The following is a 144,179-nucleotide window of genomic DNA, read 5'->3' on the forward strand; positions in this document are numbered from 1 at the left end:
CATTGAAGATTGGTGGTCTGATGGATCCCATGCCTTCGTGATTATTCATCTTGAAAGATCTACCTTCAAGCGATCAAGCTTCTTCTGAAGGACCTACTCTGATACCAATTGTTGGAAATAATACTAAGAGGGGGGTGAATCAGTATTATCAGATCAATAATTTTATTTCCAAAACTGATTTATATATGCTACTTCTGTGAAGTGAACTAGCATGTACACGCAACTGTGATTAGAGAAACCAGCGTATACCCAGAGAACTTGTGATTTAGACAATTTATCATGTGTTGATCTTTAACCAGTGCATCAGTAACTTATTAAACAGTGCAGTAAAACAGAATAAAGCATCACACATGAACACCAAGATTTAAGGTGGAAACGCAATGTGGGTGAAAACCACCTACTGATGTCGTCTCTGTCTTCTTTTAATAATAAGAAAATATGTTTACAATCTTGTACTGGTGCAGACTCATACCAGTACGTAAGCACCCACCTACAGAAGGCTACAACCTTCTCTCATTTTCCAGCTTCTATTGGAAGGGAGCTGCAACCCCCTAGCTCTTGTACTAGCCAATGTGTTTACTAGTACATAGGCGCCGGCCTACAGAAGGCTATGACCTTCTCTCTTCCTCCAGGGACCACGTTTCATAAATTTTCAGACTGGATGATCCTGGTACAAAACAATACACATGAAGGCCTTGTTTCATCAAATTTTCATACTAGACCGATCAGAAACTTTGAAACTCAAATTGAATCAACCAACAATCAGTTAATCAGAACAATCAAATCACTATCACCAGAACACTGTGCTGAACCCAGGAATCAGCTGCAACCTCAAAAATCATGCATCAGAATGTACACGCTACTTTACTGAACCAAACCTACGTGTATACGCTACTTCCTGTAATCAAACTTGTGTGTACCTTCAAAACTACTGAAAACATTATACTTTTGAATCAAGTTTGTACTAACCAGCAATATACTAACCATCTATTGTCTATTTATAGAGCTTTACATAGGTAGCAGCAAAGATCACCCTTCTCACTTATACAATCAGTCAATCAGATATCAAACTCCTTATTCATTCAGTTTTACATTCAGATCTAAGAAGACTTCATTGATAGACAGCAGTAAAACAGCAACACTAATCTGATAGATCAGTCATCCTTGAACATCAAGCTTTTCTTTTGCATACGCTACTTGGAAGAGTCAAACCAGCGTGTATATGCACCTTCACCAAAGTGAACCAGCGTACAAATCTGCAAATACTTACTTCATAACTTCGTTGCACTTCCAGACTTCAAACAAACCCAGATCACGATATTTAAAGAATAAAACAGGTGTACATAATCAGATCTAGCCCAACCAATATCAGATCATTCAATAATAAGTCATTTCAGGTCTCATGATCCTGATCCAATATTGAATTCAAGGTGCACAAAGTATTTCAAATCAAATCACAAACATAGCCCCTACAACATAAAATATACTTCAGATAGAAGTATTCCTTAGAAACCCATACACTTGCACACGCTGGCCTTATGATCTTCTCCTCCTTATATAGTTTTAAGCCCTTTGTCAATACCTTGGACCAAATACCTCAGACCAAAACCTTGGTTTTCCAACATGTATGCGCTTTTCCTCCTGTGGGAGTGTGTGTATACATATACGCTCTTTTTGTTCTATGGACCAGTGTGTATACGTTGTTTTGACTAAGTGGACCTGTGTATACTTCTTAAATTTCTTTTCATCAGCCTTTTCCTTTACCTTCTTTATTCTGATCAGTAGACCTTAGTTCCATCTTCCTATTCTTCTGTACCACTGCCCTGTTACCTCTGAATATACCTGTTGTACTGTGAGTTGCCTTTTACCAAAACTGAATTGACCTGTGAGTGAGTTGCCATCAAGGACAACACTTGTATCATAATGCCAAAAATCTCCCCCTTTGGACTTGATGGAAACCATGATGGTTTTGATTACTGCAAGCTATAGAAACTGTTAGAGATAACATGCAACACCAAAATACTCTCCCCCTTTGACATTGTTGGGTCCCTATAATACTAGTGATTACCCCATTACTATTGTAGTTATACCCCTTATTAATAATGTTGTGCCCCTATTGCCCCCATATTTTTATTATTGTGCCCCATAAAATCCCTCTATTGTTATTTTTGTGGCTTTATATTATTATTGTTAGGTCGGCTGGATTATATTGTGACTCCTTAGACTCCTATATATAGAAAGGAGGTTTTGTCATTTGAATCATCCAAGAATTGTTCATTTATGTAATGTAAAGGAGGTTTCCCCCTCGAAGAGGCTGAATTCTAAGGCGTTGATCTATCTTTTCTATCTTTTCTTGAGCTGGTTTCATAACATTTGGTATCAGAGCTTGGATTCTAGGGTTTCGCTGCTCCAAATAGGTCATCGTGGAATTTTTGCTATAACTTTTTTTCTGTGACGTTTCAAAATTCGCAAAAAAAACCCATTTGAGAAGAAATTGTGGTAAACCTTGGGTCCAAATTTCAGAGCTTTTCGCGCAATATTTGCAGAGATATGATCTGAGGAAGTTGGTCTTTTTGCAGACTCCTGAATTACATTCAAAACAGGTGACCTGGGGAAAATCGTCATAACTTTCTCTCTGGGGATCGGATTGAAATTTCGTAAGAAGTTATAGAAAGAGGACAGACTTTAGTTTCTTGTATGCATGTTTCAGATCCAAAGGTCGAAACAGTGACTCGTGGCACGTCGTACAAGTTCGCTCTACTGAACTAGTCTATAAGCAAGTCACTGTGGGAGATTTCACATAACTCTTCCTTGGAGAATCCAATTTGGGTCAGACTTGTGGCATTGGAAAGAGGACACAGAGGGCTCCTACTCTCAAATTCAGAAATAGATGATTGGAAAGTACAGAGATACATCAGAGGCAATATCAAGCTCCTACAAAGTGAAAAAAGGTGTGTAGATTTTCTTAAATTTTTGCTTAAGCTTGGTTTGAAAATTTATTTTGAAGGAATTCAAAGGGCATAGTAGAGCATTATTATCAGTAACTGATGCCCTGAGGAAAGAAAATGCAAACACCTAGTAAGGAACCTGAAAGCTCTAGCATGACTCATGAAGAAAAGGAAGAAATGCAACATGATATATCAAAATTACAAGACCAAGTGCAACAACTGTCCCTTGCACAAAAACGAACAGAATCTAATATGGATGGTTTAAAGAAAGGTGTAGAAGCTAAGATGGACTGTTTAAAGAAAGGCGTAGAAGCTAAGATGATTGACATGTAAGCTAAGATGGATGATTTGAAGATAGATTTGAAGACAAACATGGACGAATTGAAAATAAATATGAATAAGTTGCTACAAGAAATGGTCCCTAAGGGTGAAAGGGTACTAAAGGAAACTCATGATGAGAACAAAAGAAATGTTAATCATGATTCCATAGATGCTAATGTTGGATCGAAGACTCACCATATTCCAAAAATCGATATGAGGAAGTTTGATGGCAAGGATCCTGCCACATGGATATTACAGATGGAGCAAGTCTTCGATCTCAATAATGTGCAAAACACACAAAAGGTACATATGGCAACTTTATATTTGGAACCAAATCAGTTTGTATGGTATCAATGGCTTTGCTCTCGTAAACCATTTATCACTTGGGCAATTTTTATGGAAGAATTGATAGCACATTATGAGGATACAAAAAGCAACACTTTTTTTAGCCAATTGATAAGTCTCAAACAAAAGGGTTCAATAATGGAGCACATTGAGGAATTCCAAAAATTGAACATAAGAGTAAAAGATATTCCAGAGGAGCATAGGATTGATGTGTTCATAGGGTCTTTAAAGGGTAATATCCAACATGATGTTCACCTTTGGGAACCTGATTCATTAGAGAAGGCATTCAGGTTAGCAAGAAAAATGGAAAGCAAAATTATGGCAACCAGGAAGCATACCACTCACAACTATAAAGACGGAAGTGTTGTTGCCCCTAGTCTTCCACAACCTATAAGGTTGACACCACAACAATCGGAAGAAAAAAGAGCAAAAGGGCTTTGTTACAGTTGTGATAGCAAATACACTAAAGGTCATAAGTGTGTTGAGAAGAAATTATTCTACATAGATTGTGAAGAGGAAGAAGAAAATGAGCAAGAAAGGTCAAAAGAAGAGGATATACTCTAGGAACAAAGCCTAGATGAAGAACAAATAAATCCGACCATATCTTGTAATGCATTGGCGGGAATTACCACTCCTCAAACCATCAAGATAGAAGGACAAATCAAGAAGAAAAAGGTAATAGTGTTGATTGATTCAGGAAGCACCCACAATTTTATTCATTGTAAGGTAGCAAAAGAATTGAATTGCTTCCTATATCCAACACCAGAGTGTCAAGTGATGATTGCAAATGGAGGAACAATAAATTGCTCTGGAAAGTGCCATAATATCAAGCTATCCATGGGAGAATATGTATTGACTAGCCCAATGCTTTCCATTCTAATGGGAGGTGCTGATGTTGTACTAGGAGTCCAATGGCTACAATCCCTGGGTACAATAGCTTTTAATTTTCAAGAACTTTTCATCAAATTTTCTACAGAAGGAAAGGAAGTTGAATTAAGGGGTATTGCAGGGAAACCAGGAAAGATAATCAGCTCTAATAGTATGACAAAGCTTCTAAAAAAGGAGCAAAGAGGTGTAATTTCACAATTATGCTCGCTAGATGTGTCCACATCGGAATCATCTATTTCTCCAGATCTCCAAAAAGTCCTGGACAATCATTCCAAGGTATTTGAGACTCCCAAAGGTCTCCCACCTATGCGTGATCATGATCATGCTATTCATCTAATTCCAGGAAGTGTTCCTCCAAACATCAGGCCGTACAGATATCCCTATGTCCAAAAGAGTGAAATTGAACGTATGGTTGCAGAAATGCTAGAGGCTGGTATAATTCAACCGAGTCAAAGTTCTTTCTCTGCTCCAATAGTATTGGTGCACAAGAAGGATGGATCATGGCGCATGTGTCCGGATTATAAGGAGCTCAACAAGCTCAGTATTAAAGATAAGTTCCCCATTCCTGTCATTGATGAATTATTGGATGAATTGCATGGATCAATTTACTTCACCAAGTTCAATCTTCGTTCAGGATATCATCAAATCAGAATGAAGACTGAAGACATTTCGAAAACAGCATTTAGAACTCATGAGGGTCATTATGAATTTTTGGTCATGCCTTTTGGCCTTACCAATGCACCTTCAACATTTCAAGGTTTGATGAATTCAATTTTCAAACCATTCCTTAGAAAATTTGTGTTAGTATTTTTTGATGATATGCTAATCTACAGCAAGTCTTGGAAGGATCATGTTGAACATGTTGACAAGGTGCTACAACTATTGAAGGAGAAACAATTATATGCAAAAATATCCAAATGTTTCTTTGGAGTCCAGGAGGTGGAATATTTGGGTCATATTGTATCTCATGAAGGAGTTAAGGTAGACCCTAGCAAAATTAAAGCCATTAAGGAATGGAAAATCCCCACATCCATAAAGCATCTGCGAGGATTTCTCGGGTTGACAGGGTATTATCGCAAGTTTGTTAAGAATTATGGGAGAATAGCAGCACCTCTAACAACATTATTGAAGAAGGATGCATTTTCATGGACTCCGAAAGCAACAAAGGACTTTGAACATCTTAAAGAGGCAATGTGCCAAGCACCGGTATTAGCTACACTGGACTTCACAAAAACCTTTATTGTGGAATGTGATGCTTCAGGAAATGGAATTGGTGTTGTTCTAATGCAAGATGAAAGACCCATTGCTTTTGAAAGTCGTCCAATCAAGGGAAAGTTTTTAAGCAAAGTTATTTCTGAGAAGGAAATGTTGGCAATACTCCATGCACTTAAGAAATGGTGACCCTACCTAATGGGTAGACACTTCAAGGTAAAAACGGATCATGATAGCCTTAAATACTTTTTACAACAAAGATTATCCTCTTAAGAGCAACAAAAGTGGGTCACAAAGATGTTGGGTTATGACTTTGAAATCATCTACAAAAAAGGGAAGCAAAATGTGGTGGCAGATGCACTCTCAAGAAAGGATGAGGATGTGGAAGCATTTTTGTGCGCCATTTCTATTATCCAACCAGATTGGATAAACGAAGCAAGGGAGGAATGGAAGAATGACGAAGAAGTGTGGGCACTTATTCGAAAGTTACAACAAGATTCTAGTACGTCTGGTACATTTAGCTGGCAAAATGATTCGTTATGGTACAAAGATCGCTTATACCTCTGTAAGAATTCCCAGCTAAAACAAAATATTCTTATGGAATTGCACACTTCTCCCTTAGGAGGGCACTCAGGATTTTTAAAAACTTACCACAGGGTTAAGAAGGAATTTTTTTGGGATGGCCTTAAATCAGATATTCAAAATTTTGTGGCTGAATGTTTGGTTTGCCAACAAAATAAAGTTGAAACAATTAAGACACCGGGTCTATTACAACCTTTATCCATTCCAAGCCAACGTTGGGAGGAGGTTTCAATGGATTTTATCACAGGTTTACCCAAGTCTGAGGGAAAGAGTGTCATCATGGTGGTAGTTGACAGACTTACCAAGTATGCACACTTTTGTGCATTATCACATCCATTTAAAGCCAGTACAGTTTCTACTGCATTTATGGAAACAATTCAAAATCTACATGGAAACCCAAAGATTATTGTAAGTGACAGAGATCCCATTTTCACTGGAAATTTTTGGACAGAATTATTTTCTTGTCTTGGTACTCAGTTAGCTCATAGCTCATCTTATCATCCTCAATCTGATGGGCAAACTGAGATAGTAAACAAATGTTTCGAAGGATATCTTCGTTGCTTTGTATCTGATAAACAGACACAATGGGTCAAATGGTTGCCTCTGGCTGAATGGTGGTATAACACTTCCTTCCATACAGCAACAAAAATGACCCCATTTATGGCACTTTATGGGTATCAACCACCATCCATCACATCATATTTAAGAGAAAATTCTAAGGTTCAGGTAGTGGAACATCACATCGAACATCAACAACAAGTCCTCCAACTCTTAAAGGATAACCTCGTGTTGGCACAGAATAGAATGAAACAACATGCAGATCAACATCGTAGTGAAAGAAGTTTTGATGTAGGTGATTGGGTATTCCTACGGCTACAACCATATAAGCAAATGTCCCTCAAGCAAGCTAAGAAGGATAATAAATTATCACCAAAGTATTATGGTCCGTACAAGGTGTTGCAAAAGATTGGTACTATGGCATACGAATTGGAGCTTCCTGCAGCTTCTCAATTGCACCCAGTTTTCCATGTTTCATGTTTAAAGAAGGTTATAGGCGATAAGCTTCCAGTTCAAACAATATTGCCAGAACTTGACGAGGAAGGAAAAATTATATTGGAACCGGAAGCAGTCACAGAAACACGAACTAGACAGCTACGAAATCGTTCAATTTCAGAGTATCTTATCAAGTGGAAGAACTTATCCGCTGAAGATTCCACATGGGAGGATGAGAATTTTATGCAGAAGTATCCAGAACTACTCAAGCGTTGAGGACAACACTTTTTTGAAGGAGAGGGGCATGCTGGGTCCCTATAATACTAGTGATTACCCCATTACTATTGTAGTTATACCCCTTATTAATATTGTTGTGCCCCTATTGCCCCCATATTGTTATTATTGTGCCCCATAGAATCCCTCTATTGTTATTTTTGTGGCTTTATATTATTATTGTTAGGTCGGCTGGATTATATTGTGACTCCTTAGACTCCTATATATAGAAAGGAGGTTTTGTCATTTGAATCATCCAAGAATTGTTCATTTATGTAATGTAAAGGAGGTTGCCCCCTCGAAGAGGCTGAATTCTAAGGCGTTGATCTATCTTTTATATATTTTCTTGAGATAGTTTCATAACAGACATAAAGGGCAAAGGGTGGGATAAACAACTTTCCTCCTTTGATATACATTATCATGTTCATGCTCCCCCTAAGTACATGCCGAGTCTACCGAGATATGATTCAAAAGAATAACATGACTCTATAACTCAACTGAGTATGACTTCCTTATGACCAATGACTCATTCATACATCAATCACCCAACCAAGTGTGGATACACCACATTTGACTCATCCACCCAACCAAGTGGGGATATACCAATTGTTTATACATGACAAAAATACAATAAATATTACATCATCCATCCTATGCAAAGTAGGGATACAAATTACATAATTTTTCCAATAGGACTCATTCAAATATATGAGAAGTCATATCACACCCTAGACCTTTACATGAGTTAAACAACAAATGGTATAAATATCTAAAGCCATAGATGGACTCAGCATCCATAATGCCAACAATGCAGAATGTGTGTGAAGGCTAATGCTTCCCCTAAACCTATGCTACCTGTGCATTGTCAACAAGTCATTCATCGAGGCATTTTTGTCAGTCGGATAAAAATTAAAAAAGCATATCATCAGACTATAATCACCAACATCATACATAGGACCCATATCAGAGTCTGACCCACAGTTTTTCTATCAAAAAAACATATACGCTCCTTCAGCCACAGAAACCTGTGTGTATATGCGACTATACTTCATGAAACCCGCATATAATAACCTTCCTTTGAAAAACTGGATTTAACTACAAGATGATGCAGCAACTACGCCCAACTTTTGTCTGAGATATTTAAATGTTTCTCTCGACAGTGGTTTAGTGAATCTATCAGCAACATGTTCTTTGGAGGGAACATACTCCAATTTTTCCTTTTTCTCAAGCACTTGTTCTCGTAGAAAATGGTACTTGATGGGTATGTCCTTGGTCTTGGAGTGCATGACTAGATTTTTTGAAATACTGATGGCACTTGTATTATCACGTAGAATGGAGATGGGTGGAATACATGTGATCTAAATGTCTTGCAAAGTTTGCATCATCCAAAGTAGTTGTGTGCAGCAAGATGCAGTAGCCACATATTCTGCTTCAGCTGTAGATAAAGCAATCAAACTTTGTTTCTTGTTGAACCAAGACACTAACCGAGAACCCATATAGAATGCACCTCCACTAGTGCTCTTTCGATCATCAAAACTTCCTACCCAATCTGCATCTGTATATGCATGAAGAGTGAGGTCTGTATCTTTAGGATACCATAGTCCAAAGTCCTGAGTTCCTTGAAGATATTTGAAACTTATTTTGACTGCCTATAGATGTGATTCCTTTGAATTTTCTTGGAACCTTCCAACAATTTCTACTACATGCATGATGTCAGGTCTGGTACTTGTTAGATAAGGCAGACTTCCAATCATAGATCTGTAAGTTGGTTGGTTTATTGCTGGTGATTCATCATTAGAGTTGAGACTGCATTCTGTTACCATTGGATTACATACTGGTTTAGAATCTTCCATTCCGTACTTCTTCAAGATCTGCTTGAGATATTTGGTATACCATCTTTTGTTTTCTTAACTTGTAGGAAATAAGTAAGTTCACCAAGTAAGGACATTTCAAATTCTTGCTGCATTATTGAAGCAAAATTCCGACTCATGGATTTTTCATTGCTACCAAAAATGATATCATCAACATAAACAACAATAATTAGAAATTTATCATTTTCAATCTTTGTGTATAAACTACTTCCTACAGAACCTTTTGTAAAGCCTTGTTGTTGTATATATTTGTCAAGGCGGTAATACCAAGCCCTTGGAGCCTGTTTCAGACCGTAGAGAGCCTTTTTGAGCTTGCATACGAATTTTGCATCATTTCCAAGAATGAATCCTTCTAGTTGTTCAATATAAACTTCTTCTTCTAAATCTCCATTAAGGAAGGTTGATTTTACATCCATTTGGTATACTTTGGATTTCCGAAAAATAGAAAGAGCAAGAAACATCCTTATGGCTTCAGGTTTGGAAATAGGTACAAACGTTTCTTCAAAATCTATACCTTCTTGTTGAGCATACCCTTTACAAACAAGTATGGCCTTGTTTCTAATAACTTCTCCATTTTCATTAAGCTTGTTCTTAAATATCCATTTTGTTCCTATAATATTTTTATCATGAGGTCTAGGAACTAATTCCCAAGTATCATTCTTTTCAATTTGCTCAAGTTCTTCATCCATGGCCTTGACCCAACATTCATCTTTGTAGGCTTCATTTACATTTTGAGGTTCGGTGGAGGATAGTAATGCTAGATAGCTTGAGGTCCCTGTAAGAGTTATTCTTCTCAATATACCAGCCCCTTTTTCTCCTAGAATTTGAGATTCTGGATGATTCTTCTAAACATACCTAGATGGAGCCTTTTCCCTATCTGTTGTATCTTCTTCTGGTGCTTCATTGGTTTCTTCTTCAATATCATTTTGATTTGATGCGGGAAAGCAATCCCCATCTTCCTCATTGTCATATTTCTACGTTAATTTCATCTATTCCAAATTTTTGCATGCTTCATTAACTACAACACCAATGCTTTCAACAATTTTCCGATGTCTTTTTATTATAACATTTGTATCCTTTAATTCTGGAAGAATTGCCAAGAAGAATACCTTCATCTGCTCTAGGTTCAAACTTACCAAGTTTTTCATCAGTCCTTTTGATAAAACATTTGCTTCCAAAAACTCTAAAGTGTTTTACAGTAGGAGGCTTACCATACCAAAGTTCATGTGGAGTTTGATTGCTATTTACCCGAACATTCGCTTTGTTGAGAATAGTCACGGCAGCAAATGCAGCTTCACCCCAGAAGGTTGCAGGAGTTCCAGATTCATCTAGCATAGCTCGAGCCATTTGTTGAACTATTCTATTCATCCTTTCTACCACACCATTTTGCTGAGGAGTTCTTGCGGTGGAGAATTGCCTTTTTATTCCATGTTGTTCACAAAAGTCAAAGAATTCATCTGATATGAATTCTCCCCCTCAATCAGATTTGAGACATTTGATTTTTCGATCTGATTCATTTTCAACTAAAAGGCTTTAAACTTTTCAAAAGCTTCATCTTTATGCTTTAGAAGACCTATCCAACACATCCTAGAAAAATCATCAATAAACAAAATAAATTATTCTTCTCCACGAGGTGACTTTTTCCTTGTTGGTCCACATAAATCAGTATGGATGAGTTCAAGAGGCTTACTTGCTGACCCTTCCTTTTCAATGAAGTGAACTCTGGTTTTCTTACCGATTTTCGTATGGTATTTTCTGGGATGCTGATATCTGGAAGATCACGAACTACCTTGAGCCTACATGCTTTTCTTATTTGAGAAAAGATTAGATGTCCCAATCTTCTATGGCACAGCCAGTTTTCATCTGTTTTGCTTAGATAGCATTGTTGTTGTCCTCCTTTGATTATGTATAATTTGTTTGGAGTTCTTGAACCTTTGATCACGGTCTTTCCTGTATCAAGTTCACGAACGACACATCTATTTGATTGAAACACCACTTCATTTCCTTGATCACACATTTGACTGACACTCAACAGGTTATGCTTTAAACCATCTACATACATGACATTTCCAACTTTAACCTTTTCTTTCAAGAAAACTGAACCTTTACCTTTAATGATTGTTGGGCATGGAAACCCCCAATAGCATGTTTTGGGGCTCAAAGCCCAAGTTTTGGTCAAATATGTGGTAAGACTCTGCGAATTGCGGATGCAGAGCGCAAAATGTATATTGAGTCATAGGGTTTTTCGCCCTAAGTATTGTAATGTAGTGTAATGTCATGTCAGCCTACCCATGGTCCGCGGACCATGGGATTGTATAAATAGAGCAAGGCTCTAAGTTGTGAGGATTGCTAATTAGAGATAACAAGAGATGAATACGACTAGTTCGAGCATAGAGTAAGAGTCTAAGTGCTTTGGGTTGTATTAGTAGGAAGAGGCTCTGCAGCTGAGTGTGTAGAGGCCTAGTAGAGTCCATAGCTGAGTGCACAGACCCCTGCAACTGAGTGCGTTGGGTGGTGTCGGGTCTTAACCTTGAACGAAGAATAATAAGGAGAAGTTGATTCCAATTTATGTGTGTCTTCTTTTGTATTACGTTCTATGCATTTATATTGTTTTGCTTATCACACACACTTATATGAATGTTGAATATACAGTAAAATATCACTAGAACTACACAGATAAGTTGAGTAATCAGAGAACAATAGGTTAATAGTAAGGAACATGGATAATAATACATATCGCGCCCTGAGTAGGGTTGCGTGAAGGCATCATCAGAGGTTGCGAGGGACTAATAGATGCATGTAACGACATGCGCGCAGGGTCAAACTGCGAACCACCGGAGCTCATCAGAAATCCCCAAGGTGCGGAAACCTGGTTCTATCACCCTCCCATACTACTTCGGGTGAGACCTCAGTCCATGCTCTACGGACTGTTTCCGAAAGGGCCAGTAGTACCAAGATTTGTTTGGCTAAATCACCTCTAAACCTGGGTCAGGCCCATACAAGCCAACAATGATAACTGGGGTGGAATTTCCAAATGAGACATTATTTTCCTTTTATAAAGCATTATAAGAATGAAGTTTCTCTTTATCACTTGTCATGTGTTTGGAGCATCCACTGTCAATGTACCACTAATTTTCTTATCCTTTTGCATACAAAGCTATACCACATCTTTCTGATTAAGATTCCTTCCTTCTCCATATCTTGGGATTTAATGGAATTTGTTCCTTTTGAAGTGTTGGCCGAAATTTTCTCTGGCATTTAGATTCTTCATGACCAAATTTGTTACAAATCGAGCATTCTATTTCATTTTCAAGAGGAGAAAAGTTATTATAGGAACTTTTCTTGATTGTTGTTGCACTTCTTTGATTTCGTGCTTCTCTAGTCATGATGGTTTTGTAGGCAACACATTGATCAGCCTTGTGTCCAAAGTTATGACATGAAAAACATTGCCCATTAAAGAAGTTTCTGCGATCATAGAATCTTTTGTCATTGTTTACCTGTTGGTTGCGGCTTCTACTAATATTCATCCTTGGATTAAATTGAGTATGATTTACCTGATGAGTACTTTTAGGCCTTTGCTGACAATTGACATATTGTTCACTGGTCTTTGCTGGATCAAGATAGATTTTGGTGGAGGTTGACGGCTTTTGTGATTGAGATGATTCTTTAGTATATCCAAGACCTATCTTTACCAGAGGAGAACGTTGAACTTTGATAATTTCTTATAAAGTCTCTGATCCTTTAGCAAATCTAAGATTGAGATAATTTGTCTTCCCAAGATCTTTTCTTGGACCTACAATTTCACATTCTAGATTTTCATTGTGTTTTTCTCTTTTAGCAAGCTGGGGTGTCAAAGTATCTATGATCATATTCTTTTCTTCTAAACAAATTTTGAGTTTAGTGATTTCTTCAAGAAAATCTTCCTCTTCTAATGCATCCAAAAAATCATCCTTGTCATAGGCCATGAGAAGTCTATAATCTTGTTCATTTTCATCTTCATCACTATTAGATAAACCATCACTATCTTCATGCGTATAGTAACTCCTTCTATTCACAAATTGTTTTCTATTACCTTTTGCATATTCCGTCCCATTTCCATATTTATCTTTATGAGGACATTTGGCAGCATAGTGACTAACTCTACCACAAGAAAAGTATTTAAAAGGTAGCTTACCTATGAATCTTCTGGAACCCCATTGAAGCTTCTTGACAAAATTTACCTCATCTTCTTCTTCTTCTTAAATGTGTCCTAATTCACGATGCTCTTCCTTTTCTTTTCCCTTTGTTGATGCTTTAAATTCAACTTCTCTCATATTTGATGGACCTCCTTTTCTCATTTCAAAGGCAGTTAGGATTCCATGAAGTTGAGTCACAATGATAGTCTGAAGATCCTGTTTTTCTTCTATGGCAGACACTTTTGACTCAAATTTAGAAGACAAGGATCTCAAAATTTTCTCAACTAAAGTAACTTCCTTTATCTCTTCACCCAGATTCTTCATACAATTAACAATCTCATCTATGTGTAAAAAGTAACTAGCAATACTCTCATCACTATGCATATTAAGAGTTTCATACTGAATTATGAGAGTTTGAAGCTTAGCACGTTTTACCTGAGAGTCTCCTTCGTAGCTCTGAATGATTTTGTCCCATATCTCTTTGGCTGTCTTGAGCTGCATGACTTTGACAAATTCTGATTCTGACAGACTTCCCAATAATGTGTTGACTGCTTTGGCATTGGTTTCGTATAACTTCTTACCTGCAGAGTCTGTAGGAATTGCTGCTAGGAATTGATATCCTCCTTCCACAATTTCCCAAACATCTGCTCCAAGCGATTGTAGATAGGCTCTGGTTCTTATTTTCCAATATACTAAGTTGCTCCCATTGAAGATTGGTGGTCTGATGGATCCCATGCCTTCGTGATTATTCATCTTGAAAGATCTACCTTCAAGTGATCAAGCTTCTTCTGAAGGACCTGCTCTGATACCAATTGTTGGAAATAATACTGAGGGGGGGGGGGGTGAATCAGTATTATCAAATTAGTAAGTTTATTTCCAAAAATGATTTATGTACGCTACTTTTGTGAAGTGAACTAGCATGTACATGCAACTGTGATTAGAGAAACCAGTGTATACCCAGAGAACTTGTGATTTAGAAAATTTATCATGTGTTGATCTTTAACCAGTGCATCAGTAAATTATTAAATAGTGTAGTATAACAGAATAAAGCATCACAGATAAGAAACACACATGAACACCAAGATTTAAGGTGGAAACCCAATGTGGGTGAAAACCACCTACTGATGTCGTCTCTGTCTTCTTTTAATAATAAGAAAATATGTTTACAATCTTGTACTGGTGCAGACTCATACCAGTACGTAGGCACCCACCTACAGAAGGCTACAACCTTCTCTCATTTCCAGCTTCTACTGGAAGGGAGTTGCAACCTCCTAGCTCTTGTACTAGCCAATGTGTTTACTAGTACGTAGGTGCTAGCCTACAGAAGGCTACGACCTTCTCCTTCCTCTAGGGACCACGTTTCATAATTTTCAGACTGGATACTCCTGGTACACAACAATACACATGAAGGCCTCGTTTCATCAAATTTTCATACTAGACCCATCATAAACTTTGAAACTCAAACTGCATCAACCAAAAATCAGTTAATCTGAACAATTAGATCACTGTCACCAGAACACTGTGTTGAACCCAGGAATCAGCTGCAACCTCAAAAATCATGCATCAGAATGTACACGCTACTTTACTGAACCCAACCTACGTGTATACGCTACTTCCTGTAATCAAACTTGCGTATACCTTCAAAACTACTGAAAACATTAAACTTTTGAATCAATTCTGTACCAACCAGAAATATACTGACCATCTATTATCTATTTACAGAGCTTTACACAGGCAACATCAAAGATCACCCTTCTTACTTATACAATCAGTCAATCAGATATCAAACTCCTTATTCATTCAGTTTTACATTCATATCTAAGAAGACTTCATTGACAGATAGTAGTAAAATAGCAGCACTGATCTGATAGATCAGTCATCCTTGAACATCAAGCTTTTCTTTTGCATACGCTACTTGGAAGAGCCGAACCAACATGTATACGCACCTTCACCAAAGTGAACCAATGTATAGATCTACAAATACTTACTTCATAACTTCGCTGCACTTCCGGACTTCAGATAAACCCAGATCATGATATTTAAAGAATAAAACTAGTGTACATAATCAGATCTAACCCAACCAATATCATATCATTCAATAATAAGTTATTTCAAGTCTCATGATCCTGATCCAATATTGAATTCAAGGTACACAAAGTATTTCAGATCAAATCGCAAACATAGCCTCTGCAACATAAAATATATTTCAGATAGAAGTATTCCTTAGAAACCCATACACTTGCACACGATGGCCTTATGATCTTCTCCTCCTTATATAGCTTTAGGCCCTTTGTCGATACCTTGGACCAAAACCACTTAGGACCAATACCTTGGACCAAATACCTAGGGTCAATACCTCAGACCAAATTACCTGAACCAAATACCTTGGACCCAAAATACCTTGGACCAAATACCTCGGACAAAAACCTTCGTTTTCCAACATGTATGCGCTTTTACTCCTATGGGAGAGTGTGTATACATATACGCTCTTTTTTTTCTGTGGACCAATGTGTATACGTTGTTTTGACTAAGTGGACCTGTGTATACTTCTTAAACTTCCTTTCATCAACCTTTTCCTTTACCTTCTTTCTTATGATCAGTAGACCTTAGTTCCATCCTCCTGTTCTTTTGTATCACTGCCTTGTTACCTCTGAATATATCTGTTGTATTGTGAGTTGCCTTTTACCAAAACTGAATTGACTTGTGAGTAAGTTTCCATCAAGGACAAAACTTGTATCATAATGCCAACACTTTGTATGGAATCTTGGGAATAAATTCCATGAGAATAATGGGTGCATGGCTTCATCCATACCCTAGAGACATTCCTTAGAATTAGTATCTAGAAACAAAGCTTCAACATAGTACTGCTAGCTGGATAGAAATGGTTGATGGATTTATAATGACATTCAGATTTGAAGATGAATGTCCACATATAGATGCAACTCTAAATATAGTTAAGAAGAATATTTTTTAGAATGAAGTTCTAGTTATCTGGCAACTTGATTGGGCTGTGCAGATATGTAATGTAATGGAATGCTATAATCTCACTGTGGAAGAGGATGAAGATCCTCACAATATTGACATCAAAGAATTAGAAGGTCATCGCGAAGTAAATGGACCTGAGATAGAGATGCCTGATATAACGAAGCCATTGAAGACGAAGAAGGTGAATATAGGGTCAAAGGTTGAACCAAAGTATGCAACAATAGGAGATTACTGGGATGAAGACACAATCAACAAGATAACAGATCTCTTGCATGAATATCAGGAGTTTCTCCCCACTAAGTTTCCAGATATGAAGGGCATAGTAGGTGATTTGGGATTTATGAGGATCCCTCTTAAGCCTGATGTGAAGCCTGTCAAGCAGACACCTTATAGACTGAATCCAAAATACAAGGAGAAGTTGAAATAAGAATTAGACAAAATGTTAGTAGCTGGGATAATCAAACCTGTCGAAAAGTTTGAATGGGTAAGTCCCATGGTGGTCCAAGAAAAGAAGGCAAAAGGAGAAATCAGAATTTGTGTTGACTTAAGGAAATTGAATGATGCATGTATGCATGACCCATTCCCTACACCATTTATAGATGAAGTATTGGACAATGTCGGAGGACAGGAAGCATATTCTTTCATAGATGAATTTTCAGGATACCATCAGATTAGAATTGCACCAGAAGATAGACATAAAACGACTTTTGCTACAGAGTACGGCTCTTACCAATACACAGTGATGCCTTTTGGATTAAAGGATTTGTTTGCTATATTTTCCAGAGTTGTAGTTGTGGCCTTTAAAGAATATATACACAATTTTTTAGAAGTTTACTTCGACGATTGGACAGTCTTTGGGCTATTAAAGAAGCATGTGGCAAGCTTAAGGTTGATGTTAGATACATGTAGGCAATACCAGATATCATTGAACTTGAAGAAGTGTATCTTTTATGCACCATTTGGTATATTGTTGGGACATGTAGTCTGTAAACAAGGATTAATGGTGGATCTCGTGAAGATCACAGTTATTGTGAACCTACCAGCACCGAAAACAGTAATACAACTACGCACGACACTGGGACACACTGGCTATAATATAAAGTTTATAAAGGGGTATGCACAGGTAACTGTGCCAATGGAGAAATTGCTGAAGAAATACGTGACTTTCAATGGATCGAAGAGTGCCAGAAGAGCCTAGATGTACTAAAAGAGAAAATGGTAACCCCGCCTATTCTAGTTTTCTTAGACTGGAAGAAGGAATTCCATGTACATGTGGATGCATCTTTCATAGCATTGGGTGTAGTGCTAGCGCAGCTAAGAGCATGAGAAATTGATCATCCCATAGCATTTGCAAGCATAAAACTGCCCAAAGCAGAAAATAATTATAACACAACTGGAAGGGAGAGATTAGCTATGGTATATGCATTACAGAAGTTCAAGCACTACTTGTTGGGAGCGCATTTCAAAATGTTCATTGATCACTCCGAGCTGAAATATTTGGTGAATAAGCATGTTTTGGGAGGAAATATTTGTCAATGGTTGTTTTTATTCCAGGAGTATGACTTTGAGGTTATAGTGAAGCTAGGGAAATTGAATGTCAGGGCTGGTCACCTATCAAGAATAGAGACAGGAGAAGAACCCACAAATATTGAAGAAAACATGACCGATGCACAATTATTCACTATCAACTCTGCAGATGATGACTTTGTGGATATTATTTAGTTTCTAACCATAGGGATGGCGCCCGCAGAGTACACTATGAAGAAAAAGAAGGAGTTGGTGGTTAGAGCAGTTGATTTCTCGTTGATTGCTGGACACTTGTACAAAATGGGGTCGAATGAAATACTGTGCAGATACGTCCCTGAACACGAAAGACAAAGTATTCTAACAGAAGCTCATGGAGGAGTTGCATGAGGACATTATGTGGGAAAAGCAACTACGCAAAAAATCTTGAGAGTCGGGTTATGGTGGCCCACAGTACATAAGGACGCAAAAGAATTATGTCAAGCATGTGATGTATGTCAAAGAATAGGGAAGCCATCTAGAAGAGATGAGATGCCACTAGTGCCATAGGTAACCTTGCAGGCCTTTGACAAATGGGCTATTGACTTCGTTGGACCTATCAGTCTGCCAGGAAAGAAGACTGGTGCAAGGTATATCATCACTACCATTGATTATTTGACAAGATGTTCTGAGGCACAACCATTGAAGGATTGCAGCACATAAATTGTTGCAAAGTTCATCTTTGAATATATACTATCTAGATTTGGCTATCCGAAAATGCTGATGAGTGACCAAGGGACACATTTCTTGAACAAGACTATTGAAGCAATAACTGAGGAATTTTAGGTTTACCACCAAAAAATCACTCCTTATCATCCTTAGGAAAATGGAATAGTGGAAGCTTTCAATAAGATTCTGGAGAATGCATTGACCAAGGTATGCAATGTGAACAGAGATGACTGGGATTTAAGGATTCCAACAATGTTATGGGCATACAGAACAACATGCAAGAAATTGATGAGGGCAGACACCGTTTAGGTTGGTATATGGACAAGAGGAAGTTATGCTTATGGAATACATTGTTCCAAGTTTGATAATTGTTGTTGTCACAGATATGGCAGACCCTGACATTATGAAGGAAAGGATGTCGCAAATACTAGCTCTAGAAGAAGACAGGTTCATAACAGGGTTCCATCAACAAGTGTAGAAAGCAAGGGAAAAATCTTGGCATGACAAGCATATCAAGAAGAATACACTCCAAGAAGGAGATCTTGTATTATTATATGACAACAAATTTGTGAAGTTCCCAGAAAAATTTAAAACACACTGGATAGGACCATATATCATCAAGCACATCTTTGATGGTGGTGCAGTTCAACTCGTGAAGTTGAATGGTTAGCTGATTTTGGGATGAGTGAATGGTAGCAGATTGAAAATATACAAGGTGACTCTGTCCCTAGAACTTTGCACTAAAAAATGAAGGGAGAAAGGTCTTAGTGCCACTTGCAGTTGAAAGTGGGCATGAGACTAAATACTACTCTACAGAAAGGGACTTCGCCGAAGGGAGATTACTACATGATACTCCGAAGTATGACGAAGTCTGAAGGAACTACAAAAAAGAAAAGGTGACTGCACCATGAGGAAAGGTTCATCATGTAGAAATTCTACAAATCTCGCTCTGATACCATGTAGAAAATCTGCTGTAGGTTAACCTGATAATGCAACATAAATCAAAGCAGAATATTATAACCTACTTCTACTATCAATTTGCAGAAGCTTAAAGATTGAGCTTAACAATATAACCAGAAGAAGAAGAATCAATGCACAATACACATGAAAATACTTTTGGGAAAGCCTTAGCTAAAAACCCCACTATCTGTATTATCATACAAGGTGGAAATACATAGGAATTAGAAAAAGACTTAGCTCTCAGTACAATCCTCACAGATGCTCACAGGCAATCCTGGATTCTCACAAGCCGTCCTCTCTGTCGTCCAAGCTCCTATTTCCTTGTGCAGTTCCTCTGGGATGATTCTCCTTCAACCAAGTGGAAAACCTCTTCTACCCAATGGATGATCACCTGATCTCACACACTGTCAGAACTGTGCAATCCTTAAGGAATGATTCCTTCTGCATGCATGAGTTTTCTTTATAAGAAAACACATGCAACTAATAGTACATTTTCCTTGACTTTAATCTCAACTGGTTCTTTCTCAAAATAGACATGCATGAGTTTCTAATGAGGGAATCTTCAGTTAACTGGAGTACACTAGTTGAGTGCATGCATGCATCAACTGACTATTAACTCTCTATTAGTTCCTCAAACAGTTTGGAACTAATTTAACTGGACTTAACTCAGTAAACTGAGTTAACTAATTACAACTCAAATATAACTCAATCTTATCTCCTTAATTTAAGGGATAACTCTTGCATGACTTCAGAAAGACTTCTAACTTGAATTTCTCCAACTAATTAAGTCAAAATAACTTAATTAATTATTTCCAAGTAGTTGTTAAGACTAAATTCAATTTTAATTCACAATTTAATTCAAGGACAAATTAAATTGGAATATTCTTTTTGCCACATTTCAACACGCTGAAGTTGGCCAGAAATATTACCGTTGGAAGGAAAAATCTATCACTAAAAGGAAATTTCCATTAAAAGGCATGGGAGAAAGGCATTTATGAAGCACAGTTAGTTGTATCTAGCCCCATACCTGCATTAAATGACCAAATCTTAGCCAATCATGGGGCTGGGAATTCAAATTTGTTATAAAAATCGTATCTCATGCCACATTTTACACTTTGTTGCTTAGAGAATTCAGAATTTTCATCTAAGTGAGAAAGAGCTATTGTATGTCTGAGAAGAGCTTTGAAGAACTTGCTAGAATATTTGCAGAGAGAGGATTAGTAGGTATAATGGAAGCACAGACTGGAAAAACCACAGCAGTAAATGTACCCATGTCCCCAAGGCGTGTAAGGTCGTCAAGAAAGAAGGTACCCACAGAAGCACAACCACAAAAGAAACAGGAGAAGAGACCAACTGAGGTCTCTGGGGCAGAACTAAGAACATCCCTGAGGAAGAAAACATAAAAGGAAGTTTGCACGAAGAACAAAGAAGATAAGGGGAAGAAGCCTGTGCAGAAAGGAAAGAAGTTGATGCAGCAGAAGGTGCCTCAACAGATCAATGATAGTGAAGAGGAGGCTGAATTTCACCGGATGGAGACAAGGGACGAAGAGATTCCTATTGTGCTCCCACCTTACATGCCACCATGAAAACCAAGTGCCAAGCTAGTTAAGGATCCAAAGGATGGAAAGTTTGGCACATTCACTCCATTGTTGCTAGAGGAAGTGTCATTTGATGGTGAAGTGTTGGGGAAGATCCCATAGTTGAAGATGGAAGACTAGGACTTTAATGATCGGAGAAAATACCCACAATTTGAACCAAGTAGATATCTAAAGCAGGTTCAGTACCCAGAAAGTGGAGTCACGAGGCTAGAGCCACACCAGTGGGCTGCAGGATTGCAGAGAGCGGGCCTCTTGAACATGTTGAATGTGCCACACTTTGGTAGAAGCACATCTAGTACATCCTATGTGCGAAAGCTCCTTGCAATGGTACATGATGGATGCCTTTGGCTAGGGACGAGGATCCCAATCAGCAAGATGTTAATTAGAAGAATCACAGTGTTCCATCATTAAGGAAAAGACCCCATAGAATAATTTGTGGGAAAAAATAAGGACAAGGAGATGGCACAAATGATGAAGGACAAATTCATACTAGTGAAGAAGTCGTGGGGATATGATATCAATTCCATCAATGACCAAGGAGTGTGTTTGACCATGCACATCTTGGTAGGTAAGATAATGAGGAAGTGTAGGGCCAATGAGGTACTTGCAGATGCAGTATCTTTGGTTGCGCAATGCAGTGTAGGGGTCCAATTTAACTGGGATTCCTATTTGTGCAAGGAATTTTTGATAGATTGCAAGGAAGCACAGGAAGAGGGGAAGATGTTCCACTACACTTGGATGATAATCCTCATCACGCTAGTTGCGTGGAAAGAACCAGAAGACTCACAGTTTCCATCTGTCGAGGTGGATATTTGTGAAGTAACGAGGTATGCCTCCCTCTGGTTTACTAAGGAGCTGACACACGCAACAGAGAATAGGATTTTCTTTGTGGTGATGTCAATGGATCTACACATGGTGGTGAATCAGCATCCAAGGTTGTCACCTAGTTTATATAAGCAGTATTGTCACATTATGGACTTCAAAGCAAACTTCCACAGAGCCTATGTGAAGGCAATGAAGGACCCAACTAGGACATGGCACCCATTTCCATACTTAGTAACCAAAGATGATTTTCTTACAGTAGTACAACATTGGCCGGAAGAATGGATGACTCCACCCAGTGGAGCAGTTGGAATAGAGAAGGGTACCTCATAGGATGCAGGTACAAGTGGAAAGGATGCAGAGATAGAAACAAAGGAAATAGAGCAAGAGCATGAGGAACCCCTCAGTGATGCAGGAGTATCAGAGGAGTCACCTTTTATTGTCAAAAGGAGAGTACCAACAATTGTGGCGGGCAAGAGGAAAAAGCAGAAAGCAGATAAGTCCAAGGGTGCAGTACCGCTTGTCCTCACTGATGGGGACATCAATGAGATCAAAGAGAAGGTCCAGGAGATCACAGTGGAGACCTAGGACAGAATTGACAATTGCTATAAAGCGATCTTGGTTGAGGTACAACAGGGCATCGCAGAGTTGAAGGTGTTGCCACAAACAACAAAACAACCAGAACAAATAACTCAGCCACTGTAGGTAGAGCGAAGAATAGAGACACAATTTGGCATTAGAATTTTGCAAGTGCCAGCTAGGGCACTACAATTCTACACATTGGAGGACAAATAATGAGCCAAAGCATGGAAGATCATCAACATGAATATTGTCACGCTGCCCATTTAGGTGCTGCACGAATTCCATCAAAGTTTAACAACTGAGCTACAGGAGCGGGAACAACAAACCTCAGTGTTGATGATGTAGGTGGAAAAGGAGAAAGTTGCATTGAAGAAGGAGTTGGAGTAGCTACCTAAGCAAAGAGATGATGTATTCCAGCGATGATAGCAGTTGGAAAAATCCATCGAAGATACTTGCAGCACAATCCTGGACGTGAAGGTCCGTGAGGAGGAACCACCAGTAGAGAAGGTTGCGAAGCTCGCCCTCGTGATCAAGGAATCAAAGAATACATTAGCAAAGATGAAATTTGAGTATGAAGTGTAGATATTAGAGTTGAAAATAAGGCTGCAGCCATCCATGCCACTAGAATTGCGGGAGTAGAGGTAGAAAGACTTAAACGCAACATTAAAATGCCTCTCTGACACAGTGGCGGACTGCGGGAAATTATTGGATGACACAATACAGATTTGGACCTCACTATAGGAGGATCCAAACATCCATAAAATCGAGGAAGAATTACAAGTGAAGCAGAAGCGACGCTATGAGATCCTGGTAGTTGTGAAGACCCTACCAGTCTTGTAGAGGCTCGCCAATATTACCGAAGGAAATAATATCCAAAGGCAGATAGATGATCTTCGAAGGAAGAAAAAAAAATTGCAGGAGAGAACCCGGTCGTGGCAAGATGACGCCCTGCAACTTTCTCAGGCAGTCGACGAAAGGCTCAAAGAATTGAAGAAAAGGGAGACATAAATACTACAAAAGGTTGTTGGCCCAACCATAGAGGCATTGTTGGAAGAGGTGCGCCAAGAGGAGAAACAAATGGTAGAGACAATCCAACAGTATAATGCAGTCTACAATGGAATTGCAGCGAAAATCAAGGGAACCGCAATTGAGTGACTCGGGACGAGTCACAGGTGAGTGTTGGGGGCCTGTTGGGCACAACCCAACTTGGTCCAAGTTTTGGTCAAAGACTCCACATTTTGAGGAGTGGAGCATGTGGAGCTGGCAAAGTTATATTCATTGTGCAGTGTTTAGGGGCTTTGGGGTGGGTCAAAGTCCCTTATTTTGTAATGGGTATCGGGTATTAGTCCATTGTTTTGTCGAATCCATGGTATGTGGACCATGATCTTATAGTAAGGAAACCTATATATAAGGAAGTGTAATGCTTATTTTATAGCTAAAGATAGATAGAATCATAAATTTATCATATATTATGTCTTGGGTCTGTAATTTTGGGAAGAATCTACAACTCAGTGCGTGGATGCCTTAGAAGAGTCTGCAGCTATGTGCACAGACCACTTGCAGTTGGGTGCATAGGTCAGAGAAGTGTATGTATTGAAGATCCTTATTAATAAAGAAGAAGTTTTGGTGAAGTATTGTGCATCTTTATGTGTTCATTATCTGTTGTTATAAATATTGGCGTGCATGCTTTTTATTGAATTACGCAGAAGAATACATGTTATACAGTTCTCTGTTATGTTTATGTGTTGTGTACCAATCTATGAATTTAATCATTGGCGCGAAGTTATTCATGTATGCAGAGTTGTAGATAGATATAAGACATAAGTGAACACACGGTCGCCACATCGTGGATATCCCTTTGGTTGCAGAAACTTGGTTTTGCAACCTCCCATAACTGCTTCCGGTGAGACTGAGGTCTACTTGTAGGTCGTTTCCAAAAGGGCTAGTAGTTGAGGGTTTTCTTAGTGTGCAGTACACTCTGAACTTGGGTCAAGCCCCCTTAAACCAACAAGATAGTAATCCACACATATCACCAACCACTACAATAAATGTAGGCCCAAAGTAAGCTACAACAAACCAAGCATTACAAGTGGATGGGGTTTCCATAGTAGTTTCATTTAGAGATAAAGTGAAAGAAGGGAAGAACAAACAAGTTGGTCGACATGCTTTCAAGGCCACCCACATCAAAGATCACAGCTTTGGGAACTCTGATGCACATGGAGCCATTCACCCATGATGCATACAAAGAGGCATATTCAGAGGATGAAGACTTCAAGGAGGTGTTTCAACAATTGCAGAGATAAAGTCATGTGCATGATGACAACACCATTAAATACCATCTCCAAGATGGGTTAGTCTACATGTTAGATAAGTTGTGTGTTCCTAAAGGTGAGTGATTGAATTTTATTAGAGAGGATCACACCTTGAAGGTTGTAGGGAACTTTGGTGTAGGGAAGACAGTGGCCAACTTGTAGAGATATGTGTATTGGCCCAAGATGCAGGAACAAGTAGCTAGGTTCATAAGAGGATGTATGCTTTGTTTTACCAACAATCCTAGTAACAAGAATCGGGGTCTATATCATCCCTTACATGTACCCACTCATCCTTGGGAAAGAATTTCCATGGAATTTGTGGGAGGTTTACCATCATCCAAGAAGGAACATGAGTACTTGTTCATGGTAGTTAACAAATTCAATAAGATGTGTCTTGGGATACACTGTAAAAGTACCATTAGTGGGTAAGAAGCAAATAAATTGTTCTTTGGATAAGTGTAGTGTAGAAATTATGACTGTCCATTAACCTGATAATGCAATATAACTAAAGAAAAATACTTTAATCTACTTATATAATCAATTTGTGTAAGCTTAAAAGATTTGAGCAAGATCCAGTTGAACACATATAACCAGAAGAAGAATCAATGCACATGAAACACAGAAGAATACTCAAGGGAAAGCCTCAGCTAAAAACCCTACTATCTGTGTTATCATACAAGTTGGAAATATCTTAGAATTACACAAAGCCTTATCTCTCACAGCTAGCCAGTGCTCAGTACAATCCTCACAGATTCATTGCTTATGGATACACGTTTTCACCTTCTTTCATGTTCTTTGTTGTCACCTACTGCAAATTATGTTTTCAGCTGTCAAAATAGTGCAAAAGAGAAGCATGGTTTACAATCATATTCCAAGACTAAAAAGGACTCAAATTCTAAATCAAACCATATCCATTTGAAAGTGCTCTGAACAAGCATTCCAACAATATGTCGAAGTCCAAAAATGGACTCCTAGATCAAAATTTATGGTCTTCTGAAGTTCAAGGATGAAAGCCTCAAGGAAAGAAGGAATGTCAAAAGCTTGATATCGAAGATCGCAAATAGGAGGTCCAGAAACATGGCATATCGTTGCATAAAATAACAAAGCCTCGATATATCGGAGGTCCAGCAGCATAGAATATCAACGATCGCAATCGGAGGTCCCAATAATCAGGCATATTGGCCGTCGTTGATCATAAATTAGAACTGCAAGCACATTTGTGTATCACATGTCAGAGGTGAGATATCAGAGGTCGCAGTATCGAAGATCGGTGATCGAAGGATCGTAACTCTTGAACACATGAACCTTGAAAAAGTGCTGATAGTGTAAAAACATCAGGGGACCCAAAAATAAATTTATAAAAGATTTTCTTTCAAAATCAATGGCGAATGGGCCCTTTTATCTCTCCTCTAGCAAGGCGTGTGGCAACTTCTAGTTGGTCTTGTTAAGCTACACGCGGCGGCACAAGATTGGCTCCGATAAGGACACATGGTAGATGGCATCATCTTGATGTTGTGGTACGAAAGGACACGTGGCAGTCCATTTTGGCATTTTGAGGGGGCCTATGGGGGCATATCCGGGTGACACATGTCACCACTAAGGAAGTGCCACATGGCAGTGATGACGTCACATCGATAATCACATATCGAAGGTTGATGGATATCGACACATTACAAAAGTGCACACTTGAAAAATGTCGATAAAGGGGCTCTGATACAGGGTTGGTCAAAGAACCAAAGGCATGGGGCTACAACAAAGCACAAAGGGTTATTGATGATCGAATAAACGAGCATGTCACAACTCCCAAAGTAAAACCTTTATTGGAACCACTAAATTGAAGGGCTCCAATATTTGGCTAAGTACGCAGTTAAAGAAAAATTTAAAGGAGCTTGGGCACTAAGCTATTTACAAAGGAAAAAGGCCCCTGAATAGGAACAAAAGGCCCTAGTGCCTTAAGGCCAAGTCTTCGGTCACGACTCTCTGTCCTATGGAGGAAAATGCAGAAAGGGGCTAAACGTAAGGGAGCCAAGGAACATCAGAATTCATTGTATTGATGTTTTTAAGAATAAATTTTCCATTAAGCCAAAGCTCCCGTATAACATTATGGAAGTGTTACTGGGCATTTCAGGATCCGATAGTGAAATGCAGAGAGTTATGTGATGGATGAGTCAGAAACTGTGATACCACTACGACCACCACAACTGACGACTCTCGGCTCTATAAAGTAGGAATTCAAGTGGTTAAAGAAGAAAGTGACAATCGAATCGTCCGAGCAGCAAGAGAGGCATGCCATGGCAAAGACGTGGCCTGATATGGGGTAATCTCAAGAATGGCGTGGGGATACTTTCCTTATCCATCATTCAGTTTTCCTTTTTGTCTATTATTCTATAATTTGTTTGTATTTTCAAGAAAGGAATCAAGTCCTTTGTAATCATTTTGAGCAATAAACCATCACGCGCTGAGACAGCTAGTCAATCAGAGAACTGGCCCTTAGTTGAGATATTTTTTAACTGTTGATTCAAAGCTCCCCCTCTCCCTATAAATAGAGGGAAGAAAGACTTAAAACAGGTTCTAGAATTTTGCACTTGAGAGGTCCAAATTTTGTGATTCCACTTTGGTTCTATTTTCCTGTTCACGAGGGACTTGAGTGATATATTGTTGAATGTAAATGGACTGGTGAATTGGACTCATTTTGAAGGATTAATGAAACTCTTTGGTGATTCCAATCAAAGAATGTGAAATCTTTTTTCTCCTCTATATTTCACTTCATGTATGTTTTTTATCTCTAAGATAGTGTAATGAAGTTGTCGGTATCATTATCATTCATGGTCGTATATTTGTTGCTAAGTAGTAATAGTACCCATGTTAGCTATGAATTTACTTATGTACCTATAATGTGCACAACTTTACTAATGTTAGTTGGTGAGAAATGTTCATGATATTTGGAGTTTTCCAACCCTTAATTAGTGCTCCACTCTTTCTACCATTTCACCTCCTCATTCTTACATACTTCTGCAAGAGCTCTTTGCTTAAGATTCTGTTATATCCAACGCTTTGCATCAAATGCCTCCTTTCTTTCCTCCTCTTCATTTTAATGCAACGCCAATATTAAGCTTCCTATTGTTGTGTGTCGACCACCAGAACCAGACATTTCTCTTTGAGATTAGCCTAATTTATCCCCTGAGTATTTAGATCCATGTATTTGCTTGAGTTTACCTTGATGAAGGACTATTGAACCAAGCCCCTTGAATTATTTACTTTCTAACTAAGTGACAATTGGAGTGCAACAGAAAGCCCTACTCATAAAATTCCAAAACACTCCTCTCTTAAGATTTCCTAGGCACTGGTCTTATTTCAACCCAAAGGCTATCTCTAGGAGGCTTCTATATTTCTTGAAGCACTTGTGCAACATGTGATAGAAAAACTACAACATTCTCAACAAATCGTTTCAGATTTTTTTGAGCAACGTGAAAAGACTTTATATTGTCATAAGCCACATCAAATTTTGCTTATACAACTCAGTCAAGCTTTGGATTTGGTAGACCAACAACACACTCCACAAATTTATCCAGGTTGACACCACCAAAGTTGATGGTATAGCCAATAATATCAACATCCCCTCTTTTAGGACATCCTCAATAATTAGCCCACCCACACTAAACATAGAAGAAAAATCAATACCGAGATTATGAATTTGTGTAGAGTGGAGGTTTGTTTGTCTATATGTCTTCATTCTAGTAGCTACAAGCAGTTCATTTCTCGCACTTAAAGAAGAATAATAGATGTTAAGCCTATTGAATCTACAGATCAAAGATAAATGTTTAGACTGTGAATATGGTCGGCATGAAATGTGACATACTACCAAGCTTCCCTTCAAACTCATTGTAGATATGCACACCTATACAAAACCTCATGTAAATTCTTCAAACCCTAAGGGACTCGAAGGATAAATACATCGTAATAACAGGAACCACGCCTTGTTTTTCTTTGACAGAGTGGATGATCAGTTGACATATTTATTATTTTGAGGGCTCTCTACAATGCAGTACGTGGAGAACATAATAGAATGAAAGAAATTATTTGTGATGATGGCTAGATAGAGAAATGGATGCCATAAATGGAGACCTGCATATTTTAGAAGACAAAGAAACACTCTTATATCAATTCCTCCCTTTGCTCAGATAGGTATTACGCAAACATAGATAATTGAAATGGGGGTAGATAATTTTGGCACTTCAAAGAAATAATGAAAAACAAGGCTAAGTGCATACAGAATCTGAGGGGGATAGGTATGGCAAGTGAAAATTTTATAGAGTTGGGACAGTGCCCAAGTTTGGCCACAACCACATAGAGGAAGGCTAAACTTGGAACTTGGCTCTGATAGGTTCAAGATGGAAGAAGCATTTTAAGCCAAACTGGCTCTGATAACAGTGTTGGAATGAGAAAACCAAAGTGAAAGATAAGCATGAATTTCTTTATTATTCACAATAATGATCATATGAATACGTTTTCCATGACTGTTTGATTCATCTTCCAAGGTCTCTTGGACTTCTGTGACTTTTGGATTTCTTGGACACCAACCCTTATGGATTACCTATCCAACAGTTTGATATAAGGCTCCCCTTTGAGTAGCTAGCCTTCTTCACATTAGAAAGACCCTTATCAACGGGAGGGGAGGAGTTCCATTATGAACCACTCCTTGTGTTGTGCCATGTATGATTCATTCAACCTAGTCAAATCTCAAAATCTATCACACTCCCAAGTAATTGCATCCACTATCCATTTGATATGTTATCTCAACATTACTCCATTACTTTGTTTGGACTTATAAAACATCGATGATGAATCTTTGCTTCAACTCATTCACCCATTATCCATTTGATATGTTTATCTCAACATTACTCCACTACTCTTTTTGGACTTCTAAAACCTCAGTGATGAAGCTTTGTTTCAACTCATTGAATGTTCTCACCACAACCTATGGTGTACTTTGTACATACTTCATGTACCATTGCAAGGCCACCCCTTTCAAAGTGCACTAGAATTATATTAGCTTAGATTCAAGTGTAGATCCCTTCACATTTTGTATTTCCTTGCAAAGGAACCAATGACTCTCAACATCTCTATCACATTTCTTGACAATTCAAGGAAACACAACATATAATTCCTTTGTATTAAGGCCATATTGTTACCTAGTGTATGTTGATTTTTGGTGGCTGCAGTTGGTATTCAAGCTGGCTAAAATAAAAGGAGGAAAATTTAAAATTTAAATTTAAATTAAATTGGTTAGGTAAGCTCTAAGAGTTCAAGTTGGCCCAACAAGGAGGCATGCTCCTTATATATATATATATATATATATATATATAGATATATATATATATATATATATATATATATATGTATGTATGTATATATGTATGTATGTATATATGTATGTATGTATATATTCGACCTCCATCATTTGCACAATTTGGAATCTTGTCTTGTGAAGAATAGTAAGATCAAGTGAGTTGCAGACCATCAAAGAAGACAAGTCAGAAGAAGATTTTTGTTTTTTTACTGATTTTAAAAAGCCATGGACCTAAAAGAGGGCTAAAATATCAGTGTGTCAAAAATAAGGATGAGTTTTAGGAGGGCCACAGGCTAGGAGGCCTCAGAAGATTGAAGAAAATATTTGAGGTGTCTCAGACCTTGGATGAGGCCAACAAAGGTGGTTTAGGGTTTGTTTTTCATTGAAGAAAGGTTCGTATAGCCCCAAGAGTTTCCAGGTTGTCCAATAAATCTCATATTGTACTTTGTTGAACTAAAGAATTTCTCCTATTAAAAATTGCTAGGTTTTCTCCTGAATTTGGGTTTCCAAGGTGAAATTTTTGTGTCTCTTTGTATGCTTGGTTCTCTCATTATGATCTTACTCTCATTATTGCATAATTGTTGAGATTTTCTATGTATAATTCCTTAATGATGAATGTGACATAAGTGATTTTGTATAATAATCATTGGAAAGTAATTATCTGATTATAAGATTAGATTTTCTTGAAAAATCAACATGGTTTCACAACGTAGGTGAAAGAGAAGCCATTGAATTCAATAGGTTATTCAATACCTTGACCTCTTATGCCTTATATTGGTATCATGTTTATCTATATATTGATTCTTTCCAAATAATATATTTTAAGAGAGTGTAAAACAGTTCTCTCAGAACTTGAAAATTTGTAAGGAGAATCTTGGAAGTTGTTGGTTACACATATATTGAGGATAAGCTAATGGGGCAAGCTCCCTTGGAAAAAATTATTGAAGAAATTGGAATGCCATATTCTCTCTTTGATGGAGACATCTTACTTTCATAGATCATTCTTTATTCGATATTTGTAAATGTGGCTTAGCCTACAATTTTTTGTCTTTGTTGACATGGTATTTGGAGGGAATTGTTTCTTTATAGTGCTAGTAAATAAAGAGGTAGAGTAAAATCATTACAAAGGATATATCGGATCATTGATCTTGATACATTTGCATCGATTGATATTGGTTCTCTGAACAAGATGGAACATTTGATAACATGATGCAATAGGGTTGAAAAGAACTCCGAAAGGCATAATAGCAGGGCCAAGTTTAATCTTAGAAGAGGGAGATGTGGAGAAAGGATCTCTCATAGAAATAAAGAAAATTCATATCACTTGTGCTAAAGTATGAAACCTTATTGGAAGATTTAGTAGACTTAGGGTTTGTAAACCCTAGGAAAAATATTGAAGGTTATGATTTAGAAATCCCTGGAGTTTGTGGATAAAACCCTAGATTTAGACCTAGAGTATTGAAAATCGATGAATCTATTGAATGAAGAAACCCTAGCTAATACAATTTATGTAAAGAAGGAAAGGAAAGCAACATGCATTAGTAGTTGATGATGAAGACAAGGATGACAATTTCTAGCTTGATGAGATTGAAGATGGATTCCAGTGATTTTTGCAAGAAGGCAAGGATCAAGAGGGAGTTGACAGTTCCCTACAATCCTCATATCAAAAGATAAGTATTTCATGTCTTTCCTCCTTGAAATATTATTACTTTATTAATGGTTAGCCTCTTATATTTTCATATTATTGCTTGGTTATAAACATTGCTTCCATGTCCTCCTAACGAGATTTGCAGGTACACCGTGAAGGTTGCTAAGGCTTTGGCAACAGATGGAAGCATCGGGAAGAAAAAAGCAAATATTGTTGCAAGAATATTCTCCCTCTATATCTATATATATCTATCTATATATATATATATATATATATATATATATATATATATATATAGATACACACACACACACACACACTAACAAAAAACAATGCATTTATATTGGGATCGTTACATGGGAGGTGGTTTAGAGATGTGAGCCCCTATGACTACGCACTCGACCTCGGCCACACTAGCCCCAAAATAACTATTGTTTTAGCATGTCTCCTCCCCTGGCATGGGGCAAAGCCTCCGTGAGGTTTCATCCTAGGTCACCTTGCTAATGAAATGCATTCTCCGAACACCTACATTATCCATGTAATAACCTACATTCTGATGATGAACACTCAGAATGATGGAAACTAATGATGGACTAAGAATCAAATTTCAACCCTGCCCAAGGGCTTGGGGGGCGCGATTCGGGTGGGCGGAGCTGCATGCAGCTCCGCCTGCCCGGGCTACGCCCCCCTGAGCCCCTGGGCAGGGCTAAAATCTAATTCTCAGAATTGGATTTCAGCTCAGCCCTCCAATTTTTTTTCAACTCCGCCCACCCGAGTCACACCCCCTGAGCCCCTAGGTGGGGCTGAAATCTGATTCTCATAATCAGATTTTAGCATCTAGAGTGATTTATTTTCAAGAAGGAGAAATTTTAAGAGCTCTCGGTTTAGAGGGATAAAATAGGCCAACAAGTTTGAAGTATGTCATGATGAATGAAATTGTGACCAAGACTTGAGGGGAAGTAAGTGGTGACCTCAAAAGTGCATCTACAAGATCAATCATATGATAGATGGTAGCATAGAGAAATACAAAGAGAGATTTGTGGCAAGAGGGTTCTCCTAGAAAGAGGGAGAGGACCATGAAGTGACATTTTCTCTAGTTTCTAGGTACACTTCTATTATAATTATTATTTCTATTACTTCTGTTATCGATTGGAGATTACATTAGATGGATATAAAGACCATTCTCCTTAATGGAATAATTGTACATAGAGCTACCTCAGGGCTTTGAGGTACATGAGAGGAAATATCATGATTTAAAACTGAATAAATATTTGTACAAACCTCGGGCATGGTATTGCCATATTGATGGATATATGTTGAGTTTTGGTTGATCTTGTTATTCTATGGATTTTTTTTCTGACGGAAGCAGAAGCACTCATGTGACAAAGGGAGTAGTAGTGGCATGAGGATTTGCTTCCATGATAGAATGAGAAGTCAAGCCCTGTTTTAGTGTCATAGGGAGTTGACCTCTCAATTCGAGATGAAGGATCTATATCTGATGCATTACTTCCTTGGTCAAGGGAAGTATACTATTGAGATCCTTTAGATAATGGACTGTCAAATTGTCAAATTGATTCCTAGAGACGAGATGTCTCTAAGAGCAGTATGCCTTCTATGATTGGACCATGCCACACAATATATATTATTTAGTGACTAGGAAGAAATAGTGGAAGAGGGAGCAACCAAGATTTCCATAATAAAATCTGTTTCAATGTCTGAGGGAGCACCTAGTCAGGGTGACCCAAGAGAAGTTGTGGTGATGGATATAGTGAAGGAAATTGATTAGTTTATGGTTGAACCGAGACATGCTTGCATTGAGGTACCAACATGGTACAGTTGGATATGAATTGAGATATGTATCAAATGATGAATTACAATTTCAAGGATATACAAATTCGATTTGGCCAGAGAGTACAAAATATTGGAGGAGCAAATCAAGATGTTGCTTCAATTTGAGTTCTGTTATGATATCATGAATAAGCAGGAAGCAAGCATTTACAGAGGCTAAGTATATTCCAAGTAGTTTGGTGATTTATGATGCAGTGTGGCTTCGAAAGTTGGTCGTAGTATTGTTTGATCAAGTACCCAGACATGCTACAGAATGGGGCAATATGGCTCCAATACATTTCTATTGACGAACACGTTGTTGACATTCTCTCAAAGCCTTTGTCCTAGGATGAAGTTTTTTTACTTTGGGGACAAGATTAGAGTGGTTGAGAATGATTCCCTAAGTTAGAGGGAATGTTAATGTTGTAGCATCAATGGGAAATATTCTCCCTAGGTCAAGGGTATTGACTAGGTCAAGGCTATTGACCAAGATCCATGTAATGTGGCTAGGGAGATTGGCCAGAGAGCATCAGGGCTTGGAGTGCTCCGTTGGTCAAATTGTACGCCCATATTGCAAAGAGGTGCTTGGATAGTGGATAGAGTGAGTGACCTTAGCATCAGCAAGTGTTTTACCATTTAATTTGCATGCAGGAATGGTAATTGGCCTAGGGTTTCACCATTTTTTTATTATTTAAAGGTTTTAACCATGCTCCAAGTGACGACTTGTTGAGTTGGTGACCCAGGACTATTCTTGTTGACCCAGATCAAAAGGTTTTAACCATATCACCAAAGGTTTGGCTAGTGGGTGACTAGATCCATATGCAAAGGGGATTTTACTAGTAGATAACTAGATCCTTTGCATGATGTTGATGCAGGATGCTTTCCACATGGTTCTAGGTTAGAACATGAAGTAGATGGACACATTAACATAAAAATATCATTCAATCTTTTCTTTGGATGGAGAAATTTTTCAACAAAGAAGAAATCTAAGAAAGTCAAAGTTGAATACCTCCCTAGCCCAAAGCAAGTGTTGATTTTTGGTGGTTGCAGTCGATATTCAAGTCGGCCAAAATAAAAATATGGAAATTTAAATTAAATTGGTCAAGTCAGATCCAAGAGTTCAAGTCACCTAGCAAGGAGATGTGTCCCTTGGGCACCACAAGTACACTATATATAGGCATTCGACCTACATCGTTTTCATAATTTGGAATCTCACCTTGTGAAGAATAATAAGCTCAAGTGAGCCACATATCATCAAATAAGATGAGACATAATAGTTTTGTTCAGTTATGAGTTTAGAAGTCTTCAACCCTAAAACAACGTCGAAATATCAGTCTAACATAGAGAAGGCCGAGTTGCAATACCTTAGGTTGAGTTGCAAGGCCTCAGACCAAGTTGTAAGACCTCAGGCCAAGTTGATGGTGGCCATAAGCTAGAAGAAGGGAGGTCGAGAGGCCTCTGAAGATCGAATAATAGATATAAGGTGTATCATACTCTTGATGATGCCAGCAAAGGTGGTTTAAGGTCTAGTGTTCATGGAAGAAGGGTGGGTCTAGCCCTAGGAGTTTCCAAGTTGTCCTATAAATCTCATATTGTACTTTTATTTAACTAAATAATTTCTCCTAGAAAAGATTGTTGGGTTTTCTTCTCATTTTCAGTTTCCTAGGTGAAAAGTTTGTGTCTCTGTGTGTCTTGGGCTATCTCTTTATGATCCTACTATCATTATTGCATTACTATTGGTATTTTCTATGTATAATTTCTTAATGATAAATGTGACATAAGTGATTTTTTTAAGAAATCATTGGAAAGTAATTATTAGATTAGAAGATAAGATTTTCTTGAAAAATCAACATGGTTTTAGAGCCTAGGTGAAAGAGAAGCCATTGAAATATCCTACTAGGGATTTCTCTCTCACAACTGGAATTAACTCTTCTCATTTCAGATAGCAACCCTAATAAAGTTCTGTTTGAGATGGAAAAACCCTAGTCCAAGTTTTGTAGCCCTAATTTAGGGGAAAAAACAGAGAGGACGGAATTCAATTTGTTGAAAGACTTAAATAGGATAAATTTTGGACTTGTAATAGTATTAGGAAGGAGGCCAATTTCAGACCTGTTAAGGCCGCAATATATTCTTTATTGGGCCATTGTCTGTTCCTAAGGCAAAACAATTTCTGAGGCAAAATTAAGCCTATTCTGAGGCAGATCTTGAGGCAGTTCGTTTGGCCTATTTAAGGAGTCGTATTGAGGTAACTTGAGGCCCAGATTAAGAGTGTTTTTTATTGTTGAATAAGGCTTATGTTAAGGGTTATTTTATCATCCACTAAGAGCGGGTCAAAGGAAACCCCAAAGGATGAAAGAAGTATAAGGAGTTGATAATATAAGAAGAAGTTGATTATAAAGGGAGGTCTAATTCGAATAGGTTATTCAATAGATTGACTTCTTATTTCTCAAATTGGGATCATGTTTATCTATATATTGACTCTTTTCAAAGAAATTATTTGAAGAGGGTGTAAAACAATTCTCTTAGAACTTGAAAATATGCAAGGAGAATGTTGGAAGTTGTTGTTGTTGAAAAGTGTAACTAGGTGTTGGGAGCGGGATCCTCCAAGGGCAGTTTTGGGGCTAAAAGCTCATGCTTGAGTTAAATTTTGTAATAAAATCGTAAAGTATCCGCATTTTGTGGTCACAGAGTGCGAAGGTGTTATGTGTGATAAAGGGTAGTCTGCCCTTACTTTTGTAAAGTAAAGTTGGCTGTAAGAGATCTAGCCATGGTCCGCGGACCATGGGATTGTATAAAAAGAGCTAAGATCTAAGTAGTTTTAGAGACATAGATTGATGAATAATGTAAGAGAATCGTAGCTCTGAAGTAAGAAGTCTAAGTCTTGGGTCGTAGCATAGGTAGAGGCTCTGAAACTGAGTACACAGAGGCCTATGGTAGAACTTCACAACTGAGTGCGCAGACCCCTGCAGCTGTGTGCGCAGGGTGAACAGAGTCTGTAAACACTTGGAAGATATTAATAAAGAGAGATATTCCGCAATTTCTTTGTCTTTGTTCTATTGATGCCTCTGGATATTTTATGTATGAATTTCCTTTATTGTGCTTATATGGTGTGTGAATGATCGCAATTACATTGAATAATTGAACACAATTATGAATATCTGTTTACGCAGTATTAACTATAATTATTTGATAAGATAAGCAAGTCACTTAGATTAATTGGGGAATTTGTACAACACGTTGCTATGGAAGTGTGAAAGTACCTGAGTAGCAAGCTAGGTTGTGCGAAGGTCGATCATACCCTTTCGTGGAGGTACTGAAGGCAGGAATAGAGGGCTTGTCTCGTAGGCCCTAGGGTGAAGCAACCTGCATGAAGGCAAGGATAAAAGGAATCAAACGACACCACAACCATCTCAGGGTGTGGAAACTTGGTTCTAGCTTCCCCCATAATTCTTTGGGTGAGACTTCGATCCGCGCTCCGCAGGCTGATGCCGAAAGGGCCAGTAGTGTAGGGATTTGTTTAGCTATTTAACATTGAACCTGGGTTAGGCCCCTTCAAGCCAACAAATGGTTCTATTGCCAAGACAGGAATCTGCATAAGAGATGTGTGATGTCGTATCACTGGAATCCCTATAAGAAGGAGATCAGAGACTAGTTGGATAGGAAGATCCACAAATTCACGGTGCAGGAGAACAGAAACCTGTGACTGATAAAGGAACAGTGGTTGGACAGATACCTGTATATAGAGATCCACAAGATAATTTTCTGCTCCTTCCCTATTGAGCTATACGAGTGGATCGCAAAGCTAGCAGATAGTCAAGGAAGGTGGAGACTTGACGGTCCTATTGTGTGGACCCCAGAGCTAATACAAAAATTGGAAGCATCGGAGGATAAGATTGCTCACGTTGTCGATCATTAGCTTGATCGCGTCATAGGAGGATTTGTGACTAAATTCGCAGCCAACACCTCAGTCAGCTACAGCGAGGCGGAGCGACACTTTTTCAAAGGACCAGGAGGTAAGTACACAAAATATTTGAATACCTGGATTAAAATGCTATTGTGTGAAAAACAGGTTATGCATCTACCTTGATGTTTGGGACTACGCGAAGCGGAAAAACTTACAGGAACAAAGGAAAAAAGGGTCTGAAGTATAGCCCATTGATTTCACCTTTGCGAGGTGACGAGGAAGAAATAGCGAAGGTTTCTCCATGAAGTGCTATTCAGTTAATAAGACAAGGATTCCCACAAATACCACCTCCACCCACACCACCTTTGACCTCACCACCATCGCCTCCAACTTCACCTGTACCACCTCCACCTCCACCACAGTTCAGTATGGCAAATACAGTGAAGCTTCCTTTGTTCAAAGGCTTGGGAAATGAGGACCCGAACCAATTTTGGTTCGTTGTAAGGGTTGTATGGGAAGCTCAAGGTGTTACAGATGATCATATAAAGAAGGCGACACTGGTTAGTGCTCTGCAAGATTGTGCGCTAACTTGGTATATTAAGTACTCTAATGATAACCCGAATGCTGGAGTGGCAGACATCTAGACAACATTGAATAAAGAATTCAGTAGGCCTAAATCTGAGGCGCAGTCGATTGTGTGATTCAAATAAATTGCAATGCAACCAAGCGAGACACCTTAGAAACTAGATCATATGTTGAAATGTACCATCCGTGAAGCTAGCATGAACCTATCAGACGGACAACATCGTGAGTGGTTTATTGCTTCGCTCCTGCCACACTTAAGGGTTGTGCTGTCACAGTAGAAGATAACCACTTAGGCGAAGGCCTTGGAGATTGCCATGAGACTACATGAAACTCCGATGCAAGATCCAAATCTAGGAGTTCAACAGATCCATGCATAGTTGAAGAATTTGTGCCTTGAGATGCAAAGTCTAAAGCAGGACAGGATGGTTCGACCAGAGGTGCACAAGGAGGTATGGTGCTTGAAATGCAAGAGTCAGGGGCATGACAAGGACCATTGCCCAGTCTTTGCGAACTATATTGTAGGAGGGGGACCGATGCCTTTAAGGCCAGAAGCTCAAGCAGGACCTAGCACGGGGCCTGCATTATGGTGCACTATCTGTCAGGTAGTCAGAAAACATGCCACAAATAACTGTCATTTGTTGTAGAAGTTTGTACAGACACCACAACAACTGTTCTGCAACTTTTGCAAGTCGGTAGGGCATGATGAGCATACTCGCAAGAGCTATGAATTGATGATGGATAGAACTCCCACCAATAGGGTTCAGACCGAAACGCAGCTCCCTAACCATAGCGTAGGGATGGCGTGGACAGGATTTAAGGGGCGCGGATGAGGCCGAGGTAGAGGAGGGCCTGGTAGAGGTCGAGGACAGTTGATTTGCTACAATTGTGGAGGACCAGGACACTATGCCTGCGATTGCACTAATATAACGTGTCTGTTGTGCAAGTATTGCATACTGTTTGATCATGAAATGGAAGATTGTCCTACACTGATAGCTAGGATACATGACAAAGGGGCGCTACCACCTCCACCAACTCAGAACTTGCAAATAATGAGGTTCGAGCTGCACGAAGAGGATCCAAATGTAAATATAGTGCTCAGAAGTGGAATCGCGACAGGAGATGACAAGGGGAAATAGCCAGAAGACAGTACATGGGTTCACAAAGCTCCAGCGAAGGAGGCTGAGTTCGATTTGGAGCGCGCATGTGAAACCTTCATGGAAGCTAAGAAGAGCTTCGCTGAGGCCTCCACCTCAGGAAGCAAGGATAAGCCCAACCAAGAGATGGACCCCTCTATGCTCACAACTTTCCTAGAGACCTGTATGAAGTTACTGCGCAATAGTAAGGTTGTGAAAGGGTTACAAGAGCTCATCAATAGATGCGTTGGAACCACGCCGGGTGAGCCGTGCGTAGTACGAAAGATTGGCAAGAATAAAACAAGGACAAGACGGGAGATGAGACTGACCATGCAGATAGGAGAGTATGAGATGGATCGGGTTATTTTGGACTTGGGGTCAAATGCGAACGTCCTACCGAAGCTGACTTCGAAACGAATGGGGAGACCCACGCTGCAATGGTCTCCGATTCAGCTAAGGATGGCCAATCAACAGAAGATCATCCCCATGGGGCAGCTGCAGGGGGTGACCATGGATATTGAGGGAGTAAGCACGTGTTGGGTTGTGTTATATTATTTCCATGACTACCCCAGGTAGTTAACTAGGGGGTTAGAGGGGGGCGGAGCCCCCCCTTCATTACGTCGACTATGTAGCGGGGGGGTCACAGGGGGTTTGAGGGGTGCAAGTAACCCCCCTCTATGGGGTCCGGGGCAGTGCCCCAGAAAATTTTGCTTTTTGGACCCTATATTAGGTTGGGTGGACCTACCTATGGTTTTGTGCATGATTTTCGCACATGGTTTTGGATGCGATGGTTTTCGGTCCATGGTATTGGATGCTTCGGCATGTATAAATATGTATTGTAACATTGAAAGGAATATAATGAAAAATCAAGCTGGTAGTCCCGTTTTTGGATCCAGGGGAAAATATCTGTGTATATGTGTTTTATGTGTTATGCTTTCACATTGTTTACTTTCTGTGTTTTAGAATTCGTATGCAGGTAATTTCTGTACGGGGTTAAAACCTACATTTGGTATCAGAGTAGTTTTGGCTTCAAGGGGACGACTTTGTTGCTGAGGGGTTTCGCTCGGGCCTATGGTAGACCCTGTTCAGTGGGAGATCTGCGAGATCGATTCTGGTGGTGAAAGAAGATGGCGAGCAGTGGAAAGATAGAGATCGAGAAATTTAATGGTTAGATTTTTGAGTTTTGGAAACTCAAGATGGAGGATTTGTTGGTGGATAAAGATCAATGGATCGCGGTAGATCCAGGTACTAAACCAATGAGAGTGTCCGATGAAGAATGGAAGAAGTTGGATCGGAAGGCAAAGAGAACAATACGATTGTGTGTCTCAGATTCAATATTATTGAATGTATCAGGGGAAGCTACAGTGAAGGCTTTGTGGGACAAGTTAGGGACTTTGTACCAATCTAAGTCTCTGGTGAATAAACTGTTCCTACAGAAAAAGTTGTATAACCTGAGGATAAAAGATGGAGACTCCGTGATAGAGCATATGCACGCATTTAATACTGTGGTAAATCAGTTATTATCTGTTGATATTAAAATTTTAGATGAAGATAAGTGCATCAGTTTGTTGTGTTCTCTACTAGATTCGTGGGATAGTCTGGTTATTGCAATAGGTAGCAATGCAACTACCTTGTAGTTTGATGAAATAGTCTCATCCTTGCTGACAGAGGAAATGAGACGAAAAAATATGGAGAGCCAAAATGGTGATGCCTTGCCTGTAGGGGGACGGTCCCAGAACAGAAACAAAAATAAATCATTGAGTGGGAGGTCTAAATCTAGAGGGAGATCTAAATCTCCAGGAAAACCTATAAAGGTGGTGTGCTAGAAATGCAGAAAGGAAGGGCACTACAAAAGGGACTGTAAATCTAAAGCTCCTAATAAAGGAAAGGGATCTGATGATGCTCCTTCTGCAGAGGTGAAAACCACCTCAGATGAAGGTGGGGATGTGTACTTGGCTTCTTCAAGTACACATGTAGATCATGAGGCATGGTTGATTGACTCGGGTGCATCCTTTCACTTCACTCCCCATAGAGAGTGGTTCTGCAAGTATGAGAAATATGATGGTGGTGATGTCTTCTTGGGGGGTGACAGGAAAGGTAGAATCATTGGTCACGGAAAAGTAAAGTTGAAGTTGCAAGGTGGAAGGGTTAGAACACTTCCGGGTGTTCTGTATATTCCTGCATTAGCCAGAAATCTGATTTCTGTAAGTAAGCTAAATGATGCAGGTGTAAAAGCAGTGTTCGAGAAGGATACCTACAAGATGGTTCGGGGGGCACTAGTATTGATGCGGGTAGTTCGAATTGGAACTCTGTACAAGCTGAAAGGTAGCACTGTTGTTGAGGAGTGCAATAATTCTATGGTTCCTGAAAGTGGAGCAGAAAATCTAGTGGTCTCTGGAGAGAAGACCATGTTGTGGCATCAAAGGCTTGGACATATTGGAGAGAAGGGCCTTTGAATACTTCATGGTAAAGGTATGGTAGAAGGTATGAGTAATAGCTCTCTAGATTTTGATTTCTGTGAAAATTGTGTATATGGGAAGCAGAATCAAGTCAGTTTCCCCTCTAGTGGTAAAAGGGTGAAACATATATTAGAACTTGTGCACAATGATGTGCTTGGACCTGTGAAGGTTCCATCACTGGGCAAGTCTGTGTACTATGTATCATTTATAGATGACTTCTCAAGGAATACATGGATATATTTCCTTAAGAAGAAATCTGAAGTCTTTGACAGGTTTAAAGAATTTAAGGCTCTAGTGGAAAACCAGATAGAGAAGAAGATAAAGGTGTTGAGGATAGATAACGGTGGAGAGTTTTGCAACAAGGAGTTTGAAGAATTCTGTAAGAAGTGTGGTATAGCACGATAGAAGACTACACCATACACACCTGAGCAAAATGGAGTTGCAAAAAGAATGAACAAGACGTTGATGGAAAGGGCAAGAAGCATGCTCAGTGGTGTTGGGTTAGGACAGGAATTCTGGGCAGAGGCGATGGAGACAGCATGTTACCTGGTCAACAGATCACCTTCATCAGCATTGGAGGATAAGACTCCGCAAGAGGTATGGACTGGTAAGAAACCCTCTCTTTCACATATGAAGGTACTTGGATGTGATGCATATGTACATGTTCCAAAGGAGAAAAGAACCAAGTTGGATAGTAAATCTGAAAAGTGCATCTTTATTGGGTATAAGGATGGTTTAAAGGGTTATAAGCTTTGGAACCCAGTAACAAGGAAGGTTGTGTACAACCGAGATGTGGTGTTCAGAGAGGTGAAAGATGTTATTAAACATGAATTCCAACCAAAAGAACCTGAGAAGATAGAGTTTGAGCTTAAGGAGGAAGAATCAGACTATACATCAAAGGAGGAATTAGAAGATGAAGAGCCACAAACTATGGGTGTGAGAAGATCAGTTCGAGAAAGAAGGCAGCTGGAAAGGTATAGTCCATATGCTTTCTGTTCAAATTTTTCTTTATCTGTTACTGATGATGATCCCAGAACTATGAATGAAGCAATAGATTCAGAGGATGGAAAACTCTAGAAAGAGGCCATGGTTGATGAAATGGAATCTTTGCACAAAAATGAGGCTTGGGATTTGGTGGAGTTGTCGGCTGGAAGGAAACCCATAGGTAGAAAATGGGTGTTCAAGAAGAAGACAAATGCAGAAGGAAAGGTGGAGAAATACAAATCTCGGTTGGTAGCAAAAAGTTATTCCTAGGTGCCAAGAATTGATTTTGGTGATATTTTTTCTCCTGTTGCCAAGGTAGCTTCTATTAGATTACTTTTATCTACTGTTGCTGCTTTTGATTTTGAGGTAGAATAGATGGATGTGAAGACAACATTTCTTCACAGGGATCTGGAAGAGGAGATCTACATGAAGCAACTTGAAGGTTTTGCGGTGAAGGGTAAGAAAGAAATGGTATGCAAGTTAAATGAGTCTCTGTATGGGTTAAAACAGTCACCAGGGATGTGGTATCAGAAATTTGATACATTTATACAGGGACTTGGCTTCACCAGAAGCAAAGCAGATCACTATGTGTATTTTAAATTAATTGGTGACCATGTTATTTATCTGGTCTTGTATGTGGATGATATGTTGCTGGTTGGAAATGACAAAGAAATTATCTAGGATTTGAAGACCCAATTGTCCTCCAAATTCAACATGAAAGATCTTGGTGCTGCAAACTATATTTTGGGCATGGAAATTAAAAGAGACCCGGAAAAGAAGAAGCTATGGTTAAACCAAAGGAAGTATGTTGAGACAATACTGTAGAGGTTTAATATGCAGGATAGTAAACCAGTGAAGGTTCCTATTCCTGTAGGTGTGAGGTTATCTACTGAATAGTGTCCCAAGACACAAGAAGAGGAAGAGGACATGTCCCATGTTCCATATGCAAGTGCAGTCGGTAGTCTGATGTATGCAATGGTCTATACTAGACTAGACATTGCACATGCAGTGGTAGTATTGAGCAGGTTTATGTCAAAACCAGGGAAGGAGCACTGGACAGCAGTGAAGCGGGTTTTCAGGTATTTGTGTGGCACTAGTGATTATGGTTTGCACTACCAAGGAAGACCAGGATTGGACAAAGTGTTGGATATTCGTGGCTTCGCTGATGCAGACTAGGCTGGAGATCTAGATCAGAGAATATCTACAAGTGGATATGTGTTTAACCTATTTGGAGGTGCAGTCAGTTGGATGAGTAAGAAACAATCTGTAGTGGCACTATCAACTACAAAGGTAGATTACATGGCAGCCACTCATGTAAGCAAGGAAGTAGTTTGGTTGCATAGATTGTGTTCAAGTATGGGGTTAGTATAGGGAGCTATAAGGATAGACTGTGACAGCCAAAGTGCAATTTTCTTGGCAAAGAACCCTGCATATCATTCAAAGACAAAGCACATTAATGTTCAGTATCACTTTGTGAGGGATATGATAGAAGAGAAAAAGGTGTTGCTAGTAAAGGTGGACACTTTGAAGAATACTGCAAATGCATTGACAAAATCTGTGAGCTCTGAGAAGTTCTCTTGGTGTAGAGAAACAATGGGCATTGCAAGGCGGGATATATGACTAAGCTCTCTTGTGGCCCCCTATGGAAAGAAAACAACAAGTGGGAGAATGGTGGGTTGTGTTATATTCTTTCCATGACTAGCCCACGCAGTTAACCGGGGGGTTAGAGGGGGGTCGGAACCCCCCCCTTCATTGCGTCAATTGTGTAGCGAGGGGGTCACAGGGGGTTTGATGGGTGAAGGTAACCCCTCTCTATGGGGTCCGAGGTAGTGCCCCGGAAAATTTTTCTTTTTGGACCCTATATTAGGTTGGGCGGACCTACCTATGGTTTATTGCATGATTTTTACACATGGTTTTGGACGCGACAGTTTTTCGGTCCATGGTTTTTGACGCGATGGTTTTCGGTCCATGGTATTGGATGCTTCAGCGTGTATAAATATGTATTGTAACATTGAAAGGAATACAATGAAAAATCAAGCTGGTAGTCCCAGTTTTGAGATCCAGGGGAAAATCTCTGTGTATATGTTTTTTACGTGTTATGCTCTCGCATTGTGTATTTTCTGTGTTTTAGAATTTGTATTCAGGTAATTTCTGTATGGGGTTAAAACCTACAGCGCGTTGGGTGATTTCGAAGTAATAGAGATAGTGGATGATAGCAATCCCTATCCTGCACTCTTAGGAATTGACTGGGCCACTGATATGAATGGGGTAATCAATCTGAAGAAGTGAAAGATGATCTTTGAGAAGAAATCACTACGCATAATAGTACCTCTAGATCCTGCTGAGGGATCGCGCTATACGAAACCAGTCCATGATTATGAGAGTGATGACGATTTGCATTGTATCTATAAGATAATGGCGCAAGATCAAGATTGGGAAAATCCCACTACGGATGGACGAATTACATGGGATTGCGAGAGTTCCTGCACTTCAGACTCCGATGAAGAGTCAGAGCACTGGCAGAACTAGTTACATGAAGTGACTACGCTGAACTGCAACATGATGACCTTATCGTTGTGTTGTGTGTCTTCAGAGATAAGAAATCTGCCTACTTATGATGCTCTGAATGATTTAGATATCTTTTTGGATGCACTTGAACGGGAGGTATCAGAAAAGCAGCGCTTCCAGGCGTTGGACTGGGCCCTGCATGCTACGCCTGCAAGATGGTGGGTTACACATAAGGGAAGCTTTGATGATTGGCGCGAATGCAGGAGAATGATGAGAACTTGCTTTGGGAAGCTGAAGATGTGAATGACAAACAAGTATGATGGGTAGGATGATCCATGCGCGCATTTGGCGAAATGGTCCCAGGCTTACGGAGAAAATCCCCAACTTGAATGGGTGCACTTGTTCTGTCACACCCTGGATATTGTCCCGATGAACTGGTATGTAGAAACCGAGCTCCGCCATGGGACAGGCGAATGGGATATCCTGCGTGAGGGATTCATGATGACATTCAGTTTCGAGGACGGGTTTGATAGTATTAATGAAGCGCTACAAGAGGTGAAAGCAATAATCTTTAGGATACCACAGGATCCTTTAAACTTGATTCAACCTAAATGGGCTACTTAGCTGAGTCACGCACTAAAAAGTTATAATGTAACTACAGAAGAAGAGGATGAGGATCTACGGAAGATTAACATTCTAGAAATAGAAGGTCACTGCGAGGTTCAAGGACCGCAGATTGAGAACCCTAACATAACCGCATTGTTGAAGACGAAACAAGTAAACATTGGTACGGAAGCAAAACCGAAATTTTCAAAGATTGGAGACTACTGGGATGACACGACGGTGGATAAGGTCGTTGAATTTCTCCACGAATACTATGATTTATTCCCTACCAAGTTTACAGATCTGAAAGGGATAATCAGGGACATAGGAATGATGAAGATCACATTAAAGTCTGACGCGAAGCCAGTTAAGCAAAGGCCTTACCATCTCAATCAGAAATATAAGGAGAAGGTCCACTTAGAGCTAGACAATATTCTCGTGGCAGGCATCATTGAGCCTGTGGAAGAATTTGACTGGGTAAGTCCAATGGTGGTACAGGAAAAGAAGCAGAAGGATGAAATAAGGATATGCATGGATCTCAGAAAGCTAAATGACACTTGTGTACATGATCCTTTCCTGACTCCATTCACTGATGAAGTGTTGGACAATGTAGGTGGCTAGGAAGCATATTCCTTCATTGATGGATTCTCTGGGTACCACCAGATCAAAATCGCGCCAGAGGACAAGAGCAAGACAACCTTCGCAACTAAGTGGGGTTGTTTTCAGTACATTGTAATTCCGTTTGGATTGAAGAATGCGCCTGCGATCTTCTCACGCGTAGTTGTTGCTACATTCAAAGAATTTATTCATAAGTTCCTGGAGGTATATTTTGATGACTGGACTGTGTTTGGGCTGGTTAAACGCCATGTAGCAAGCTTGTGCCTGATGCTGGATACCTGTCGAAGATACCAGATCATGCTCAATCTCAAGAAGTGTTTGTTTTGTGTTCCTTTTGGGAACTTGTTGGGGCATGTGGTTTGCAGACAGGGACTAATGGTAGACCCCGCAAAGATCGCGATGATACTGAACTTGGAAGCACTGAGAAGTGTGAAACAGCTGCGTGCTACCCTGGGACATACGAGATATTACAGAAAGTTTATCAAAGGCTATGCCTAGATCACCGCGCCTATGGAGAAATTGTTGAAGAAGGATGTCACATTCTATTGGAACAATGACTACAAGAAGATCTTGGATATATTGAAAGAAAATATGGTCACCGGGCCGATTCTAGTCTTCCTGGATTGGAAGAAATAGTTACATGTACATGTCGACGCATCATATATAGCGCTAGGAGCAGTACTAACGCAGGCTGGTGGAGAAGGCTTGGACCATCCTATCGCGTTTGCAATTCGAAGCTTATCCAAAGTAGAGAAGAACTATTCCACCACCAAGCGCGAAGGGCTAGCTATGGTGTATGTGCTCCAGAAGTATAGGCACTACTTGCTGGGGGGCCATTTTAAGATGTATACAGATCACTCCGCGCTAAAGTACCTGGTCAATAAGCCTGTGTTGGGGGGGAGAATCTACAGGTGGCTCTTATTATTCCAAGAGTATGATTTTGAAGTTATTGTGAAGCTTGGATGACCGAATGCAGGACCAGACCATCTGTCGCGCATCAAAACGGCGTAAGAGCCCTCTAATTTGGAGGGGTGATTTCCTGACGTGCAACTATTTGCAGTACGCATCACAGATGGTCATTTTGAGGATATAGTACATTTCCTAATGACAAGTACTACACCAAAAGGATACACTGTCCAGCAGAAAAAGGAATTAGTGGTATGCGCGACAGAATTCTCTGTCATTACTGGGCATTTGTAAAAGATGGGGACTGATGAGATATTGCGACGGTATGTACCTGAGTTCGAAAGAAGAAGCATCCTCATGGACACTCATGGGGGCACCGCGAGAGGAAATTATGTGGGGAGAGCGACTGCGCAGAAGATTATACGTGTAGGGTTTTGGTGGCCAACCCTCCATCAGGACTCAAAAGCATATTGCAAGGCGTGTGATGTGTGTCAAAGGACTGGCAAGCCATCACAGAGGGATGAGATGCCTTTGAATCCACAAATGATGTTGCAACCCTTCAAGAAGTGGGCAATAGATTTTGTAGGACCCATTCAGCCACAAGGAAAGACAGGAGCAAGGTACATTATCATCGTGACGGAGTATTTGACTCATTGGGCAGAGGCACAGTCGATGAAGGACTGTACGGGCGTGAATGTCACGAAGTTACTATTTGAGCATGCACTGATGGGATTTTGTTGTTCAAAGATCTTGATGAGTGATCGTGGTACGCACTTCCTGAATGAGACGACCAACGCGCTGATGAAGGAATTTCAGGTATACCACCAGAAGAGCACGCCTTATTACCCGCAAGCTAATGGGGCGGTGGAAGCGTTCAACAAAGTGCTCGAAAACACGCTGACCAAGGTTTGCAATGCTTAGCGAAGTGATTGGGACCTACACATACCTATAGTATTATGGGCTTATCGAATGACCTGCAAGAAGTTGACTGTACAAACCCCCTTTAGGCTCGTCTATGGGGTTGAAGTGGTAATGCCTATGGAATACATCGTGCCTAGTCTGTGCATAACAACACTCACAGGTATGACAGATCGCGGAGCTTTGGAGGAGAGGCTCACATAGCTGGATGAGCTCGAAGAAGAGATATTTTTTGTTGGATTTCACCAACAGGTCCAAAAGCAGTGCGAAAAGGCATGGCATGATCAAAACATTAAGTTGTGCTCATTTAAGGTAAATGACCTGGTTTTGTTATATGATAGTAAGTTTGATAAATTTCTAGGGAAGTTCAGGATACACTGGTTAGGACCTTATGTTATTAAGGAGATTACTGACGGAAAGGTGAATGGAAGTCGCTTGAAGCCATACACTGACGGTCCGGCCATGTGACTAGATGAAGGTAGCACAATCTTAGTGCTCCAGGATGCTAAAAGGAGGCGCGGGACTATAAACTACACTGCTCGGGTTGGAGAGTTGCGTGATTGGAAGATAGTGCGAAGCAAGGGAGTGTCACTAGGTCCACGACATCATGGAGGGAGCTGCGCTACCCAGGGAGAAATCGTGCAGGTCGGCTAGAAAGTGACCATTACGGTCATTGTTCATGAAAAGACGGCAGAAGTGAGGCCAAATTGAGCAGGTGGCTGGCATTTAAGATGAAATTTATGGCTTAGATCCTTGAAAATCTGCTGCTAATCTGACATTAATGAACTGATTTTGGGGGGAACGGTCAGATTTGAATTCAAAGTGCCCTATAAATTACAAGTGGATGTCCAGCAAGAAACACTTAGCATTTTGAGAATTAAGTTGTTGAGCTCTCAGATACCTATGGACCCAGAGTTCTTCGAGGCTCTCAAACAGACTCCTGCATTTTTGAACTTTCCCGAGATGTCGTGAGCATTGATAGAGAGTGTTATATCAGCACCCCTAGGAATTATCAATATAAAGTAAGTCGTAGAAGAGCCGGCACAAGAAATGGAAAAACAAGCAGAAGTAGTTGCTCTAGAAGTAGCTAAAGTATTGGTAGAGATCCCTAAATCCCCGAGGACGCTGAGATCGAAGCCAACCCCAACCAAGGAAACCATGAAGGACAAGAAGGGCAAGCAACCTGCCATACCGGTGTGCACCTCGCCAAGGCGAAACCCACCAAAGCCCACTGCACAAGAGAAAGGCAAGGCTATAAACCTAGAAGCCGAGGAGGAAGATATCGAAGACATCCCAATGGATGATGAGGATGTGGGAATGGAAGTAGAGGAGGTTGAAGCCCAGGGTGCAGACCCTATTACACGTTTGACGGAGTATGTCCCTCCCCACAAGCCTAAATCCAAGGTCCAAAGGACATCGATGAGAGTAAGACTCCCTTACAAACCCCTTTGCTACCAGATGAAATTGATTTCGACAGTCCGCATTTGGCACGGGTGCCGATACTGAAGCTTGAAGACTAGGACTTGGCAGACCACAAGAAGTTCCCACACTTGGTGACCAAGTAGTTGGTGTGCCACATCATAGAAATAATTACAGGAATGACTGCGTTGGAGCCGCGGAGGTGGCTCAAAGGAATAGAGAAGGCATGGTTGCTCAACCTATTCTAGGTGCCACGCTATAACCGCACCCCGGTGATAGTTTTGGTCATCAAGCAGCTGTTGTGCTTGGTGCATGATGGGTGGCTGTGGCTGTATGAGACGATACCCATCACAGATATTTTGATTCACCACATTACGCGCCTGCCGTATACAGGTGAGAATCCAGGGATGATCTTCAGTGGCAAGGGCGGCGAGCAGGCTCTTGTAGAGTCAATGAAGGAAAAATTCAAGCTGGTGAAGAAGCCATGCGGGTATGCTATCTCCAACATCTGCGACCCTACTGCGAAGGTAGCAACGCAGATCCTTGTAGGGAAGGTGATGCGGAAGTGCCACGTCAATAAGTTGCCAACGCCTGTCGTTGCACTCATACAACAATCTTCATAATTAATTACACTAGGTTCGGTCTTCATAATTAATATTGTGCTAATATCATTACGTATTTTATGTAAAAAGATAAAATAAGAAAAGAAGAAAACAATTTTTTATTATTATTTCATTAGTTAAGAATTTTCTTCATGATTCTAGGATTTATTAAGTTAAAGAGTCAAAGTCCTATTTGGACTTGTTGTAAAGAAATAAGAAACATATTTTTCAAAATATAATTTTGGGTCAATTCACCTCAAGAAGCCAAGTCGACCCTCCTGGATGACAAGTATGCCCACTCAAAATATGTGTCTTTTCACATATGAGAACAATTATATATTGGAATACGTCCTCCATCAAATGGCAAGAAATTTTGATGTTATTTCTGTGATAATTTTAAGGTAGAAAGGTATGAAGTTAAAAGGTTAACTTATTGTGAAGGAATTCAAGTTCCTGAGGGTATACATCAGCAAGGTAATGTGAATCTTTTTATGGAGATGATATGAAAATTATGTGAATTTTTCTATGGGAGATGATGCAAGTTTGTTATGGTAGATAATCTGAGACAAGTGTGAATTCTTTGTGACAATATGATTTGAGATTCCTGTGGCATATGAAGTTAAGATTGTTGCTATCTCCCGTGACTAATATTTATGGATTTGGAGGGCTTGACTTGGCTTATTAGAGGTTAGATTTGGATCTTGGATTTCTCACTTTGATCTAATTCTTTAAAAAGAGGAAATTTTTTGGGTTTTCCGCTTTGTGGGTTTTTTGCCCTGGCTTGGAGAGCCTACATCTTTGTGTTGTTTTGTCTTTTGTGATCTTAATGTTATGTATTTTTGGTAATTTCTTGATGAAATAAGTAAACATAAATTCAATAAGCTAGCCAACGAATTCACAAGTAATTATCAAGCAAGAGAAATCTCCAATACTTTGATTTCTCAACATGGTATCATAGCTAAGGTGGTGGAAATGAAGTTTTTTGGCATATCTCTAAACAAGTTCATTGATATTATGTATTGGTTTCTATGGGTGAAGATGTGAGTGCCTATAACTACAATGATGAGACAATGATGCGAGTTTCTAGGGCTTATACTTGGAGTGGGGTATTATTTATGTGAAGTTATGGAGCAAATTATGCCTAAGACAATGATACGAGATCTTGCTCCTAGAATGTGATGCAAAATACTATGAGTAACTTTATCTTTGACTATGAAAATAATTCTTCTTTGATTTTAATACAAATAAATTGAAGCTAAGCCATGATCAAAGTCTGAGTTCTATTCAGAGAGTAAATTTGTGTGATGGAAGATTCTATGATGGCCCAAGATTTTTGAGTTAATTCTGTGGTAGTGATCCAAGTTTATGGAATGATATGAATTCCCTCCTCTACCCTATAATGTGAGATCATACAAATTTTTCATTTTTAAAAATAATCCGAGCTACATATCCTATCTAATAAAGCTCTAAAATCAGGTCCATCCAAGTTGAAAAATATGCAAGTTATCTCCACAAGGCATGATAGTGAAGAATAAAGCAATGATATGGATTATATCAAGTAATGCAAATACTTCAATTGATATGTGATATACCTCTTCTATATGATATGTCCCATTGATGCGAGTTTCTTTGGGGCTATATTCCAACCTCATGCCAAAAAATGATGTGAGAAGCCTCTCCTACTTGGATAGTGATGTGAACTAATGATGCAAATAGTAATACAAATAATGATGTGGGTTATCTCTTAAGGAAGAAAGAGATTTGAGTTAGTTACTTTAGTAATGAGTCTATGATCCAATTGCCCTGTATAATGATTCAAGATAATGGAAATCTAACTTAGGTCATCCACCTGAGTTCTACAATGTGATGCGAAGTAATCTAAGTTATGGCAGAGATGTGAGTACCCTTCCAATGCATGACAATTCTCTTTCTAAATGACCAAAAAATATGACAGTGATTCCCTCCATGGCATAATGATGCAAGTTCCCTTCCTAAACATGATAGTGACTTTGATATGATAGTATATGGTAGTTATCTTGTTATAAGATAGTAACAAATTATTCAAGAATTTTGTAACTCAACATATGACCAAGGTTCCCTACTAATAGGCCATGACCTAATAGGATAAATCAATCCTAAGCTAAGAGTTAATCTGAAGTAGATGTTTGGCACATAAGACATTAGACCAAGGCTTAATGAAAAACGTTGATTCAGACCTCTACATAATAAGGTCAAGGTATCTACAACTCTAGATGTGAAGGCATCTAAGAGTAAAGCATTATATAAGAATATTGTCATCTATAAGACCACTTTGTTGAAAGGACCAAAGCTACAAGAAGCTAGAAATATGAGGTCCATATGAATCCACTACATTAATGAGGCTGACCTATCTAAGAAGACTAATCAAAGCCATCATCTTCAAGGAGTTACTTTGGTTGAAGTATCGAAGCACCTTTGACAAGTGAAGAATTTTATCTCTACTAGAGTAAATAAGGTAAAGATTGAAAAAGGTATGTATACTCTCTATTATTTTGCAACTAATAGTGCATATAATAATCTCTTGAAAGATTGCAATAAAAAATACCGGTATAGAGAGGGGTGATATCTCTAGGGTTTTGCATCTTTTAATACGAAGAATTTGAGATAATTTGAATGACATGATTCCTAGGGTTTGCATTAAGACTTTGCAAAATGAAAAATGAGGAACCTAGGGTTTACAAACCCTATCAAGGACTTAAATCTATAAAACCTTAGAAATAGAAACCTTAGCTAATTGTTTATGTTGTAAAAAGAAAAATCTAGCTTGAGTTTGATAGGAATGATATCATGATGATATAGAGACAAGGTTGGTGAAGAGGTCTACGATTAAGAGGGAGCTAACTTTCTTCAAAAAGATAAGTTCCCTTGATTTCTACTATTGCTATTCTATCTACATACTTCTCCCTTTCATGGTCTTCTAATAAAGTTTGCAAGTCTCGGCAAGATCTATCTAAATCCTGACTAACATATGAAAAGACTTGAGAGAACATGGCAAAGCATAGAGATGAAGAAGTAGGGAGAAGTTTGAAGCTTGCATCAAAGAAATCAATTAGAAGACGAGAAATTCACTTACCACAGATGGAAAGAGGGAGTTGTAAAGATCTTGATGAATACAATATTAATTAAATCTTGGTAGAAAACTCAGAAAAGCTTATGACCAAAAGAGATGACATTTGATCTAGGGAAATTTCTTTAAGTAAAGAAGTTGAAGAGTTTTGATGTATTTATTCCAACAACTGATTGGTTTGTTCCAGGAACACATCGACTGATGATCGAAAGTACAAAAACAAGAAGCATAACTATGTTGCAATGTGAAGATAGACCATGCAAAGGAATGTTAACTTCAAAGGGAGCAAGTAGCAAAATTTGACATGATGAATCCCACACTTTGAATATAGGCTATTGAGATTTTGTAACTCTAATATTAATTTGTCTGAGATATTATTTGGCTCCCTAGAAGGACATATTGCAAAAGTATGTGTAGAGGCTAGAAATATAGTAGTTGAGATAATATGATGTACCTACAATTATTTGGTTTAATTTGATTTGAGAGCACATGGTTTGAGTGGGAAACACTAAAGATAGCTTGGAAGAGCACAAAGACAAAAAAAAAATTATGTAAGGAAGAAGGCATGTACTAGCAGCTATGAGGAAATTTGGCTCCTTGAATATGATAGATGGATCATTTGATGACAAAGTTGCATGATGATTTTCAAGATCCGAGAAGGTCCAAGTTCAATATGATGTGAATCTATTAGGAGCCAAGAATCCTTGCAAATATCTAGAATCCCTACAAGCTACTACTAATATCTCCCTAAAATAAGAAGTAGTTGATGAATGAGACAAGCTAAAGCCTGTGATTAAGTCACCCTGGTTGAGAGAGAGTAAGGATCTCCTCCTTTTTTTAGAGGTGTTGGGTGTGGAGCCTGATTATCTTCTTTATTCAGAGGTATCGCCACATTGGCCCCTAGTTCGTAATGTGGTGGCAATGCCGCCCGTAAAATGTGCGCTGTAAAATTTCCTTGTAAAATGTTGTAATTTCGTAGTCAATCTGGGTCGTTCATTAGGTGGAGATATGACAATAGAAGTTATGTTTAATTTAGGGTTTTCTTCCCTAGAAGGCAACCCCTCGCTATATATGAGGGAATTGTATTGCGTCTATGCAGATCTGTATTCTGAGCGAGGAAGAGAGAGGAGATTGTGTGAGAGCGAAGAGGGAATTACAACGGATCTTTTGTAGGTTGTATCTCTTCATTTTGTTGGATAATATAAAAGGAAGGACTCGTTGTTTCTCCATGGACATAGCCCAAATTGGGTGAACCACGTATATCTGTGGCTATCTTGTTTTATGGATTTTCTGTGTTTATATTTCTGCAATATATTTTTTGTGTTCTATTGCTCTGTAATATATGATTTTATAACAAGAGGGAGTGATGGAAGACACCACATTCTCCACGTGTCATGCACTAGACCAAGACTAACAGTCGTAAGTCTAGTGAAGTAAATGGTAGGGATAATGGAGGATTGGATAAGAATATGGGACAAATAATCCTGGAGGATTGGGAATCAAAGATAGTAGTAGCCCCGAGAACATATACTCTTTGAGGATAGGGCAAGGTATCCAAGACAAGAGTAGTCGAAGAGGAACAGTATTCTCTGAGGATTGGGAATCCAAGATAAGATAGTACTTTAAGGACATACATGGTGAAAATTTGAGTGGGTTTTGTGCCCTGAGAGGCGGTGGGGGTGGTGTCCAAATGTATACCTCATAGAATTATGCTCTAATATAGTGGAGAGTTAGAGCTTGTTAGTAAAGACCTTAATATATTGCAGATTGAAAATGTTGGTTATGATGATGATGCTTGACAATGGCTTATCAATTCAAACTCTTATTATGAAAATATTTCAATTTGAGGGTATCCTTGTATCTTGTTGTGTAATAATGAATGCCTCCCTAGTTAAGAAAGAGTGTTGAAAAGTGTAACTAGGTTCAGTCTTCATAATTATCATGGTACTTGTATCATTATCTATTTTATGTAAAAAGAGAAAAGAAGAAAAGTAGGAAAATAGTTTTTATTATTATTATTATTTCATTAGTTAAGCCTGTTCTTCATGATTCTGGGATTTATTGTGTCAAAGAGTCAAATTCCTATTTGGAATTGTTGTAAAGAAAGAAGAAAAATAATTTTCAAAATATAATTTTGGGTCAATTCACCTCAAGTAGCTAAGTCATCCCTCCTGAATGACAAGTTGGTCCACTCAAAAGATGTGTCTTTTCACATATGAGAACAACTATATATTGGCATACATCCTCCATCATATGGCAAGCAATTTTGGTGTTCTTTCTATGATAAGTTTTGAGGTAGAAAGGTACGAAGTTCAGAGGCTACCTTCTTGTGAAGGAATGCAAGTTCATGAGGGTATACATCATCAAGGTAATGTGAATATTTCTATGGAGATGATAAGAAAATGATGCAAATTCTTCTATGGGAGATGATGCAAGGTTTTTATGGTAGATAATCTGAAACAAGTGTGAATTCTTTGTGACAATATGATTTGAGATTCTGGTGGCATATGAAGTTAAGATTGATGTTATCTCATTTGACTAAGATTGATGGATTTGGAGGGATTGACTGTGCTTCTTGGAGGTTGGATTTGGGTCTTGGATTTCTCAGTTTGAACTGATTCTATAAGAAGAGGATTTTTTTTGGGTTTTACCCTTTATGGGGTTTTAGCCCTGGCTTGGAAAGTCTACATATTTTATCTGAGTCTACATCTTCTATGATCTTCATGTTATGTATTTTTGGTAACTTCTTTATGAAATAAGTAAACATAAATTTAATAATCTAACGAACAAATTCACAAGTAATTATCAAGCAAGATAAATCTTCATACTTTTATTTCTCAATAGTTGGTTACACATATATTGAGGATTGGATGATGGAGCGAGTTCTCTTAGAAACTTTTATGGAATACATTGGAATGCCATATTCTCTGTTTGATGGACACATCTTAGTTTCATAGAGAATTATTTATTAGATATTTGTAAATGTGGCTCAACCTATAATATTTTGTCTTTGTTGACATGGTAATTGGACGGAATTACTTCTTTACAATGCTAGTAAATAAAGAGGTAGAGTACAAGCCTTGTAAAGGATATATTGGATCATTGATCTTGATACATTTGCTTGGATTGATATTGGTAGTTTGACCAAGATGGAACATTTGATAACATGACGGAATATGGTTGAACAAAACTCTAGAAAGTAGAATAGCAAGGGTAAGTTTAATCTTAGATGAGGAAGTTGTGGAGAAAGGCTCTCTTATATAAAGCAAGAAAAGTCATATCACTTGTGCTAAAGTATGAGCCCTTATTTGAAGAAATATTAGACTTAGGGTTTGTAAACCCTAGGAAAAATATTGAAGGTTATGATTTAGAAAGCCCTAGGTTTTATGGATAAAACCCTATATCTAGACTTAGAGTATTGAAAATAGATGAATCTATTGAATGGAGAAACCCTAGCTCATACAATTTATGCAAGGAAGGAAAGGAAAACAACATGCATTAGTAGTTGATGATGAGGATGAGGATGAGAATTTATAGCTTGATGATATTGCAGATGGATTCTAGTGAATTTTGTAAGAAGGAAAGGATCAAGAGGGAGTTGACAATTCCCTACAATCCTTAGATCAAAAGATAAGTATTTCATATCTTTCCTCCTTGATTATTATTACTTTATTATTGGTTAGCCTCTTGTCTTTATATATTTTTTCTTGGTTATAATTGTTTCTTCCATGGCCTCCTAATGAGGTTTGCAAGTACATCACAAAGGCTACCAAGTATTTGGAAATAGATGGAAGCATTGGGAAGAATGAAGCAAATTTTTTGGCAAGAGGATTCTCCCACGATCAAGCATAAACCCAACTAGAGTGATTTTTGTTCAAGAGGGAGAAATTGTACGAGATCCTAGTTCAGAGGGAGCAGACAAGACAACAAGTTTTAAGGATGTCATGATGAAGGAAATTGTGACTAAGACTTGATGGGAAGTTAGTGGTGACTTCAAAAGTTGATCTACAAGATTAAACATATTATCGATAGTAGCATAGAGAAATACAAATCAAGATTCATGGAAAGAGGGTTCTCTTAGAAAGAGGGAGAGGACCACAAAGTGACATTTTATCTAGTTTCCAGGTACACTTCTATTAGAATGAATAGTTCTATTACTTTTTTTATATATTGGAGATTACAATTAGATAGACGTAAAGACCATTCTCCTCAAAGGAAGAAGTGTACATAGATATACTTCAAGGATTTGAGGTACATGAAAGGAAATCACGTGCTTGCACACTAAAGAAAGTTATGTACAGACCTTGGGCATGGTATTCTCAGATTGATGGATATCAATTGAGTCTTGGTTGACCTTTGTTATTATATGAATTGTTTTTTACGGAAGCAAAAGGACTCACGTGAAAAACGGTGCAACATTGGCAGGAGGATTTGATTCCATGATAGAGGGAGCAGTCAAGCCCTACTTCAATGTTAGAGGAATTTGACCTTTGAGTTCGAGATGAAGGATATAGATTTGATGCATTACTTCCTTGGTCAAGGGAAGTATAATGACCAGGGAAGTATAATATTGAGATCCTTTAGATAATGGACTGCAAGATAGTCAAACTAGATTCCTAGAGATGAGAGGTCTTTAAGATAAGTATGCCTTCTATGAGTGGACCATGTCAGATAATAGATATGCTTCAGTTACTAGGAATCAACAGTGGCATAGGGAGCATCCAATATTGCCACAACAGAATCTGTTTTAGTGTCAGAGGGAGCACCTAGTTAGGGTGATAGAAGATAAGTTTTGGTGATGGATCCAATGATCAAAGCCGATAAATTTATGGTTGAGTTAAGGCATGCATGTGTTGAGGTACCTACATGGTACAATTGGATATGAATTGAGATATGTATCAAATGATGAAGTACAATTGTAGGGAAATATAGATTCATATTAAGCAGAGAGTGTTAAAGATAGGAAGAGAACATCAGGATGTTGATTCCGTTTGAATTCTACTATGGTATCCTAAATAAGCAGGAAGCAAACATCTACATAGGTTGAGTATATTGCAGTTAGTTTGATGACCTATGAATCGACGTGGCTTTGGAAGCTACTCACATGATTGTTTGATTAGGTACAAGACATGGTACAAAAGGGAGCAGTATTGCTCCAATACATTTCTATTGATGAGTAAGTTGTTGACATTCTCACAAAGCCTCTATCCCAGGATGAAGTTTATTTAGTTCAGGGAGAAGCTTCGAGTGGTTCAAAATGCTTCCCTTAGTTAGAGGGAGTGTTGATGTTATAACATCAATGTGAAGATATTCTCCCTAGGTCAAGGTTATTGACCAAGAGCCATGTAATGTGGCTAGAGATCATTAGGGCCTAGAGTGCTCCCCGGGTCATAAGGTTATGACCATATTTCCAAGAGGTACTTGGCTAGTGGGTAGAGTGATTTCCTTTAGCATCATGCAAGTGTTTTACCATTAAAATGACATGCAAGAATGGTAATTGGCCCATGGTTTCACCATTTTTCTTGTTCAAAGGTATTGAGCTTGCTCTAAGTGATAAATTATTGAGTTAGTGACCCAGGACTAGTATTATTGACCTCGACCAGAAGGTTTTGACTATATCGCCAAAGGTTTTTGCTAGTGGGTGACCAAATCCATTTGCAAAGGGGATTTGACTAGTAGATAACTAGATTCTTTGCAGGGTGTTGATGTAGGATGCTTTCCACATGGTTCTAGGTTAGAACATGAAGTGGATGGATACATTAACATAACAAGATCATTCAATTTTTTCTTTAAATGGAGAAATTTCTCAGCAAAGAAGACATATGTGAAAGTCAAGGTTGAATACCTCCCTAACGAGGAGGGAGTGTTGATTTTTTGTGGTTGTGGTCGGTATTCAAGTTGGCCAAAATAAAAGGAGGGAAATTTAAAATTTAAATTTAAATTAAATTAGTCAAGTTGACTCCAAGAGTTCAAGTCATCCAAGCAAGGTGATGTGCCCCTTAGGCACCACAAGAAAACTATGTATATAGACATTTTACCTCCATCAATTACACAATTTGGAATCTCACCTTGTGAAGATTAATAAGCTCAAGTGAGTCACATATCATTGAAGAATACGAGTTAGAAGAAGAGATATGTTCTATTATAATTTTAGAAGGTCACAACCCTAGAAGAGGGTTGAAATCTTGGCCTGCCATAGAGAATTCCAAGTTGCAGGACCTCAAGCCAAGTTGCAGGGCCTCAGGCCAAGTTGCAGGAGGGTCATAGGCTTGTAGCAGGGATGCCGAGAGGCATCATAACCTTGAAGAATATATATGAGGTGTCTCAGAACTTGGGTGAGGCTAGAAAAGGTGGTTTAGGGTCTATTTCTCATCAAAGAAGGGATGGTCTAGCCCTAGGAGTTTCTAGGTTGTCTTATGAATCTCATATTGTACTTTTGTTGAATTGAATAGAAAATATTGTTGAATTTTCTCCCAATTTTGGGTTTCACAGGTGAAAAAATTGTGTCTCTCTGTGTGCTTGGATTTCTCTTTATGATCCTACTGTCATTATTGCATTATTGTTGAAATTTCCTATGTATAATTTCTTAATGATGAATGTGACATAAGTGAATTTGTTTAATAAATCATTGAAAAGTAATTATTAGAATAGACAATCAGATTTTCTTAAATAATCAACAGTGTATTTACAAAAAGAAAGCCTTATTTTCCTTACAACCTTTAAGTTTTTGAATTTCACTTGTAGAATTACAAACTAAGACTACTTACTCAAGCACGTGTGATATGAAAACTCCCACCAACATTGGGATAACTTCCACTATTGTTAAGTGAAGTTCATTAGATTTGTTGACTACTAGGTGATGTACCCAAACTCTAATTAATATGATTTACTAGGGTTAATTTATTAATATTAGGAAGTGCAAGGGGTGGGTTGGTTGCATTACCTTTTGGGTAGACTATCCAAACCATTATAATCTCACCCTCACCAAATGATCCAAACACATTCATTAACACCTCATCTAGTTGTAGCTCCATGGTAGTGACCCCATCCATTGGTCCATCAAAGTTATACTCATACACAACCTCACTTTACAATACATCTAACCAATAAATCTGCACCAATGCATCTACTCAAAAAATAGTCACAATATGTCCATAAAATCCCATCAAGTTATCATGATCATGTTATACCCCAATTGGAATTTCTTCCAACACAATCCTCTACCACACAACCATTGACTATATTGTTTACCCTTATGCCTTAAATTATCCAATTCATTCATATTTGACTGATCATTACCCTTGTCATCATTCATTTCTATTCTTAATGTTTACATCATTTTGTAATCACTAACATTTGGTTTGACCTTCATTCATTAGTTATTACAATGCTACATACTGTTCACTCAACTCATTCTTGTGCTTCTGTATCTTCCATGGCATATTCTCCTTTAGTTCTTCATTCCCACCAACACCATACTATTGCACCCCTCAATGTAGAGTTTTATTACCATAATTTATGAATTAGAAGGCAACATCTCATTTTCCACCAATGGAAAATTCACCATGTTGAACTCTCACCCATAAATCTTCCTCAATGCCATAGTGTTCCCTAGTCTTTGAGTAGGATTGGTACAATTCTACCACAAGTTCTACAATGCACCCTTCCAAAGACTCTTAACCCATAAATCCATGGCTATGTTTATAGGGTGATCAAAATGATCTAGATATAATAGGCTTGGGCATCCTAGTTAACAGTTTTCTTCTCTCTACAAGTATTGGGGGCCTCAATAAGTCTTTATAACCATTCATCTAAAACTCACTAGAAATTCCACCTAGAAAATTTCATATAATTTATTAAAAAACAAGTCGTCATTAGCCATAACTCCACTCCATTCCAACAATGGGGTTCTTGCTTTATGAACATAATAATTTAATTATCAAACTAATGGACTACACTTGTACCTTTGTAGGTAATTGCTTCAATATATTACGAACCCACTACACTTAGCATGTATTTGTCCTAACAACATAAACATAACAATTTATTGGCAAAAATTGCAAACTAGTGTCCATAAGGGTGTTTAAGAAATGAATTGCAATAGTCCAACACTTGCATATCAATATTTGAAACAAGGAAAATCTCACCCAAGGTGTGTTTCCTATATGTTTTTGATCTAGGGTACATAAGAAGAGATAAAATCAACCTTAACATTTTTTAATATCATAAATTACATCCATGCATTCATGTTACTATTAGTTGGAACAGTCACCACTATGGGGAGAGTTCATTTACCATAGAGTGTCATTGAATATGCATGAAATACACAACATTGATATAAATAATACATTAGAAAATAGATTAAAATTGGTACATGCTTCAAATATATTCAATCACCAAATACATAATCATGATCATATGTCAATGTACCTATTACAACTAACCAATAATGTTCTCCATACATTTCCAAACATCATAATACAACCAAAAACTCGCAAAGCAAAGAACCCCCTCTCTTACCGTCCAATGCCTTTCCAAAACTCCACTTATGGATTTAAAAAATAGGGCTCAAACAAAAAGAATAAGTAAAAACCCTTAACCCAACTAAATAGGATTGTTGGCATCATACCCATCACTTAGCCTAAACACTTGGATGTAATCATCATATCCACATTCTTTCTTAAAACCTAGGGATGATGTTTCTTTGCATGACTATCCTCATGCATTGTAAAATGTGTGATGCACAATGGGGGAATCACTAGGGGATGGAAGCACCCTCAAATTTTTTTGGGCAACTTTTTGCATCCGTTTTTGTTGGTTTCGACACATGGTTTTTGCTTAAAGCAGCTTTGTGGCACATGGTGGTTTTTCCCATGGTTTTGTAGTTTCAGTTAAGGAACTATGGTTGTATTCTAAGCCAGGGTAAATGGATTGGTAGTTCATGGATACTATGAGATATATATTGTATCGTAATATTGTATAGAAGAATATATATTTTGAAAAATCTTGTTGATTTTCCTGATTTTGGGTTTCCAAGATAAAAATATCTATGTTTATGTCTGTGAATTCCATTGCATATTTTCCATTTTATAATGAATTTGTTTACAAAAATTAACTATATAAGGTTAAAACCTACAATTATGACACCTTTGAGCCATTCTTGAATTTAAGGAAGTGTTTAAATTTGAATTCGGTCTTTTATGAACTCACACAACATTGTGTTACTATCAATTACTTCACCCAAATTGCCATAAAAAAGTGGTGAATTTATATTACATGCACAAGTTTCTTTATATAGATGGATCAAGGAATGTAATATTTTTGTATACTCCACCATAACAAAAACATTGGCAGAAGGTCAAATTTGGGAGATTTCAATCTGTTTTGATGCATATTCCTCACCTTGATTTGAGAAAAGATAAATTGGCGTTGATGCAGAATGGGTCACCAACTTATGTCTACTCATCAATATTTTTAGAAAGAAGGTAAGAGAAGAAAGAAACAATGTGCAATAAAGTTGGTGATATATTGATCTGTAAACTGTCATGGATATTCCACTGGATAGTTTGTCACAACATATCTGATAAATTATACTTAAAAATACAAAATCTACACTATGAGGGTTTATTTCTCTCTAGATTTCTGGATATGGAAATTATTATTTATCGTGTATGCATGAAAATTATAATTATGAAGCAAATAGATAAAAATAAAATTAAAAATCACAAACCATGATTAACACAAGATATAATATGGGAAACCCTTTCAGGAGAGAACCTCGCTAGAAGGTGAGGTTGCTCTGTTTTATTTTTTTTAATAGAAAATGGTTGCGAGTACAAAGAAGTAAGGCATGTGGCCCGTAGGATACTACAGTGCACAAATCCTCACAGTGTTCTCTCTCCATATCCCTCTCGTATACTCTGCTCCTCTATGGAACAAAATGATCTAAAAAGAATGGAACGCCTTTTCCTCTTAGTGGCCCAATTATAACACAATATGATAGCCTACTAGTGGTTAGGTTTGACTCCTTCAACTCTTAACTAGAGTTACAATATGGACTCTTTTAGAGTATTCTTCATCATGATCATGTGGCTAGCCCCTTTTCCATGAATAATGGGGCTAGCATGGCATCCTCTCAAACTATGGTGGCAAAAACAAGACAGTCAAATTCTAAGTGGTGTTACTTTTGCATGCAGACTTTGATTGAGGTGATCCTTGCACCATTGGAAATGAATTTATGTGTATAATAGAAAAAAGGTGTTATGTTAAATCCACAAAGTTTCCCCCCCAAAAAATTTTGTTTAATTCCTCAAACTACTCTTGAAAGGTTTTAGGCCCCAATTTGCCATACTAGGTCCTACTAGTAAAAATGGTCTTGTGAGTTGATTCCTCCACTTTTTGCACTCTAAAAGCATTGATATGGATGAAAAAAATATAGTGATCCAATCCAAATCTGACCTCCTCATTTTGGGAGGATTTTGGTCCCTAAAATCTTCTACTAAGTGAGGTGAGGAAATTTTTTCTCCACTTTCTCTTGGCATTACCATTTATTCTTGCCTAGAAGTTGTCCTTTCAACCCAATTTCAAAAGGTCATGCTACCCCTAACTTGTGTTTTTGGACTTGTTGTGCAAATATATATATATATTCAACTTTGTCTCATTATATAGTGCCAAATCCTCTATAGAAGGTAAGACATTTTCCTCTTCCTAATCTAGCATGAAAGGCTCATAGAGTTTCATATTATTTACATTCAGAACTAAGTAAATGCATGTGTTTGGAGGTAAATTGAGTCCATAGGTGTTATCTCCCATCTTTTCCAATATATCAAAGGGAAGATATTGCAGAGCCTTGATTTTATTACTAGGACCCTGTTGCCTCTCCTTGTTCAATTATAGACATAATCTATCTCCCACCTTGAACAAATTATCTATTATATGTTGATCATGCATGACCTTAAATTTTTCCTACAACTTCCACAATGTCTCTTGTACCTATATATGGATTTTCCAAATTTTCTCAACAAATTTATCTACCCCTAAGGCATCCTCTGTAAGATCCTCTCTCACTCCTCCTTGTTTCCCATATGCTATCCAGAGGTGAAGGTGGAAGATATCCAAAGCAAGTTTCAAATAGGGACTTACCAGTAGAAGTGTGGATTACTATGTTATAAGTGTGTTGGATATATACCAAATTTTCATCATAGGTCTTTGGATGCTTCTAATTGTAACCCCTAAAAAGTTGCACCAAACTCATGTGGATACTTCTATCTACCCATTTGTCTATGGATGGAATGTTGTAGATCTCTTTAACTTCATGTCAATTTTCTCCCACAATGTAGTCTAGAATGCACAAATAAATCCCATGCCCTTATCTAAAAGGATGCTCTTTGGTATCCCAAAGTGCACCTACATGTTGAAATGTGGCAACAAGAATATTCGAATTTTAATTTGTCCTTGAATTAAAATTGTGAATTAAAATTCGTATTTAGTCTCACCAGCTACTTGAAAAATAATTAATTAATTCATCTTGAGTTAATTAGTTGGAGAAATTCAAGTTAGAAGTATTTCTGAAGTCATGCAACAATTATCCCTTAAATTAATGAGATTATCCCTTAATTAAGAAGATAAGTTTGAGTTATATTTGAGTTGTAATTAGTTAGCTCAGTTTACTGAGTTAAGTCCAGATAAATTAGTTCCAAACTGTTGAGGACTAATTGTGAGTTCAGTCAGTTAATGCATGCACACATCCAACTAGTGTACTCCAGATAACTGAAGATTCTCTCATCTGTAACTCATGCATGTCTATTATGAGAAAGACCCAGTTGAGATTAAAGACAAGGACAGTGTACTATCAGTTGCTTGTGTTTTCCTATAAACAAAACTCATGCATGCAGAAGGAATTCATTCCTTGAGGATTGCGCAGTTTTATAGGGTGTGAGATCAGTGTGAGTGATCAGTGTTCCACTTGGTAATAGGAGGATCACCCAGGAGAAACAGCGCAAGGAAATAGGAGCTTGGAGGGCAGAGTGGAAGACTAATGAGAAGTCTATTTTTCCTGTGAGCATCTGTGAGGATTGTACTGAGAGCTAGCTAGTTGTGAGAGCTAAGGCTTTGTGTAATTCTGAGATATTTCCAACTTGTATGATAATACAGATAGTAGGGTTTTTAACTGAGGCTTTCCCCTGAGTATTCTTCTGTGTTTCATGTGCATTGATTCTTCTTCTAGTTATATGTGTTCAGCTGGATCTTGCTCAAATATTTCAAGCTTCCACAAACTGATTGTAGAAGTAGATTAAAGTATTTTGCTTTAGTTATATTGCATTATCGGGTTAATCTATAGTCAGAATTTCTACATGGTATCAAAGCAAAGGTTATTGGAGTTGTGAATTGTATACTGAGAAGAAAATTTGAAGTTTAAAGTTCAGGGTTGCAGGTGCAAAATCGAATTTCTTATCATACTTCAAGGTTGGCCAATGGCGTTCAATGGCTTGAGACTCGAGTATGCCTTGGATGGTAGCTTGAATTACATAGCATGGAAAGATCACATGGAGGTTGTATTAGAAGACAACAGCTTGAAGGAATTCATTGATCAAGAAATCCAAAAGCTAGCTTCAACTAATACACAAGAGTTGGCTGAGTGGAAGAAGTGTGTGGCAAAGGCGAGACGGATCATCCTTGAGGGAGTTTGAGACCATATTGTCTCGAGTCTCGATGGGAAAGATACTCCATTTTCAATGTGGAAGACATTGAAGGACCTCTACCAGAACAGTAGCAACCAGAGGAAATTGGCGCTCAAGGATAAGCTTCGAAGAATCAAGATGGAGAAGGGCGATACTATTTCCACATATCTAAACAAGCTCACCACCTGTAGATATGAGCTTATCAGTGTGGGAATAACTATTGTCGATGATGATATGGTGAGCCTCGCTCTCCTTGGCCTTCCAAAGAGCTGGAATAGCTACCAGGACTCTGTGAATGGAAGGGAGAAACTACCGGATTGGGAACGACTATGGTCAGATCTCATGCAGGAGGAGATCAAGAGGAGCACACGAGATGGTTATTCATCCAAGAATGATGATGAAGAAAATCTAGCCTTAGTAAGTAAGGCAAGGAAAGGGAAGGGGAAGGCTTCCCGTTCCAAATCGAATTCTTTTCATGAGGGAAGAAGGATGACAAGTATAAAGTGAGATGCTTTAATTGTCATGAGATGGGACATCATGCAACTAATTTCCCATCGAAGAGGTCCAAGAATGGATCCTCGAAAGGATCGGAAGGTGAGGCATTAGCCTCTCAGTTCGAAATGGACTTTACCCTCATCACATGCATCGTGTCATCGATGATGGGTTGTGTCTGGTATATTGAGAGTGGAGCCTCATTCCACATGACCAGTGATAAAAATTTATTCAGTGCCTTGGAGGAGAAAGACCTCAAGATGCGCATAAAGATGGGTGACGATGGAAGGTATAGTGTTTCAAGAGTGGGCATGGTTGCTTTTCAGAGGAAGCATGGAGCTCCTCTCACCTTGACAGATGTGATGTATGTGCCTGGGCTGAAGAAGAACTTAGTATCAGTCGCGATGTTGGAGGACAAAGGCTACGATGTTGTCTTTAGTAAAGGAAAGGCGTTCCTAAGACACATAGCCACGAGTCAGACCAAGAGGATAGGGATTCGGGTGAAGAATCTCTATAAACTAGAGGTAGATGATTGTGCAACATTGAGTACGAAAGCAGAATTGGTGCAAAGCCAAGACATTGGCGAGTCGTGGCACAGGGGGTTGGGTCATTTGCATCATGGGGCCTTGAAGATAATGCAATAGATATCTACAGGACTTCCCAAAGGTAAACTTGAGCAAGTTGACACATGCAAAGGTTGTACCTTGGGAAAGTACACCAAGTCTTCCTTTCATGATCGAGACAGTCGAGCAGAGGCTATCCTAGAGCGAGTTCATACTGATTTGTGTGGACCATTCTCAATGGCATCCACAGTGAAGCAAAGATATTATGTGATTTTCATTGATGATTTTTCTCGTAAATGTTGGATTTATTTCATGCAGATGAAGGACCAAACCTTCACAAAGTTTTGTGAGTTCAAATCTTTGGTCAAGAAAGAGTCAGGGAAGAAGATCAAGGCCTTGAGAAGCAACAACGTTGGAGAATATGTCTCTCAAGAGTTTAAGGACTTATGTGCGATGGAAGGAATTAAACGAGAGTTGACGACACCTCATAACCCATAGCAAAATCGGGTGGCCGAGAGGAAGAAAATAACTATTGTAGGGGCAACACGGGCGATGCTAAATGACCAAGGCCTACCACTTCACTTGTGGGCTGAGGCATGAAACAAAATGATCTATTTGCAGAATAGAAGCCTACATCGCATACTTGGGATGAAGACACCACAGGAAGTTTTCTCTAGTAAGAGACCAAATGTGGGTCACTTCAGGATCTTTGGCTCATCGGTATATTTCCATGTGACAAAGGATGCACGGAAGAAGCTTGAGCCAACAACAGAGTTGGGAATACTTGTGGGGTACACTGATACACCCCATAACTATCGGATGTATCTGCCTACCAGTCGAAGGACAATGGTTCGCAGAGATCTCAAATTTGATGAGTAGAAGGCCATGTGAGTTTCCCTTGAGAGGGAGCTCCAACTACAGGTTGTGGAGGAACTATTGGTTCCTAAGGAGGAGGAGCCTTAGACTGATGTGGAGCAGCCACATGCAGAGGTTCCAGGAGTGGAGGCATCCACTCAAGCAGAGTCTTCCAGAGATGGACGGAAGTGCACAAGATAAGCTGATAGATTGTTGACAGATGTGAGAGAAAATGTGGTAGAACCATATTCTCAGCACAAACAGAGGAGGTCACCTAAGAGGTACACTGGATATGTTATGAAACCAGCTCAAGAAAACATAGAAAAGAAAGATCAACGCCTTAGAATTCAGCCTCTTCGAGGGGCAACCTCCTTTACATTACATAAATGAACAATTCTTGGATGATACAAATGACAAAACCTCCTTTCTATATATAGGAGTCTAAGGAGTCACAATATAATCCAGCCGACCTAACAATAATAATATAAAGCCACAAAAATAACAATAGAGGGATTCTATGGGGCACAGAAATAACAATATGGGGGTAATAGGGGCACAACAATATAAATAAGGGGTATAACTACAATAGTAATGGGGTAATCACTAGTATTATAGGGACCCAACATGCCCCTCTCCTTCAAAAAAGTGTTGTCCTCAATGCTTGAGCAGTTCTGGATACTTCTGCATAAAATTCTCATCCTCCCATGTGGAATCTTCAGCGGATAAGTTCTTCCACTTGATAAGATACTCTGAAATTGATCGATTTCGTAGCTGTCGAGTTCTTGTTTCTGTGACTGCTTCTGGTTCCAATATAATTTTTCCTTCCTCGTCAAGTTCTGGCAATATTGTTTGAACTGGGAGCTTGTCGCCTATAACCTTCTTTAAACATGAAACATGGAAAACTGGGTGCAATCGAGAAGCTGCAGGAAGCTCCAATTTGTATGCCATAGTACCAATCTTTTCCAACACCTTGTACGGACCATAATACTTTGGTGATAATTTATTATCCTTCTTAGCTTGCTTTAGGGACATTTGCTTATATGGTTGTAGCCGTAGGAATACCCAATCACCTACATCAAAACTTCTTTCACTGCGATGTTGATCTGCCTGTTGTTTCATTCTATTTTGTGCCAACACGAGGTTATCCTTTAAGAGTTGGAGGACTTGTTGTTGATGTTCGATGTGATGTTCCACTGCCTGAACCTTAGAATTTTCTCTTAAATATGATGTGATGGATGGTGGTTGATACCCATAAAGTGCCATAAATGGGGTCATTTTTGTTGCTGTATGGAAGGAAGTGTTATACCACCATTCAGCCAGAGGCAACCATTTGACCCATTGTGTCTGTTTATCAGATACAAAGCAACGAAGATATCCTTCCAAACATTTGTTTACTATCTCAGTTTGCCCATCAGATTGAGGATGATAAGATGAGCTATGAGCTAACTGAGTACCAAGACAAGAAAATAATTCTGTCCAAAAATTTCCAGTGAAAATGGGATCTCTGTCACTTACAATAATCTTTGGGTTTCCATGTAGCTTTTGAACTGTTTCCATAAATGCAGTAGAAACTGTACTGGCTTTAAATGGATGTGATAATGCACAAAAGTGTGCATACTTGGTAAGTCTGTCAACTACCACCATGATGACACTCTTTCCCTCAGACTTGGGTAAACCTGTGATAAAATCCATTGAAACCTCCTCCCAACGTTGGCTTGGAATGGATAAAGGTTGTAATAGACCCGGTGTCTTAATTGTTTCAACTTTATTTTGTTGGCAAACCAAACATTCCGCCACAAACTTTTGAATATCTGATTTAAGGCCATCCCAAAAAAATTCCTTCTTAACCCTGTGGTAAGTTTTTAAAAATCCTGAGTGCCCTCCTAAGGGAGAAGTGTGCAATTCCATAAGAATCTTTTGTTTTAGCTGGGAATTCTTACAGAGGTATAAGCGATCTTTGTACCATAACGAATCATTTTGCCAGCTAAATGTATCAGAAGTACTGGAATCTTGTTGTAGCTTTCGAATAAGTGCCCACACTTCTTCGTCATTCTTCCATTCCTCCTTTGCTTCATTTATCCAATCTGGTTGGATAATAGAAATGGCACACAACAATGCTTCCACATCCTCATCCTTTCTTGAGAGTGCATCTGCCACCACATTTTGCTTCCCTTTTTTGTAGATGATTTCAAAGTCATAACCCAACATCTTTGTGACCCACTTTTGTTGCTCTTCAGAGGATAATCTTTGTTCTAAAAAGTATTTAAGGCTATCATGATCCGTTTTTACCTTGAAGTGTCTTCCCATTAGGTAGGGTCGCCATTTCTTAAGTGCATGGAGTATTGCCAACATTTCCTTCTCATAAATAGCTTTGCTTAAAAACTTTCCCTTGATTGGACGACTTTCAAAAGCAATGGGTCTTTCATCTTGCATTAGAACAGCACCAATTCCATTTCCTGAAGCATCACATTCCACAATAAAGGTTTTTGTGAAGTCCGGTGTAGCTAAGACCGGTGCTTGGCACATTGCCTCTTTAAGATGTTCAAAGGCCTTTGTTGCTTCCGGAGTCCATGAAAATGAATCTTTCTTCAATAATGTTGTTAGAGGTGCTGCTATTCTCCCATAATTCTTAACAAACTTGCGATAATACCCTGTCAACCCAAGAAATCCTCGCAGATGCTTTATGGATGTGGGGATTTTCCATTCCTTAATGGCTTTAATTTTGCTAGGGTCTACCTTAACTCCTTCATGAGATACAATATGACCCAAATATTCCACCTCCTGGACTCCAAAGAAACATTTGGATCTTTTTGCATATAATTGTTTCTCCTCCAATAGTTGTAGCACCTTGTCAACATGTTCAACATGATCCTTCCAAGACTTGTTGTAGATTAGTATATCATCAAAAAATACTAACACAAATTTTCTAAGGAATGGTTTGAAAATTGAATTCATCAAACCTTGAAATGTTGAAGGTGCATTGGTAAGGCCAAAAGGCATGACCAAAAATTCATAATGACCCTCATGAGTTCTAAATGTTGTTTTCGGAATGTCTTCAATCTTCATTCTGATTTGATGATATCCCGAACGAAGATCCAACTTGGTGAAGTAAATTGATCCATGCAATTCATCCAGTAATTCATCAATGACAGGAATGGGGAACTTATCTTTAATAGTGAGCTTGTTGAGCTCCCTATAATCTGGACACATGCGCCATGATCCATCCTTCTTGTGCACCAATACTACTGGAGCTGAGAAAGAACTTTGACTCGGTTGAATTATACCAGCCTCTAGCATTTCTGCAACCATACGTTCAATTTCACTTTTTTGGACATATGGATATCTGTACGGCCTGATGTTTGGAGGAACACTTCCTGGAATCAGATGAATAGCATGATCATGATCACGCATAGGTGGGAGACCTTTGGGAGTCTCAAATACCTTGGAATGATTGTCCAATACTTTTTGGAGATCTGGAGAAATAGATGATTCCAATGTGGAAACATCTAGCGAACATAATTGTGCAATTACACCTCTTTGCTCCTTTTTTAGAAGCTTTGTCATGCCATTAGAGCTGATTATCTTTCCTGGTTTCCCTGCAATACCCCTTAATTCAACTTCCTTTCCTTCCACAGAAAATTTCATGAAAAGTTCTTGAAAATTAAAAGCTATTGTACCCAAGGATTGTAGCCATTGGACTCCTAGTACAACATCAGCACCTCCCATTGGAATGGAAAGCATTGGGCTAGTCAATACATATTCTCCCATGGATAGCTTGATATTATGGCACTTTCCAGAACAATTTATTGTTCCTCCATTTGCAATCATCACTTGACACTCTGGTGCTGGATATAGGAAGCAATTCAATTCTTTTGCTACCCTACAATGAATAAAATTGTGGGTGCTTCCTGAATCAATCAACACTATTACCTTTTTCTTCTTGATTTGTCCTTCTATCTTGATGGTTTGAGGAGTGGTAATTCCCGCCAATGCATTACAAGATATGGTCGGATTTATTTGTTCTTCATCTAGGCTTTGTTCCTGGAATATATCCTCTTCTTTTGACCTTTCTTGCTCCTTTTCTTCTTCCTCTTCACAATCTATGTAGAATAATTTCTTCTCAGCACACTTATGACCTTTAGTGTATTTGCTATCACAATTGTAACAAAGCCCTTTTGCTCTTTTTTCTTCCAATTGTTGTGGTGTCAACCTTGTAGGTTGTGGAAGACTATGGGCAACAACACTTCCGTCTTTATAGTTGTGAATGGTATGCTTCCTAGTTGCCATAATTTTGCTTTCCATTTTTCTTGCTAACCTGAATGCCTTCTCTAATGAATCAGGTTCCCAAAGGCGCACATCATGTTGGATATTATCCTTTAAAGACCCTATGAACACATCAATCCTATGCTCCTCTGGAATATCTTTTACCCTTATGTTCAATTTTTGGAACTCCTCAATGTGCTCCATTATTGAACCCTTTTGTTTGAGACTTATCAATTGGCTAAAAAAAGTGTTGCTTTTTGTATCCTCATAATGTGCTATCAATTCTTCCGTAAAAATTGCCCAAGTGATAAATTGTTTACGAGAACAAAGCCATTGATACCATACAAACTGATTTGGTTCCAAATATAAAGTTGCCATACGTACCTTTTGTGTGTTTTGCACATTATTGAGATCGAAGAATTGCTCCATCTGTAATATCCATGTGGCGGGATCCTTGCCATCAAACTTCCTCATATCGATTTTTGGAACATGGTGAGTCTTTGATCCAACATTAGAGTCTATGGAATCATGATTAACATTTCTTTTTTTCTCATCATGAGTTTCCTTTAGTACTCTTTCACCCTTAGTGACCATTTCTTGTAGCAACTTATTCATATTTATCTTCAATTCTTCCATCTTATCATCCATGCCATCAATTTTAGCATCCATGCCATTCACCTTAGCTTCCATGCCATCCATCTTAGCTTCTACGCCTTTCTTTAAACAGTCCATATTAGCTTCTACACCTTTCTTTAAACCATCCATCTTAGCTTCTACATCTTTCTTTAAACCATCCATCTTAGATTCTGTTCTTTTTTGTGCAAGGGACAGTTGTTGCACTTGGTCTTGTAATTTTGATATATCATGTTGCATTTCTTCCTCTTCTTCATGAGTCATGCTAGAGCTTTCAGGTTCCTTACTAGGTGTTTGCATTTTCTTTCCTCGGGGCATCAGTTACCGATAATAATGCTCTACTATGCCCTTTGAATTCCTTCAAAACAAATTTTCAAACCAAGCTTAAGCAAAAATTTAAAAAAATCTACACACCTTTTTTCACTTTGTAGGAGCTTGATATTGCCTCTGATGTATCTCTGTACTTTCCAATCATCTAGTTCTGAAATTGTGACCTGTAGTAGCTCTCTATGTCCTCTTTCCAATGCCACCAGTCTGATCCAAATTGGATTCTCCAAGAAAGAGTTATGCACAATCTCCCAAGATGACCTGATTATAGACCTTTCCAGAAGAGTGAACTTGTATGAAGTGCCACGTGTACAATTTTCGACCTTTGGTTCTAAAAAAGATATACAAGAAACTACAGTCCGTCCTCTTTCTATACCTTCTTATGAAATTTCAATCCGATCCCCAAAGAGAAAGTTATGACGATTTTCCCTAGGTCACCTGTTTTGAATGTAATTCAGGAGTCTGCAAAAAGACCAACTTCCTCAGAGCATATCTCCGCAAATATCGCGCAAAAAGATCTAAAATTCGGACCCAAGGTTCAGCGCGATTTCTTCTCAAATGGATTTTTTTTGCGACTTCTGAAACGTCACATAAAAAAAAGTTATAGCGAAAATGCCACGATGACCTGTTTGGAGCAGCGAAACCCTAGAATCCAAAGCTCTGATACCAAATGTTATGAAACCAGCTCAAGAAAAGATAGAAAAGAAAGATCAACGCCTTAGAATTCAGCCTCTTCGAGGGGCAACCTCCTTTACATTACATAAATGAACAATTCTTGGATTATACAAATGACAAAACCTCCTTTCTATATATAGGAGTCTAAGGAGTCACAATATAATCCAGCCGACCTAACAATAATAATATAAAGCCACAAAAATAACAATAGAGGGATTCTATGGGGCACAGAAATAACAATATGGGGGTAATAGGGGCACAACAATATAAATAAGGGGTATAACTACAATAGTAATGGGGTAATCACTAGTATTATAGGGACCCAACAGGATACATGGCCCTTGTTGGGGAATGTGTTGAGACTGAGCCATCTTCCTTTGAGGAAGCAGTGCAACAGCCAATTTGGGTTGATTCTATGGTGGAGAAGTATGACTCCATAGTTCGTAACAGTGTTTGGGACGTGGTTTCGAGACCGAAGAACAAGTTAGTTGTGAGTTCCTGTTGGCTTTACAAGGTAAATCAAGCTGTTGATGGTAGTGTGGAGAAGCATAAGGCAAGATTTGTTTCCCGTGGTTTTTCACAAGTTGAGGGGATTGACTATGATGAGACTTTTTCTCCTGTCGCAAGGTACTCATCTATCAGATCGATGTTGACACTATCAGAACATATGGGTTGGAAGATCCATCAGATGGATGTGAAGATTGTATTCCTCAATGGCAAGATTGAGGAAGAGGTGTACATAGAGTAGCCGGAAGGTTTTGAGACCATCGATCGTGAGTCGCATGTGTGCTGACTCAAGAGAGCTTTGTACAGGCTGAAGCAAGCACCTCATGCTTGGTACACTAGGATAGAAAACTAATTCACTGGGTTGGGCTTCACAAAGAGTGAAGTGGATGTGAACCTATACCACATCATGGTGAAAGGTAAGTCGTTGATCATTGTACTTTATGTTGATGATCTCACATTGATAGGTGATGATCAATTGATCATTTCTTGCAAGGAGGACCTTGCAAGAGAATTTGAGATGAAAGACATGGGTCTCATGCATTACTTCCTTGGCATGGAAGTGTGGTAGAAGGATGGGGAATTGTTTGTGTCTCAGGGAAAGTATGCCAACGAGATACTCAGGATATTCCACATGGAGAAGTGCAAGCCCATGCAGACTCCTCTAGCAGGTAACTAGAGGAAGGAGGATGCTACTTCAGGAGAAGTAGTAGAGGCTACTGTGTATAGGTAGCTTGTGGGTTCATTGATGTACTTAGTGAACACACGACCAACTTTGTGCTATGCGGTGAACCAGCTGAGTCAAGCGATGGTTCAACCTACCAAGATGTTTTTGAAGGAAGTAAAGCATGTATTGAGATACCTCAAAAGCACATCTCAGTATGGATTATGGTACAGATAGACAGAGGGAGTGAAGCTACAGGGCTTCACTGATGCAGATTGGTCAGGGAGTCCACCAGATCGGAAGAGCGCATCAGGAGGGATTTTCAACCTTGGGTCAACTGCAGTTTCTTGGTACAACAGGAAATAGAGGTCAGTTTCACTCAGCCCGGTAGAGGCTGAATACATGGCTACAAGTCAAGTAGCATGTGAAGCCATCTGGATGCGGAAGATCCTAGTTGGTTTGTTTGATCAGAGGATGGATCCAACTGTGATCTATTGTGATAATCAGAGTTGTATCAAACTCTCTGAGAATCCAGTATTTCATGATAGGTCTAAGCACATCGATATCTGATACCATCATCTCAAAGACTGTGTAGCGAGGAGGATCATGTTGTTGCAGTATATTTCGACCGAGGAACAAGATGCTGACATTTTGACTATGGCATTATCAAAGTGTAAATTCGAGTTCCATAGAGACAGGATTGGGGTGGCAGATAATCCCTTTCTTTTTGAGAGGGAGTGTTGCAATGTGGCAACAAGAATATTCCAATTTTAATTTGTCCTTGAATTAAAATTCGAATTTAGTCTCACCAGCTGCTTGAAAAATAATTAATTAATTCATCTTGAGATAATTAGTTAGAGAAATTCAAGTTAGAAGTCTTTCTGAAGTCATGCAACGGTTATCCCTTAAATTAAGGAGATTATCCCTTAATTAAGGAGATAAGATTGAGTTATATTTGAGTTGTTATTAGTTAGCTCAGTTTACTGAGTTAAGTCCAGTTAAATTAGTTCCAAACTGTTGAGGAACTAATTGTGAGTTCAATCAGTTAATGCATGCATGCATCCAACTAGTGTGCTCCAGATAACTGAAGATTCTCTCATAAGTAACTCATGCATGTTTATTCTGAGAAAGACCTAGTTGAGATTAAAGATAGGGACAATGTACTATCAGTTGCATGTGTTTTCCTATAAACAAAACTCATGCATGCAGAAGGAATTCATTCCTTGAGGATTGCACAGTTTTATAGGGTGTGAGATTAGTGTGAGTGATCAATGTTCCACTTGGTAACAGGAGGATCACCTAGGAGAAACAATGCAAGGAAATAGAAGCTTGGAGGATAGTCCTACCTTCAACAACTTACAATCTTCAGGATTATTATACTTGCAAATCCTCCAAGACCAATTGGTTCCATTTGCAAGGAAGTGCTTTATTGTGCAAAGAAAGTAGGCGTAATACACATACTAAAAGTTGGTGGTTCTCAGGAAATTTTAGACATGGCTTAGGGAGAAACATCATGTCAAAAGCCTAAGAAAATCCTCAATCCTAGAAACCAATATGTAACAATTGCAAAGTTGATTTACATAATAGTGAAGCAGTGATATCCATCAGAGGTTCTTGTAATTGCTAATAAAGTTTGTTGGCTTTGGTCATTCTTCCTTCAATTTTAGAAGCATTGTATTTCTTGGGAATTCAACTTAAAAACAATGGTAACTTGAAAATGGTGTTGTTTTGTAACTTTTCTAATGAAATTACATTGTAAATGGGTGCATTTTCGGTAAAAATTGACACCCGTATTGATTTTCCCACATGGAGGATCATGGTTTTTATTAGAAATTAATTAACGAAGCAATGAAATACACAAAATATTGTGGAAACACAAATTAAAAAATGCATATAACAAGAGAGACATAGATATACGTGGTTCACCCAATCTGGACTACGTCCACGGAGAAACAACCAATCCTTCCTTTTATATTATCCAGCAAAATGAAGAGATTACAATATATTCGTTGTAATTTCCTCTTTTCTCTCACAAAGTCTCCTCTCTCTTTCTCGTTCAGAATAATAATACACATCCAAAATAAAATTCCCTCATATAAACTGATGGTTTGCCTTCTAAGGTAAAAAACCATAAACTAAACATAACTTCTACCGTCATATCATCCACCTAATGAATGGCCTAGATCAACTATGAAATTACAATATTTTACAAGGAAATTTTTCATTTATTTTTAGCTTCGATGGTGCTACCCCTGAACCCCCACCAGGGGGGGGCACTATAAACATGCAACCCCCCAGACAGCAATAGTGGGGGGGAAAGCCCCCTCACACCCCCCCGTCGGGGATTGAGATCCAAACGCGGCTGAAACAAGACCTTTGAATCAGGATGATAATCCAGCTCCACATCCAATAGTTTTTTATCTTCATCCATGTGAACACTTTAGAAACATATTCATCCTCTCATTTTGTATGGGATAAGAGGGGATTGACAATGAGGCTTCTAATTTTGAAGCCCTATCAATCAAGCATATACAAGAGAGCCTGAGCAACAATGATATCATCTTCTCACCTTGTATATGACATGGGGGAATTGATGATCAACTACCAATTTCGAAGAGCCTAAACCATAGCTAGATAAACATGAAAAGCAAAGCCTCAAGCCTAACCCAAAATCAAGTTTTCAACCAAATTTAAAATTATGAGCGTGATTCAGTTTGTGGTCATCTTCAATCTGATATCAGGAGCACTTTCACTAGCATAATTTTTTAGCTTATAGCCCAAATTGGAACTATTCCAGGAATTGAACCAAGTGTTATAGAGTTGGTGGTCAACCTTAAACCACCACTGGTTGAGACCTCAATGATCTCCCACCTTTTCAAATAATTAGGGAGCACTTCCACTAGCATAAGATTTCAGCTTCTAGCAAGATTTGGAATTGTTCTAGGAGTTGAATTAAGTTTTCCAGTGTTGGCGGTCAACCTTAAACCACCACCGGTTGAAATCTTGAGTTCTCCCACCTTTTGGGTTTGTGGTATTCCTTAAAAACCACCATTTCAGAGAGCAAATTCAACCAATTTCTATTATGCATTATTTCATTTTTTGTATTTCAACTTTCTTCTTGGACTCATATACACCCATTCATGTTAAGGGGAGAAATGTTGGACACATAACCCATAAGGATTGGCGTGCAAGAAATACAATAGTAAAGGAAGTCCAAGATACTTTGGAAGGTGAATCCAACAATCATGGACAATGTATTTATATGATCACTCTTGTGAACAATAAATAAATTCACGCTTATCTTTCACTTTGGTTTGCTCATTCCAACATAAACCATGATGATTAAATCCATTTCTAGATACCTAGTTCGTACTCAAAGCAGTATATCTACTTCAACACTCAAACTAGCCCAGTTACAAAACTAATCATCATCCCTATTGAACAATATAAGTGTTGAAAAGGGAAAAGATAGGTATAACATAGGTTTGGTACATTGGATGCAAAACAAAAATTCACCATGCCAATGAATGTCCTCTGTTAAGAGGGAGATTGCACATAACACCTTGTTGGTTCCCTTCCCTGGTATGCCTTCAAAGAGTTCATGTGATATATGTAGAGCCTATGGCCACCCTTGCAACACTCTCTTTATTGTAGAAGTACTCATCTTCTCTTATAATTTTTTATTGTTATTTTTGTAGATCAAACGTGCATAATATCATGGGGAACCATAGGGCTTTACATGGATTTGCTAAGTGGTTTGAGAAGATCTCATTCTGATTTGAGGAGAGTAGTAATCATAACATAAGGAAAGGTCATGTCCAAAGAGGTATTCCATACATAGGTAGAAGGAGTGGAGGGAGAAAATGTCCTATATGTTGTTATAACTATGATGAGATGGGATATATCACAATATATTGTCCCCACACTAGAAGGCTAAGATGTGATGAGTATAGAGTTGTTGGACATGCTATAGAACATTTCCTTGACCTGATTTAGAAAAGGGAGGAAGCCCAACCAAGACAAAGGAATGTTAACTTGGTTAACTCTGAACCTAAACTATTGGATAACTCTGAGACTAGGGATAAGTGTGGCGACATGAAAAGAGGCTCATATGGGAGTGGACATAGGATCCAATATACCTTATTAGATTAAGAAAGTAGACCTTTTCACTTCAAAATTTGATGCAATCAAACAAAAGGATTCTATAAATAAGCCTTGGATTATGGGTGGTGCAAATTCTATTACTCATTAGGGTGCATTGTTGCGACTCAAGTTCCAATTTCGATGCTAAAATGGGAGAAAGAGGTGTAAACCTAGCCCTCTTTCCAAAACTAGGGAGGTTCAATGGATTTGATTCATCATTTGTTTAAGAAATTTGTATGAGTGTGATTCAGTGGATCAAAAAAATAATGCTCAAAATGGAAAGTGTGAGATAGGGATTGAAACCTATACGAATGGATAGATCTCAACGATCTGAGTCTAACACAACTTGTTTCACTCAAATCCGACATTAGATGCTCCCTGAATCATGTTCTGATCGATTTGGGAAACAACTAAAAAATTTAGAAAAATGGTTGCAGGTACAACTAGTCAATAGTCCGTACGCTAATTGGGCATTTGACTGGGTTGACTGTGTATTTTGGTGGGCCTATGAATGAATGCCACTTGTGATCATTTGATTGGTTGTGGCATGGTGAATTTTTATTGGTTAATGGTTCATTTGGGTGGACCAATTAGGAGGAGCCATGTGGGATAATCCCTAGCTGCCACGTGGCCTCCTAATGGCCAATTAAAATTTTATGCAGGCTGAACAACACCCTCGCGAGATTTGAACTTGTGACCTCACACATATAAACCAAGGCTAGCACCACCGCGCCACATATGTTCCTTATTTAACCAACGTTGAAGGGTTTTATTTAAATTTTGGTGAACGTGCATTTTGGGGGAGGGGTTGGGCTAAACCCTAGCCCCTAGCCACCCCTACACCATAAGATTGCGGGCGGGGGGCCAATGGATAGGGCCTAGTCCAGCCCTCACAACACTTTTGGCATAGTCATATGCTAGTGCATGACCGAGCGGAGAAAATAGTGGCACAAAAGAGTTGGGGGCAAGCCCCAAGGTCATATGACCTTTCGTAAAACCATGGGTACGACAGAGTTTAGAGGGGCCATCCCCTAGGGGGTTGAACCATGGGCACATGCGAGAGCATAGAACCAAGGGTGCGTGGAGACAAGGTCTAGACAAAGTCCCAAAATTTCGGCGCTTTTCACGGTCCTATGGCCATCATGCAACCATGAATTTTGGGACTGGGGGCATAATGGCAACCTTAACGTTCCTAGAAATTCACCCGCAGAGCGGGAATTGTGCTAGGTTTAACGCACTGGTTTCGCGTTTGGGGAGCTTAAGCCAAGTTTAGGTTGAATTGGAGGATAGCTAGTTGCATAATTTGGGAAAATGAAGAAACAAGCATAACTTTCTCATGTTTTCGCAAAATGAGGTGCATAAAGAACCAAAATAGGGGTTTTTTACAGTGTTGGATCCATTAGAGACATAAGTTATACTATTTGAGCTTTGTAAAGCATGTAAACACACTTTTGATTGTTTTTAATGAAAGAGACCCTATATTGGAAGTTGGACCAGGAGATGTAGCCCAAGAAAGGGGTGAACTCTTTATCATGCTTTGTGTTATGTGTTTTAGATATGCTTATTTGTCTCTGTTTGGCTGTAAAATTTGGTTAAAATTTACTTGTTTGTGTGTTTAGTAAGCTGATCCTCTACCCAGAACACATATAAATTTTACTTTCAAATTGTTTAAAATATTCAAGTAAATACATTTAGATCATTTTGGTATCAAAGCAATAGGGTCATTGTGAATATTTGATTTGTTTGCAAGTGTTTTTTTTATGCCTACAAGGTTGAAGTTCAAAAGAGGAGAAGGAGAATTGGTGGAGCCAAGATCTCAATCTTTTTCAAGGAGAACAAACACTCCTAAAGATTCAATAGTCATGGCACATGAAGCAGGTCCTCAAGAGATGTTTGAAGATGAGAATACTTTTAGAAAATCATTCTTTGAGATGTCTGAGATGGTTAAGGTTCTGTATGAGGAGAGGAATTCTAGGCTGTATGGAGAAATCTCAAAACCTCATGGAGGAAAAAGAGAAAAACCTCCAAAAGGGAATGGAGGGAATGGTGATAAACCACCACCTTCACCTCCATCATCATCATCCTCATCTTCATCTTTAGCCTCATCTTATTCTACTGTTACTACCCTTTCAAAAACACCTCCAAGTTCCCCAAGGGGTCATGGTAAAACTCCTTTGCTTAAGATTGACATTAAGTTTGAATTTCCTATGTACAATGGAGAGGTAAATGTAGAAAGATTAGATAATTGGATTCGTCAGATTGAAGTGTATTGCAGGATACAAAGAATCAAAGATGATGAAACCAAGATTCAACTTGCGTCTCTTAGATTGGAAGGTGCAACACTAATTTGGTGGGTAGCCAAAAATCAAGAGGACGTGAAGAAACATGGTAAGGTTTTATCCTCTTGGAATGATTTCGTTGTTGTAATAAGAAAGTGATTTTATCCATTAACATTCATGCAAAAAGCTATTATGGATTGGCAAAACTTTAGGCAAGCTAAAGCGCAAAATGTGCAACCTTATACTCAAGAATTTAGGAAAACAAATTTGATTTTGGGTATAGATTTGTCCTCACAATATACTTTGCTCAAATATATTTGAGAAATGCATATTTATTTGAGACATACCATTCTCGTGTTTAACCCTACAAAACTAGATGAAGTTTGTGTTCAGGAAACTCATTTAGAGGCAAGAGGGGAAAATGTTTCTAAAGAAACTAGTGAAAGTTCCTTTGAGTCTGGAGAAAAAGGAAAAGGTAATTCCAAAGGAAAAGGAAAGAAGAATGTTTCCATCAAGATGGAGAAAGAAAAAATTACATGTAAACATTGTTCCCAAGATGGCCATGATGAAGATCATTGTTGGAAACTTCACCCAAAAATGAGACCCAACAAGTTTAAGAACAAGGAGAAGGAGAAGACAGCTGCAACTTCACAACATGATTTAGGTTTAGATTCTAGAGATGAAACAAAGATCACAACCATGGGTTTTAAAGGTAAGTACATTTCAAGTACTAGTTCTTCAAATTGTCTCAATGAAACTCAAGATGAAAAAACAAGAATAGAGATTTTCCATATTAGAGTTATTTCAAAACATCCTAAGATAGATACATTGTTTGATAGTGGTTCACAAGAAAATCTTATCTCAAAAGACATTTTCAAGAAGTTGAATTTAGAAACCATTCATCATCCTAAACCTTATCCTTTAGGTTGGATATGTGACAATGCAAAATTGCATGTGACAAAAAGATGTAAATTGAAATTTGCAATCACTGCAAACTTTCTAGATGAGGTAGAGCTTGATGTAATTCTAATTGATATATGTGGTATTGTTTGGGAAGCCTATATCTATATGATAGGAGAGTTATTTTTCATCGCCATGAGAAAAAATATCAGTTTTTCAAGAATGGGGTTGAGTACATCGTTAGAGCACACAAAAATAAGTTGAATGTATCTCTTGTAAATGCAGGACAAATGAAGAGGATTGTTTTTTTTTGACAAAAACGATTATGGGGTATTTATATTCATCTTGGCCTGAATGCTGAAAATCTGATTACATTGAGGACTTCTGTGTCTTGTTGCATCTCACTGCTAAGAATGAGAATGCAGCTGAAACTTGAAGATTTCTTCCTTGATAGGAATCTATATTTTCGATTTCAGATTATTTTCCTCACTTGAAGATACCAACAAATTTATTTAATAGCAGGTAGTATTACATGGCAGTAATTAGCTTATGGGATGGGTTCCCATGATTCTTCTTCGTCTTTCATCTTGACCCCTGCAGAGAGGAGGGAAACTTTGTTGGCTGCAATGTCGGCCTCTTTATTATGAGTTCTCAACACATGGTAGTAATTCAGCTTCTGAAAAGTGTTTTCCAAGCCCTTGATTCTGGATATCAGCCTTGCTAGTTTAAGATCCACTGCTGGGGAGTTGGAAATCATTGGATTTATAATGATCTAGGAGTCACCTATAACATTAGCTTCACTTATATTTAAATCTTTGAGGATCTTGAGGCCTTGAAAGAGGGCCAAAGCCTCAGCTTGAATGTTGGATGAATGTCCAAGCCCCCAAGCAAATGAATGAATTTTTTCCCCAAATGGATTTACGACAACACCTCCTGCACCAGCTTTGCCCGGATTTCCCTTTGCTGCCCCATCAAAGAAGAGAGAGTGCCTTGAGTGCGATTTGAGCCAGTCTTGAAAGTTAGTTTCATATTTTCTTATTTGCCAGTCTTTAAGAGGAGGGGCGTTTCTGGCTGTTGGTTAAAATTGCAAGCCAAGGAATGATCCCCAGGAAATGTCCTATTGGCTGAGATTAGAGTCATCTTTTATATCATTCAAGCACTCCTTTATATGGCATTTAATCTTGATTTCTAATGCCTTGTGATTCTGATTAGTATTTCTGAAAATTCTTCTATTTCTTTCTAGCCATATTTGCCAACAAATAACCTTTGGAAGAATAGCCCAAGCGGTTTTGATTACTTGATTTTTAGGAGGTGGGCCAGGATATCTGATAGCCCAATTAGAAAAAAGATCAGCAGTGGAGCAGGGCAGCAGAAAATTGGGATCCAAATTGTGGAGAAAATAGAACCAAATTTGCTTAGATAAATTGCAATCAAGAATTAAATGGACTATTGTTTCTGCATTTTCTTTGCACAGCGAGCAGATGGAGGGACTGTGGAACCCTTTCCTCTGCAAAACGTCATATGTTAGAATTTTGCCATGGCAAAGAAGCCATTCAAAAAATTTGACCTTGGGCCATGAAGGAAAACGCCAAACTCCCTGCCAAGGTGCTGGGTCAAGGGGGACATGAGGCCTCTCATTCAGCTTGGTATATCCCATGGAGACAGCGTAGCCTCTGTCATTCGGCCCCCAGCCTTTCGAATCTCTTTTTCTCATGTGTGTGGGCGCCAAGCCGTGAAGGAGATCTAGCAGCGTGGTCCATTCGTTGAGCAGATGAGCCGGCACCTCAATACATTTCCAGCCTACCCAAACAAAGTCACTCCAAAGAGAGATATCCCACAACGAACACAGCCCCTCTCTATCCATCCAGCATCGCAGCGCTCTAATGGAGGCTCTGTCTTCGATTGGATCCATATTCATGATTTTGTTAGTCCAGATATTGATCTTTTTGCCGTTTCCTGGGATCCAGTAGGAGTGCGCTTTGATTAGAGGAGCAACTTTAACATACAGTTTGAGGAAAGGCGAGTTAGGCAAATGGATCACATTGTCTAAACAACTTGAACGAGGACCTCTGAAATACTTTTTCCAGAGAGCCAATTGGGCCCAGCCAGGCTTGGGCGCAATGATCCTCGAGATAATCTTAGCTGCCATAGCCACATTCTGCTGACAGAGATTTTTGAAATTCAGTCCACCCTCCCACAGTGGCTTGGAGATGGTTTCCCAGCTGATAAGGGGGATCTTTTTTTCATTTTATTTTCTGCCCTTCCAAAAGAACCTGCGCATGAACTCTTACATTTTTTTTAATATGATTGCCAGAGCAAGAAGTCCAGCAAAATGAAATAGATGGAGGCTGGTGAGCATAGATTTAATCGGGATGGATTTGCCAGCAGAGTTGAGCCAGGAGAAGCCCCAGGCTTGGATCCTAGACTTGAATTTTTCAAGCTGAGGGAGCCATTCTTTGCTTGTAATTCTCTTATGAAAAACAGGGAGGCCCAAATATTTGAAAGAGGTCAAAGAAGAGGAGGCTGCAAAACCAAAACATCTAGAAATAGTGGAGAGCAATCTGGGCGAAGTGTTCCAGCTGAAGATATGGCATTTGTTCTTATTTACAGCGCTGCCTAAGGCCTCACTGAATTCATCCAAAACTGTTTTAAATTTAGAGGCGGAGGAAAGAGAGGCATTACCTAAAAGCAGAGTATCATCTGCAAATAAGGCGCGGTTTATGTTTTTTACCCCTCTTGCAATACACAGTCCATTGATTTCTTGATCTTGCATCTTTTTGTCTAATAGGAAGCTGAGAACAGAGGCTTGGATGACAAATAGCAGAGGGGATAGAGGACACCCCTGCCTAAGCCCTCTCAAAGCTTTGAAAAAATCAGTGGCTCTTCCATTTACAAGAGGAGCAATCCATGGCTCTGAGATGCATGCCCGGACCCATTTAATGAAATTTGCTCCAAAACCAAACTTGCTCATGACTTTTAAAAGAAAGCTATGATTTACTCGATCAAAGGCATTTGCTAAATCGAGTTTAATCACCATACCTTGTTCTTTTCGAAGAAGACTTGAATGGATTGCCTCTTGTACGAGTGTGAAGTTGTCCACGATCTGCCTTCCTTGGATGAAGCCTCCTTGGTTTTCCGGAATTATTCTGGGAAGAATGGGCTTCAGTCTATTTGCAATTACTTTGGTGATTAACTTGTACCTAGTGTTGCATAAGGAAATCGGGCGGAATCTGCTGAAGTTGTTGGCGCCTTTTTCCTTGGGTATGAGGGCTAAGAAAGCCGAGTTTGTGCTGCCTCCTATTTTCTGAATGTTTTGAGACTTTTGAACCATTTTGAGAAGGTCCTTTTCAACAATCGGCCAACAAACTTGGAGAAACCTGGCGGAGAAGCCATCTGGCCCCGGGGCCTTGTCCGGATCCATATCAAAGAGGGCCTTTTTAACTTCATCTTTAGTGATTTTGGCCTCAAGTATCCCGTTCATACGAGGAGAGATTGCTGAAGGGATAACGTCTAACAGCTCTGGGTATTGGAACGGATCCTTATCATCACTGTACAAGTTTTGGAAGTGAGAAAAGGCTGCTTTCTTGATGTCTGCAAAGTCCTTGTGCATGTCGTTATCCTCCTTGATCTCAGAAATAGTGTTGAAGCATTTCCTGGCCTGGGCTTGTTTGTGAAAAAAAGCAGTGTTCCTGTCCCTTGCTTTGAGCCAGAGATTTCGAGATTTCAATCTCCAATATTCTTCTTCAGCTAAGCAGGCCTTATGAAAGCTCTGTTGCAGCTGAGTTTCTTGTTCTAACAGCTCCTCTGTGACTGTAGCGCTCTCCATATGAGTTTGATGAGAGGCAAGAGAGGCTTTAATGAGTTTCCTTTCTGTAACAGGGTTGGACAGGGATTTGGCCCAACATTTTAGAACTCCTTTTACCCTTCTCAGCTTTTCCTCCCAGATGAAGAAAGGTGATCCTTTGACAGGCTGACTCCAACAGTCCTTGATTTTTTGCATGAAGTTTGGCTCCTTGACCCAGAGGGGACTAAATCGAAAGGGGATAGGACCCAGATCTAGATGGGCTAGGAGCTCTAGCTTTAAGGGCTTATGGTCCGAGACACTGTTGGCAAGAATGTGCATTTTGGGTTCTAAACCTAGTAACAGATATGAGCTTTGAATGAAAAATCTATCTAATCTGGCAGCAATATGACCAGGACCTATTATTTTGTTAGACCAAGAGAACTTACAAAAGAAGGCTTGATATCCAGCAAGTCCCAGTACTGCATAAGATCCTCCTCCCATTCTCTTGCTGGATCTCGGACTGCGCTGCCTCCCCTTTTTCAGACGAATGAAGAGTGAGGTTGAGGTCTCCAGCAATATTTATATTTTCCAAATTTATCAAATCTGCTTGATGCCTTATAGAATCCCAACAATCCTTTTTTTCCTCGATATTGACTGGAGAGTATACATTGAAAAGGCAAAATATTTCCTTAGTATCCAGGTTCTGCATTTTCAGCAGCAACCAGTGAGTATTGCTTGCCTCAAAGATGACTGCAAATTTGTTGGTGTTCCATAGAGTACCAATCCCTCCCGAGGCACCCCGGGCTGTGATTACTCTTGCTTTACTTTTAAACCAAATTTTCTTTCTTTCTTGCAGGAAGACTATGTCTTCCAGCTTAGTCTCCTGAACGAGAAGTATGTCTGGAGTTTCTGTTCTTATTAAGCTTCTCATGGCTTCTTCCTTAACTTTACTCCCCATACCTCTACAATTCTAGGAGATGACCTTCATTATTTATGTTTCTGGTGGGCTTTCTTGGAGCCTTGGGGCTGATTTTTCAACATCCTGGGCTTTGAGGCTAGCAGTTTTTCCAGAGTTGGCTTGCTGCCCTGTAGCTTTTCTTTGTAAGTCTCCTGCTCTCTTTTTTCCCTGTCTATTTTACGGCCTCTTGTAGATCTTCTTACCGAAGTTTGGGACTCTCCTATTTCTCCTTCCTCCTCTGACTCGTCCATTTCCTACTCTTCTTCCTCAGCTTCTATAGTCATACCTTTTGGATCTTCAGCTCCTTTAAGGGAGGCTGAGGGAGTACATTTTCTTGGAGAAACTGGTTTTTGGGTCTCGATCTCTAGAGTGTCTTCTATCTGCTGGCTTAGTGGATAAAATTTGTTTTCTTGCACCTTTTTGGGAGGGGGACGTTGGACATTAGCCTGAAGATAACCTTTTCCATAGGGTCCTCCCGATTTCTGTCCTTTGTGATTAATTTTTGCTCACTTGACTTGGTTCCAACCCTCTTCATTCCCTTTCTCTGGCTCTGCGTTGGACGGATAGTTTCTAGCAAAGTGTCCATGAACATGACATTTCCTGCATTTGAATGGCAGTTGCTCATAATCCAAGATCTGCACATGAGACCAGCTGCCGACTTTGATTTTGATTGCCTCTGGGAGACCCACCTCTAGATCTACCTCTACGCAGATCCTAGCACAGTCGCACTGATCCTTGTTGTTTGCCCTATCTATGAATTTCCCAAGAGAGTTGCTTATGTGCTTCAAGGAATCCCAGTTCCAGTAGTGAACTGGTAGAATTGGAAGGCGAACCTACACCGGGACAGCCTTGGGAACATCGACAGCCAGATCAAAGTCCGGAGTCCATTTGTTCAGATAGAGGCCCTGAGGGCCCATGAAATACGACCCATTTTGGAAGATCAGATCTTTGTCTTCTTTGGATGTGAATTCGAAGAGGAAGTACCCTCGCCCAAGAAAGTAAGAGGTAACGCTTTGCTTGATCAGAGGAGCCCAGTTCCTATTGACCCATTGCTCTGTAGTTTTCGGAGAGGGCCAAAGTCCCGTGAATTGGCCAATGAGACCGCGATCAGCTAGAGATAAAGCTACTTGGATGGGGGTCTCTGGAGGCAAAGAGATCTCAGGAATTTCGTCGAGCTTCTTAACGAATTTTGATGCTTCGCTTCTTTTCTTCTGAGGCAAACCGGCCAGAAGCTGGTTGAAAGCGTCAAAGGCAGTAGCAGAGGGCGGATCCATAGATTGGCCCTGCGTCTCCATAGGATCAGGCCTGAGGCCGGCCGCCACAGGGGCAGCCACGCAGCAGAAGCCCAATCCCTAGCCTAAAATCCCAATGCCTCAGCGGACGGCTGCAGATCAGAGAGAGGCCTTCTGCGGGCAAGCCCACAGGGAACATGAGTTGCAGAGGGAGGGCACCGATCAATGATCCTATGATTATTATATTTTAATAATTATCCGACAAATGAAGAGGATTGTTAATGCTAGTTAGAACTTTGCATTGTTAATGATCAAACATGAAGGTGTTGAAGAATCTAAAGCCTTTCAAGGATATGATTCAAGTTTGAAATCTGATTTCATTAATGTTTCTAATTCATGTGATAAGATGTTTCAGGAGTCTAACATGTTGCCTTATAAAAGAGGTAAACAAAATGAAGTAAATTTGCAGCAACATGCATCATTGTTGAACATTGGTGTGAACAAGATGCCAGTGTTAGAGAGTGCAGAGGTCAAAGAGAAAATGCAAAAGCAAATTGACAAAGAGGACATTGGTTCCAAAACTTCTTCTTGTGGGTTTCATAATGTGTTGTCTTTGAAAAGGGATGGTGCATGGCGATGTAGATCACATTTGTTCAAGAGCCGAGCCAAGTACAAGACTAGACATGGTAAGCATCATCATGACACCAATCTTCAAGGTGAGAAGAATTTGAGATTGTTTAAATTTAATTTGATTGGAGACTGAGGAGGGAATGTGTTTATTCCTTCAAAGGTAGTTTTTTGTTTTGCATATTTTGGGAAATTGCAACAAGATGTCATTTATGACAGCAAGACAAGGACTCCACAATCAGGAAAAATGATGTATCTTCGTGAAAATCTCAAACTGACAAATTCAAGAAAAGTTCAGTGGATTGAGACTGGAAGGGTGAGGGAGCTGTACCCTCATCTATTTGTTGATTAATAAAGAGATTTTGGAGGTCCAAAAGCTTCCAATGGGGAGGAGTGATCCAATGGATCTAAAAAATAATGCTCAAAACTTAAAGTCTATGATATAGCTCGAAACTTGTATGAATAGATAGGTCTCGACGATCTGAATCGAATGCAACTCGTTTCACTCAAATCCAACATCAAATGCTCCTAGAAGCGCATTTTGATTGATTTGGGAAATAGCTAAAAAATTTGGAAAAGGGGTTGCAAGCAGACCTAGTTAGCAGTCTGTATGCTGACTGGGCATTTGACTGGGTTGACTGTGTATTTTGGTGGGGCTATGAATGACTGCCACTTGTCATCATTTGATTGGTTTTGGCATGGTGAATTTTTATTGGTTAATGGTTGGTTTAGGTGGAACAATTAGGAGGATCCACGTGGGCCAATCCCTGGCTTCCACACGGCCTCCTAATGGCCCAGTCAGTAGTCTATATGATGACTGGGCATTTGACTAGGTTGATTGTGTATTTTGGTGGAACTATGAATGAGTGCCACTTGTCATTGTTTGAATGGTTGTGGCATGGTGAATTTTTATTGGTTAATAGTTGGTTTGGGTGGACCAACTAGGAGGAGCCACATGGACCAATCCCTGGCTTCCATGTGGTCTCCTGATGGCCAATTAAAATTTTATGGAGGTCAAACAACACCCCCGCGAGATTTTAACTTGTGACCTCACACATATCAACCAAGGCCAGCACCACCATGCCACATATGTTCCTTATTTAACCAACGTTGAAAGGTTTTATTTAAAGTTTGGTGAATGCGCATTTGGGGGAGGGACCAAGCTAATCCCTAGCCTCTAGCCACCCCTACCCCATAGGACCGCAGGCGGGGAGCCAAGGTCTAGGGCCTAGCCCAGCCTTGACGACCCTTTTGGCACAGTCATATTGTAGAAAATCTATGATAGCTTAACCCGATAATGCAATATAAATCAAAGAAGAATATTATAACCTTCTTCTACTATCAATTTTTGGAAGCTTAAAGATCAAGCTGAACAATGTAATCATAAGAAGAAGAATCAATCACATAATACACATGAAAATACTTTAGGGAAAGCCTCAACTAAAAACCCCACATTATTGTATTATCATACATGGTGGAAATACATAGGAATTATACAAAGCCTTAGCTCTCACAGCTAGCCAACTCTCAGTACAATCCTCACAGAAGCTCACAGGCAATCTTGGCTTCTCTCCAGCCTTCCTCTCTGCCCTCCAAGCTCCTATTTCCTTGCGTTGTTCCTTGTGGATGATTTCCTTTTCTTAAGTGGATGATCTCCCTTCAAAACTGTGCAATCCTCAAGGATTTATCCTTGACTACATGCATGAGTTTTCTCCATGAGAAAACACATGCAACTGATAGTACACTTCCCTTGAACTTCAATCTCAACTGGGTCTTTCTCAAAATAGACATGCATGAGTTTCTTCTAAGGGAATCTTCAGTTAACTGGAGTAGCACTAGTTGAGTGCATTAATGCATCAACTGACTGTTAACTCACTATTAGTTCCTCAAACAATTTGGAACTAATTTAACTGGACTTAACTCAGTAAACTGAGTTAACTAATTACAACTCAAATATAACTCAATCTTATCTCCTTAATTTAAGGGATAACTCTTGCATGACTTCAGAAAGACTTCTAACTTGAATTTCTCCAATTAATTAATTTAAAATAAATTAATTAATTATTTCCAAGTAGTTGTTAAGACTAAATTCGATTTTAATTCACAATTTAATTCAAGGACAAATTAAATTGGAATATTCTTGTTGCCATATTTCAACACTCCCTCTCAACAAGAAAGGGATTATCTGCCACCCCGATCCTATCTCTATGGAACTTGAATTTACACTTTGACAATGCCTTTGTCAAAATGTCAGCATCTTGCTCCTCTGTCAAAATATACTGCAGCAACATGATCCTCCTCGCTACACAGTCTCTGATATGATGATACCGGATGTCAATGTGCTTAGACCTATCATGAAATACTGGATTTCCAGAGATTTTGATACAACTCTGATTATCACAATAGATCACGGTTGGATCCACCCTCTGATCAAACAAACCAACTAGGATTTTCCGCATCCAGATGGCCTCACATGCTGCCTGACTTGCAGCCATGTATTCTGCCTCTACTGAGCTGAGTGCAACCAACCTTTATTTCCTGTTGTACGAAGAAACTGCCACTGACCCAAGGTTGAAAATCCCTCTTGATGTGCTTTTCCGGTCTAATGGAATCCCTGCCCAATCTGCATCAGTGAAGGCCTATAGCTTCACTCCCTTTGTCCATCTGTATCATAATCCATACTGAGATGTGCCTCTGAGGTATCTCAATACATGCTTTGCTGCCATCCAAAACATCTTGGTAGGTTGAACCATCGCTTGACTCAGTTGGTTCACCACATAGCACAAATCTAGTCGTGCATTCACTAAGCACATAAGTGAACCCACAAGCTGCCTATACATAGTAGCCTCTACCACTTCTCTTGAAGTAGAAACCTCCTTCCTCCAGTTACCTGCTAGAGGAGTCTGCATGGGCTTGCACTTCTCCATGTGGAATCTCCTGAGTATCTTGTTGGCATACTTTTCTTGACACAAACAACTCCCCATCCTTCTGCCACACTCCCATGCCAAGGAAGTAATGCGTGAGACCCATGTCTTTCATCTCAAATTCTCTTGCAAGGTCCTCCTTGCAAGACACGATCAACTGATCATCACCAGTCAATATGAGATCATCAACATAAAGTACAATGATCAACAACTTACCTTTCACCACGATGTGGTACAGGTTCGCATCCACTTCACTCTTTGTGAAGCCCAACCCAGTGAAGTAGTTGTCTATCTTGGTGTACCAAGCATGAGGTGCTTGTTTCAACCCGTACAACGCTCTCTTGAGTCAGCACACATGCGACTCATGATCGAAGATCTCATAACCTTCTAGTTGCTCTATGTACACCTCTTCCTCAATCTGGCCATTGAGGAATGTAGTCTTCACATCCATCTGATGGATCTTCCAACCCATCTGTGCTGATAGTGCCAACATAGATCTGATAGATGAGTACCTTGCGACAGGAGCAAAAGTCTCATCATAGTCAATCCCCTCGACCTGTGAAAAGCCATGGGCAACAAATCTTGCCTTATGCTTCTCCACACTACCATCAGCAGCTTGCTTTACCTTGTAAAGCCAACGGGAACTCACAACTAACTTGTTCTCCGGTCTCGGAACCACGTCCCAAACACTGTTACGAACTATGGAGTCATACTCCTCCACCATAGCATCAACCCAAATCGACTGCTGCACTGCTTCCTCAAAGGAAGATGGCTCGGTCTCAACACATTCCCCAGCAAGGGCCATGTATCCAGTGTACCTCTCAGGTGACCTCCTCTGTCTGCACTGAGAAGATGGTGCTCCCACATTCTCTCTCGCATCCTCCAACAATCTATCAGCTTCTCTTGTGCGCTTCCGTCCATCTCTGGAAGACTCTGCTTGAGTGGATGTCTCCACTCCTGGAACCTCTACATGTGGCTGCTCCGCATCAGTCTGAGGCTCCTCCTCCTTAGGAACCAGTAATTCCTCCACAGCCTATAGTTGGAGCTCCCTCTCAAGGGAAACTCGCATGGCCTTCTGCTCATCAAACTTGAGATCTCTGCGAACCACTATCCTCCGACTAGTAGGCAAGTACACCCGATAGTTTTGAGGTGTATCAGTGTACCCCACAAATATCCCCAACTCTGTTGTCGACTCAAGCTTCTTCCGTGCATCCTTTGTCACATGGCAATATACCGATGAGCCAAAGATCCTAAAGTGACCCACATCTGGTCTCTTACCGGAGAAAGCTTCCTCTGGTGTCCTCATCCCAAGTATGCGATGCGGGCTTCTATTCTGCAAATAGACGTTGTGTTGCATGCCTCAGCCCACAAGTGAAGTGGTAGGCCTTGGTCATGTAGCATTGCCTGTGCTGCCCCTACAATAGTTTTGCTCTTCCTCTCGGCCACCCCATTTTGTTGTCGGTTATGAGGTGTTGTCACCTCTTGTTTAATTCCTTCTACTACACAAAAGTCCTTAAACTCTTTAGAGACATATTCTTCACGTCGTTGCTTCTCAAGGCCTTGATCTTCTTCCCTGACTCTTTCTTGACCAAAGCTTTGAACTCACAAAACTTTGTGAAAGTTTGGTCCTTCTTCTGCATGAAATAAATCCAACATTTATGAGAATAGTCATCAATGAAAATCACATAATACCTTTGCTTCACTGTGGATGCCATCGAGAATCGTCCGCACAAATCAGTGTGAACTCACTCTAAGATAGCCTCTGCTCGACTGTCTCGATCATGAAAGGAAGACTTGGTGTACTTTCCCAAGGTACAACCTTTTCATGTGTCAACTTGCTCAAGTTTACCTTTGGGAATTCTTGTAGATATATGTTGCATTATCTTCAAAGCCCCATGATGCAAATGGCCCAACCTCCTGTGCCACAACTCACCAATGTCTTGGCTTTGCACCAATTCTACTTTCATACTCAATGTTGCACAATCATCTACCTCTAGTTTATAGAGATTCTTCACCCGAATCCCTATCCTCTTGGTCTGACTCGTGGCTATGTATCTTAGGAATGAATTTCCTTTACTGAAGACAACATCGTAGCCTTTTTCCTCCAACATCGCGACCGATACCAAGTTCTTATTCAGTCAAGGTGAGAGGAGCTCCATGCTCCCTCTGAAAAGCAACCGTGCCCACTGCTTAAACACTATACCTTCCGTCGTCACCCATCTCTATGTGCATCTTGAGGTATTTCTCCTCCAAGGCACTAAATAAATTTTTATCACCAATCATGTGGAATGAGGCTCCACTGTCAAGATACCAGACACAACCCATCATTGATGACACCATGCATGTGATGAGGGTAAAGTCCATTTCGAACTGAGAGGCTAATGCCTCACCTTCCGATCCTTCTGAGGATCTCTTCTTGGACTTATTCGATGGGAAATTAGTCACATAATGTCCCATCTTGTGACAATTAAAGCATCCTACTTTAGACATGTCACCCTTCTTCCCTTCATGAGAAGAATTCGATTTGAAATGGGAAGCCTTCCCCTTCCCTTTCCTTGCCTTACTTACTAAAGCCATATTTTCTTCATCATCATTCTTGGATGAAGAACCATCTCGTGTGCTCCCCCTGATCTCCTCCTGCATAAGATTTGACCACAATCGTTCCCAATCCAGCAATTTCTCCCTTCCATTCACAGAATCCTGGTAGCTATTCCAACTCTTTGGAAGGCCAACGAGAGCGAGGCTCACCATATCAACATTGGCAGTAGTTATCCCCACACTGCCAAGCTCATCTCTACAGGTGGTGAGCTTGTTCAGATATGGGGAAATAGCATTGCCCTTCTCCATCTTGATTCTTTGAAGCTTATCCTTGAGCACCAATTTCCTCTGGTCACTACTGTTCTGGTAGAGGTCCTTCAATGTCTTCCACATTGAAAATGGAGTATCCTTCCCATGGAGACTCAAGAAAATATGCTCTTGAACTCCTTCAAGGATAATCTGTCTTGCCTTCGTCACACACTTCTTCCACTCAACCAACTCTTTTGCATTAGTTGAAGCTGGCTTTGGGATTTCTTGATCAATGAATTCCTTCAAGCCATTGTCTTCTAAGACAGCCTCCATTCTATCTTTCCATGCTATGTAATTCGAGCTACCTTCCAAGGCATACTCGAGTCTCAAGCCATAGAACGCCATTGGCCAACCTTGAAGATTGATATGAATTTGATTTACACCTGCAACCCCGAACTTCAAACTTCGAATTCTCTTCTCAGTATATTGTTCACAGCTTTGATATCATGTAGAAAATTTGTGATAGGTTAACCAGATAATGCAATATAAATAAAAGCAGAATACTATAACCTACTTCTACTATCAATTTGCGGAAGCTTAAATATCGAGTTGAACAATATGACCAGAAGAAGAAGAATCAATCACATAATACACATGAAAATACTTTGGGGAAATTCTCAACTAAAAACCCGACACTATTGTATTATTATACATGGTGGAAATACATAGGAATTATACAAAGCCTTAGCTCTCACATCTAGCCAGCTCTCAGTACAATCCTCACAGATTCTCACAGGCAATCTTGGCTTCTCTCCAGCCTTCCTCTCTGCCCTCCAAGCTCCTATTTCCTTGCGCTGTTCCTTGTGGATGATTTCCTTTTCTTAAGTGGATGATCTCCCTTCAAAACTGCGCAATCCTCAAGGATTTATCCTTGACTGCATGCATGAGTTTTCTCCATGAGAAAACACATGCAACTGATAGTACATTGTCCTTGAACTTTAATCTCAACTGGGTCTTTCTCATAATAGACATGCATGAGTTTCTAATGACGGAATCTTCAATTAACTGGAGTAGCACTAGTTGAGTGCATTAATGCATCAATTGACTGTTAACTCACTATTAGTTCCTCAAACAGTTTGGAACTTTTAAGGGATAACTCTTGCATGACTTCAGAAAGACTTATAACTTGAATTTCTCCAACTAATTAATTTAAAATTAATTAATTAATTAATTCCAAGTAATTGTTAAGACTAAATTTGATTTTAATTCACAATTTAATTCAAGGACAAAATAAATTGGAATATTCTTGTTGACATATTTCAACACATATGCCAATGCATGATCGAGCGAAGAAAACCGTGGCACAAAAGAGTTGGGAGCCAGCCCTAAGGTCATATGACCTTCCATAAAACCATGGGTGCGATGAAGTTCAGAGGGGCCAACCCCTAGGGGGATGAACCATGGTCACATGTGGGAGCATAGAACCAAGGGCACGCAGAGATAGGGGCTAATAAAAGTCCCCAAATTTCGGCACTTTTCATGGTCATATGGTCGTCATGCGACCAGGAATTTCGGGACTAGGGGATTAATGTCACCCTTAATGGTCCTACAAATTTGCCTGCCGAGCAGGAATTGTGCCAGGTTTAGTGTGTCAGTTCCATGCTTGGGGTGCTCAAGCCAAGTTTAGGCCGAATTGGAGGATGGTTAGCTGCAAAATTTGGGAAAATGAAGAAACAAGCATAACTTTCTTAGTTTTTGGCCAAATGAGGTGTAGAAAGAACCAAAATAGGGGTTTTTACAGTGATGGATCCATTGGAGACATCAATTCTACTATTTGAGTTGTGTAAAGAACGTAAACACACTTTTGAGAATTTTTAATGGAAGATGCCCTGCATTGGAAGCTATACCAAGAGATGTAGCCCAAGAGAGGGGTGAACTCCTTTATCATGCTTTGTGTTATGTGTTTCATATATGCTTATTTGTCTCTGTTTGACTGGAAATTTTGGTTAAAATTTACTTGTTTATGTGTTTAGTAAGATGATCCTCTACCCAAAAAACATATAAATTTAACTTGCAAATTGTTTAAAATCTTCAAGTTAATACATTCAGATTAGAGTGTTAGAGAGTGAGCCCATAACTAGGAGGTTTCATACTAAATTTAAGTAGTTGATTGAGGGAGAGGAAGAAACACCTGTTAGTGATGTTCCCCTATCAAAGAGAAAGAAATAAAGGGTAGGGAATAATAATGAATTCAAGATTAGTCAAGAGTTCATATTGGAATTTCATATTGCCAGATGGGAAGTCAAATACGACATGCTAGACCTGAGGCATCATGTTAAACTCTAGCCCAAGAAGTCATGGAACTTAATGGGGAAGCCAAGGTCAGTTTATTTGAGCCCATGACACGTCTAGTAAATCATTACAAAATTTATCATGTTTGGAGATTGGAAAATGTGGAAGTTGACCTATAATAGGTTAAAATGGTTGTGAACTTCAAAGTCAGTGAAACAAATAACCCATACCATACCTTTTTTGTAAGTTAAATTTATATTACCTCTGAATATCATAAAAACCAAGTAAATCAGATAACCATCTAGCTTAAACATAGTTCACTATAGGTAGTTTCAATTTTCCCAGTGGGAAACCATATATTTTTAACCACCTACTAATTAAGTAATTTGTCCAAAATATTAACATCTTCAACAAAAATTACCTAACTGCTACAATATTGTAATACAAAAAAATGCAAGTTGACATTCCAGAAAGTCAAGAGTCTGAGGAAGTGATAGGAGGAAATCATTTGGCACTGGAACCTGAAGGATCTAGAGGGTTAGGTTAACAGTGGAGGTGGTACTCTATATGATCTAGCCTGGCATCCAATCTTTCCAATCATAGCTGTTGGTTTCTCTAAGAACGCTTGATGTCTTCCTTACCAACAAAGATGTTGTACCTTTCTTCTTGATTTTCTTTTAAGACCCTGTCCAACAAGGTCTTCCTTTAATAGTAGAAATATATGGCATTGAGGTACTATTTCCTTCTTCCCCTGGTGTGATGAGGGTTAGGAACCTAGTGAGAAAATTCCTCCAGTATTTTTGAATCATAGAAAACTTGCTTGTCTCTAGCAACAAGGGATTCCAATTAGCATACCTAGTTACACTTTTAAGGAGGGACGACCAAATGATATGTTTTAGTAGCTTCCTATGCCTATTGCTAGGTGTGGTTCCAACCCTGGGGACCACATCCACTCCCGCCACATCGGTTATGCATTCATTATCTTTGCATGTTCGACAAAAGGGTATCACACTAGGGGTCCACATAAAAATTTCTAGTGACAAGGGTTTGGAAGAAAATATAAACCAATGCAAGTCACAAGAGTAGGATCAATAGGCAACTGCCAAAGAGTCAACATTGGGCAAGGTAATTACTAGCTAACAAAAAAGGAAATTTGTTGGTTCTAAATTTCCAAGAAAGAGCCCATAAACACACCAAACCACCCACATCAAAAAACCAGAGACCAACCAATTTATTGATGTAGAAATTGATAGCGCATAGAGAGGAATTAAGGTTTACCCAGGACCAGGCGACCATTGTAGATTCAGGTCTCAAAAACTGAGTGGTTGGAATAAACACCAACATTGTAATTACTCAAGGAGAACTCATATGACAACAACCAGCTACCGCAATGAAACCACCCCTCTTTGCTAACTCCAAGCACCTTGTTCTTCTTAGTTGTAGCACAAAGCTCGCACCTAGACAGAATATGAATAATACCCAGTTGAGAGCAGTTTCCAAAAAAGTCTCACCAAGAATGGGTGGAACAGAATTCCACAGAATTATCGTCGAGCATTTATGATCTAACTCCATGATTCTCACATTTTCCCTAAACCATCCCTCTTACGACAGGGAAACGAGCTTTTTCCCCCCACTTCGACGTTGCAACCAGGTAACAATGCTCACATAGAAATGCAGAGGAATACCATGTTTACTTTCATATTTGAGAATCACATGCTTATGCATGCATGGGATTAGCCACACCACCCCTTGCATTTATTATTCGTTCATTGACGAGGAGGTGAACTTGTCCCCCAACCCTTCTCACTTCATCGTTATCCATCCCCTTCAGGAAACCCATACCCTACCATATTAGGGATTGCTTAGGCATTTGATAACCAACATAAGTTCATTATAAATCCTATATATCAATTGTGAGGGATCAAATGATTATATTATAGATCTATAATAATTATATTTGCATTGTAACAATATTTCCATTTATATTTTATCTAATTTTTTTGTAACTTTTGTATCTCATTTAATTTTAAATTATAATAGTTATATTAAATTTACATATCAAATCTATATATAAAGAGATATTTAATTAACATATAATATTAATAGTTTTATTTTTTATAAATAGTGTGTATACTTTTGTAGACTTTAGTAGTGAAATCATTGTGAAAAAGTGGGTCCCTTGTCCCACAAACAAGGGGTCTCATACACCAATTTGGTGTTTGGCTTAGCCATGACCTTAAAATTAGATTATTATTATTATCACTATTAATTTTTTCTTTCACCAAATTAGTGTATGAGACCCCTTTGTTCATGAGATAAAGGACCCTTGTTTATATAACAAGGGGTTTTCATATATTAATTTAGTGTATAGGTCCACAATGACCTTAAAATTATATTATTATTATTATTATTATAAACAAAGATTGCATTGAAACTTATAATTGCCTCCTAAACAAAAACAATATATTAAATAACTAAACACACTGACATTATATAGGCGTAGTCTAACTTATAGACTGAATGGCCTTTTTCACGACCATTTTTCTGGTTAGTTCTAATCAAAATCCGACAGAGATTTTTAAAAACTTAAGTTTAAATTGTTTAATCTGCATAATTGCCCTAGGTTTTTCAGGGTGTTGAACCCATTTATGCATTCAAAATTGTATTTTAAACAACAAAAAATCTTGAAATTGTATTGTAAGATTTTGGTGAATTCCTGTGAAAAAGGCTATTTCATCTATAAGTTAGACTACGCCTATATATATATATATATATATATATATATAATATTGCCAATTTCTCTAATCAATTAATTATAAAATATATTAAATTAAAAAAATAAATAAATAAGTTAAAAAGTTTAAATATATATAAATAACAATTAATTTCGATATTTGAGTCCGCCTCAACACCATTACATAATCTTTATTTTGATGCAATGATACCATTATTGTCACGCCCCTATCTCGGTGGTAGTCTTTCAACCACACATATGTGGGTGCGGCATCGCCACAATTTTTTTTCCACCAATACTTAAGTGTACGAGCTATGCCTAACCAAACACTTAACCGATTATTTACTTCAAGTGCTATTATCACAGCAGAAATAAACTCTTCAATTAGCCATTCATCAATATAAATGCACAACGGAAATCATCAACACATCATCATAAGTGGGAGGGGCAACCTGATATATATATATATATATATATATATATCTATATATATATATATATATATATATATATTTTGTAATTCAATTGTACATGGAAATCATACAATTCGGTGCAGCCAACAAGATCTAGCTGCACATCTTTACTTTACAAAGATCGTGCCTACAAGATGTTGAAGTCATGCCCATGCACTTTCACCCGAATTATTGAATTTCTCTACGGCACTACCATGCCCACCGTTCTTCATTTTGGTTCACCTGCACCCTCGACACTCCCTACCGGAACTCTGCCACATCATCCAATACTTCAGCACACCACCGTGCCTCTCATGCAACCCTTAATGCCTTCGTTCACTCTACCACAACTCTGCCCGAACCACCATTCATTCGACACTGTCGCAACCCGGGCCACTACCTGCACCTGACTCTTAGCATGCAACGTCATGTTGCCCTACCCGCAACTCGTTGTAGTAGCTCAAGTCACCCGACTGTTCGACACCCAACTCTTGGCCAATTTTGCTAGTTCAATGTACGGTGGAACTATTTAACTCAGCCCTGCCACTATATAACAGTTCCACATTGTTGTTTGGTTTGCCAGAAACCCCAACTCCTGCCTTGCTGACTTCGGTCCTGCACCTGCACTCTGCCTGTGGCTTCGACCCTTCTCACTCTGTGATTTCTGTGTTTTCTCTTGCTTATTTTCGGTCGAGTTCGATGATGGTTGGAATGACCATCATTCACTCCAATATATATGCGTGCTACCATGTGGCAACACCAAGGGTCATGACCTTTCATGGTCGGCCCATCCTCCAAGTACACATCGACCTGCACATTCACATGTCGGCCTAACTCGTATAATATATATTGTTGCCCCATCACATGTGTATCATTGCCACTCGAGTCGGCCTAGCACCCGCTTGTTCGATCTCCATACTTTGGTTCCAAACACTCCATCGCTCACCCATGGGCGCCTCACTCGGGCATGTGCCCACCCAAACACCTAACTTGGGTCACCCTTCACATGCTCCCATCGCACATCTCGTCGCACTTCCTCATCGCACAACCTGTCGCACATATGAAAGTCCACCTATGAGTCACCTTTAACCGAATGCAGGCGCTCGTCAACTTGAGGCCCCCACCTCCTCCACCACTCTGAAAATGTTGTCACCCTCGACAACACCATCTCAGCAACCTCCATTTCTAAGACATATCCATCTATGTGGGCACCCAGGTAACTCCACCCATGACTTGCTCCATGCTCCAATCCTGTCAAACTCTGCAAGAAAATCATGTGTTGGATCCCCTTGTGATGATGATTAGTTGGCTAGCTAATCCAACCATAACTTTGCCTCGACAAGAATGCACGTTCCTCACATCATCATGACTATCTTCACATCCTGCTTTTAATCGTGTCCATCTTGCCCCATGTGCCTGCTCATAAAATATAGAGGACTCACTACCACAGGCAGAAGACAATAAGCCTCATCCCCATGTTAGCCTAAGAAGAGGTAGGGGATGGGAAAGTCGATGACTCTCCATCCTCCTTCTCTAACAGCTCAATCCATCTATCTGGATCTTCCTCCTCCAATCTTTGCATGTATGCTTCCCAACTTTCCTCCTGAGTCTCTGGTCTAGCATCCCCATTTCCTTCCACTGCCTCTAGCCTGCTTGTAAAATCCAGGATACTATTAGACAATGCTCTAATAACCTGTGACTTCTCCATGAGTTTTGTCTCTATAGTAGACAATCTCTCATAGATTTCTTCATCCCACTTGATGTCCTCCACATTCATCGTTGTCAATTTACATCTAGTTATCATAATTGCCATGGTTGGTACCCCCAAAGGTTCATCATCCCGTCCGTTGTAAATGTACAACTTCTTCATATGTGGCACCATCATAGCCTCATGTTGTTTCAAAAATTCCATACCCAATACTACCTCATAGTCATCCATTCGCACAATCGTGAAGTCGATCTTTCCAGACCACTCACCAATGTTCACATCCACATTTTCTGCCATACCGATGACTTTATCTGGTGGAGAGTTCACTGCTTTAAGATGAGCTTGGATTGGTGAGAACTTCAATCCAACTTTTCTTGCAGCTTCCTCCCTGATGAAGTTATGGGTTGCACCACTGTCCACCATAGTGAGTAAAGTGCCTTGCCCAACCTTCATGCTAACATACTCCAATTTTTTCCTCTCAGGATCCCGCCTTGGGATAGCCTCTGTGGCCACTGCAGCTCCTAAAATCTGCATCACCCCAACTGTTGGTTCCTCTTTCTTCTTCTTTCCATCGGTTTGTGTTGTTGCAGCCACCATCGATCTAGAAGGACAATTCTTCACCATGTGGTTCTCTCCGCACAACCAACATTTCAGAGGTTTCTTCATCTTCGACTTGTCATTCGATCTCAAATGCTCCTCCTTTGTAGTTTTCTCCTTCGGTTTATCGGACTTCGTCTTTCTCTCTTTGGTCCCTTCATCATAATGTTCTACCAGTCGATCAACTGCAGCAAATGCTTCTTCTAGAGTTTTGATCTTTTGCCTCTTCACCTCATTGTGTGCCCAAGGTTTCAATCCTATAATGAAATTGAATACCTTGTCTTTCTCTGCCATGTCAGGTAGTTCCAAGATCGCACTCGAGAATTCTCGTTGATATGCTTGTAGACTCCCTGTTTGCTTAATGTATTTAATCTTCGTCCTTGCATCCCAAGTCTCATCTTGTGGGCTAAAATGAGTCTGCAAAGCCTTCTTCATATCATCCCAAGTAGAGATGTCATCAACATCACCATTGGCAATCTGATCCAACTTCCGTCTCCACCACATCTTAGCATCCTTAGTAAGGAATTGAGCAGCTACTTTGACCTTGGCTTCATCATCAGGAATCCCCAAGTGCTCCAAGTATTGCTCCATATCCCATAAAAAAATGCCAAGTGCTTTGGCACTCCTCATCCCATCATAAGAATCAGGTTCCTTGACTTTCACATGAGCAGTCCCTTTAATGGTCCCTGCCCAACTACTTTCTTCAAAACAATTATTTCATTCCAAGCATCATCAAGAGCTTTCTGCAACTTCAAGATTTCACCCAAACCTTGATCTCTTGTAGCCCCAATGTCCTTGACTTCCTTCTTTGTTTGTATAAACTGCCATTCAATATAATCATATCGGGCCTTGAGGTTATCATATGCTTCTTCCAACATTGTAAACTTATCTTGCATTTCAACATTCTCAGCTTCCAACGAGGCTACCTTCGAAGCAAATTCCTCCATATGGTCTAATAACCTGTCCATAAAAATTGTTCCGACATCCCTGCTAGATTCACCTATTACCTGAGGTTCTTCTACGTTGTCTACCATCATTTTTGCTTATGATCTTGTAAGACCATACACTAATCCATTCAACTTCGACCTTGCAACTTGTCCCTAGCAAACTTTTTCAACTTCAATCAAAGCCCTGCGGCAGTGGGCCTTTGATACCAACTGTCACGCCCCTATCCCAGTGATAGTCTTTCAACCACACATAGGCAAGTGCGGCACCGCCACATTTTTTCTTTTCACCAATACTTAAGTGTATGGGCTATGCCTAACCAAACACTTAACCAATTATTTACTTTGTGTTATTATCGCAACAAAAATAATCTCTTCAATTAACCACTCATCAATATAAATGCACAACGGAAATCATCAACACATCATAAATGGGAGGGGCAACTCCCAGAAGTTAGGGTCTACCCGATATCAATATATATATAAATTTTGTAATTCAATTATACATGGAAATCATGCAATTCAGTGCTGACAACAAGCCCTGGCCTGCACATCTTTACTTTAAAAAAAATCATACCTACAAAATGCTAAATTCGTGCTTATGCACTTTCACCCTAATTATTGAACTGTTATATGGCACTACCATGCCCACCGTTCTTCATTCGGTTCACCTACACCCTCGACACTCCCTGCTGCAACTCTGCCCACACTATCAAACACTTCGACACACCACTGTGCCTCTTGTGTAGCCCTGAACGCCTTCGTTCACTCTACTGCAACTTTGCCTGAACCATTGTTCACTCGGCGCTATCGCAACCCAGGTCACTACCTGCACCTGCCTCTTGGTGTGCAGCGTCATGTCACCCTACCTGTAGCTCATTGTAGCGACTTGGGTCACCCGACTATTCAACACCCAACTCTCGGCCAGTTTTGTGCATTCAGCATGTGGTTGAACTGTTTAACTCAGCCCTGCCGCTGTATAACAGTTTCACACTGTTGTTCGGTTCACTAGAAACCCTAACTCCTGCCTTGTCGAATTCGTTCCTGCACTCCGCCTATGGCTTCATCCCTTCTCGCTCTGTGATTTCTGTGTTTTCTCTTGCTTGTTTTCGGTTGAGTTTGATGATGGTTGGAATTACCATCATTCACTCCAATATATATGCGTGCTACCATGTGGCAACACCAATGGTCGCGACATTTCATGGTCAGCCCATCCTCCAAGTACACGTCGGCCAGCACATTCACATGTGGGCCCAACTTGTATAATATATATCGTTGCCCCATCGATGTGTATCGTTGTGACTCAGGTCGACCTAGCCACTCACTCACCCTATCTCCATACTTCAGTTCCGCACACTCCATCGCTCGCCCATGGGCACCTTGCCTGGCCGTGTGCTAGCCTGAATGCCCAACTCAGGTCGACCGACGTGCCTACCCGTCGCATGCTCCCATCACACATCTCATTGCACTTCCTCATCGCACGACTCATCGCACAACCCATCGCACATCCGAAAGTCCATGTCACGCCCCTACACTGGCGGTAATCTTCCAACCGCACTATAGCGAGGTGTGGCACTACCAACCGTTTTCTTTTCACCAATACTTATGATTGTAGACTACGCCTAACATTCCATACTTAGTTTATTTTTCATTACCAAGTATTATCTTTGTCCTTTATATAGTGAAAGCCCATAACATTCGCATAAACATCATTATATAATAGAAATGCACAACAGTATAAAGGGAGGGGCAACCCCATGCAATATGAGTCTGCCCGAATAAATATATATAATCTTCTTTTATAAGTACAAGTTAAATCTTGGGAAACCCAAAATTTACACTTAGCCAATTTTCAACTTCAGCAAACTCGATTGCCTAGCTCGTCGGCGCCTCCGCACGGTCGCCGCACGACTCACCAACCCTTCGTTCGCCTCGTCGCATGATCGTTTTGTTTGCCCAACTTGGGCGCGCCTCGTCGTAACCAAGTCACCACACACGGGCGCCTTCGCACGAGTAACACCTCTGTTCACAACTCCAACACTTCACCGTTTCCACCGTTTTGTCGTGCATGGCGCGCCCTACCCAAGTCGCCCATCCGCACGATTCTTCATTTCGGCGTGCACGGCGCGCCCTCGCCCGGCCGCCCGCCTTCACGTCCACTCGTTCACCTGTTCACCCGAGTCGCCACATGACTTCACCTGGTTCGCCCAAACGACCTCACCTAGGTCGCCACACGACTTCACCCAGCTCGCCTGAATGACTTCACCCGGGTCGCCCGACGACCTCACCCGGCTCACCCGAACGACCTCACCCGGTTCGCCCGATGACCTTGCCTGAGTTCTGCCTGAACGACCTCGCCCGAGTTCTACCTGAACGATCTCACCCGAGTTCTGCCCGATGACCTCGCCCGATTTTTCTGCACGAGTTTTTCGCCCGAGTTTTTCACCCGAGTTTTCTACACGAGTTTTTCGCCCGAGTTTTTCACCTGACTTTTCTGAATGAGTTTTTCACCCAAGTTCTACACATCGTGCGGGCTCATCCACGCACCGCAAAAATCCTTGTTCGAACTCGTGTTGATCGAATGATGATTTGCCTCCACAAACCATCCACTAATATATACAGGCGGGTGGTGGGTTATGTCACCCGGCCGACCCACGCCCAACGCCCAAGCCGACTCGTTCAACATGTTGCCTTCGCCCAAGTGGAGGGTCAGCCCACCCAACTCGTGGGACCGCCCTCTCAACTCGCCCAACATCATATAAACTCACCCTTGGCTTGTTCAATTCGCATTTCGCACGAGCTCCTCGCCCGTCCTTCGCACAGTGAAGGTGACCTGGACCGCAGGTCCATACATCCTCCCCCACTTGAAGTCATTGTCATCCTCGACAATATCTCATCCCAACAACCATCTATCACCAAGATATCCATACCAAGGCATACACCCCATCGGTATGTCATACATCGGAAAATCATCTCAATCCATGATCATCAACCACCCTGTCACAATCTCCACATGCTGCTCCCCATCGTGGAAGGCTGGCCCCTCCATCTCAAGCTACATGCCCACTGCAACATATCGTGTTGACCTCATCATGTGTCGTCCTCATGTGAACTGCTGTCATGATACTCCAACACAATGCTAACACATCTCTGCACACTACGCGTCCCCATGTTTGAACTAGTTGGGTAGCTAATCCAACTGTCACACTCAAACCATGAGAGTGAACATCCTCATGCCATCATCAGTTTTTTCTCTGCACATCCCGTCACATCTTCAACTCGATCAAGAATCCATCTCCATATAAGTAAGCCATGCTTAGGTCCATGAAGTAGTCTTCATCCCATCTGCAACATGCTGTCCATTATGTTTTCTATCCAGCATCACCATCCATCTGCAAAACATCCATCTCCTCAAAGTGAAGAGATCATCTCATCGAACTCCGAATCTCGATGTGCCACATCCAGGTCCATGAAGCAACCTTCATCATATCTGTATGTGCCATCCCTCAAGTCTGCCATAGAAACAAGTATACACCTGTTTCATCTCCCATGTGCTACCCATGATCATAGATCAATAAGCTCCCATGTGTCAAAAGTGGTTAAGTCTCGGCTCAACCCATGCCCAAGTGTTGCCACCAAGGCATCATCCTCGTTGTAACTCCATCACTCCAAAGTCACAACAATCTCATGTCATCATGAGCTCCATGAGTCATCTCCAACTAGCACTCTAGCAAGCATACAAGTCTCGGCCCAAAGGTCTCTGCAAGATGCCTCAGCTTTCCATGTAGTAGGAATGCTCCATAGTCTACTCACAACTCCATCCAAGTCCATGGCCTTGTTATACAAGAGTGCACAACCTCTCCATCGGCTCATAAATAAAAATCTCCATGTCACATCAACAAATCTACCTGCACAACATCCATGCCTTGGCACTCCTCATTGGATGCCCATAAGTGACATCTCTACAAGTGCTCCTGCACAATGTCCCTACATGAGACTGCCATGCTCCATGTCTGCAATTTGATGTCCATGACTAAGTTGCCCATGTAGTCCAACCAAGTAGACCCATCACAACAATCGCTCATCCTCATCCAAGTCTGCAATCTTCAGCCTAGTGAACTCGGTCACCCAACCATATCATCATCATCACGAGTCCCTTCCATCATAGCTCCCCCACTAAAGGTTCCACCAAGACTTGCTCTTGGTCTCAGCCATGAGAAGTCCACCCAATCATCATCATACCTCAAGTGTGTGCCCTCCAATCTGTCCATGAGTCATGCCCGGCACTTAGCCAATTCTCCATGTGGCTAAAGCATGACCCAATTCTCAGCAATGATCATTATGTTCCTCCCTTTTCACGGGCCTTTGTACCTTCTACCATAAGGTCACAAACAACCCCAACAAGTCCTACAATAGTCAACAATCCTTGCTTCTCCATACAAGGTCTCATTGTAGACATCCATGGTAAGATCCTCCCTAGCATCGGCAAACTGATTTTTCCCTTCCCTGCATACGATCCATCTACCAAATGCTCAAATGAAACACAAGTATCAATAGTACTTACATCATCATCATGATCATGAGGCTCCTCCATGTGAGTATCCCCATCCATCCATGTCTGCAAACCGCACGATCCTGGTCCAACTTGATCAACCTCAAGTTCATCCTCCATCGTTGTCACATCTGCAACATCCTCAATCATCACGGCTTCCTCTTCCTTGTTAGCACAATCTACAACTTCATCCTGCTCCATTGTCCAACCAAGTTGAAGAAGTTCGTCTTCAACATTCTTTTCCAAGACTTCAAGTTCCTTTCGAATCCAGGGGTTCTCTTCTTTCAACCGCTTCAACCTGTATAAGGTAAGCAAGAGCTTCCCTTCACATTCTTCCAAACCTGCCATGCCTTGTCGTTCAACTTGGCCCAAGCACAAAGCTTCTCCTCTGCTAAACCTGTTTCACCATTCACTTGAATCACCCTGATATTCCACTTGTCACCTGCAAAACTTGAACTCCCTTTCAAGTCTTTGGTCTTTGTAGAATCAACTCCTTGATTTAGTTCACCAGCTCTGATACCACCTGTCACAATAGTGCAGTGGGATCAACACTTCATCGTCAACCCGATCAGCTTCCTGATCATCAGCTTTGATACCACCTGTCACGCCCCTACACTGGCGCTAATCTTCCAACCGCACTATAGCGAGGTGCGGCACTACCAACCGTTTTCTTTTCACCAATACTTACGATTGTAGACTACGCCTAACATTCCATACTTAGTTTATTTTTCATTACCAAGTATTATCTTTGTCCTTTATACAGTGAAAGTCCATAACATTCACATAAATGACATTATACAATAGAAATGCACAACAGTATAAAGGGAGGGGCAACTCCCTGCAATATGAGTCTACCCGAATAAATATATATAATCTTCTTTTATAAGTACAAGTTAAATCTTGGGAAACCCCAAATTCACACTTGTAGAAATTTGAATAATATAACACTTATTCACAAAGATTATCCTGATTATACACTATTTGCGGAATGCATGCATAATACATAACCTCCTCTACCATTGATCATCAATTTAAGGAATTAAAAAAACAAACGCATGCTCACATTGAAACATCAATCACACATATCAACACAGTATGTAATGGGGAAAGCATACAACTGAAAACCCCCAACTATCTGTATATTATAATGATAGAGAACATGTAACAATACATAGTACAATACTCCTCACAAGTACTCAGTACTATCTCCACATGCTACACACAAAACTAGCTCAGATCTGAACAAGTCATGGGTTCAAATCTCCTCCACTGTTTGCCTACCTCTACTGCGCAATCCAAGTTGAGAATTAATCATATCCAAGTTTGAATTCCCTTTGGCTTGTACTGCGCAATCCTCATTGGCAATCTCAATCAATGATTGTGCAAATCTCATGCACAGCTATAGTCACAACTGATAATAGTCTCACCCTTTCACCCACCTCTAACACTTGTCTCCACTGAACTGTCCATGCACTGAGTTAAATGATGTATTCTTTAGTTGATTTATGAGTTAATAATTAGTGAATTAATTAATAATTAATTCACATCACTCATCACCAGTGTATTTGGCAGTTAGACTAAATACAACTAGTTCAACTAAGTCAAACTGAACACAACTCCATCAACTCCTCAATCAACTCCACCAAACTCAATCACTTGAGTTCTAACTGAAGTCCATCATGCAATAGCTCAACTAACCCATAGGAAAAGTGTATTTCCTTCTGGCAGTTGCATGTGCCACATCCGTAGCTCGAACTGAAGTGCTGCAAGAGGATAAGATAATGTTTATAGTCCAAATATTATTAAGAGCTAATAATATTCGATTGTTCTATTTTTTGACTGGCAATCTAAAAATAGACTCCGCCTATATGTCTAAAAATAGAGGTCCATCTATTTTTACCAACATGACCAATCATCCATAAATAGCATCCTGCAACTCATAGACCATGATCCATATGTCTAAAAATAGACATAGTCTAAAAATAGCCTTTGCGCCAAAAATAGCCTGTGGGCCCACTTAGTGAAGGCAACTTCTTTTCACTAAGCTCCATCATCTTGTTGCATTTTCAACACTCCATCTCAACAAGATATGGATTATCTGCAACCCCTATCCTGCCTCTGTGGTATTCGAATTTGCTCCTGGTGAGCGCCTTCGTCAAGATATCAGCATCCTGATCCTCCGTGGGAATGTATGAAAGTAACATGATTCTTCGCTACACACAATCTTTGATATGATGGTACTTGATGTCGATGTGCTTGGATCTATCATGAAATACTGGATTAGCCGAGAGTTTAATGCAACTTTGGTTATCACAATAAATCACAGTAGGCTCCAAGTGTGACCCGAACAACCCGACCAGGATCTTCCTCATCCATATAGCCTCGCATGCAGCCAAACTTGATGCCATATACTCGACCTCTGCTAAACTGAGTGCCGCGGATCTCTGCTTCCTGCTGTGCCAAGAAACTATTGTCGACCCAATACTGAAGATCCCTCCAGATGTGCTCTTTCTTTCCGTTGGGCTCCCTGCCCAATCTGCATCCGTGAAGCCACATAGCTTCACCTCATCCTCCTGTCTGTACCACAATCCATATCCCGATGTGCCTCTGAGATAACGCAATACATTCTTGCCTGCCTTCCAGAAGAGCTTGGTTGGCTTAACCATAGCTTGTGAAAGTTGGTTAACAGCATAGCATATATCGGGTCGTGTATTGACTAGATACATAAGCGACCCCACCAACTGTCGATAAACAGTGGCATCCACTACCTCTGCTGAAGTAGCATCCTCCTTCCTCCAACCTCTAGGAAGAGGAGTATCAACAGGCTTGCAGCCATGCATGTTGAACTTCTCCAGTATCTCCCGGGCATACTTACCCTAAGAAACAAATAGTCCATCACTGCGCTGCCAAATTTCCAATCCCAAGAAATAATGAAGGAGGCCCAAGTCCTTCATCTCAAACTCTCTAGCAAGATCCTCCTTGCATGAAAGTATCAACAGCTCATCTCCCGTCAAAATCAAATCATCTACATAAAGTACAATGATCAGCAACTTACCCTCCACCACAATCTGGTATAGGTTAGGATCCGCCTCACTCTTGGAGAATCCAAGTCCGGTGAAATAACTATCTATCCGTGTGTACCAAGCACGAGGTGCTTGTTTCAACCCATACAACGCTCTCTTGAGCCTACACACATGCGACTCGCTGCTGAAAATATCTAAACCTTCGGGCTGCTCTATGTACACCTCCTCCTCAATGACTCCGTTGAGGAACGCAGTCTTCACATCCATCTGATGGATGTGCCGCTTGTTATAGACATTTTTGGGCACTGAAACCCCAAGCATAAAATGTCCATAAACCAAGGGCTCCTAAGTCCCTAAAAGTGTTGTTCCAACCCCTAAAGGAACAAGGTCAACTGATTACAGCTTCTCCCGGAAGTTCTCCATGAAAAACCACTCAGAACTGGTCAAAACAGGATCATTTCACCTGCTCCATAGGCAAAGTGCGTTGCATCTCACCTAAGTACACTCAGTGGGTGCGTTGCATTTCAAAAAGCCCTTCTATGGGTTGCGATGGGCGAGAAGAGACAAATGGCAGTGTCAATCCGCGAGGTGGAGAAGCATGGAATCTTCCAGAAACTTCTCCTGTGACACTTGCCTTTCTGAATTCGACCAAGGATGAGTAAGAGATCATCAATCTCCAAGTGGAAGCAAGAACTATCAAAGGGAAGACACTAATCAAATCACAATCTGACTCATCTCCCTTACAGATATCTATATATGGATCCCTCATCCCAGAGATCCAGAGGCTGGAATTTTGCGTCTTGTAAGGAATTGTTGTTGGTTTCTTGAGGCAACATCATAGTGTTGGGTGATCTAAGCTTTGTATGAGGTGAAGAAGGGCTTACTTGCTGAGAGGATGATGCTGGGTCAGAACAAATGGTTGTAACTCTCTTGGCTCTTTCTTGATTATCAATAAAGCTATTCAAGTTTTTCCTCCATACTCTTGTGTAATCTATGTTTTGTGCATTTGTATGGTCAATTTACATCTGATCCTAGATTGTTTATGATAATAGATCCATGTTCTCGTATAGTGTTATGTTGCTTTAATTCTACAGGTACTCTGTGAAGCTGGGTATACAAGGAAGCAAGTAGCAAAGGACTATCAGAAGAGAGAGGAATCGAGCAAGGAACCAAGCGCAAGACAGAGGTTGGTCTCCTTTATTCTTCTCTCATCTATCTTTCATAAAGGAAAACGAAAGTAGTTTTACTTTGTTTGTTTCTAAGGTAGCTACCACACCTTAGTGGGATTAGCAGTTCTGCATAGACACTTTTCCCTGTAACAAAATGGCGACTCCGCTGGGGAGCGACTAGGTTGTTTGTTTATCTACATTTGTTTATTTTATAAACTTACAGACAGAGCCTAAAGTTGAGCCAGGTAGCTTTCGAACTGCATTTGCTATGCAAATGCAAAGTAGATAAATGCTACTTCAGTTAATCTCCGAGTTTTGTTTATGAATTAAACAACTGATTTACAAACTCTCTAATTGCCCTTGTGGTGGCTCTAGTAACCTCCTTAGATCTACCCCTGTTGTTGATTTACTGATTACCACTTGCTCGGCCAAAATCCCTGAACTGAACTGCAAACTGTGACCCGGAACCCAAGCAAAGTCTCGTCCCTAGCCCAGCGCACTCTCTATTTTGTGAATCTGAAATTCAGCGCACTTCCCGAGTGTAGTAGGTGCGCTGCATTTCAAATTCACTGTGTTACAGGTGCGCTGATCAGACTAGGCATTGTTCCTGAATTTTGGTTTCTGTTCACTCTTTTCAGATCTATTCAAGAATTTTGCTGCCTGTAGTTAGTACACCTCTGTTTGAAACCCCTTTCCTTGCTGATATTCCGCCTCCATTGTGCAAAGAACTGTAAATGTTTTTGTGTATTTGTTGAGTCATTTTCAGTTCTCCTTTGCAAAAAAGTAACGTAATTGTACTGTCGTTTCTTGATTTGAAAGTGTCGCAAGTGTCGTTTTCAGTCATAGAAGAGAGTCTGATTGCTCTTGATAGTCGATTACCCTGTTACTATTGTATTTGATCTGAATTAGTAGTTTTTCTAGTGTCGAAAGCAAGTCTTCATTTCCAAATTGCAAAGTGTTGTCATTGTCTTCATTTTGATTTTGAAAAGAAACTTGTTAGTAATTGTCGCTTGAAAAGTAATTCAGATTTGCGCATTAGCTTTCTTTTTATCATTCATATATTAAGAAGGCTGAAAACAAATACATGCATGTGCATTTGCATTTAGACTGTTTGATTGGTTTGATTTAGGACAGTGCATATAGTGTGTGCTCTTTGCTCTTTGTTGAAAGAATTCTGTCTTTCTTTCCTTAGTAGCTAGGATTTTCATTGCACAAAGAAGATAAAAGATTGTTTATCATCTTAGATTGCATTTTAGGAATTGTACATCTACATCATGCGGTGAACCTGAAAGGCAAAATTCTTAAGCAAGATCAACTATAAAATAAATTTAATGAATCTAACAACGCTTTGGAACCTAACGCACAACATCTAGAAGTCTAGGCTAGAGACGTATTCCGGCGTCGTAAAGCCTGGTAACTGTTGTTCTCACTGTTGGTTGGGTGATTCCTCCACTTTGAGATGATAAGTGTCAGTACAGACTTGTGCTCCCACGTACCGTCGAGTATATTTTGGGAGACCACAATAGGCTTAATCCTTTATCCATAGGAAGCCGTGTCTGCCGCCCTATCAATCGCAATGCACTGAACACAGCATTCGGGAAGATTGACTACCGTACCGTAAAAAGTATTCTGCAGTTTTGCGATTGGTTTGGTAATCCCTCTGCCTAGATTACCAGAGCAGTCCCTTTCGTTCCTTTTCAGACTCCTTAACGGAAAAGGTCCATCTGAGCACTTGTCACTTCATGCTCATTAAAAATCGAAGGCGACTAGAGTCATCTTTTGTTTTTTCTCGACTCTTTAAAATTGAAAAAACAAGTTGTGTCAAAGCGTCTAAAATTTATTTTAAATGGAATAATCACCACCTTTCCTACGTTGGTCTTAGGTTGAGAGAATGGAGTCCACCAACCAAGGAGTTCCCCTTGGAGGAAATCCTAGTCCCTTCTCCTCTTGGGGAGATGTTGGTGCACCCCACATGGCCACATTGTCACTTCCAGGATTGACGATTGGCTTGCCCGTATGGCTTTTCTCAACCTCCATCGTTTAGAACACTGCAATTCCTGAACAATTGAGTCAACAACTAGACAATTCCAGAGTTATCCCCCAACCCTCTACTTCGTCCAATTCTTCCTCTCCTCCTTCCTCTTCGCTTGATGAGGCTGGTAAAGCCAAAAATCAAGTACCTGAGAAGAAGAAGGAAAAGAAGAAGAAAGAGAAGAAGAAGAAGGAGCCAAAGGCGAAAAGGGGCAACCAAGCGTCGTCTAGCGAAAATCCACACATTGCACCGACCAGGCCTAAATCGCCATGTGTCATTTGCAAAGGAGACCACTATCATAGAGATTGTCCCTGCATCCCTCAGATCTTAAGGGACTGGTCTCCTCGTTTGCACAACCCGGTGTCATCAACCTCTGATGATCATGTTGAAAATACATCGTCGACTAGTGAAAGTGAAGTCCCTGGACAAAAAGGAAAGTGCAAATTTCCTTGTAAACTGTGTGAAGGTGATCACGCCGTCCAATGTTGTCCCTTATTAGACGAGGCTAAAAGAGTTTTGGACGATCGTCCGGTTTCACCGTTACGACTTCCTCCTGAATATAAGAAACTCTTGCTGAGTCCGTCGCTAGTTGAAAATCCGGCTGACCCGCCCAGGTGGTCGGCCGAAGCATCTATCATTGAAGATAAACCATTTGAACCCATACCAGACGAAAGTCAAAAGGTCGAGGCGGCAGTTGACCCGATCTTGCCTTCAGAGGTTCCATCTTCAGGTGATACAGTCACCGAAGAGAACAAGGATGACACCGTCCAAATTCTTTTCGTAAGCACAGATTCCGATGAACATGGGAGAAATTTATCCATTCCTTTACCGCAGGAAGGAAGTTCGTTAGAGTCGTACCCGGCCGTCTATTCAGTCCCACCTCCAAGCAACCTAGTTGTTTCCTTCGACTGGAATCAGCTAGGCAGACCCCGTTTATCGGCTAGTATACCATTCCGAATCATTGCTCAAGTATATAGAATGGTTATGGCCGGTACCATCATAGATGAAGGGGCTTCTGTGAGTATCATTTCCTCAACTGCTTGGAAAGCGCTTGGTTCGCCATCGCTTTTGCCTGAGATGAGAAATCTAACAGGCTTTGACAAAGGAACCAGTCGACCATTAGGGATCCTTCCCAATGTGCCCATAACATTGAGAGGGAAAACCGTTCAAATGAACGTAATGGTAGTCCAAGGACCCCTAGATTATAATCTACTCCTTGGACGAGACTATATTTATTGCATGGGAGCAATTGTCTCATCACTCTTTAGAGTAATGTGTTTTCCGCACGAGTCAAGCTCGTAGACCAGCTTTCATTCCTCGGTTCACGCATAGCAAATAGTCATATACCATCCCTAAATGGTCTTTTCACGCAAGGAATGTCTCATCAATCCCCAGTCTGTCCTCCTGATGAGCGCGAGTGATTCAGAGGACATGACTGAAACCCAGGGGGCATGCACCCTGGTCTGCTTCGGCAGGAAAACTTCAGGTATAGGATAGGTTTCCGCGAGAGATATATGACTAGTCTGACACTCCCGTCCGTGATTGGAAAAGGGGGTTGGACTGGAATAAGATTCCCTTGTCAAAGTTATGTGGGTGGAGGCGTCTGCACCACTTGCCTTTGTCTATTTCGGTAGGCATCGCCGAAGAAGTGTTTTGTTTGCGGTGCAGATAAAACAATCTTTGGTAACCTGAAAGAGGTAAACCTTTCCCGATAAAACAAATGTTTTGTCGGTAGGTTGAAGGGTGACCTTGAAACTCTATTTTATACCTGGGGGCATGCAAACCTTTTGGCGTGCAAGCGAAGAGCGACCATTTATTTTTTAAATTTGTAGGTCCTCTAACCCTTTAAACTCGTAGGATTGGTTGTTTCCTAACTTGCATAAAGAAAGGATCAGGAGCGAGGTTTAAGCTTATGAAAAATGGCATCTTAGATGAGACATCCCTATTACACGACTGGATCGAGCAGTTTTAACGCGGACTTCATGCTCGTTAAAAAATAAACATAAGCAATGAGCAAATGTTTCCCCCAGCGTTTAAGCTCAATAAAAAATGAACCAATTTCCGGTAAATAACCGTCGTGAATGTAGTACTTCAGCCTTTAAAGCCTTGGTCGTGTTCTCATCATCACCTCCACTCTGTATTGGCCGATCATTCACCTCCATTTGATTGTTTACCCCTTTTGAGGAACAACTGCGAAGAGTGATCCTGTTAGCCATCCTTGTAACACTGTCGTGATTGGAAAATTCCAAACCTTACCTGGAATCAGATGCTACCCAATTTTTTCACTCGTTCCTCAAAGACGAGTCTCCTTTAAGCTCTTTTCAGCTGACTCATAAAATATAAAAATATTGTCAAGCCATTGGCCTCTCCAGCTCGTTAAAGTGACCAGAAGTGCTATCCCTCCTCTAGATTTTAATCTTTTTGGACCTAAGGGATTATTACACAAAAAGATAGAGAGCTTGTTTTGTTCGGCTCGTTAAAAGTATCGAAAATTCATCCCTTCTGTATTGTTTTATACTTTTTCGGACCTAAGGGATTAGATGACGAAAAAGGATTTTTGGAGTTTCCTTTACGTCCCTTTTCAGACTCTCTAAAATTGAAAAGGACCGAGTTATCTTTGTCATTAAACTCGTTAAAACCTAATAGCAACAAACTTGTCCATAGCAGACAAGAACGAGTTTCACTATCGCTAGGCTCGTTAAAACATAGCGATGGGTTTGCCCGAAGGGCAAATTATAGAACAAGCATATGTTATCCTCCTCAAGCTTGACAAAAATAAAGAGGTACTGGTCAGTAATGACTGGGGAAAAATTGGGAAGAAAACTTGAAGAAACTTTGTTGGTAGCAAGTCGCTCTTGAACATGACACTTTCACTCCGCATCCAAGTCGGGTTGGGTTGTTTCATTCACCGGTCACATCACCATGGTCACATCACACCATCCACATTTTGGGTTAATGCTACCAATCCATCATGTCAGTGTCGCCGGTATGTTCAAGAGAAGTCACTCAGAGAATTCACCTGTGTCTCACCCGCTGCAATACATTTACGCTCCATTCTTTCATGACCGCCACCCTGAACCTTATATCACCAGACCGTTTTCACCTCCATTAAAATCATTTGCTCCGTTCCGTGTCATTGATGTGGGATTCATTAAGGCCCTCCTATGACGGATTGCTTCTTGTCGACATCAGCTCATTATCCAAGAAGTCGATCTAGGAACACCCCTTTCAGTACTTTGAAGCTTGCATGCCTCAATGGCAAGTTTCTCACTTCCGGCGACAGGTTTACATCAATGACCTTCGACCGAAAGATTTTGCGTGGTGTTCGACGCCAAGACCTTTATTCACACCACGTGAATTGTACTGCAGTACCTTGAGGATCATTATCATTATTGGTGATTCCTCTGTGCCTGTTAACAGCTTACATCATTGGCTGGTAATCAGGCGATGTCTTTCCATGTTCGACTCCAGAGCATCTCTCACATGGATCGACTTGTACTTTGAGTGAAGATCGAACGAGATTGAAGACCCTGGATCTAGTTTCATCCATCCGGGCTGCGATATATATTCAGGAAAATAAAGACATCAAATGTACATCGTTGCTACACAGATAATCATCCAATCAAAGGGATGATGGCTCTACCATAATCATCAGTCTACACTCAGACGATTGTCTGCCCTATGTACATGAAAACGAAATTATAAAGATGAGCATGGGAATGCCCACCTCAACTAGATCATGAAAATATTATGAAGATAATGTATTGTATTGTATCTTATTACAGGTCTCCTCCCAGCTTGAAAGAACTTCGGATCCTCATGATAAAGCATTTCACCCGACATCAAAAAGATTAACGACCTCATGCATTAGGGGGCAACTGTTATAGACATTTTTGGGCACTGCAGCCCCAAGCATAAAATGTCCATAAACCAAGGGCTCCTAAGTCCCTACAAGTGTTGTTCCAACCCCTAAAGGAACAAGGTCAACTGATTACAGCTTCTCCCGGAAGTTCTCCATGAAAAACCACTCAGAACTGGTCAAAACAGGATCATTTCACCTGCTCCATAGGCAAAGTGCGTTGCATCTCACCTAAGTACACTCAGTGGGTGCATTGCATTTCAAAAAACCCTTCTATGGGGTGCGATGGGCGAGAAGAGACAAATGGCAGTGTCAATCCGCGAGGTGGAGAAGCATGGAATCTTCCAGAAACTTCTCCTGTGACACTTGCCTTTCTGAATTCGACCAAGGATGAGTAAGAGATCATCAATCTCCAAGTGGAAGCAAGAACTATCAGAGGGAAGACACTAATCAAATCACAAGCTGACTCATCTCCCTTACAGATATCTATATATGGATCCCTCATCCCAGAGATCGAGAGGCTGGAATTTTGCATCTTGTAAGGAATTGCTGTTGGTTTCTTGAGGCAACATCATAGTGTTGGGTGATCTAAGCTTTGTATGAGGTGAAGAAGGGCTTACTTGCTGAGAGGATGATGCTGGGTCAGAACAACTGGTTGTAACTCTCTTGGCTCTTTCTTGATTATCAATAAAGCTATTCAAGTTTTTCCTCCATACTCTTGTGTAATCTATGTTTTGTGCATTTGTATGGTCAATTTACATCTGATCCTAGATTGTTTATGATAATAGATCCATGTTCTCGTATAGTGTTATGCTGCTTTAATTCTACAGGTACTCTGTGAAGCTGGGTATACAAGGAAGCAAGTAGCAGAAGAGAGAGGAATCGAGCAAGGAACCAAGCGCAAGACAGAGGTTGGTCTCCTTTATTCTTCTCTCATCTATCTTTCATAAAGGAAAACGAAAGTAGTTTTACTGTGTTTGTTTCTAAGGTAGCTACCACACCTTAGTGGGATTAGCAGTTCTGCATAGACACTTTTCCCTGTAACACCACCCCATCTGCGCTGAGAGAGCAAGAATCGTCCGTATGGAAGAATACCTTGCGACAGGTGCAAAGGTCTCCTCATAATCGATCCCCTCTATCTGTGAGAAGCCTCGGGCAACAAATCTTGCCTTGTACTTCTCCACACTCTCGTCAGCTACCTGCTTCACTTTGTAGATCCATCTCGAACCCACCACTGATTTCCCCTCCGGTCTTGGGACAATCTCCCATGCACTATTTCTGACAATCGAATCATACTCTTCCACCATGGCATATACCCATGCGGGATCCTCCATAGCTTCCGAGGACGGCTCAGTCACGACACATTTGCTCACAAGAGCCATGTATCCAGTGTACCGATCAGGTGACTGTCTCTGTCTGCGCTGTGCTGTAGGTGGTCCTACAACCTTCTCTGCATCTTGAGCCAGTCGCTCAGCTTCTGTAGTGCGCTTTCGCCCTCTGATGGTTGGCGCTACATGAGTGGTCTCTTCCACTCCATGAACTTCATCTTGTGGCTGATCCACATCCTGAAGCTCATCCTTAGGAACTAATAGCTCCTCATCTGCATGCAAGTGTGGCTCCCTCTCAAGCGAACACTTCATGGCTTTCTCCTCCTGAAATTTGATATCCCGTCGCACAACAGTCTTGCGACTGTCTGGAAAATACACACGATAGTTGTGGGGTGTATCAGTGTACCCCACAAATATCCCAACCTCTACGGTCGGCTCCAGCTTCTTCCTGGCATCCTTCGTCACATGCATGTAAACAGGAGAACCAAAAATCCTCAAATGGGAAATATCAGGCCTCTTACCAGAATAAGCCTCCTTGGGTGTACTCATGCCAAGTATCTTGTGAGGACAACGGTTCTGCACATATACTGCAGTATTGCATGCCTCCGCCCACAAGTGAAGGGGTAGGCCCTGATCATGCAACATCGCCCGTGCAACACCCACGATCGTTCCGTTCTTCCGCTCAGCAACCCCGTTCTGTTCTTCCGCTCAGCAACCCCGTTCTGCTGTGGGTTATGGGGAGCTATGAGCTCTCTTCGAATCCCTTTTGCGATGCAGAAGTCCTTTAACTCGCCAGAGATGAATTCACCACCATTGTCACTCCTAAGAGCCTTCACCTTCTTCCCCGATTCCTTCTCGACCAGTGCTTTGAACTCACAGAACTTTGAGTATGTCTCACTCTTCTTCTGCATGAAGAAGATCCAACACTTTCGAGAGAAATCATCAACAAAGATCACATAGTACTTGTGCTTTGTTGTCGAAGCTACTGAGAAAGGTCCACACACGTCTGTGTGAATTATCTCAAGGATCGTCGTGGCGCGACTATCCTTCTCGTGAAAGGTGGTTTTCACAAATTTTCCCAAAGTACACCCCTTGCACTGATCTGATTGTGCAAGAGTGCGTTTAGGAAGCCCAGTAGAAATCTGCTGCAGTATCTTCAAGGCTCCATGGTGAAGGTGGCCCAATCTCCGGTGCCACAGCTCGCCATCATCTCGGTTCACCAATCCTTCTACCTTGCATGCCATTGCTGCGCAGCCATCTACATGCAATTGATAAAGGTTCTTGACTCGAACCCTATCTTCCGGGTTTCTCCAATTCTCTTACTGCGCAGGAAAGCCTTTCCCTCACTGAAGACAACATCATATCCCTTGTCTTCTAACATCGGCACAGAGATAAGATTATTCTTCAATCCTGGAACATGAATCACTTCCTTCAATACGAAGGGTTTACCAGACTCCCTCTCAAAGGAAATGGTACCGATACCGGTCACATTGTATCTACCATCATCGCCCATCTCGATGTGCACTCCAAGATCTTTCTCATCCAGATCAGAAAACAAATCTCGATCTCTTGTCATGTGAAAAGATGCACCACTGTCCAAGAACCATACCGATCCCATCACACTTGATACCAAGCATGCGATCAGCGAAAAATCCGGCTCAAACTGCGAGGCTAAGGCCTCTCCTGCTGCAGATCCAGCAGCTTGCTTATTTTTCTTCTTCTGCGGACAATTTGTGGCATAATGTCTGTGCTGGTGACATTGAAAGCACTTCACCTTGGACATGTCCTGCTTCTTGCCTTTCACACCGGAATGAGAAGCTTTCTTGTTCTTCCCCTTCTTTGCTTTGGCAGTCAAAGCGCAATTTTCTTCATCAGATGCCTTTGATGAAGACCCGTCCCTGGTATTCCACCTGATCTCCTCTTGCACAAGATCAGACCAAAGTCTCTCCCATCCTGGCAATTTCTCCCGACCATTAACAGAGTCCTGATAGGAATGCAAACTCTTCGGAAGACCAAGGAGAGCCAAGCTCACCAAGTCCTCATCATTGACAGTCACCCCCACACTTCCCAGCTCATCCCGACATTGGGTGAACTTCGTGAGATACTTGGGCATACTGTCTCCTTTCTCACACTTAATGTTTCTGAGCTTATCCTTGAGCGCCAACTTCCTCTGGTAGCTTTTTCTTTGGAATAAATATGTCAACGCTTTCCACATCAAGTATGGAGAAGCCTTTCCATGTAGGCTGGATACAATGTGATCCTTCACGCTCTCCAACATAATCCTTCGACACTTTGTTGTCTTCTTTTGCCAAGCCTCAACTTGAGTAGCATCAGTGGGCTTTGGGACCTCAACATCTATGAACTCCTTCAACCCATTGTCATCTAACACCGCCTCCATCCTGTCTTTCCATGCAATATAATTCGAGATGCCTTCAAGGGCATACTCCAATCGCAATCCGTTGAAAGACATTTCAACTTCGACACCAAGAAAACACTGTTGCAAATTTGAATTCCACCAGCTCAAAACTCAACCGCTTCTGATCTAAAATTCGTGAGAACAAATTATTTCTCGTATAGAGATTCACTGTATGGGCATTTACTGGATATCTCACCTTCCAAAAGAAGGATGAATCCAGAGGCTACCTGTCCCGATTACAGACTCTGCTTGAAGAAATAAAATGTAATCACTTTCTGAATAATAGATCTGATGATCAACCTTGCTCTGATACCATGTAGAAATTTGAATAATATAACACTTATTCACAGAGATTATCCTGATTATACACTATTTGCAGAATGCATGCATAATACATAACCTCCTCTACCATTGATCATCAATTTGCGAAATTAAAAAAACAATCGCATGCGCACATTGAAACATCAATCACACATATCAACACAATATGTAATGGGGAAAGCATATAGCTGAAAACCCCCAACTATCTGTATATTATAATGATAGAGAACATGTAACAATACATAGTACAATACTCCTCACAAGTACTCAGTACTATCTCCACATGCTACACACAAAACTAGCTCAGATCTGAACAAGTCACGGGTTCAAATCTCCTCCACTGTTTGCCTGCCTCTACTGCGCAATCCAAGTTGAGAATTAATCAGATCCAAGTTCGAATTCCCTTTGGCTTGTACTACGCAATCCTCATTGGCAATCTCAATCAATGATTGTGCAAATCTCATGCACAACTATAGTCACAAATGATAGTAGTCTCACCCTTTCACCCACCTCTAACACTTGTCTCCACTGAACTGTCCATGCACTGAGTTAACTGATGTATTCTTTAGTTGATTTATGAGTTAATAATTAGTGAATTAATTAATAATTAATTCACATCACTCATCACTAGTGTATTTGGCAGTTAGACTAAATACAACTAGTTCAACTAAGTCAAACTGAACACAACTCCATCAACTCCTCAATCAACTCCACCAAACTCAATCACTTGAGTTCTAACTGAAGTCCATCATGCAATAGCTCAACTAACCCATAGGAAAAGCGTATTTCCTTCTGGTAGTTGCATGTGCCACATCCGTAGCTCAAACTGAAGTGCTGCAAGAGGATAAGATAATGTTTATAATCCAAATATTATTAAGAGCTAATAATATTCGACTGTTCTATTTTTGGACTGGCAGTCTAAAAATAGACTCCGCCCATATGTCTAAAAATAGAGGTCCATCTATTTTTACCAACATGACCAATCATCCATAAATAACATCCTGCAACTCATAGACCATGATCCATATGTCTAAAAATAGACATAGTCTAAAAATAGACTTTGCGCCAAAAATAGCCTGCGGGCCCACTTAGTGAAGGCGACTTCTTTTCACTATGCTCCATCATCTTGTTGCATTTTCAACAACACTTAGCCAATTTTCAACTTCGGCAAACTCGGTTGCCCAGCGCATCAGCGCCTCCGCACGGTCGCCGCACGACTCACCAACCCTTCGTTCACCTCGTCACACGATCGTGTTGTTTGCCCAACTTCGGCGCGCCTCGTCGTAACCAAGTTGCCACACACGGGCGCCTTCGCACGAGTCACACCTCCGTTCACAACTCCAACACTTCACCGTTTCCACTGTTTTGTCGTGCACGGCGCGCCCTACCCAAGTTGCCCGTCCGCACGATTCTTCCTTTTGGCGTGCACGGCATGCCCTCGCTCGGCCGCCCGTCCGCACGTCCACTCGTTCACCCGTTCACCCAAACTCGTTCACCCGAGTCGCCACACGACTTCACCCGGTTTGCCCGAACGACCTCACCCGGGTCGCCACACGACTTCACTCGGCTCGCCCGAACGACTTCACCCGGGTCGCCCGATGACCTCACCCGGCTTGCCCGAATGACCTCACCCGGTTTGCCCGACGACCTTGGCCGAGTTCTGCCTAAACGACCTTGCCCGAGTTCTGCCTGAATGACCTCGCCCGAGTTCTGCCTCACGACCTCGCCCGAGTTTTCTGCACGAGTTTCCTACACGAGTTTTTCACTCGAGTTTTCGCTCGAGTTTCTCACCCGAGTTTTTCACCCAACTTTTCTTAAAGAGTTTTTCAACCGAGTTCTGTCTGTTGTGCGGGCTCATCCACGCACCGCAGAACTCCTTGTTTGAACTCGTGTTGATCGAATGATGATTTGCCTCCACAAACCGTCCACTAATATATACGGGTGGGTGGCGGGTTATGTCACCCGGCTGACCCACGCCCAATGCCCAAGCCGACTCGTTCAACATGTTGCCTTCACCCGAGTGGAGGGTCGGCCCACCCAACTCGTGGGACCGCCCTCTCAACTCGCCCAACATCATATAAACTCGCCCTTGGCTCGTTCAATTTGCATTTCGCACGAGCTCCTCACCCGTCCTTCGCACGGTGAAGGTGAACCGGATCGCAGGTCCATATAGTCCACCTCCGAGTCGCCTTTGCGGGTGCTCGTCAACTTGAGGCCTTGACAATTACCAATTTTAGGAACATAATGATCATTTGCCACTCGGATCATGCGACTAGGGTTTTTAGATCCTTAAAAAATAGAGAATAATACAAGTGGAAATGAATGAGGCATATTTGTTGCACTTTTAAATAATGAAAAATAAAGGTTTTTCGTTTGTTTTTTAATCATCATTATTGACATAAAAAACTTTTGTTTATATAATAAAAGATTTTCATACACCAATTTAATGTTTAGGTCCACAATGACATTATTATTATTATCATAAACAAAAGTTCCATTACATCTTATAGTTGCCCACTAAATTGGAAACAAAAAAAATATAAAAAAAATCAAAATTTAAAAACAATTAAACTTTTTAAAAACAACCTAAGGAAAAAGAAAAATAATATATTAAATAACTAAAGTGTTGCATTACAACTTATAATTGCATGTTAAAATAGAGTGGCTGAATTGGAAATAAAGGAAAAAATATTGAGAAGGTCGAAATTTAAAAACAATACAATTTTTTTCAAATAACTTAATACTTTGTAAAAAAAAATAATATATTAAATAACTAAACACATTTACATTAAATTAAAAATTATAATTATAATTATATATAATATATATATATTAAATGTAATAATTATTAAAATAATAAAAATGATAAAATTTAATTTATGAACAGAAAATTTATATAATTCTGATATTAACACCGGCCTCAACATGCGTCCATGGAAAGCCTTATTTTCAACCCCATAACAAAAAAATAAATTTCAACCTCATAACAAAGTAAATGCGCTTTTTTTTCTCTCATCACAACGGGGTGTTATATGGTGTTATATCGAACCGATGGGGTGTTATATCGTATTATATCGAGCCGATGTCAAGGCGCATTTACTTTGTTATGGGGTTGGAAATAGGGCTTTCCTGCTTCCATCTTCTGTTTTACGCAATGATGTCATGAGCAGGATCTCATTTGCAACTGATATCATGCCACTAGGGTTCGTAGATCAAAGGTAGAGATTAATGCCAGTGGAAGCGGATATGGCATACTTGTTGTCTGTTGCACCCTGAAACGATGGAAAATCATTCATTATTTTATATCCATATGGCCCGGACCACCACCAATAGTTCCTAATTCAGCATTTTTTGCCGTATAGCCCATAGATTCGGCGGCAGTAACGTCCAAGGGGCCATTTGTTTTGAAAAAATACCGCACTCAAAATACCAGTTATCAAATTCAAATAGCCCTGGTACCGCATTGCAAATTCGAACCAACTATAGCGAAACGATGGACGTAATACCGCAGACCAAAACGATGATCGCGCGAACCTTCTTGACTTCCGATTTCTTCTCAGTATTTAGGATAAAGGCCTGTACTACTATAAATTCCTTTTGTCTTTGTGTCCTGTGCATGCAATTTCTGCAACCTACTTTCTATGGGTTTTCTTGTGTAGTGGACTCGTTCTGTTTTTGCGATCAAATCCAGACCAGAAAAAGGCCTATCTTTGTTGTGCCCAAATTGAATTTTAGAAATTCCTAGTACAGAGTTGCGGTTGGTTTTCGGTTTCTGTAATGGCGGAAATGATGGGCATGACCAATGGTTTTGCGCTGAACAAATCTCCCGACATCTGCCATGATGATTCTGCTACTCCTCTGTCGGCTAAGTCAATTGATGAACTTTTCCTTTTGCAGAGGAAGTACTTCAAGTCCTCTCTACGCGTTGCTAGCGAAAACCATAAATTAATCTCCATAAGGTGTGTGGTTTTCTCTCATTCCCATTGAATTTGGATCATACAGTTCTTGTGTTTGCTTTTATAACAATCCAACACATTTTATTCTATAGCCGTGGATAATTACAATGGTCACAGATATCCATACACAAAGCTCAATGGGGAATACTATCGTAGATATGAACATGCATTCACAAGTTTCAGGACTTAAGGTAACTCCAGGTTTATTAGGTATCCCCATGTTTATGAGGCATCCACATTTTTACAGTGGCTCAGGAGTTCCACATCAGTCCCCCTCTTGCGAGTTTTAGATGATCACAATTTAGCCACTTACAAGATTTATGCCACTCTACAAATCACCTTCTCTAAAAGTATCCAACAAAATCACTTTAGTGGTGAGTGAACAGTATGCTGTCACCAGAAAGGAAAGCCAACAGTAATAGCCCATAAGTTCATCTTTGCATTTGTGTTTCTGAAGAGATGAACCCTCATTGAACATACATTATCACAGATCTGCATATGGATATACATTTATAACTTCACACCTAATTACGTGATATGTTTGTGTGGATCTCTCAAACTATCTCTGGTAAGAACATAAATGCTTAATAAGCAAACATATGTTCTTTGATGGTTATCCCCCTTTTGAATTGCAGTCCAACATTAAACCCTATCATCCATATAAAACACACTGATCGATATTACTTCATTTGTTTTGCAGTTCGACATTAGCCCCCTTTTCAGGGAGAAATGGGCCTAAGCTAGTAACCAAGGACCTCCGAAAGGGAGTTCAAAGGCTCAAAGCCATTGCTATTGATCACGCTGCGAAGCACGTTGAAGTTCCGTCTACTCTTCCAGACGATGTTGACCTCAAAAGTACTGCTGTTCTATATAATCTCTCTGCAGCAGGTTTGTTGCTCTGCTTATATGCTTAATTCAAAATTAATTGACTGCTGATAGTCCTTTTCGTAGGCCACCTGTAACAGATATGATCGGATCGATACAAACCACATGACGAGAGGTGGATATTTGAGATCAATGATCCTTTGGTTGAAAGTATCAGCTATGCATATTAGGAGAAGTTGAAGCCCAAGAATACAGAGTGCAAATGCACACAATTCTTAGGAAGAAAAATTCTTTATTAGCTTGCTAAAGGATCCATACTAATTTGATATATTTACAATAAATAATGATGAATCATAAATCACTCGGAATGGCTGACAAGGATAAAGGCAATCCAACTTGCTTAATTTATGAATTGTTATAATTATTTGTAAACTTGCCAGTTATCTTAAATTTTTCTTGGAAAAGCCGTCTTTTAAATGAGTAGAGGATGCATGACGCTGTCTTAGTTTATGCATTTGTTTTAGAGATGGTGTTTTAATGTAGAATAGGAAGACGTTAGAAACGTCACTTTAACAATGAGGACTTGCAACCTAAAGCCAGTTTCTGGATTGACAATTTGGTTTGAGTAATGTCTCATAAACCACTGGGAAGTAATGGCAATGTGTTCCATGGGTACATGTCTGTGGGTTTGGGGATCACATCTCTTGCTTTGCCCATGTTGCTCAGACTTGATTACTTTATTGGAAATGTGCCATGTCATCTCTTGTTCACTTCCAGTACTTGGGAATGCCTCTTGCAGAAATGGAATGCTCCTGATGATTGGTGGTACTCTGGAAATCCCCCTACTAGGAGCATTCTCATAAAACATGTAAAATAAAAGTAACAGAAAATGTAATCTTTTTCTCTTTGAAGATAGGCGAAGGGCCCACCACCCTTACTTTCCCTGTTCTTCTCTACCTAACCCATCTAAATCTTATATTTTGTTGTTTCACGCATTCAAAATGCTAGTTTGAGTAAATTAAAGAGGTTGAAGTGGGGTTTTTATGAAAAACAACCTTTCAACAGTAGAAAAGTGTGCAAAACAAGGGTTTTCTACCATATCCCAAGTTTATTTCATATCCAGTAAGCATTCTATTTGTGAACACTTGGAGAAGCATCAATCTAAGTTTTCATTATTCTTTTGGCTGAAAAAGTTAAAACACCATTTAGATTTAACTAGGGATAAGCTATTTTCACATTCCCGCTGGTGTTTGTTATTTCTCATGGCACATAGATGCAAAACACCAAACAGAGGCTGATTGAGCATGACTAGAGGTTTGAGCCTTGTTCCATTTTCTTGTCTTTGTTATTTTTTTGTCTAACTGTTAAGTATTTAAACGATGATGGATGTAATTATATGAGATATTGGATTCCATTTTGGTTTGGACTTGATGTTTTATGTTGAGAAATGCAATGATTTGCAAATTTTGCAAATGCCAATTAGATCATAGATGTTGTTATTTTATAAATCTCTAATTAATTATCTATAAAAGGAATGTCTTTTATTTCTTTTTAATTTGAAATTTGTTAAATCTTTTAGAATTTTAATATTTGAGATAAGGTCCAATGTTTCTAAGACCCCACCACCCTAAAAAACATTCCATGAAATTAAAGAGATCTCTCAACTCCTTGAGATCTGTCCCCACATCTCCACATCCTTGTGTTGCCAAAACTTGGTGGAATATTGAATAGAAGTCCAAAGGTAATATTAATGATCGAGCAAGATGATAACTCCATAGGAGCTTTCTTGATATATCAAAACTTGCGTACAAGCTTTACTCCGTTTGTGCTTAGAGTCCCCATCTTTATTTGGACTTGGTTGGAGACGCATGGAACAAAATTGGCTTTTATTTTTGGTTTCATTGAAGATCATAGAAATTTATATGTTCTTTTTGTCAAATTCATAGTTACTGTTTAGGAGTTTAATGTATTTGCTGATATTCGTTTGTGCTTAGAGTCCCCATCTTTATATGGACTTGGTTGGAGCCGCATGAAACAAAACTGGCTTTTATTTTTGGTTTCATTGAAGATCATAGAAATTTATATGTTCTTTTTGTTAAATTCATAGTTACTGTTTAGGAGTTTAATGTATTTGCTCATATTTTTTGGTTTTTTTCCAGAGCTATATGAATTTGCTCTCCATGAAGAAGGATCTTTCGTGACATCAACTGGGGCCTTAGCAACTCTTTCTGGTGCAAGGACTGGAAGATCTCCTAAAGACAAACGTGTTGTTAACGATGAATTAACTGCAAATGAGCTTTGGTGGGAAGCGTAAGGATATAAATTTTCCCTTTTCATTTCCGTTAGAATGCATTTTGATTCTCAAACTCTTGAGAAAGGGCCGACACATTCAACACAAAGACTTTTGTCAAAATCAGATTGAGTCAAAACTGGAGTTTTAATTACCTTCTTTAGCAACTGAATTCTTCGTCGCAACTGCCTTTGTCCAAACAAGTACCTTTCTCTGCGTTCATTCAATCAACAGTGCATATATGCCACTAAATTTTTAATGATCTAGTTTTCATGGCACCTCTATATTGCTTTGCAGTGTGGGTTTGTGAAGTATTGTTTTCACCTTGTTGATATCCATGATCAAAGACTTTGAAAGATAGGGTAAATGCAAGGAACACTAACTCGTTTTTACATAAGTCACTTTTCTAAATTCATTAATAATCCTCAAAAGCGATCTAACTCGTCTTTGCAAAATTCACTATTTTCTGAATTCATTACTAATCCTCAAAAACCATCTTCAAATGTCGTACATGTTCCTCCACAGGCATAAACATACCAATATACTCCCTAAGAACCTGTTCATCATCCTCAGAGATGTCCCAAGAGCATTTCAGTGTCCAAATGGCATCACAAGCCATTCATACTATCCCGTGTCTGGTTTTAAATCCGGCCTTCCATTCATTGCTGTCCTTGATTCTAATTTGATGACACCCACTCTGGATCAATTCTTGGTGCCAATTTGGCAGCAAACAGAGAGTCCAACATATCATACATTAGAGGTTCAGGTAATGGATAACACTATTTAATTGGCCTTTTATTTAATGCTCTACAATCGATACATACTACCTCCCTTATTAGGTGCTAACAAGGCTCAGGTCTGCAAACCCTTCTAACCATTTGTTCACTTCTGCTTGCACATGTTGTTTGTTAACCGTTTTCTCCTCTTTTGGAAAAGGGAGCACACTTCTTCATCCTTCATGGTCCATCGAAATTCCTTCTAGCTGAAGAGCATGATTAATAACAGAAAATCCATCGTGTCAAATTGCCATGTTCTGCTAAGTAACAAACAGTATTAAAATAGACAAAGAAAGATTGATCACCAGAAAGTTACGGCATTTCTGTAGCCATGAATTTTTATATGGATTTGAACTGGAAAGTAGTCCAGGTTCGATTTTGGGACCATTTGGATATTTTTGCTCACCAAGTTATTTGAATCCCATTGTCTATAATGGCTTTACACAATGTCTCCAACATTTACTAATGGTTTAGATGCATTTTTTTTTCCTTCAATTCATTTGTAACTTTAAGTTCTCGCTTGTTTCATTTCAACTCCTGCCGCTGGTGGTTCTTCCTCTTGTGGAACCAAATTCTTGTTATTGTTTCTCACATTTTACTGACAATTGGTGGCTTTATGTCCATCACAAATATATAAAATTAAGGGCCTCCTATAGTCTCCAAAACTCTGTCCTCTTATCATTGTGCCTTTGATTTTCTTGTCAAGATTCTCCATTAATATGATCTTTTCTTGTTTCATTTTGATCTTTTCCTCTGGCCGATCTAGACATGTCTCTTTTATCTCTAAAATTTATGCTAGTCCCTCTCCTATTCGTCATTTTTCCTTTGCTTCTATTACGTTTTCCTTCTGCTTTCAATGCATGCTAAAAGGCCCCGTCTATAGAATGTAGTTTAACATCTGCCATCTCATCTTGGATCCGAAAATATAACTCGTATCTGGTTTTGGTGGGTCCTTTGTGCATATAGGTACTCATTTGTAGTTTGAAAAAATGCTTTATAGACTTGTGCACTAACTAGTCCTTTCCTCTAAATTTTGTGATTGCCTAAACAAGGCCTAATGATAGTCCAAGGGTAGGGATTTGGCTTTCATCCTCTTCATAAAATTTTCCCATATTCTAATTTTCTTGTCACCGTGACTCACCTGATTGTTATGCAAGTGATCCCAACATAAAGCTTTGGGTTTCAACTTTCATAATTCACTCTATTGGAACGTCTTTTGCTATGTTCTCCATGCCAAAATTCAAATTGATTGCTTAAGCTCTAGAACCAAATCTATCAATGCATCTGGGTTCAAATTTCCCTGAAACTCTTAGATGGCAAACTTCATTGGGGCTTCATGTTTTGATATAGTTCCTATGAGCCTCTCCATTGGGTCAAGTGCTCAAGTCTGATTAATGCCAACATTGACTTCTTCGTCTTCAGAATCATCATTCCTTAATCTCTTCTGAATGGCACCTTCTATAAGACTCTTCATCCATAATACATATAACTTCTGGCACTATCAATCTGTCTTCTTGCTTTCCTTCCAACCAAAACGAAAGCCTCGCTTAGCCATATTTGTCTCTTTGATGCCAAACTGATGCATCATTAGCTGAGAATATGCTCCTATTTCCCATAACAAACTCGATACCTCTTTCATCTGCAATAAACTGCAACAGATAACTAATTTTTTCTGCAGAGCCAATTATATATAGAGCCAAACTTCCAATGAAAACCAACGGAACAATGTAGAAGCAGCTGAACTTTCTGATATTTTATTAGATCTTAAGAACTTTGCTAGTTTAATAGGAGCATATATAAAAGAGGAAGAAACTCTCCCTGGAAAGAAACGACTGCGCCTAATACTAATATGGGAGATCAGAAAACATTACATAAACAGAGGCATTAGATTGAAGGTTAATGACAAAGAAAATCTGTCCATATGGAATGTGTATTGGATCAGCAGTATTTGGTCTTGCCATGTACCGTTAATACAGGAATGAATGAAAGTAAAGATTCTCTGAGAATTGAATTTTCATTGTTTTTTGTTTCAATCATTGACCCTCTACATTTCTCTTTTTAACAGAGGCTCACCAAACATTGAAATGGATGAGCACACATTCCTTGTCAACCGAGAAAGGGCAGTGGATTTCTTGACATCACTAGATAAGGTATGCTGACAGTTCATGTTTATTCAACAAAATCTGTGTTACATCTCCTGACTGGCAGGAGAGGTTGCTACTAGCACTAGGGCCTATCTTTTGCACCAACATGATGAATTAAAAAAGATTGAAATCCTAAGCATGTTGTGACTAGTGCATCCTGATGATCGTTTGACCATGCCTGGCTCATCAGGGTGCTAAAATCATTTATACAAGTAAAATGATTCATTGCATCTGCCTAATTGCATGAGTATATGTGGGGAGAGCATCTAGGTTCATTTTATATAGCTTTCAAGAATTCAGTATAATTTCACCAACTTCGAAAGATAAACTGTGATCATATTAACATTTTCCTTATATGCAGGTTTTTGTGAATGATCAATTCTTGAACTGGGATTCAGACCATCGGCTCAAAGTGCGCATCATTTCAGCACGAGCATATCATTCCCTCTTCATGCATAACATGTAAGTCAGCTACATATTTCAGTAGTGTGGGTTCATTCTCTAGTATGAGTTTTTTCTTTTTCATTTTATCAGTCTATTGTTTTCCACTTGGATGTTTTGATGGTGGCATCAATTTTTTTTTATTTTTTTATAATGTTTCAAGTGCTTCAAGTTCATATATATTACAGGTGGTGTCATTACCTTCAAAGAAGGCATTACCTCTAAAGGAAGTTCTTGTGTAGTAACATTTTCTTTGGTTTTTGATAGGTGCATACGTCCTACTCCTGAAGAGCTAGAGAACTTTGGGACTCCAGACTTCACCATTTATAATGCAGGGCAATTTCCATGCAATCGATTCACTCATTATATGAATTCTACCACCACCGTTGATTTAAATCTTACCAGAAAAGAAATGGTAATTCTTGGAACCCAATATGCTGGGGAAATGAAGAAGGGCTTATTCAGTCTGATGCATTACCTAATGCCCAAGAAAGGAATTTTATCTCTTCATTCTGGCTGCAATATGGGAAATGAAGGAGATGTGAATCTATTCTTTGGACTATCAGGTATTGCAGGTTTCAAATTCTGGCAGCTATTCGAAGTTATTTTTATGGATCCCTGTTTTATTTATTTTTATGTTTTGGTGGAGTGGGTAATGACAAAGCTTGGCTATGTGAAGGAACTGGAAAGACCACACTATCAACAGACCCAAACCGATATTTGATTGGAGATGACGAACATTGCTGGAGTGACAATGGCATCTCAAATATTGAAGGAGGGTGCTATGCAAAGTGTATTGACCTTTCAAAGGAGAAAGAGCCTGACATCTGGAATGCAATCAAATTTGGAACCAGTGGGTACACCATTCTTTGTTTGCTAATTTAAGCCTGGTGATATTACTTGTATTTCAGGATTCAAGTGCCATTGAGTTCATGCATAGCTCTTTAGATTGTATTTATCTATGAAAATAAGTGTTTTGTTTGATTTTGTGGCAGTATTGGAGAATGTTGTATTTGATATGCATACAAGGGAGGTGGATTACTCAGACAAATCCATCACTGGTATCATTTTTGCAACTTGAGATTCTTCATTAATGTGGTCATAAATGCAACTAAAATGACAATCAATCATTAACCATTTTGACTTTCTCATCAGTTCAAAGTTCAAACTTCACATGAAAAGATTATTCAACCAATAAAAACAGGCTTGTGATGTTCTCTTCAATTGGTGCTATAATCTAATATAGTCTAAATATTTTTGGTGCAAATTTCAGAATTGCCAAATTATTATGGTTCTAGAACTATTAAAGATAATATTTATGTTTTTGGATGTTTTGTTACGGTAATCTTCCCTTTGACGTTTCTTTAAATTGCAGAGAATACAAGGGCATCATATCCCATAGAGTACATTCAAAATGCAAAGATTCCATGTGTTGGGCCTCACCCTAAGAATGTCATTCTACTAGCATGTGATGCGTTTGGTGTTCTACCGCCAGTTAGCAAGCTGACATTGACCCAAACCATGTATCACTTCATCAGTGGTTACACTGCCTTGGTAAGATTGACTGGGTTTATACGTATGATTCCCTTTTCAGTCTTCTTGAGATCGCTTGTGTTTATGAACTTTTTCATAATTTCAGGTAGCAGGCACTGAAGAAGGAGTCAAGGAGCCACGAGCAACATTCTCCGCCTGTTTTGGAGCTGCATTTCTCATGCTGCATCCAGCCAAATATGCAGAAATGCTGGCAGAGAAGATGCAAAAGCATGGTACAACAGCATGGCTGGTTAACACTGGTTGGTCTGGTGGGAGGTACTGTGATACATTTAAGCTAATCTTATAGGGAAAATATTGTTTGTAACTAATTGGTTTGATTGGGACTTATTTTATTACAATATATGGTGGGTCATTCCTAATTTTGACAAATTATGATGCAGCTATGGTGTAGGACAGAGAATCAAGCTTGCTTATACGCGCAGAATCGTAGATGCTATAAACAATGGCAGTTTGTTGAATGCAAACTATACAGAAACGCCTGTTTTTGGCCTGCATGTTCCAGATGTTGTTGAGGGCATTCCGTCAGAGATACTGCACCCTGAGAACACGGTATGTTGTGATGTTGGTTTTTGAAGTACGGCTCCACATTCTCCATTGTTTTATTTTCTTCGATCGTCATTCAGATGTTAGTATGGTCATAAAATCTATAATTTCCTTTTATTGGGTCCCATAGTTTTAAAATATGTAAACACGCTGAGGATTTGTACTCTTTTTTGCAGTGGTCTGACAAGAAGGCTTATCAGGAAACCCTGCAAAAGTTGGCAGGTCTCTTTAGGAGCAATTTTAAGAAATTCACAGGTTATAAAATTGGCAACAGTAGTAGGCTTACTGAAGAGATTCTTGCAGCAGGACCACAATAAGCTTTATACTGTCGTACTAATTGTCTGAAAGAGCATAGTTTGCTGTGGACAATGTTAAAAACAAGTGCCGTTAGAGCAGGATAAAGCATTACTTTTTAAATTCTTTGTGGTAACTTGGAAAGTAATATTTTGTTTATGGTAACTAGCAAAATAGTGTTTTATCACGGGCATATGATCAATGTTAGATTTTTTTTATCTGGAGGAAGGGAATCCCTTGAAATCTTGTTAAAATAAATTGATGTAACTCCGTTTCATGATGGAACTATTTGTTCCAAAATATGTATATGGAAAGTTGAAATGGCTGTAAGCTTGGACACATGTGGAATAGTAAAGTATGACGTTTATTAGAATTTTTTAACATTTTGGTTTTTTTTGGAGGAAGGGAATTCCTTGAAATCTTTTTAAATTGATGTAACTCTGTTTCATGATGGAACTGTTTGTTCCAAAATATGTATATGTAAAGTTGAAATGGCTGTAAGCTTGGACACGTGGAATGAGTAAAGTATGCTAATTGAGTTGTAACAGTGTTGCGGGGGAGCGCCCCCACCCCCTCGCTCCCGATCCACGCTCCGGGCGGGAGCGACTCGGGAGCGGGTCGGGAGCGCGCTCCCGAAAAGGGAGCGATTTTGGGAGCGCGCTCCCTAAAAAAATTTCGCTCCTTGCTTTTTCGGGAGCGTTTTGCCTTTTTTGCATTTTTTTTTTGTAGTAATGTTCGAAATGCAATTTTTTTTGAAAGAAACAAATAGTTTTTGAGTGGGACAACTTAATGATCAAGTCTAGGCCCTAGTATTGATATGCTATTCATGGTAATGTTAAATTCTTAAAGTAAAAGTGACATTTTCTTTAATTTTCATTTTCATCCTTTTACTTAAATTTTTAACATTACCATGAAATGACTCAGGATGTTTGAGAGTGGTTTCGTCCTCATTGGATTTCATATGGAGAAAGTAGAATTTTAGATTTCATTCAAAATCCAGCAGACTTATCAGTTTTTCAGGATTTCAGGATTGGGGGATTGCAATGTTTCCATTGAATTTTGTCATGTATTAGGGTATGGAACTCATATTTAATCAAGAGTACCAATCCCTCTATGTACCTTGATGTTAGTGACATTGGTTGTCGAACTCCTCTATCATGACCCTTCTAAAAATGTACGCATCACTCAAACAAAATCTTGACTTGACATGCTATGCTTTTTCTATCTTATGTTAATGCTTAGAGGGTGATATTAATGACAAAGATCCCTATACAGATACAAAGGTAATGACAAAGATACCTCTGGATATTAATGCTTGGAGGGTGATATTAATGACAAAGATCCTGATTTTGCAACAAGACTAAAAAATTAGACATTTCTCGTGGTGGCAAGAGGCCCAAGCATAAGAAATAGATAATAGATTTACTTCTCTTTTCTAGTTTCTAGTAGCTTTTATAACTATTGACTCTTTCATATTTATTATGATATTTTTTTAAACAATATATGACAATTTAAGTTTGAAGTTGGCAATTATAACTCATTAGTAATGAATTATGAATATGATGCTTCATGAAAGTTGAAAGTTGTTTCATTTCATTTCATTTTATAACATTTCATTTCATGTTAGATATTATTTGTTGTAATGGTTACACTTAGCTTACAAGTACAACTTTGGTGATCAATGATGATAAATGTTATATATTGAATTTTGAAAGCTTGAAACTTTAAGATTGATGAATCATGAGACTCAATATGTTGTATGTTACTATGTTACTAACTTGCGGACGTGGTTGATGAAGATTATAACTTCTAGATGATTGTTGTTATATGGTTCAATCTATGCTTTTTTATGTTTTTTATATCTAATTCATCATTCTACATGTTTTTGTTGACATATATGTATCAAAAATTAAAAAATATAAAATATATATATATTTTTAAAAAATCGCTCCGGGATTCGCTCCCAAACCGGGAGCTTCTGAAAATGGTCGCTCCCGCTCTCGCTTCCGCTCCCGCTCCCCGCTTCCGCTCCCGCTCCCAAGTAACATTGAGTTGTAAGAATCTACATTATAAATATCATATAAATTCCATTACATTATAAATGTATATAAATTCCATTAATAGGCGGTAAGCAAGGAATTCCAAGAGAAAAGGGGTCTATGAGTCTAAGGAAGTGGAAGAAAGGGGACCTGAGGGACTAAGAGGGCCTTAACCCAAGTCTTGACCTTGTATCCATGCTCAATTATTGCTCACCCACCATGAGATTGGTGCTTCTTAAAGAAGGAAGCATGGACTTGTTATGAGGCACATGGTCTCATTTTGTCATGCAATCCAAGATTTTGGCAAATAGGGGTTTCTCCGATTTGTTATTCTTCCAAGTTCACTTTTGCTGCCCTGAATGTTGTCATGCTTTGGATGCCTATCTGAAGAGAATTGCTGAGACATAAATGCCTAAAACCATAACTAAGGTTTATCATTGGTAGGGAAGAAAAACTTAGTCACCATTGGAAGTCCTTGGTCCCTAGCACTGGAGGGAAGGGGGATAACCTGAGGGATTGCTTTAGCAGAGAAGGTAGAGGAGGAAGACACATTAGTTGAATGGGACTGTTATGGTTAGGAAGGTCTATAGTTTTAGTTCCCTCTATATGAAATGGAATGGGTTTAGTGTAAGGGATTAGAACCATTCCATGGGAAAACTCATCCATGTGGATTCATAGCCTTGGCTTAATTGTGGCCTTTGTGATAAGAGTGCCTATGTGCTTGGGTGGAATGGTATTCATTTGCATCCATTGGGGGAAGAATTCTGAGAAAAAATAATTGCTTTTAATTGTTGAAATAGCATATTTATATTTATGTTGTGAATGAAAGTAGATCATGAATAATTAGCATAAAATTATAAATTGTAACTATGTTGAAATACACTACAGAATTCCTCATTGCAATGGAAGGATTTGCATTCATTCTTAATATTAATAGTTAAACTATGTTTGTGCATGCTTGTTTACGCTTTAGAATGCATCAATAGGGAAGTTTTGAGTTGTCACTGAGTACCTCATCTCTACAACAAGAGTACAAAGGAGGCCAGGCATGTTAGAGAAGGGTATTAGAGTGGCACTACCTTTAGGTGAAGGAAGGTCTGCAATAGCAAACCACTCCGTGTAAATATTAAGGGTACAAGATTGAAGATGTTGGAATTTTTGTGCATAAAACCCAAGTTTACATTCCCAATTCACGTCAATTGAAGAAGCTTATTTTGAATGAAATGCATAGTGTCCCATGTTCTATAACCCTAGATACCAAAAGGAGGATATTGCAGTAGTAAAGAAGCAATAGTTTTGGCCATAAATGCGAAGAGACGTTGTAGAAAACTAAACAAGATGCATGGAATGTGATTGAGTAAAAGTTGAGGATGAACATTGGATTACTACAACCAATGCCATTGCCAAAATGAAAATGGGAAACACTAACTATTGACTCCATAACTAGCTTACCAAAAGTAGTGAGGTAATGACTCCATCATGGTGGTGGTGCAAAATTTGACAAATGTTTGTTGTTCACTTTATTCCAATTAAGTCAACTCGTAAAGCAATGAATATAGCAAAAATCTACATGAAAGAAGTTGCTAGATTGCATAGAATACCTAAAACCAATGCTTTAGACAAAGATTCAAAGTCCACTTCAAACTTTTGGAAGGGGTTATTCAAAGGCTTTGGAATTAATTTGAATTCATATGCACATACCATTCACAGACATATGGGCAAACAAAGAGGATAAATAATTAGAGATATGTTGGAAATCTATGTGATGGCCAAGCCATCCAAGTGGGACGACTATTTCATCCAATGGAGCTTGCATATAGTAATGGACATAATGTCTCTTTGAAGATCAGATTATTTGAAGCTTGTATTGCAGGAAGTATAACACCCTAGGATGTTGGGATAACCAAAATTGTTGAAGGAAATACAAGAATATATGACTAAGATTAAGTAGAATATGAAAGTAGCTTGTATTGCAGGAAGTATAACACCCTAGGATGTTGGGATAACCAAAATTGTTGAAGGAAATACAAGAATATATGGCTAAGATTTAGTAGAATATGAAAGTAGCATATGGCAACCAAAAGAGCTATGTAGATAAAGGAAGAGTACAAAGAGAATTCTTGGTTGGGAAGCATGTATTTTAAGAGCTAAAACAAACAATATCTGATTAAAACTTAGAAGATGTGCTATAAGGTTGCTTGAAGATATTGTGGACCTTATGCAATTTTGGATAGAATAGGGTTAGTTACAAATAGGCTTGCTTTGCCTACTAACATAAAAGCTCATGATGATTTCACATATCCTCATTAAAGAAGTATGTGCACGATCCTAACCATGTCATTGATTGGGTTTTGATCCATGTGGAACTCGAGGGAGAGTTCTAGAACACGATAGTAACAATGCTCTAGAATAGAAACATAGTGCAAGTAAGTTTCAATGGGTGCATTCTATTGCTTAGGAAGCTCATGGGAGTAAGAGGATGTAATGCAAGAAGCATACCATTTTTGTTCTAGTTGTATATATTAATATATAGAGGGTGAAAGTTGCATTGAGGATGGTACAAAAGAGAAGAGGGAAGGGAATGTAACACTTTAGTGTTGATCTAGATTATGAATATATATGTTAAGTTGAATTGGTTGTGAGCCTAAACATATGTGGATTGAGTAAATTACAAAAATGAGTTGTAAGAATATATATTATAGATATAATATAATTCATATCAATGCACTACAAACTAGGAAGACCAATATTAAAGAGGGCTATTAGTCCTGTTGATGCCCCGAAAATCGTTGTATCAATATTGGGGGATAACCACCCGGTCCGGATCTTAATACAACTCCTTTTCCGTTTGGAATGGTGGTTCCGACTGGGGATAATGGGACCAGTTTCCCAGAAATGAATAAAAGGGGTGGTTGAATGATTGATTGTCTAATCTAATGATAGGCGAATAACTTAATCTATCAGCAAAATAAAAGAACTACTACTAATCCCGGGAACTATTGTACTTTGAAATGTAGCGCTTGATGATCTATGTCTATTGACAGGCATATAGATGACTCTATCTAATAGACATGGACATTTATTCATTCAAGGATTACTTTTCTTCAATAGTTAAACAAAGTGATTAACACAATATTGCTACACTTATCATTTATATCATCGATACATATATGATCAAAAGAAAAGCATACTATAAACATCCAATAGTGGAAGGAATAAAGAATGCTGTTAAAACACATACATATATCTGATAATAGCAAAAGCGATCAAATGACAATTCATATAAAAAGAATGAATTCAGACATAGATAATAGTACCATATGAGCTGCGAGTCACTCCCAATATCAATCGCTATTTGAGATTCTTCTTCTGACTCAGAAATACTTTCAAACAAAGACAGTAGTGCACATTCACATAAAAGCTTCCTTGCCAAAATCAGAATAATTGGTCTAGTTTTATAAAAGAATATGTCTGAAGTACAATAGTGCAACTTCAGGCTTTAAGTCAGGTACAAATCTTACGACCCTTTCCAAATACAATGAAAGGGTCTATAAATACTTAATTAAGCTAACTATCTATGAAACTGAAATCCTACTTAATTGGTATCAATTGATCTTGAATATCTCCTCCACAGCAATCTGGCAAGTCGGCGGCATGAATCATCATTTAGGCTGTTTGCCTTTAAACCTGAGCTGACATATCGCAAGCATTGGCTCCACTTCGGGCGGTCTGTTGAGGCGAGAGTTGAGTTGGGCGGCATAGGTGGCATCCTATATATCGGGAATGATATACCCGATTGCCTCTGTAAGGCATTTGAGGGCGGCTCTCTGGCTGTGTGGTTTGACTAAGAAGAACCAATAGGCGTCCCATGTCAAACTGTTAATTCCTGCGATTAATCTCCCATTTTTCTCTAGTTTCGGATAACATGACTGCTCCATTGTTTTCGCCGCTGTCAATTTACCTGGAGTGCATTGGGAAATCATGTTAGACAAGTAGAGAGTATTATTAACCAATTCAACCAAATTACTTGTGGTTGATTTGCATCTTGAAACTGCTCTCTCTACTTTCATTAATTGGGACTGCCATTCTGTAAATAATATTTCCTTATGTGATTCTAAAATCTTTGGTAAATTAGCCGCCTGTCCCTGATCGATATCTTGCCACTCAAGAAAATTAGTTAATGTTTCATCAGCTTGCTCCGAGTCTGTTCTAGCTTTTTATGATTTTTCACTTATTGATGTCGTCGAATCACATAATGGTTCTTCCTGGGCGATTTGTTGACATAAAAGCTTGATCTGTGTTATTAATGCCTTATTTATCTGTAATGCCTCTGCTTTGAATTCAGCTATCTGTGGAAGATTCTTTGTCTTCTCTAGCTGGGCTGATAGTTGAGCAATCTGCTCATCTTTTGACTTCAGCATTTGTTCATTCGCTGCCTTCAGTTGTGCCAATGCCTCAGACAACTCTTTCTGCTTTTGGACTGCACTGTGATCAATCCTCTGTTTCTCTTCCTGCAATTGTTGAGTTAATTGATTATTTATTTGCTGTTGTGTTAACAATTGTCGTTCTGCCTGCTCCGCCTTCTGTTGTGCTTCTGATAGTTGCACTTGCAATGAAAAGATCTCCTGGTCTTTTGTTTTTAATAGAAGACTCACCTCTGATGCCTTGTCTATTGTTGCTGCCGAATAGGCTCCAGCATATTGTGATAGTTTTGTTAGGTCGTCAGAGGGGTCAAATTCCTCCTTCCAAACCACATTGCCCGTCACCGTTTGTTCTGGGAATAGGGAAGGTTGATCAGTCCTTCTCCTTTTCCTTTGTCGTTTTACCACAGCTTTGTGTCTTGGGCTATAGAAGACATCCAAGGGAGGAATTTCTTCTATTTGCAAAATAATCTGATCGGAGGGATCCTTTGGGATTATCTCTACTTCTTTCGAACTGGGTAGGCTGTTGGTTCCACTTGGAACCTGTTTTGAAGTGGTCTCCTGTGTATCTGCTGCTTTTGATGTTTCAGTGTCCTTTGAGCACTCAAGATTACTGATAATTGAATCGAATTGCTGCCATTCTTGGAGCAATTTCGGGTCAATTTGAGTATCTACATTCACCTCTATGCTGCTCTGTTCCTGCTCTTTCGTCTGGGTTTCCTCTTGCACTTTCTCTTGTTCTTTTGATGTAACCGGAGGTTCCTTAGTATGTCACTGTTCAGGCTCGCTTGATTCTGTTGCTGGGGTTGTTGCTAACAGATCTAGAGGCAGAGTTTGCAACCTCTGTTCTCTAAGTCTGTTGAATTCAACTAACCCTTCATCTTTGTATTCCATTTTGGCCAGCGATTTAACTTGGGACATCGACTTAGCTGAGGAGAACAGGTCATCAAACTTATCTTCTTTATGATCAAACTTTGTCAATTTGGCTTGTTCAAGTGCATTATAGGCGACTTTGTTGGGATCAAATCGCCTATTAGGGAGAGTTGCTAGAGTTAATGACTTCATCTTTGTAGATTCTTTCTCTGCATGTTTGAAATCATGCAATGTGTAGACACCACATCTCAGAGGAAAAGAGGGCCAAACCTGCTTCTTATTTTTCTTTAGAGTTTGTGTAACTCCTTCAGAGATAATCTGATAGGCTATCTCCCTCGCCAACAGTTTATCAGGTATGTACAAAGGAAGGACATGAGGTTCGGCTTGGCTGCCGAAAATTATTATATAAGTAAATTTTTCCTCTCCGAACCATCTTCCTATTGATGTCAAATCAATCCCTGCTTGGTAGGAAATCTTGGGAGCAGGTATATCAAAAATAGAGTAATGAATGGGTAACATGAAGCCATTGTAGACTTGGTATAAATGGTGCCTATAGGAAGTTTTCCACAATTTCTGATGGTATATGTGAATAGGCATGGGGTCTTGTGAAGTCCACCTCCAGCCGAGCACGGGAAATTCAGAATTAAAACACAGGGTGTCTAGTATATAAGCACTGTAGTAGAATGGGGGAATAAGCCTTTCAGTGACGTGGGTTTTGATTCTAAAATCAAGAACTGCTGTTGCTAGCTTATCTGACAGTATAGTTTCCCAATCCATTATTTCACTATTACATGCCGCTTCCATCAAGGGAACCATTTCTATAGTGAAATTAGCGGAATCGTGCAACCCTCACAATCTACACATCATTATCCCAGCATAACAATAAGGAGAACATAGGGAATCAACAGAGTACTTACCGGAAGTTTCATGCTTGTGTTTTTCCGGATTTTGCCTCCAATCCCGAATGGGTTCGGATTCAGTTTCGTTCTCATTTCAGAATTTCTCCAGAAATGCCTTGTTGTACTTCTTCTCTGGCGCAGGCAAATGATAAATTTGCCTCAAATCATTAGTCTGAAATGAACCGAATATTTTCCCATCTCTGGTGCAGAAGGTTTTGTCTGTGATTGGGATTTCCTTAATTGCCACCTCACTACATTCGTATATGGGAGAATTTGTTCCCGAGCCGCTATCCGATGAAGGAAAGAGTCGGCTAAGTCCTTTAAAGTAGCATCAGATTTTCGATTGGTATCCGCTGTGGCTTGTACTGTTGTCACCTCTGGTTCTTTGGCCTCAATCAAATTATAGGTACTTTTCCAAGTAGTTCTGCCGAGTCCTGAACATGTAGTATCAGATATCAACCCTTTCTTTTTAGTTCCTGGATCAGCGATGACTTGTCCTGTGGTTGGCGAAGCGGAAGCGATTGCAGTTTTCTTAGACTTCTTCCCCATTCTGCTTGAATCTATTACTTCGGAAGAGTTCTGCACAGGAGTGAAAATGAGCGTAACACAGAGAATTGGTAGCGAAAACCAAATACGAGCGAGATATATTGATCAATGCACGATGAAGGATTAACTTAAAGTGGCCGTGGATACAATCTGTGAAAAGATTTTTAAGCTTACTATTTCATTAAATGGCCG

General features: G+C 39.6%; 2 protein-coding genes across 2 annotated transcripts; one reads left to right on the forward strand and one right to left on the reverse strand.

The window, feature by feature from the left end:
* Positions 1 to 20,944: 20,944 nt before the first annotated feature.
* LOC149181435 (uncharacterized) lies at positions 20,945 to 87,389 on the reverse strand. The gene is made up of 3 exons (XM_089414216.1): positions 86,912 to 87,389; positions 86,025 to 86,784; positions 20,945 to 21,170 (listed from the first exon to the last, which is right to left on the reverse strand). The coding sequence occupies exons 1-3, from the start codon at positions 87,387 to 87,389 to the stop codon at positions 20,945 to 20,947; spliced, it is 1,464 nt and encodes a 487-aa protein (XP_089270342.1).
* A 38,063-nt stretch (positions 87,390 to 125,452) lies between these two features.
* On the forward strand, positions 125,453 to 135,592 carry LOC149181436 (phosphoenolpyruvate carboxykinase (ATP)-like). The gene is made up of 12 exons (XM_089416615.1): positions 125,453 to 126,345; positions 127,043 to 127,230; positions 129,327 to 129,477; positions 132,299 to 132,383; positions 132,739 to 132,839; positions 133,086 to 133,384; positions 133,498 to 133,671; positions 133,814 to 133,879; positions 134,194 to 134,372; positions 134,458 to 134,627; positions 134,753 to 134,921; positions 135,092 to 135,592. Exons 1-12 carry the CDS (start codon positions 126,164 to 126,166, stop codon positions 135,230 to 135,232), a joined length of 1,905 nt encoding a protein of 634 aa, XP_089272741.1. The 5' UTR covers positions 125,453 to 126,163; the 3' UTR covers positions 135,233 to 135,592.
* Positions 135,593 to 144,179: the final 8,587 nt, after the last annotated feature.

Source organism: Pinus tabuliformis, chromosome 3_2 (genome assembly GCF_031772625.1).
Source record: "Pinus tabuliformis cultivar Carrire ecotype Pingquan chromosome 3_2, CPIR1, whole genome shotgun sequence".
NCBI classification, from domain to species: Eukaryota; Viridiplantae; Streptophyta; class Pinopsida; order Pinales; family Pinaceae; genus Pinus; species Pinus tabuliformis.

Excerpts from the sequence above, each read along its gene's own strand:
- LOC149181435 (XM_089414216.1), bottom strand. The coding sequence starts at position 87,389 with ATGGGGAGTAAAGTTAAGGAAGAAGCCATGAGAAGCTTAATAAGAACA. Across the intron at positions 86,785-86,911 it reads TGGGAGGAGGATCTTATGCA|GTTTAGAACCCAAAATGCAC; the intron begins GTACTGGGACTT and ends ATCTGTTACTAG. Across the intron at positions 21,171-86,024 it reads CCAGATGGCTTCTCCGCCAG|GGATGTTCTTAGTTCTGCCC; the intron begins GTTTCTCCAAGT and ends TTTCTTCCTCAG.
- LOC149181436 (XM_089416615.1), top strand. The coding sequence starts at position 126,164 with ATGGCGGAAATGATGGGCATGACCAATGGTTTTGCGCTGAACAAATCT. Across the intron at positions 133,672-133,813 it reads TGCAATCAAATTTGGAACCA|TATTGGAGAATGTTGTATTT; the intron begins GTGGGTACACCA and ends ATTTTGTGGCAG. Across the intron at positions 134,922-135,091 it reads TACTGCACCCTGAGAACACG|TGGTCTGACAAGAAGGCTTA; the intron begins GTATGTTGTGAT and ends TCTTTTTTGCAG.